Source organism: Galleria mellonella, unplaced genomic scaffold, assembly GCF_026898425.1.
Source record: "Galleria mellonella isolate WM207_F2 unplaced genomic scaffold, CSIRO_AGI_GalMel_v1 utg65, whole genome shotgun sequence".
In the NCBI taxonomy this organism is placed as follows: Eukaryota; Metazoa; Arthropoda; class Insecta; order Lepidoptera; family Pyralidae; genus Galleria; species Galleria mellonella.
In genome coordinates, this window is record NW_026442138.1 from 3433709 (window position 1) to 3555701 (window position 121993).

The 121993-nt window shown below is 33.8% G+C and overlaps 8 protein-coding genes across 8 annotated transcripts; 4 read left to right on the forward strand and 4 right to left on the reverse strand.

The window, feature by feature from the left end:
- Positions 1-551: 551 nt before the first annotated feature.
- Positions 552-12229, reverse strand: LOC113522597 (lazarillo protein-like). The gene is made up of 4 exons (XM_052900606.1): positions 12070-12229; positions 5962-6178; positions 4541-4639; positions 552-1336 (listed from the first exon to the last, which is right to left on the reverse strand). The coding sequence occupies exons 1-4, from the start codon at positions 12175-12177 to the stop codon at positions 1116-1118; spliced, it is 645 nt and encodes a 214-aa protein (XP_052756566.1). The 5' UTR covers positions 12178-12229; the 3' UTR covers positions 552-1115.
- A 3098-nt stretch (positions 12230-15327) lies between these two features.
- On the forward strand, positions 15328-20677 carry LOC113522351 (apolipoprotein D-like). The gene is made up of 4 exons (XM_026908025.3): positions 15328-15533; positions 17524-17731; positions 18705-18803; positions 20128-20677. Exons 1-4 carry the CDS (start codon positions 15411-15413, stop codon positions 20316-20318), a joined length of 621 nt encoding a protein of 206 aa, XP_026763826.2. The 5' UTR covers positions 15328-15410; the 3' UTR covers positions 20319-20677.
- Positions 20678-21248: 571 nt separating this feature from the next.
- On the reverse strand, positions 21249-24684 carry LOC113514606 (insecticyanin-A-like). Its single transcript, XM_052900607.1, has 5 exons — positions 24523-24684; positions 24097-24266; positions 23231-23462; positions 22159-22260; positions 21249-21471 (listed from the first exon to the last, which is right to left on the reverse strand). Exons 2-5 carry the CDS (start codon positions 24208-24210, stop codon positions 21281-21283), a joined length of 639 nt encoding a protein of 212 aa, XP_052756567.1. The 5' UTR covers positions 24211-24266; positions 24523-24684; the 3' UTR covers positions 21249-21280.
- Positions 24685-26450: 1766 nt separating this feature from the next.
- LOC113522219 (insecticyanin-A-like) lies at positions 26451-29944 on the forward strand. Its single transcript, XM_052900608.1, has 4 exons — positions 26451-26658; positions 28159-28384; positions 29002-29106; positions 29725-29944. The coding sequence occupies exons 1-4, from the start codon at positions 26551-26553 to the stop codon at positions 29916-29918; spliced, it is 633 nt and encodes a 210-aa protein (XP_052756568.1). The 5' UTR covers positions 26451-26550; the 3' UTR covers positions 29919-29944.
- Positions 29945-32922: 2978 nt separating this feature from the next.
- LOC113519734 (bilin-binding protein) lies at positions 32923-41794 on the reverse strand. The gene is made up of 4 exons (XM_052900609.1): positions 41609-41794; positions 36724-36937; positions 35188-35289; positions 32923-33809 (listed from the first exon to the last, which is right to left on the reverse strand). The coding sequence occupies exons 1-4, from the start codon at positions 41714-41716 to the stop codon at positions 33622-33624; spliced, it is 612 nt and encodes a 203-aa protein (XP_052756569.1). The 5' UTR covers positions 41717-41794; the 3' UTR covers positions 32923-33621.
- Positions 41795-49386: 7592 nt separating this feature from the next.
- LOC113519703 (uncharacterized) lies at positions 49387-90420 on the forward strand. Its single transcript, XM_026904878.3, has 31 exons — positions 49387-49546; positions 55618-55828; positions 57143-57226; positions 57980-58212; positions 59681-59897; positions 61569-61664; positions 62108-62334; positions 63142-63358; positions 64143-64238; positions 64667-64893; positions 65598-65811; positions 66382-66477; positions 67519-67748; positions 69112-69310; positions 70809-70901; positions 71716-71942; positions 72694-72907; positions 74363-74470; positions 75407-75636; positions 75726-75939; positions 76531-76626; positions 77813-78048; positions 81240-81450; positions 82044-82139; positions 83225-83451; positions 84401-84608; positions 85746-85826; positions 87039-87271; positions 88244-88466; positions 89205-89300; positions 90044-90420. Exons 1-31 carry the CDS (start codon positions 49424-49426, stop codon positions 90253-90255), a joined length of 5475 nt encoding a protein of 1824 aa, XP_026760679.3. The 5' UTR covers positions 49387-49423; the 3' UTR covers positions 90256-90420.
- A 1281-nt stretch (positions 90421-91701) lies between these two features.
- LOC113510477 (serine/threonine-protein phosphatase 5) lies at positions 91702-108330 on the forward strand. The gene is made up of 9 exons (XM_052900453.1): positions 91702-91941; positions 92070-92311; positions 93880-94027; positions 95562-95683; positions 96213-96483; positions 97649-97879; positions 98733-98952; positions 100145-100226; positions 101045-108330. The coding sequence occupies exons 1-9, from the start codon at positions 91848-91850 to the stop codon at positions 101105-101107; spliced, it is 1473 nt and encodes a 490-aa protein (XP_052756413.1). The 5' UTR covers positions 91702-91847; the 3' UTR covers positions 101108-108330.
- A 3235-nt stretch (positions 108331-111565) lies between these two features.
- On the reverse strand, positions 111566-114943 carry LOC113519849 (uncharacterized). Its single transcript, XM_026905063.2, has 5 exons — positions 114864-114943; positions 114240-114390; positions 113231-113387; positions 112232-112418; positions 111566-111722 (listed from the first exon to the last, which is right to left on the reverse strand). The coding sequence occupies exons 1-5, from the start codon at positions 114941-114943 to the stop codon at positions 111566-111568; spliced, it is 732 nt and encodes a 243-aa protein (XP_026760864.2).
- Positions 114944-121993: the final 7050 nt, after the last annotated feature.

The following is a 121993-nucleotide window of genomic DNA, read 5'->3' on the forward strand; positions in this document are numbered from 1 at the left end:
CACATCACGAGGAAGATCACACAGTGTTACGGTACGATTCTTGTAAAAAAATATTTATACGCGAGCACGGACCGTCTACTATTTAAAGATACAGTTGCTAGTTCATTCTCGTAGTGCATTTTTTTTTAATGAGTGAAGACAGAATGGTATCCCCGCCTGCCTTATCCGTATACGCTGGCGGGATACTAATGATAGATGACAGGTGAAGGTGAAGCAAATCACTTCGCCCATGGTGACAAATTCATCAACAAATCGATCATGATGATTTCAAGGGAAAACCGCGTGGAGATCAACCTGATAGGATTTATTGCTAGCAATGGAATTGCTAATCCCCGTTACTAACAATCCCTTCTCCCCACGGAGTGCAATATTGGAAAAGGGAAGATGGAATGAGGGAATATAATTCCTCTGAGCACTCCCCATGGAATAGGCGGTAGAAGTCACTGAGGGAAGCTGCATCTCTACGTAATTATAAAGGAATATGTAATGAGTACACATTACTCGTGTATGATAACAAATTAAATAACAGACAAATAAAAAACATGTTTAATTTATTAACTACAATACATTAACTACAGAGATATTTATTACAATGTCCTACAATAAATTAACTTGTACATTTAACCTTATCACTTAGTTAACCAATTTTATAATAGTTAGATTTCCGTGTGATCAAATTTTAGATTTATTCCCCTTTGTTAATTGTAACGCCAGAAATTTAAATGATAAGTTTGTTACATGCCAATATTTAGTCTCGTCTTGTCTATATAAGCTTTTGACTCAATCTCAGACATTTTATCGGCTAATATTTTGGTGCAGTTGTGATAAAAACCTCAAATTGCATATTATTTTGTTTGTGATTATTGTATGAAAGAACACGGCTTACAAAAAGGGAATTTTATCTGCAGAGAAAATATCTGAAAAATATTTTTTTAAAAAAGGAACGTAATTTGAAAAAAGAACCCAGCCAGTATGTGGGACATTATTTGCTCGGTCCTTAAGACGCTTTACACACCGAAGCGAAAGGCAGGAACCGTGTGTGAACTGGCGTAGCTAGACATAAAGTATTATTATTCCAAAAGTCTTTTTTTGCAAACCACTTTCCTAATACAATACTAATACAATTTATTGAACAGCGTATAAGCCACAGCCGAAGTTAATATCAAAGTGGATGGATCCAAATGTTGAGAACCACTGGTCAGGCTGCATGCGTCTTCGGTATTATTGAAGTTAATGAATGTTGTATCTTGAAGGCTGTAATTGGCTATCGCCTGATCTAGTTTTATTGCATCGCTCTCTTTCAGGTGAGGTGATCTTATCAACTTCCAGATTTCATCTGTAAAGAATTTATTATTTTTTATTATATTTATAATAATATAATACTATAAGTAAACATATATAACACTAGCGGCCCGTCCCGACTTCGCACGGATGGACATTTTTACAACATTCTAAAAAGTGGTTATCGTGACATAACGATATTAGTTGGACATACAGTATCGCGAAGTTATTTGTAGTTATTGATATTTTCTTCAATAATGTAGGACATACTTTTGTTCTAACATCAATAGTTTCCGCAGCGCACGCGACGAAAGATACTTTATAGCATTTTTTACACCTCGAGTTACGTTACTAAAGTTTTAGTAAGGATCCCTAATCTTTTCTAGCAATAAATATAGCTTATGTTACTCAGGGTGAATGTAGCTTTTTAATGGTGAAAGAATTTTTGAAGTCGGCGAAGTAGTTTTTGAGTTTATTTATTACAACATACATACATACAAATACATACAAATACATAATACTTTCCTCTTTATATTATTAGTGTGGCTTACAATTTCCTATCCATATTTATATGTTCAATACATTTTTGATATTTCAATATAATACTCGCATATCCCATATACCCAAAGAGGGTTGACGTCAGGCAGGTGGCCGGTCGTAAAACTAAAAACCAAGTCTTTTTGTAATATGGACAAAATCATATTACGCCGACCCCAAATTATTGGGATAAGGGTAAGAAGATGATGATGACTCGCATATCAAGAAACAATTCATTATTGTGGTCCACAAAATAAAAACTGACTTCAATTGCGATAAAGCCACTTAATTTGATTTTAAAACGAAACTGCTGAATGGATTTTAATCAATTTTCTATGAAACCAATATGTAAGTATATTTTATCAGAGATAAAAAAAAATCCAAAGCAATTTACAACTAATGGAATTATGAGGTAATAAACGTACAAAAATTACGACTAAATTGAAAACATTCTTCTTTTTGAAGTCGGTTGAAAAGGAAAAAAGCTAATTAAGCCCAACATAAAAACTAAAAAACCTTAACTGAACGTGAAAATAGTAGTATAAGTATTTATTTATATAATCGCTTGATTGTAGTGAAATTAAGTGAATAATGACATGAGAGCTATTAAATAGTGACATCCATTGAATGAAATCACGACGTACATTTTTGTTCTATTATTTTTTTATGCAAAATAGACAAAATAAGGTTGCCGTATGGTCCCAATATAGAATGGGCCACCCCTTTCTTTCCCGTAGGAGTCGTAAAAACTAATTTAACTGAGTCTAACTAACTGAGTCAAAGGAAAAACAGCAGAGTCGCTCTTAAAACATCATTAACCCCTAACTGCTGTTACCAACCCGCCTGTCAAACATGGCAACTATTGGCAAAAGTCTCATTCATAGGAAAGGCCTATGCTCATCATTGAACAGTCAACGCCTGATTTAATGTTGATGATAATTCATAATAAGAGCTTATCGGTGAATTATTACCGAACAGCAATTTAAATAATTAGTCCCTTTTCCTTTCAGTTCTGTTTATTCAACATCTATTTAGAAAATAGCATAATAATATTACGCTATTTTCTATCTAGAAAACGTAACGTCCAGACGTATAAAAGAGGTGGAACAAAGGAAATAAAATTTAAACTAAATTAACGACAATTATATCATGCGGCTTTCCAACCGAATGATCTTGGCCTCCAGTGAAGCAACAAATTGCTTGGACGCTACCGCTTGTTAGAAAAAAAAACTTTAATGTGATCATTTGGTCATAAAAAAAAATAATTAATTCGTCTTATACAAAAGCATGGACATTTTATTGCGTGATAGAATTCGGCACGAAGAGATCCATTATGTTGAAGAGTCTGTGACCAATACAAAAGTACATTTTTTTTTAATATACTACTTAGAATGGCAAATAAACTGACGGCCCACCTGATGGAAAGTGGTAAACGTCGCCTATAGACATGAGCAGTACCATGGACATAACAGAGTATACTGTTTCGCACATGGTACCCCCCATGCGTTGCCATTCCTGAGGACTCAGGTGTTATTCCTCTGTACCCAGTAAATTCACGCCATATCCCACCCTTCAAACCGAAACACAGCCATGCAAACACAGCTGCTTTACGATTGAAACACGAATAGAACAGAGGTACCCAAGCAATCGATTTTTGTACAAAGTCTCCCTGTGGTACTTTAAAAAAAAATACTTTAAATATCTGCAATGAAATATTTAGTAAATAAAAAAAAAAAAAAAACATTTATTCATTCATGAATATCACTTAATATCAACAGTACTAAAAAGTATGTTCTAAAAATAATTCTCAATAGTTGAAACCACCTTCGGCACCCACAAATTCAAATTAATAAAGCAATTTGTACCACTTGACCTGGCTGAAGGTCAATGGGTCAAGTCGACCTATTCAAAAGGACCCTTCTATTGTATTGACATTAATACTATCTCTATATTAATTATTGGTTTCTATTGACCAATTTATTGTTAAGATTTTATTCAATTAATTGATATATCACCATTAGTTTTAGAGGCATCATTTAAGTATATACTTTTATAATAACATTTTAACTAGAGGATATATATTATATATAACAGTCTGGTGTATATACCAGAGCGAAACTTTGTACAAAAGTCATTAGCTTGGGTACCTCCGTCCCATTCGTGTTTCAACCGTAAAGCAGTTGTGTTTGCACGGCTGTGTTAGGATTTAAAGGGTGGGATATGGCAGTGAATTTATAGGGTACAGAGGAATAGCACTTGAGTTTCAGAAGTGACAATGCATGGAAGGTATCATGGGCGAAAAAGTATATTCCGTTATGTCCACGGTACTGCTCATGTCTATAGATGACGGTTACCACTTTCCATTAGATGGTCCTTTAGCTTGTTTGCCATTCTAAGTAGCATAAAAAAATATAGGAGATGTAAAAGAAAAATTGATATAAAGGCTCATAATAGGAACAATAGAAGTTAAAACAATTTCATAATTTTTGTGTCTAATTGTTTGTCTATGTTTGTTTCCAAATTTTATCAAAATTATTTGAATAGTTTAGTTTTTAAATCAAAATACGTGGTTTTGCCACAAGTAAAGTCAGTTTTTTTTTTTCTGGAACACAACTTTAACTTTTTAAATCTTTACCATACATTCGTTTGCCATTTGTCTATATGCCCAAATCCAAATTCGTTAAGCAATTCGTATTTGTTTATTGATACATTGAATACTCACATGTACTGCTGTTACCATCCTCGCTGTCGTAGCACGTAAACAGAACAGCGTAATGTTCATAGTCCACGTCCAGGAAAGAATAACTCTCGGCTTTTTGATCTGAAAATAAAATTGAATAATAATAATAAAAAAATAAAAGATCTCAGTGTGAATCATTTCTTGTAATTATTTGTATTTATCATTTCTTGTAATTATTAGTCCAAGAGACTACAGCATGGGGTTCTTCAAAAGGGGGGTAAAGAGGTTTCTTCAGGGTCGGCAACGCGAGCGTAATACCTCTGGTATTGTAGGCGTTTATAGGCTACGGTAAACGCTTACCATCAGGTGGGCCGTATGCTTGTTTGCCACCTGTGGTATAAAAAAAAATGTATTGGGCATGGGTAATAAAGATATCGAACCGATATCTATATATTGGGTTTCTCTGGAAAAAAGGTCATCACCCATTTCGATATCGCCCACATCGGTCGGATATCTATTTTCAAATTTTTTAAAAATCTGTTATCCAATATTATTTTTTTGGATAGCAGATTTTTAATATATTCGTTATTGGACCTGTGTATAAATATTGTGACTAAAATATATAGGTATTGCTATATATATATATATATATATATATTGTCCATACCTAGTTTGTATCTGTAATAAGTCAACTAACGTAATCTTTTGAAGGAAACAATAAAGAGTATCTATCTGTCTAATTATTATTTATTTTATAATTATATTATTGTATTATTTAAAACGCCATCAAGTACCTATCTCTATTATTAATAATAATGTAATTGTTAATTTTATTTGACAATATTGAATATGTACCTATACATATTTATTGATTTGACTTGATAATTGTTTGAGAATTGTTTTTTCTTTTTTTATTATTCTATAATCTTAATAATCACTAAGTTAAATTTGTATCCTTATTTAAGCAATAAATTAGATTTGCATGCCTACAATTTCAAGACAATTAAACAGATGCCAAAAAGTTTTGTCACATGGCCCTTATAATGTCAAATGTCTGTTTAAAGCAAATAAATATTTCATTTCAGCAAATAAATAAATATTTCATTTCATTTCTCTGTAGAACCTAAAGTTTGACTGGTAGAGAATGCCTATGTATAGTATTAAGTCCGCCTTTTGTATTACATTTTATTGGTCAATAAAATTTCAGTGTGTGGTCCAGCCATATGGTCCCAACATAGAATAGTTCACCCCTTCTATTCCTATGGGCTAAAAAGCTACTAAGGGAACTTAATGGTCGAGGAATAGGCAGCTGCTTTAAACATCATCAAAGTCTGTGGTCGCCATCGCGCCTGTCAAGCGTGGCAACTACTGGCAAAGCTCCCCTTATAGGGAAGCCTTATGTTCAACAGTGGACAGTTAACAGCTGTTATGATAATGATGAAAATGATGAAACTTATAATCACCTGTATAAGTGATCAACAATAGATCACCAGTCGTCCCATTACTGTTCGGGTCAACAGTGATGGCCACGGAGCCATTGTAGTAAGAAGCCGTATTGTTTGTTACCCAACTGATAGAGACATCAGTCGAGTTCATATGGTTGAACATGAGAGTGGCGCAGTCCGCGCCATCTATCGGTAGATCTGTTGCCGCTGCTGCAATGTACCATTTTCCATCAAGCTGAAAAAAATAATATAATTTTTATTTTAATCGATGATAATGGAATGGAAACTAATGATTAATAATGGGCACAATTCATGTACTTATATTTATTATTATTATTATTTTGTTTAAGAATTCTCGCCACTATCTTTTAGCTTTTGTCCACAACAGAATATCAGTGTTTTGCTCTATAAACTGAGTTATGACCATTTTGTGTCCCTATGGCGCACTTACGAGAAATTACGTAAACCCTTTTAAATACTTTCTTTTTGTTTTTTTTTTTTTGTATATGTTTTATTTGATTTCTTTAAATTGGTACCAATATCCAATGTAATTTGTGTACTGAAAGTGATGCAAATAAATTATATCGTCAGTCGTAGAATACTGACGGATCTATATATGTAATCTTTGTCAGGTCCGTCAGTATTCTACGACTATGACGATATATCTATCTATCTAACTACGCCTGCGCTATTGATACCAGAGAAGAAAGATAGGTGAGGATCAAAACAGATCAGTAGTCCTTGTGTGATGAATTCATTAATATTAACCACGATAATTTCCAGAGGCAACCGCGTGGAGGTCGACCTGGCAGGATATATTGCTATCAATGGGGCTGCTAATTCTGAAATCTTACTACGACTAAAAAATAAAACTATAACTAGACAATGTCAAAAAAACAAGAAAATGTCGCCGTATGGTCCCGGTATAGAATGAGTCACTCCTTCCTTTCCCGTGGATGTCGTAAAAGGCGACTAAGGGAACTTAATGGTCACAAGACAAGGGTAGCAGCATCTCTCTTAAATAACCAACAAAGCCTGACTGCGATTGCCAACCCGCCTGTCAAACGTGGCAACTCCTGGGTAAACCCCCCATAGAGGGAGCCTTGTTCAGCAGTGGACAGTAAACGACTGACATGATGGTGTCAAGGAAAATTAATTCGAGTGACTTTAATAAGACCTATAGAAACCAAAACAATAACTTAAAAAAAATTTAGTCTATTTATCTGTCTGTATCGCACTGGAATCACGCACTATATACAATTTAGTGCCTTAATGGCCCCACACCCTACAGCTTAAATGGTCGCGTACAACGCGGTTTCAGAAATGTTTTCTCCTACGAACACTCAGGTTATGGAATCAGCTCCCTGCCGAGGTTTTCCCAAGAGACTACAGCATGGGATTCTTCAAAAGGGGGTAAATAGGTTTCTTCAGGGTTGGCAACGCGCGCGTAATACCTCTGGTAATGCAGGCGTTCATAGGCTACGGTAACCGCTTACCATCAGGTGGGCCGTATGCTTGTTTGCCATCTCAGTGGTATAAAAAAAATTAAGGCACTAAATTGTATGCGGTTTTATAGCTGTATTTCTGAAGGTCTGATTTAAAATCTGGTGTTCATCTTGATAGGGCAAATCTACAAGTGGTCTATTTCATTGTTTTTCTTACTTGTGATATAAACAAGTACACAGTAGCGGCCTTAATATTAGTCATCATCATCATCATCATCATCATCACCCTATCAGCCGTTATTTATCCACTGCCGAACATAGGCTTTCTCCATACTGTGGGTGAATGTTCCCGTCCTTATGGCGGTTTACGATTTGGGGGGATTTAAATTAGTAATTAAAAAAAATTAATTAAACTTTATTAAAAACTAGCGGCCCGTCCCGGCTTCGCATGGGTGGACAGTTTTACATTTTAAAAAGTGACCATTAAGGCTGCACACGCGACGGAAGCTTAAAAATGGAGTAACTTCTCCCGTTTTCCCAACATTTCCCTTCTCTGCTCTGCTCCTATTGATCGTAGCGTGATGAAAAGTATACTATAACCTGCCCAAGAGTATAAAGAATAATTGTACCAAGTTTCGTTAAAATCCGTCGAATAGTTTGTGTTTTTATAACGAACATACAGACAGACAAAAAATTTACTAATTGCATTTTTGGCGTCAGTCTCGATCACTAATCACCCCTTGATAGTTATTTTGAAAATATATTTCATGTACAGAATTGACCTCTCTACGGATTTATTATAAGTATAGATTAAATTAAATGAAAAATTAAATTATTTATTAAATATAATACAGCTGGAATGAAAGTTGTATGAAAATTTATTATTGACTTAATAATTATGTGATTTTAAAAATATTTAATGAATTAACAATATGAAATCTGTTAGCTATAAATATTCATATCTACAGAACCACACTTTCCTTTAATAATAATATACAGGGTGATATCAATATTATAAGCATCCTTTAAAAAGAGTATTGTGCCAACACTGAACATTTTCACCAAAAAAACATCCGAGTCAAAAACTGACAAAAAAATTGAAATTTTTACATTATCTCATATAAACAAGACGCTTTCTGTTGTAGAGTTACGCTTTTATTCGCTAACAACGTCAAACGTCTCATGAACTCTTTTGTTTCTTCTTTTAACCCTACATTTCCAATTTGAATGTAAAGGACAAAGCATTATAATAGTTAAAATAAGTTTTAGTTTTTATAAATAACTGAATTAGTATGGAACACACAATGTTCTTTACTGGTCTTCAAATTTCTATTTCACGAAATTTCTATCCTAATATGTACATCGATTTAAAAAATGTATTTTTAAATCAAAATTTCAGTTTTATAATTAGAAATCTAATAATAATAGATTCTCAGTTATATATACAGTTAACAAATTTGATTTCACTCTGTATTAATTATCTACTTCAAAGAGGAAGAGTTTCTCAATTCGTCTATATTTTTTTTAAATATATGTAACGCGTTTTGAATTGATTTTGACTTTCTACAATTAACAGGATTTATTCTCATTTTGATCTGTACTTGCAATTTTTTTATGCACTAAAACACTGAATAATTTCTTTGTTATTTGTAATTTATTCTATAACAATTGTAACAAAAACGGACGTATATAATCAACGCCACCCAGCAAAGTCGAATGCATAGAACAAGCGTCTGTCCTAACCTCCGCACGATATGCAAATTTAAATCAACTCTATTCATTACGTGTTACAGTCTGAAATAGCTAAATAGATACGACCTAAAGATAGAAGTATGACAAAATCCAATTGTATCTAACAAGACACCTTCACGGATCAAGTTGATACTAGACAAATATAATAACAAATATTGACTACGCCTACGCTAAATATCTTTTTTTTTCCTTTTTTACTAAATTTTTCTATGGTGTCCCATATCATATTAGCCGTTAACTGCCCACTGCTGAACAGGCCTCCCCCATAGACTGCCAAATGGTTCTGGCCCTCTTCATCCACTGACTCCCTACCTCGACTACGCCTCGGCCCACATTTGCACGTTCGTCCATCAATGCCTCAGTTGCTGGCCGCTGCAGTAATGTACTATTTATTAACCTACATTATTAACTTTTGTTATTTTATTAAAGGTCTTTTTTTTAATTTTTTTTGTCCTTTTTTGACCCATGTCTCTTTGCAAAATATGTAGATGTAGTTTCACAGATGGAAAATTCCTTTACAAGGATAATTTGATTACAATCAGTAGAGTGAAGATTACAAAATTCGTGCAATATTACAAAATTCGTGCAATATTACAAAATTCTATAGAAAATATTTCTATATTATTATATGATACTAACGTCCTGCCCCGGCTACGCGGGAGATTTTTTTTTTTAATGAATATACCGCTAATGAAAGTATACCAGAGGGAGACTTTGTACAAAAGTCGTTTGCTTGGGCACCTCTGTCCTATTCGTGTTTCAACCGTAAAGCAGTTCTTTACATGGCTGTGTTTTAGTTTAACGGGTGGTATATGGCAGTGAATTTACAGGGTACAGGGGAATAACACCTGAGTCCTCAAGAATGGCAACGCATGGAGCGAAATTGTATATTCTGTTATTTTCATGGTACTGGCGTGTGTATAGGCAATGGTTACAACTTTCCATCAGATGAGCCGTCAGCTTGTTTGCCGTTCTAAGTTGCATAAAAAAAGCAATTATATTCGGTAATAATCTATAAGTGATTTCTATAAGTGAAAAAAAATATAAAATCAGCTAAGCACTTTTGAGAAATTAGCAGCGAACTTTATAAATTGGCAAACATAAAAGATCATAGAAAGGTCGTAGTACATACATACATATATGTCACGCCTGTCTCCCATTAGGGTAGGCAGAAACAATGGAACGCCAAATGCTTCGATTCAAACAAACCTCTTTCGCTTCTTCCACATTAATCAATCTTTTAAAGGTCGCAGTATCACAGGTTATATTCTGCCTGAAAAAGTCCCTCTTCCGATAACAATAATAATAGTAATTTTTGAATTTGTCCATTACAAACAACATACAAAATAGCAAATTTCTCTCTACAATACTAGTATAGATTGGTTTCTTGATATTCCTGTACAATTTACAGTAAATAACACATCAGTTAAATAATTACTGTTATTAAAACTCTATCTCATTGTAAAGTAAATTATTTATGATCATTTATGTACAGTACAAATATGTGACACTTATTTATTTATTTATTTTTTTACAACGCAGGGGGCAAACGAGCATGCGGCTCGCCTGGTGATAAGTGACTATTTTATTAATTTATGATGACAGTATGTCGCCTGTTCTATCTTATTCAAGTTCAATCTACACTGACGAAATTAATTATAATTTAATTATAATAATTAATAAAATTTTGCCGTGTGGTTTCCTAACACAGACTAAGCCACCCCTTCTGTAGGTGTCGTAAGAGGCGACTGAGGGAATATAGTGGTCGAGAGATAAGCAGCAGCAGGTAGCAGCGTTCCTCTTCAAAATTCAACAAAGCATAACTGTGATTGCCTACCCACCTGCTGAGCGTAACGAATACTGGCAAAATCCCCCAATAGGGGGAGGCCTAAAAGTAGTAAAAAAGTACAGTAACAGTAGCAAGTCGTCATATATATACATACATACATACATATATATATATATATATATATATATATATATATATATATTTTTTTTTTTTTTTTTTTTTTCTTGTCACTGATTATCCCAAAGGTAGACTGGTAGAGAATGCTATTTAAATGAATAAATATACTGTGATGTCCATGTTGCTGTTTATGTGACCGGTTGGCATACAGTTACCATTTGCGATCAAGTGAACTATCAATTTGTTTACCATTCTCAGTTGCAAAAAAGTTTTCTAATATTTTCTTTTTTATTTATTAATTTATTTAAATTTGACTGACCAATAAAATGTGGTACAAAAGGCGGACTTAATGCTATAGGCGTTCTCTATAAGTTAACCTTTAGAATATGCAGAGACACTCTACGTTGGTTTAAAAAATAAAGAAACTTAAAACTTTAAAATTGTATTAACTACTAGTTTTTGCCCGCTTCTTTGTACGTGTGATTTCTGTAGTAGGATAACTTAAGTAAACCACTTATAGATTGCATCTTGAAATAAAATATACACCATATTTTAATTTACAATTTAAACCACAATCACACTAAATCAGGTATTATTAAAACCGTATCCAATTTGGTACAGTACTTGTAGCGTGACGATACAAACATAAAAACAGGCAGACAATAAATGGCTGAAATATTTATTTTACTTAAATATTTCTCTCATATGTACACAAGGAATGAAATGTTTTTCGAAATTTCGGATCCGAACGAAACAAAAATTTGATGTTAAAATTACTTGATAGATACCATTTAAAAATATCAAAAATGCTAAAGTATCGTTCCTTTTTACTTTTATGGTAGGATTTATAACAAATGAAATGTTAAGCTCCATTTATAGGGTCGATTTTGGTACGAACAAAAACACGAAATTGAGCCTGAAAATTCGGAAGCCCGAAAGTTCATGGTAGACTCCCACGTGGTGTGGTTACAATTGTTTTTAGTAATTAATAGGTAATTAGAAAGTGCATGTGTTCTAACTTACTGCTTTCCAATCGAGCTCCCTCGGACTGACGACAGGACAACTGGTATTCAGCACCACTGATTCGACACTCAGAGCACAAAGACAAACAAACAGTCCGTATAGCAACATGGTTTATTAGAGTATGAACAACGAACGCCCCTCGACAACTGGCCGTGACGTACCACGCTTCCTTCTTTATATTGAGAAGATTTTTTATTACTATTGTTCTTGGCAGCGAAGACTTGATGATTGGGTTTGTAATTTATGCTTGTCACAATAGAGAATGCAGGTTCGATGTTCGTGTGAAGTAATTTTCTTGATAGTAACTGATATTTGCATTGCATCTTTAGTGCAGTGTGTAATATTTTATTACAAGAAATCCTTTTTTTTGTATACTATTATATATATTATATTTTTTTATATATCTATTTTATATGATAATGTAATAGTAACCCTACCTGCGCTATCGGTATACGCTGTCGGGGCACCAGTGAGGCATAACAGAGGAGGATGAAACAGGTCAGTTGACCCATTGTGACGACTTCAAAAAGAATTAATTAAGATAGTTTTCAGGTGAAACCGTGTGGAGGTCGACCTGATAGAATACTTTGCTAACAATAGAGTTATTAAATCTCCAATACTAATAATCCCTTACCCCTTGAAAGACACATTTTACCCTTAAAAAAAGTAATTTCAACATGACAAAACATCAATGTAAGACGAAATGTGTTCCTATATTTATAACACGAAATCAAACCCAGTAGATTGCAAAAGAATTACCAAAATCGGTTCAGATTTTCCAACATAATCGCGTAACATAATCGCAAAAACATTAAAAAATCCTCTTACTTTTGGAAATTGTTTAAAACAAGATTTCAATTTTGACAAAATTAATATGGGGAAGAAAATGGTATAGTAATTTCTATTTCGACTAAAGGAAATCATTTATAAAAAATTACAATTTTGAGAAAAAATATATTTATGAAAGAAAGGAATATTTTTATTCAAGCAAACTTATATTTTAAATAGTCATTTTTTCATGATTCTTCCACCTGTTCAGAACGCAATTTCAGCCAAAAAGAACGAGCAAGGAACTCAGCTGTTGCATTTTCAAAAAATTGAATTGTTTTTGTTCCATAATTAACATATAACAAACAAATATAATACACATAATCAATATAGTATATTTTAATATATATATAAATCGTCCTTGGTCAGAAATTATCTTACTTGCTTATCTGTCAAAGAAAGTCTTACATAGATCAATATTTTTTAACAATCTATAAAATAGTTCAATAAATAAATAACAACAAAAGATCTACAATCTATTGTGATTTATATTTTTTTGTCTGTTGCAGTCTTATCAAAAGATTTACTTCCGATTATTCCAAGGCTCAAGTCTAGAACAATAGTTGAAATAAAATAAAATAAATAATATAAATAGCAATATCCGTAACGTTTTATTAATCTCATTTACAAGATTTTAATTGTATTATTTAATAGTTTTTATAAATTTTATGTTTATCAAACACAAAGCATGCTGTGATTGCCTATAAATGTAAGAACAGTTACATTTAATCTACCAGTGTATTGTACTAAAATGTTTAGCTGTATCTTGTGTTGGTAATCCTATAAATAAATAAATAAATCTTTATTCTATTCTCTACAACTGTCTTTAACATTATTATTAAAAAAAATATTACTTATTAATTTGTTTTCAGAATTATGCAAAATTGCTACAATAAACTATCAGAATCGAAATATAAAATTGCCAGAATAAAAAAAAATATGTAGCCCTATTAATATAATGAATTAGAAATTTCGTAACGATAGATGAATTCGAAGAAGAGGCAAAATGCTGGGCCACCTTATACGACATGACGATTTTTTTAAGAGCATAGAAGGAAAAATAGAGTGCAAATAAAGAAGAGGAAGACCGAGGAATAACTACATGGGACAGATAAAAGAAACACTAGGTGTCATGTCGTATAAGGAGGTCAAGAATATGGCCTGGGATAGAGCTGGCTGGAAAAAGATGCATGAATTAATTGCACCGACAAGAGGAAACTCTTAAATGAAAAGAAAGATGAATTCGTATACAAGATATCTTATACACTAAGTGCTAATATTTTTTTTATACAACTTAGAATGGCAAACAAGCTAACGGCCCACCTGATGTAACGTGGTAACCGGCGCCTATAGACATGAGCAGTACCATGGACATAACAGAGTATACTGTTTCGCCCATGATACCTCCCATGCGTTGCCATTCCTGAGGACTCAGGTGTTATTCCTCTGTACCCAGTAAATTCACGCCATATTCCACCCTTCAAACCGAAACACAGCCATGCAAACACAACTGCTTCACGGTTGAAACACGAATGGGACAGAGGTACCCAAGCAATCGACTAATAACATAGGATACCTTATATACTGATGGATAGATTAATGTTTGTTACTTTTTCACACAAAAATACTGAACGGATTTACCGCTTACAAACACTCGCAACACCAAAGAGACATCGCAGATATCCTGACGACCTTTTAAAAAGGAATATGCTCTTTTCTTGAAGGTTACGATGTCGTATCGGTTCAAATACTTCTGCTGGAAGTTGATTCCAAAGTATATTTGTGTGTGGAAGGTAGTGCCTTGAAAAGCACATGGTAGAAGTCCGTCCCCCATCCAGATGGTTGAGATGGAACTTTAGTTTGCGGGGAGTTGTGCGGTGGTAAAAATCAGCAGCAGGTATCAATCCCAACAATTTCTCAGAACACTCCCCATGGTATAATCAATAAAAGATGCATAGAGATGCCATGTCTCTACGCAGTATAATAATACGAATATGCTTTATGTAGTTAGTATAGTGTCATTTTCATCCTCACCGATCATCCCACACTGGAGCCCCGCCACCGATAGCCCATTTCATTATCATCCATTAAAAAAAAGTATAGTGTCATCATCAACAAATACCTATCCTACCCTATCTGTTCACTGCTAAACATAAACTTCCCCCAAAGACTGCCATAACGAACGGTCCTGAGCCAACTGCATCTACTGACTCCCTTCAATGCACCTAAGGTCGTCACTCCATCTAGCGTTAGGTCATCCTACACTGCGTTTGTCCATTCGGGGTCGCTACCTTTACTATATAATAATTTTATTATAAAAAATCGTGAACATTTTGAATATGCGATCCCAATTTGATAAAGTGACTACGTATCAATCCATGCAATTGAATAAACTTAAGATTTCTTATCAATCTATCTCAGTGCCTTATCAATATTGATAACAGTCCTATACGCATATGTATTATTAAAATCTGTCAGTAAATACAGCAGACAGTAGGAAAAATAACATAGAAATGCTTAAAACAATATATTTAATTGTTACGGTGATTTTAAGATTTGAGTTGTCAAATACGCAAATTTTACATTTTGGGAAATGCGCAGAGGTGGAGACCATGAGATACTTCGATTTAGAAAGAGTGAGTTTTAGAAAAATATTCTAATATTATCAAAAAAAATTAATATCCGACACTAATACCAGAAGGAGACTTTATACAAAAGATGTCTGCTGGGGTACTTTATCTTAGGAGTGCTTCTACCGTAGACCAGATGTGCTTGCATAGCAGAGATCATTTTTCTTTTCATTTCCCTTAAATGGAGCCTTAACATCATAGTCCTCAGGATTGACAGTTTACAGCATATTCTGTGATATTCGTAGTGCTGTTCAAATCTATAGGCGTTGGTTGCCACTTTACATTAAGTGAGCCGTATTTGTCATTCTGAATATCATTAAAAAAAACTAATTAGACAGTTTGACGCTTCGTGTCTCCTCCCGCATAAGGAAGGCTTAATAATGGTTCTTTAAGCAAAATATTAAAATTTTCTGAAAGAAATTCTCCTTTTAAAAGTAAGGACTTACATTTAAAAGAGAATATATTGTTAATAATGTGCACTATTCGTTTCATTACCAGTATCACACTCTATCAACATCCATACGGTCCCACCAGGAATTCGTCATGGTTGGTGCCTGGTGAATTCGTCATTATAAGTCATCTGATCTGACTTCGCTTACCATTCCTCATCAGACAACTAACATAAACCATTAGCGCAGTTCTACCATGTCATTCTCATCCATAAAAAAATAAACCTATAAATAAATTGAACAAAAAAACCATGTTAAATTGCAGCAAAACTAATTATTTTGATTTAAAAACTAAACTACTTAACCGATTTCGAAAAAAAAAATATAAAACCATTCTGTAAGTATATACTTTAAGATAAATAAAGATATTTACAAATCGTTTAACAACTAACGTGTTTATTTATGTATGTATATGTATATGACTATGCTGTCACAAATATTATTTTTTACAAATCTATCTTTTTTAACGCGCCACCTACCTACTTATGCTTTAATCCTTTCTACCCAAAGGTTGTCTGGAAGAGATTGCTTAGCAATAAGACCGCCTTTTGTACTACACTATACGTATTGAAAATTGTTTTAACAAATCATGTTATGTTGGTGCAATAAAGTGTTAAATAAATAAATAAATAAAATAAATAACGGAGTTATAAAGTAACAAACATAAAAAGAATACAAGCTAATTAAGAACTTACTTCTTTAAGAAATCGGTTGAATAACATACTTAGTTTCTTATTTCGTCCCATATGAATACTTTTATTCGGTACAAGATTGGGTGTGGGATATGTGACACCTATCTATTACACGAGGTGACCAATTGAATATGACTTATTTAAAGCAAGGTTGAGGTTACATCATAATAAAGGAAATATGACGGAACAATGACCAGTCACACTGGAATTTGTAGACAATTATTAGATAGTTCTTTTAATGTTTTTGATCTAATATAAATTCCAAAATCTGTACAAATCAGTGCAGACGGCGTAATAAGTACAAATCTAACTTAAAAAAAAAATTGTGTAATTAAATTATTATATCTAAAGCGTTGTATTACACAACTGTTTTACATACGTAAAACAATTTATAACTAACTATCCGATAATTGTAAATACCAAAAACCGATTAATTTAACGATTAAAAATCCTATTACTCTATCCTACTGTATTTTAAAATATTTTTATGTTTTAAGTACAATAAAGATTTAAATAGATAAATCCTTGTACAATGTTTCATTTGACTTTTTTCATCTATATGTATCTCAGTTGGTATTTCTCTTCTCTTCATATTAATCTTTCTGATTCCACCTTCTTTTACTTTAACAAATAAACCTATTGCATTCATTGGTTATTCTTCAATTGTCTACGATTAATTAATTAATTCATTACTTCTTCCATTAATTTATTTATTTCATAAATTTATTATATAAATCAGTCAGCCATTTAATGTAAATGAATGAATGAATAAATGGCTGACTGATTTAATAGTGTTGAATTGTGTACTGTTATTAAAAAGTCTTTCTAAATATAATTATTAATTCGAAATTACAGTTTCTCGGTATATGGTACGAAATAGAGAGATTCCCAACATGGTACGAGGAAAACGGTCATTGCGCACATAAAAGGATACAGGCATGCGGCAGGACGGTTGTAATAGAACATTACTTTATCAGAAACGGTATACAATACGTATTGCAAATGAATAGCACGTACTCACCGGGGGATGAGGCTGTCTTTGAAATTGAAGAAAGTAATATTGGTAACTATCCAAGTAATTTTAATTTATCGTGTGGTCCCGGCATAGAATGGACCAACCTTCTTTTCTCATGGATTTTATAAAAGATGACTAAGGGAATTTGATAGCCAAGGGATGGACAGCAGCGTTCATTTCATAACATCACCAAAGCCTAGCTTAGTAGCTTAGCGATACCAGCAGTTGTCACGCTTGGCCAGTAGATTAGCAACCGCAGCTATGTTTTGATGATGCTTTAAAAGAAATACTGCTGCCCATTCCTCAAACATTAAATTTCCTTAGTCGCCTTTTACGATTCCCACGAGAACTTAAACACAGCAAATGTATATATATATATATATATATATATATATATATATATATATATATATATATATATATATATATATATATATATATATATATATATATATAAGCATTTTTTTTTTTGGATGAAAATGGATTGGTAACCCCGCCTGCGCTAACGGGATGCGCTGGCGGAGCACCAGTAAAGGGTGATCGATGAGAATGAAAACAGGCCAGTCAGCCTATCATGATGAATTCATCAGGAATTAATCATGATAGTTTCCAGGGGGAACCGCGTGGAGGTCGATCTGGTTAGGTATATTGCTAGCAATGGGATTTTTAGTCTCCATTACCAACAATCCCTTTCCCCCCAATATATATAAGCATTACCATAGCATAGCTGCGGTTGTTAATCCGCCTGTCAAGCGTGACAATTATTTTATTTACAATTTAAAAACAATTTATTTATTTATTTATTCGCTTAATGTCTAGTGTTTATTTATTGCCTGTCATTTGATTTGTCGCTTTAAGTATCATAAAAATAAATAAAAGTATATAAGAAAACCGAATAAAAACAATGTTTTCAAATATTAACATTACTCTATAAATGAGATATTATAGATGGCACCATCTGTCGTCCAATACTTTGAATTACTTGCCATATAGCTACAAATTTAACTGAATTAAATTCCAGATCCTGTGGGCATACCGTTTTCAGTCATAACCACGGACTACGACAATTATGCAATAGTTTACGGATGCAAGTACAATGAACATATACATATAAAGTACAGTAAGTAGAAAATCTCTTTTTTTTTACAGGAAATCTCCAATTAAATATACAGGGTTTGTAATATTGTTTGTCGTAACACAATAACAGAAAAGTAAAATAAAATAAAAATTCGCCGTGTGGTCCCGGCATAGAATGAACCACCCCTACCTGTTCCGTGAGTGTCATTAGAAGCAAGTCGATGTAAAATTGGAGGAGGAATTTGAACGTGTAATATGTAGTATGATTGATTAAATAGTGAATTGTTCTTGCAAAAAAATAAATTAAGGTAATGATCGAGGGATGGGCAGCAGTGTCCCTCGTAAAACATCACCAAAGCCTAACTGTGCTTTTTTTTTTTTTATACAACTTAGAATGGTAAACAAGCTGACGGCCCACCTGATGGAAAGTGGTAACCGTCGCCTATAGACATGAGCAGTACCATGGACAAAACAGAGTATACTGTTTCGCCCATGATACCCCCCAAGCGTTGCCATTCCTGAGGACTCAGGTGTTATTCCTCTGTACCCTGTAAATTCACGCCATATCCCACCCTTCAAACTGAAACACAGCCATGCAAACACAACTGCTTCACGGTTGAAACACGAATGGGGCAGAGGTACCCAAACAAACGACTTTTGTACAAAGTCTCCCCCTGGTTTGCCAGCCCGCCTACCAAGCGTGGCAACTACTGGCAAAACCTCTTTTTAGGAGAGGCCTATGTTCAGCAATGGACAGTTAACGGTTGATATTATCATCATCATTTCTACTTTCAACTGTCCACTACAGATCATAAGCCTCCCCATAAGGGGGTTTTGCCAGTAGTTGCCACGCTTGGTTGACGGATTGGCAACCACAGATAGGCTTTGGAAATGTTTTAAGAGGGGCGATGCTGCCTATTCCTCGTCTTCCTTTAGTCGGGAGGGAGTTACCAGAGGGAGACTTTGTACAAAAGTCCATTGCTTGGGTAACTCTGTCCCATTCGTGTTTCAACCGTGAAGCAGTTGTATTTGCATGGCTGTGTTTCAGTTTGAAGGGTGGGATATGGCTTGAATTTACTGGGTACAGAGGAATAACATCTGAGTCCTAAGGAATGGCAACGCATGGGGGGTATCATGGGCGAGATAGTATACTCTGTTATGTCCATAGTACTGCTCATGTCTATATTCTGTGATGCAGAAATAATAACTTAAGATTTTATTCCAAAAAAAAAAACACTGTCTTCAATCGTGGCAAAGCAAAAAGTATTTTACGAATATTCAAGTATTGAACGGACTTTTATAATAATATCTAAGTCTGAAGAGGTCTGGCGTAAAAAAGAAAGATTTTTAAAATATCCCAAAAACAGTTTCAGCCTGGATACTCTCGAGGACGTCGACCCTATCACCTGAGCTGAGGGAACAAGCGCGAAGCGAGCTAACATCTATACCATTTGCGAACGCAGCATATCTACAGACCGTAGAGCAGGGGGAGAGATATTGTACATACCACTGGACTGCTTATGTGCAGACTCAAGATAAGGACATTGAAAATGTTTGATATGAAATATTTTATACTGTGTAATATAATGTATTAATACTTAAGCAATGTGATCAATATTCTTTAATTTGTATTTATTTTAATATTAATAATTCTGAATAAATAATATAAGATTTTAGTTATAAACTTCATCGATCTAATAATGACGTTTTTTTAAAAAAAAATTACCCATTTATACAAAATAATATACCAAAGAAGTTAATTGTCCACCTGATGGAATATAGTCGTCATAAATATAAAAAGGAATTTGAAAATGTATCTATGTGCTAATATTATAAATGAGAATGTGAGTTTGTTTGTTTGTTACGCTTCGATTATGATGAATTTTAGTATAAAATTAAATATGACCATACATACTATACACCCAGAAGGAAAGCTTTATTGATGTGCCGACAAAAGTTTAAGGTTGCCACAAGAGAGTTAAATAAATAAAAAAAAAAGTCGCGAAAAACCCGTGCAAGATCGACTAACACCATGCACGCTTGTTATTCAAATAATCGTTTAGTGTGTAATAGGTTTTGTTCAATAAATAGTTTTAAATAACACTTTAAAATTTATTAAAAGATAGATCCAAAATACTCTTCGGTGTCTTATTATATAGATAGTTCGAGATATAATTTTTAATTATTATAGATGTGTGTATGTATGCGTGTGTATGTGTATGTATGTGTGTATATGTATATATGTGTATGTGTATGTATATATATGTGTGTGTGTGTGTGTGTATGTATGTATGTGTATGTATGTATTTTGCATATATATGGTAAAAACCGATCATTGTCATTACGCAAATGTGAAAACGATTCATGGCTTAACATAGATATAAATTTGATTATGTATTGACTGTATTTCAGCTGTACGTTTTCCAAAAAATAAATAAATAATCAATGTTTTGACAGTCGTTCCAGGGCGTGTAATGAAACACTACAATTTTTATTTATCTCATTATTAAAATAATATTATTATATAGGTACGGGATACCTAAAAGTCGTCGGTTTAGTGTTAACATCGTCGTAATATTTAGGAGAACAGTTTGAGATATCCTCTTTCACTAATTTCTTAGAGTCCACTCCAATTTCTGACAACGGTTTCACCGCTAGTTCCAAGGATACGTCGTTCAGTATTAGGTTCCTTGAAAGAATCCACACGTAGACTGGAAAAAAATATTAAATATTATTAGTGTCTTTACTATTGACAAGGAAATGAAAATATACTCTTGTAAATGTACACCAGAGGGAGACTTTGTACACAAGGCGATTGCTTGGGTACCTCTGTCCCATTCGTGTTTCAACCGTGAAGCAGTTGTGTTTGCATGGCTTTGTTTCAGTTTGAAGGGTGGGATATGGCGTGAATTTACTGGGTACAGAGGAATAACACCTGAGTCCTCGGGAATGGCAACGCATGGGGGGTATCATGGGCGAAATCGTATACTCTGTTATGTCCATGATACTGCTCATGTCTATAGGCGACGGTTACCACTTTCCATCAGGTGGGCCGTCAGCTTGTTTGCCATTCTAAGTTGTATAAAAAAAATACTCTTTTGATTCAATATCGCAGAATCTTAAATAATATTAGAGACAAAAATGTGTATAAGTACATCTGATATAGGTATTACCTATTTCAATATGGCCAGAAAATCTTACCGGTAATTCTAATTATGAGTAATAAATTTATTTTTCCTCGAATTTACATTATTGTAACTGTATATATTATGATTAAATTTTTACAAAGTCTTGTATTTCTATGTTAAAATTATTTGAATTATTTGAACGTCTATCATACAATTATCGTTTACTTATGAACCACAATAGTAGTTAAAAGGAAATGCCAAAATACTTACTAAAATGTTTGTCGATTAACGAACTATACTGGCAGGTGTAAACTGTCGCGTAGTAATTGTAGTTAGTAGCTAGCACGCGGAACGGATAACTTCTGACTCTCACTGCAATCAAAACAATAAGTTCATTATCCCATTTATATAATTTTTTATCCGTATCATTCGCTAATTTAGAAATTTTACATCTAATTTAATTACAAAATAATCAACAAAAACCACTTGTCTCGATACTGGCGCCATCTAGTATTTCATGTCTAATTTTGTTTAGTACACCAACCGCCTTAACTAGCTGACCCGATGAACTTTGTATCACCTACAACGCCATCTAGACATTCCAAGTAACGACAACCATTCAAAACTACATATTTAAATTTTTCGACGTTTTTAACTAAACTTTAAAGTTTTTCGATATTTTACCAACCATTTCGATGTTTTAAACCAACTCTGTATTACAATGTATGAAACGAAAAAAAAAATTAAAATCGGTCAAGCCATTTTTGAGTTTTATCGAGAATAAAGAATGGACGATTCGTTCTTATATATGTATATAGAAAATTATTGCATTACACTCATTAAACTAATATCAAGCACGATAGTTTGATGTCAGAAACAAAAATGGGACATGGGTACCCAATTAGACTACTTCATACCGAGTCCTATGAATGTATTTGTATACTAAAGATTTTTGTACAGTTATTTATTTCTATTATATGAAGTCAATGATTTCGGTCATGACAATTACTTGCTCAATAATTTTAATCATCAATAAATGATCACTCGCCGTGTATGCCCCGGTATAGAATGGGTCACCCCTTGCTTTCCCATGGGTGTCGTAATAGTCGACTAAGGAAGGGCGAGGGATGGACAACAGCGTCCCTCTTAAAACTAACTGCAGTTGCCAACCCGCCTCCCAAGCATGGCAACTACTGGCAAAACTCCCCTTATGGAGAAGATTTATTCCAGCAGTTAACAATTAATAATAAAAAAAAATTACCACTATCACTCTCTATCACCTGAGCTGTATAGTTATATACCTTAGTCATAACGTATAAAAAAATATTTAAAAAAAACTTACACCGTCTTGGCGCGTCGTGAAATGTAAACGTAACATTCAAGTTGGCAGCGTCCTCGATCCTAATAGGTATATCTAACTTCGCCATACTGTATCTATGGAACAGACCTCTGTCCACTCTCGATTGGTTCCAGTAAGCGCCAGAAGGTTTGGTATCCAGTATTAACTTGGAGCAATTGTTCATCATCAGACCATCGCTGGAATAGTGATAGGCTTGGTGCCATTTGCCATAAAACTAAAACAAAAATATTTTAATATTGCATCAAAGCTGAACTAAAAAATAGATAGCGGAAATAATCACGGACACAAAAATATACTCGATTAATTGCAAAAATAATCATTTAAATCGATTTCGCCCATGTGTTGCCATTCCTGAGGACTCAGGTGTTATTCCTCTGTACCCAGTAAATTCATGCCATATCCCACCCTTAAAATCGAAACACAGCTTTGCAAACACAGCTGCTTCACGGTTGAAACACGAATTGGACAGAGGTACCCAAGCAATCGACTTTTATACAAAGTCTCCCTCTGGTACTAACAGCATATTGCATTATAACACATATAACAAACATTAAATATAATACAATATTAATGCACATTCCTATTAAAGGTATTCACAGCATTTAGTTTATGTATGTACGTAGTGTATAACATACATTCATAATTTAGAAAATTATAAACGTAGATAAAACAGCTACAACACAGTCATAAGTATAATATAAAGTTAAATTATATTTTTTTTTATTATTTAGTTTAATTATTATCATATTTAAATAAACAAAATTAATTCGTCTTTAATTCTTTTCAAATACCTAATTCAAATTTCGATTTCGGGATTTAAACTCTGTAATCAATAAATGAATACGTACATCGGGCAGCTTGAAGTCTTTCTGTAGAGCCACATTTTCCGGGCATTTTCCGGGTAACGTAAAATATCCAGATACACTATATAAAAACAACGAGAGTATTACAATTGTCAACATACTGAGACAACTGTATCTTAGTGTAGTTTATTTCCAAATAAACATTGATTTCACAACTGTAATGTAAAGAGCTTGGGTCATCCATAGATAACCTGAATAACACATTAAATATAACACATTCTTGGAAAGATTGATTGATCTATCATATGTAATAACTACTGTTTTTACGCGGCTCCGTCCGCGTAACCAGTACTAACCGACATAAAAATTCTACGTCCTTCTTTATCCCATATCTTCTTTATCCAATTTCATAACTATTAATTAGACGGTTTAAGATCCAAAAGTAACAAACAAACAAATAAACACACTTACATTTATATAAGTAAGATTGCGTCTGTAGTACACGGTAGTGATCACGCCAAGTCTGCAAAACAAATCAAGTAAACGTACAATTATTCGCAGTAAACAAGAAGCACTGCCGCCACTGAATTCGACTGCGTTTTTATGTGTATATTATGCGATATCATCGCGAGTTCTGTACTGACTTTTATGATATTTTTTTATCGAAAGAGTTTGTCCTATCTAAATAATATACATAGAAGTCTATATGTTTTACAAAAAAAAATACAATTTTTATCTTTATTTATATTGCTATTTAATTAAATATAATTTATATTAAATAATTTAATGAAACCACCGTGATCAGCCTTAATGTAATACTATTTTTAATGTTGCACAAATTGTTCGCACAGACTTCATATAAATATTGTTTGTTTAAAATCACGCCGACCTATATATACTAATTTCTAAAGCAGATTTGAAATAAGAACGTTATACATTTTTTTGTAAAAAAAAAAATGTTTAAGGAAAATGAACCAATATGTAATCTTTAATTGTATAATTTACAGTAATGTAAACTAATTTAATGTTTACAATATATTATATTTATTAAAGGAATTCCAAGTAAATATCTGTTTGTATCAACTTTTACTTTCGCGGAACTATTTAAGTACCAAGAAATATCGTGTTGACAATAGAATTGTGGGGTCAGCCTCTGTGCATGACCTTTTAAGTAAAGACTTGTCCATAAACTTAAAACTTCGTATTTATAAAAATGTTTTGTACGTTTGTTTTTTTTTTTTTTCATAAACTCAAAAATCTTAACTGATTTTAAAAATTCTTTCACTTATACACAATATAAATAATTCCTAATGCATAAAAAATATCACACAAAAGACAATTGTGAATAATACGTGATAATGTAGAATATTATTTGTAAAATTTTTAATTAGGTTAGTTTCCATAGACACTTATTAACATTATTGGCTTGCTTTTACATGAAATGGCATGATACTTTTTGTAGTGAAATAAATGCGTTGCAAGACTTGGCATTTTTTACATTTTATGTTTTTGAGGAGACTTCAACTTTACTGTATCTTATTGATTGTAGTTGATTGCATGTATTTTATTTTATATTAGACTTAGTCTACAAGAATAGCAACGCACGAGAGGTACCATAGCCATTATATATACACATACATTATATATATATATATATATATATATATATATATATATATATATATATATATATATATATATATATATATAATATATAATATATTCTACAACGTTCATGGTGCTGTTCATATCTCTATGCAATGGTTATCACTTTCCACTAAATAGGCCGTCAGCTTATTTGCCACTCCTAAACCTACCTGCCGTACCAATCCTTCCTTTCCTGTAGGTGTCGACGCAAGTAAGGGAACTTAATGTTAGATAAATGGTATGGTAGAATAGGCAACAGCGTCCCTCTTAAAAGTCATCAAAACCTAACTGCGGTTGCCAGTGGAGGGGGGGGGGGGCAAGGATTGTTAGTAATGAGATCTAACAGATTCATTGCTACCAATATACCCTGACAGGTCGACCACCACACGGTTCCCCCTGGAAACCATCGTGGTTAGTTTTTGATTTCATCACGATGAGCCAACTGACCTGCTTCGTCTTCACCTATCATCCCTCACTAGTGCCCCAGCATATATATACGAGTATATTTAGTGGTAAAAAAATTAGTGGTAACCCCCTCTCCCCATAAGGGGAAGCCTATGTTCAGCCCTGGATAGTGCATGCCTGATATGATGACGATGAATGCTACCTGATCTTAAAATAATTCATTCAAATAACCTTGCGTTCTCATCTAAATCAAATAAATCCATATACTCCAGTTCGTAGGTACAAATAACTAAAAATAACAAGAGGATGTTCTAGATTGTTTCAACAATCCACGTTGCAATACAATACGCCTTTATAAATGATACATATTGGATAATTATCGCGTGGGATACATACGTCTCTGTAGCATTTGATGTTGTATACTCATACCGAATACATGTTTTTATCATGTTATTATTGTTGTATTCGTATATAGTTGGAAGCTTCGCGGCTGAGTTTACTTTGCCCGGGAAATGTCCAGATGTTAAGTTGCAAGATAACTTAGATTACACTAAGGTGAGTAATTTAAATTTAGCCGTCTTATCTCGTTATAGAATAGGCCTCTTTCTTTCCTGTGGAAGTCGTAAGAGGCGACTAAGGGAGTGCAAAGGATGGGTACCAGCGTTCCTCTTAAAACATCTCTAAAGCTTAACTGTGGTTGCCAATTCGCGTGTCAAGTGTGTGGGGGGAAAGGGATTGTTAATAATGGAGACTGAGAATCTCATTGCTAGCAATATACCCAACCAGGTCGACTGGAAACTATCATGGTTAATTCCTGATGAATTCATCATGATGGGCTAACTGGCCTGTTTTCATTCTCATCTATCACCCTTCACTGGTGCTCCGTCGGCGTATACCGTTAGCGCAGGCGGGGTTACCATACCATTATCACTCATAAAAAAAAATATGGCAATTACTGGTATAACCTCCAGGGGGGAGGCTTATGTTCAGCAGTGGACAGTTAAAGGCTGATATGATGACAAATTTTAATGACATTTATGTTTATTGTCTATTTCATTACTTCACCCTGTTTGTTGCTTAGTGGTGATATAGTATTATATTATCTGTGGTGGGGATAACAGCTGATATAGTAACTATTACTATACTATATATTTAATAGTTTTCATATGTATTATATAATTAATATATAATAATTAAAAAAAAACGATTGTGTTACATATATTAATAATAATAATTTATAATAAGAATATTTTATTATATATATTTAAATGTTATATTGATTAAAATTTCACAGCCAATATCTTGATAATCATTCTCTCACAATTAAATGTTTTATTATATTTATACAAATTTAATTGAAATATTTGTTTGGTTATCTTCTATCAACACCACACAAAAATACACACAAAAATCCTCAAAATTTTTAATACAAAATCGTTCAAAAAATAGAAATTTCTCAATTTTTAAACAGCCATAAAATGATGCGTAAATATGAAAAGCCATAGATAAATTGATTGAAATGTAACAAGAGAGTAATTTAAAAGAAAAATATAGCTTTATTTTGATCGCAAACCTCGAAGTTAATGTCAAATATTTATTTTGCAGTTAGACTGTAGGCATTTTTACAAGATCATATAAATATTACTACAATAAATTAATAAATCATTAATATTCAATACCCCTTCCTTTCCAGTAGGTGTCGTAAGAGATTAAGGAAGGACGAGGAATAGGCAGCAGCGTCTCTTTTAAAACATCTCCATAGCCTAACTGCCAATCTGCTTGCCAAGCGTGGAAACTACTGGCAAAACCCCCCTAGGAGGTAAACATTAGCCCCCCTAGGAGCTGAATATTAGCCCCCCTAGAAGGCTAATGTTCAGCAGTAAACAGTTAAAAGCTGATATGATGATGATGATGATTAAATATCACCTATTATATATTACCTGTTTACCTCCATTTGTATTTATTATATGAATTATATTAAAAATGTAACTTCTTTCAAGGATTCGAATCTAATTCTCTAATTTACTCAAACTAACTTCGTTTCCATATTATCAGTTTTCAGGGCTGTGGTACAACGTTGCAAGCTACGCGAGCGATGGTAGAAGTACCTACGACTGTGCTGTACTGGAATTTCAAGAGGATAATTTGGGGTATACCTTGAAGGAGACCTATGTAACTAGTGACCTGTCAAATAGAACACAAAAATCTTACTTAGCCAGAGTGGACCCTACATTTGACGCGGGCAAAAAAGCTCAGTTCATTATTAGTCATGAAAATGAAGGTAAAAACTATTTATACACAACAATATGTTCACGTCTGTAATACTTTATGAGGTAGTCAGAGTCCACTTGGGTACCTTAGTACTATTCGTGGTTCTGTAGTAAAACAGATGTGCTTGGATGACTGTATTCCGGTTTGAAGGTTGGGATAATCATCGTCTTAAATATGTCATGTCTATAGGCGAAGGTTACCACTTTCCATTAGGTGAGCGCCGTCAATTTGTTTGCCATTACAAGTGGCATAAATAATTCATGTCAGCCATTAATTGAACACTGCTGAACATAGGCCTCTCCTTATTGGAAGATGTTGGGGCAGGGGGGGGGGTTGCCAGTAGTTATTATATATATGTTACCTCGTAACTCCGTATCAGTTGTAAATCGATTTAGAAAATTCTAAAATAGAAAATTTTATCTAAAAATATATACTTACAGATTAGTTCTATATAAATTTTATCAAAATCGGTCCAGTAATTTAGTTTATAAATTAAAATAACTAAATTCAGTTTGTTTTGTGGACGACAATAATTATCTTTTTATTAAATTTTATTTAAATACATTACAGAATTACTACACGTTATTAACTTTTCCTCACTTCGTTTACCTATTAATTTTATTACAGATCAAGTTCTCCAGTTCCCATTCTTCATATTATCGACAGATTATGACAGTTACGCTATTGCTTACACGTGCAAGACCTTAAAGAAGAAACAACGGACGCATTATGGTAAGATTATATTATCTTCATAATATCAGTCTTTAACTGTCCACCGCTGAACATAAGCTTCCTCCTGCTTTGCCAAAGTTTTCACGCTTGGGAGGCGGATTGGCAACCGCAGTTAAACTTTAAAGGTACGAGGGTCATTTGAATAGTTCTTAGCCTAACATACTTAATGAAACCACACGATTTTGAGTTTATTTTTATTTTTCAACATACTCTCCTCCGAGCTCAAAACAATGAGTTACTGTGAATAAACTAAACTGTGGATACTTGTTGCTAAATAATGTAACTACAAAATGAGGGTAGTTATAAAAAAAACCAATGACTTTAACCATGTTAGGCTAAAAATTTTTAAATGACCCTCGTATTTTAAGAGCGACGCTGTTGCCCATCTTTTATCCTTTCTTAGTCGCCTCTTACGACACCCACGGGAAAAGTGGCCTATTCTATGCCGGAACCACACGGCGATTGTATTCATTACTAATATAATAAAATTGTAACTAAACAATATCTGTACATGGGAGATATTTAAAAAAAAATATATGAGAGATTTTAATAAGACTAATATAGATCAAAACATTATTTGTTAGAAATTTTGTTTACTTCTAATATCAATATTTTCAGTATTCACATGGATATTGTCAAGAAACAAGGAAACATTACATGGCGATACACTGAAGAAGGTCGAGAACGCTCTATCTAAATACTCGGAACTGGCCGAGCACCGGCAGTCGTTCGTAATGAAGGACTTCTCGGAGACCAGCTGCGCTTACACTGACCAATACAAGAGTGATTTCTTCACTAGTAATTTTTGGTGAATAATAAAGTTTGTTTGAGCAAATAATCAATTGTCATTTAATTAATTTTAAAGTTTGGCATTGTTTACGCATATTTTAAATACACTATCGGGACTTAACGCGAGGAAAAATTTGCAGGTAAATAATACCTACATACCTGTTTCTTTATTGCTAACGTTTCGACTTGAATTGCACCACGTTGGACTATAGACTTTTTTGAACGTCTGGAAAATGCTTTATGCAGATCCATACACCTTGTGAGGGGTGAATGGGTACTGTGGGAACCCCCCCGTAAGGTGGGAGTGTACCCACCAAAAACCAGACGATATACCCTCGAGTAGCCATATGTCGCGGAGGCATGGGTTCGCTTTCACACTCACCACATCTCCGACGGCAGGGACCCGCCCCCTGATGGTAAGAGCAGGTCTCCTCTCTCAAGATAGGGTGGCTGACGTGCTCACCCCACCACTCGGGGGATGCGCCGGTATATTAGCACATCCCCAGGACGTCGGACTATAGACCTGCAAATTTTTCACAGCGATAATTCCCGATAATGTATTTGAAATACATTATTTATTTGTTGTATGTAATGTGTCTGATATGATCCAGCACTCCGCTGTATTCTTCTATAATATACTTCTATGATATATTATGCCTATGAATAGAGAGAGAAAGGAGAAAGACTGTACAAAAGTCTTTTGCTTGAGTACCTCTCTCGTATTTATGTTTCTACCGTGAAGCATTTGTGTTGGGGCAGTGAAATTACGGGGTACAGAGGAATAACACCTGAATCGTCAGTGATAGCAACGCATAGGAGGCATCATGGGCGAAATAGTACACTCTGTTATGTCATGATACTGCTCATGTCTATAGGCGACGGTTACCACTTTCCATCTGGTGGGCCGTCTACTTGTTTGTCATTCTTAGTTGCATAAAAAAAAAGAAAAAAAGGGAGAAAGAAAGGGAATAGGAATATACTATAATACCCGTGGTACCATTTTTGAATACTAATCTTAGTCTTCAAAAATGGTACCACGTGAATACTACAGGCGTGAATTTACTGGGTACAGAGGAATAACACCTGAGTCCTCAGGAATGGCAACGCATGGGGGTATCATGGGCGAAACAGTATACTCTGTTATGTCCATGGTACTGCTCATGTCTATAGGCGACGGTTACCACTTTCCATCAGGTGGGCCGTCAGCTTGTTTGCCATTCTAAGTTCTATAAAAAAAAAAAAAAAGTCTTTGTCTGTAATTTTACCGCCAGATACCACAATTCAAACCGAAACACAGCCATGCAAACAACTAACAAATCTTATGACGAATTGTCAAGCTGGCAAACAGTAACAAACATACTCACTTTCATATTTATATTATTAATAAGCATTATAAACCCATTTTACCTGAAAAATATCATAAAATATAATATAATTATTTATCATTTATATAAATAAATGATAAATAACAAACTTAAAAAAATCATACCTCCTTTTTTTAAGTTGGTTGAAAATATTTTTATTGCCAAATAGATTATTCTTTAATTAATTATATCGATTACTTAGTATTATTATTTTAAGTACCACGCAATCTCACTAATTACCCAATCCCCAATATAGGCATAGATAAAATATTAATTTATTTGATCTGTGTGCGAAAATAGGTATATAACAAACTATTGCACAGATAAAAATATTGGCGTAACCTTCAGTAATGGCTGTTGAAAACTCCAACATGAAGTTTGTAACTGACGCTATGATTGTATGTTGCTCTCTTCCATTCGCTCTCGCACCGAATTCGGATTTGTCTTGTGCGTGTATAGTATCTCTAATAAATGAACCTTAATTTATTTTAAATCCTGTTATATTCTCTCAAAATCGACTATTCAGCTCTCCAACATATTGGTCCTTTGAGCCGAATATTATGCAGCTCTCCGACAATGGCACTCTCCAATATTTTGGTCCTTCGAGCCGGATATTCTATGATCCAGCTCTTCGACTATAGTAATGCATGAGGGATACCGTGAACATTACTTTGTATTCTAAAATTTACTGTTACTGTACATGTATATAGGCGACGGTTCTACTTTCCATAAAATGGCCGACAGCGTGCTTGCCATTTCACGTTATATGAAAAATATCCATAGATTATTTATTAGAATCATGTTGCTGAATGCGCAAATAGAAAAGGATAATTGCTATATCTTAGAGACAAGCTAAAATTGTTTTAAATACCTATTTAATTTACTAATTTAATAAAATTGTAGTAATAATTTAAAGAAAAATTTGTATGAGGGGGGAAGGGAGATTTTTTTGTGTTTTTATATATGTATGTTTATTCCGGCATCACGCAAAACTTACTGCAACAAATTACATACGGTTTTGTTACTGAAGATCTAACTTCAAATCTGATGTATATTTCATATTGATACGTCATGTAAAAATGGTCTTTTTTATACAACTTAGTTTGGCAAACAAGTTAACGGCCCACCTGATGAAAAGTGGTAACCGTCTATAGACATGAACAGTATCATGGTCATTACAGTGTATACTGTCTCCTCCATGATACCCCTCATGCATTGCCGTTCTTTGATTTTCTTATTACTGATATCCTTGTGTATGAAGTAACGGGCAAAAAAGTTACTTTTTAAATTTAATTAAATGGTAACACTAACGTTTTTTTTTGATGGGTGAAAATAGTATGGTAACCCCGCCTGCGCTAACGGGATACGCTGGCGGAGCACCAGTGAAGGGTGATAGATGAGAATGAAAACCGGCCAGTTAGCCCATCATGATGAATTCATCAGGAATTAACCATGATAGTTTCCAGGGGGAACCGCCAGGAGGTCGACCTGGTTGGGTATATACCCTGAGAATTCCATTGCTAGCAATGGAATTCTCAGTCTCCATTACTAACAATCCCTTTCCCCCCACTGTCTAACGTTAACTGTAGAGTATCACATACGAGGACAAAATCAAGGCAGTAGTCCTATCGTGATAAATTTACTGTAAATAAATCAAACAGTATATCGCTTAAGAATTTATTTAATCCAATAAATAATATTATCAATAAAATCTACTTAATTTATTTTATCACAAACCATTTATGCAATGAATGTTCAATTAAGTCGACTATTCAATATAATGAACTATTTTGTTATATGCCTAAAATGATATCAGTATTATTCACCGACATATTATTGTTTATTTAAACTTATTTATTGTAATATAATATATCAGATCTCATTCACGCTATTTCACAAAAATAATCTAGTCTATTAATAAAATTATAAAATCTGAACGTTAAAATAATTACTCTGTCACAAAAAAAAAAAAAGAACTGACAAGAATTGAATTAGGAATTTTTTTTTTGTTTAATCTGCCATATTACGGCCGTATCTACCGAGCTTGCATTACAAGTAACTAGTATAATTGCACGTTGTAATTACTCTGTCAGTGGAAATGGCAAATTAAAATATAGATTATACGAAATAGATAAGGCACGTTTACTGTCTCAATCTTTCTCTTACGTCTCAATCTTTCTCTTATCTACTATTAGACAGCACTTTTAGCGTCTCGTTTTGCCTCGATCGCGAACGCCTATCTACAATTAGGCTCGATTGCCATTTGCCTATATAGTCAGAGAAAAATGCTACAACTAAAGGACAATTATTATTGCGACATGTAATTATTTATGAGAACATATTTTAATAAAGAGACATCGACTCATTGTTTTTTTGTCTGTGGCTCTGTCACAGCGCTAGTACTTGTGAACTTGCACGCTTCTTCAGAGAAGTCGGTTTGAACCAATTTAGAGGCGTCGATTTCCTTAGCATGCTCTTTTAGATAGTTGTCGACGGCTGTCTTGGCATCGCCTTCCAATTTCTTTGCCCTGGACAGGATCCATATGGAATCTGCAATGGGATTTTTTCAATTATTTCACCACTTGTGTAAGTTAGGAGCAGGGAATTTGCGTTCAAATAATCCTCAGAAATGACAAATGAGAAATACTGGTCACTAAACAAAATTGAACATACTAGATGTCGCTAGAATCGGCACTTGTGGTTTTTGTCGATCATTTTGTAATTAAAGATAATTTGAAGCAAAATTTCTAAATTAGCGAGTAATTAAGTGTAAGAATAAGTGTCGTCTTCTAATATTTTCAGGTAATATTATTATATATATCCCATTCAAAATTTTATTAATAGATAAATAGTTTAAGATCCTCGCCCCAATAAAATAATTACCTTTAACTTTTTCAATAAAAAAAAATCATCAAAACTGTTTATAATTTTACTTTACCCAAAAATGTTCAATGTTATCGAATTAGGAATACTTTCAATTTAAATAAATTATTCATAATTAAATCTGATAAATTTTCGGTTACATTATTATCTGTTTTTGATTACAACAAACATAATTTATTTATTAAAACAATATATTCTCATGGAACAATAAACTGTCAAACACATATATTAACTATATTTATACCAATATAGCCATGAACTATAGACATCATAAATTAAAATCTACAATGTCATTCATTTTGATTACGAGTGGATTAGATGTCAAACCTAATATACAGCCAAGAGTTATGCCTGTGAAGTGAGTAACATTAATGATTTGTTGCCATTAACTATATGGTTATAAAGTGCGGAAATGACGGGACAAAATTTAATAAAATCTTATTCATAAATATCGTGTAAATAAAAATATTCACGTCGACTATTTATTTATTCTCCATTTACCCGTGTATCATAAAAACACACATGGTTAAATATTTGTTATTTAGTGAAATAAAGCAAATTATAACAAGATATTTAACAATATTATTTTTGTAGTGGCATTATTTAGAATCTCGTATATAGGAAGTCCTATCCCATCACAATACATCTCAACAAGAAGGTGGTAAGTTCCAAATAATAAAAAAACTAATGGACGTCAACAAGCCATGCACGGATTATATATGACGAAATTATAATGACAATTTTGAAAAACCAAAATTATGTCATTATGCAATAGAATTATTATTGAACTATCACAAAAAATTTAAATTTTTCTAATAAAAAAACATGTTTGTAAATATGGGAAATAAAATATAATAGGTCCACAATTTTTTGTGGTAAATTTATGTGGTATATTATGAAGTAATATGCCTATCTTCAACAGTTAACGGCTGGTATGATGTTGATGATGATGATGATGATGATGATGAACAAACTAAATAGCATTATAGATTAATAACTGTCCAGAGTAACATTAACAACATCCTGATGATATAAATAAACTTACCATTGTGTGACTTGCTCTTTTCATCATATTTGCAAGTGTATGCAATCGCGTAGTTTTGATAATCAGTCGCGATAACGTTGAGCGGAGATTCTCGGTTTACGGCTGTAACAAGGTTTTATTTCATTTTGTTTATTTATTTCAAGGAAGCTCACTCATAGTCCCATCAAGGTCCCATACAAATTTCATCAAAATTGATTCAGTTTTTTAATTTCTAAATCAAAATTATTAGCTTTGCTACGATTAAAGTCGGTTTTTGTTTTTTTGTAAAACACAATCTTAATTTATTTAAATTAAATATATAAAGTATAACATATAGTATGAGGTGTATTTTACCAGGGGGAGACTTTGTACAAAAGTCGATTGCTTGGGTACCTCTGTCCCATTCGTGTTTCTACCGAAGAGCAGCGTGTTTCTGCCCTGTGTTTGCATAGCTCTGTTTCGGTTTGATGGGTGGGATATGGCGTGAATTTCTGGGTACAGAGGAATAACACCTGAGTCCTCAGGAATGGCAACGCATGGGAGGTATCATGGGCGAAACAGTATACTCTGTTATGTCCATGGTACTGCTCATGTCTATAGGCGACGGTTACCACTTTCCATCAGGTGGGCCGTCAGCTTATTTGCCATTCTAAGTTGTATAAAAAAAATATATATAAATTAAAGTAATTTTCACTTACAATTACATGTTATTTAAACCAGTAGTTATTACATTAAAATATAATGTATACTTACTTATGAAACTTTAAACAATCAAATATGTCTTATTCTTGATAATTTTGTGTTTTTTTTTTCTCTCTTTTTAGGATTTTCTTTATTAAATATTGAAACAAAAATAAATTTATTGAATTTATAAGATATATATATAGTAAATAAAAAAAATCACTTTGAATAAAATATTTGTTACTTCTTCTGAGAAAGAGAAAACTAAAATAAATTAAATGATAATTAACTGTTACGTAACAAAGTGGACATCTAAATATATGTATGTGGACATCTAAATTATGCCTCGTGAAAGCAATAAATAATTATGTTTACAAGAAAATAAATCATTGATAAGAATAGAATCCATTAAAAGAATCAGTGTCAGTATTTTTAAAATTACACATATAAAATTTAAAGTTCTATTAATGTAATAAATGCGAAAATTTGTAACGATCGATGGATGGGTATTTTTCCTCTTTCACGCAAAAACTACGAAAGAAATTTAATATGCGAGCAGGTTTTAATGGATGATAATGAAATGGTAACCCCACCCGCGCTATTGGTATACACCGACGGAGCACCAGTGAAGGATGATAGCTGAGGATGAAGTAGGTCGGTTAGCCCATCGTGACGAATTCAACAAGAATTGTTCACGGTGGTTTCCAGGGGGGACCACGTGGAAGTCGACCTAATAACGCATATTGCTAGCAATGGGGCTTTCAACCTCGATTGCTAACAATCCCTTCCCCCATACAAGCAGGTTATGCCCTATTATTAATTCACCTGAATGAAGTCGTGAAATACAATAAGTTACATATAAAATGGAAGACTTACCTCCATAGGTCAAGGTCACCAAGAGTTTAGCACTCTTATTGGCGTCTTCAGCAAACTTGGCGGTGCCTTCAACGTACTTCTGAACTCCGTCTACCACGTGAGAATTCTTCACCTTCACCACCTCGCCCTCCAATTTATATTCCGCTTGTCCACACTTGCCATTCTTCTCTGCGTCGTTGGGCGTCTTGGAGATTTCATACCACACTCCTTGGTACTGCAAATTGAATTGAAAATATTTTATACTAGCTGTTGTAATGTTTAAATTTGCCGCCTTCTATTTTGTTCTGACGTTTTACATAGATCGATAATTGGTCAAGACTTTTGACATATTCTGTTTTGTTCACTCTTTAAAATAAAATGTTTTCCTTCTGTTTCTGATTTTAACATGTTATAAATAATAAAATAGTTTAAATAACGTACGTACATGTTTTAAATAACTAAGTAAAATAAAGATTTGATGTAAATTTTATCAGTCTTAGTGTATTTGTTGTTTAAATAATCACTTTTCATGATTGTGATGTTGATTATTGTAATACCTAATTTCAACAATACATAGTAATTAGATTTAAGTTTTCTTAAATTGATATTTAGTATCGTTTTTTATAACTTTGGTAAAGGGTTTTATAATATTTGTATGTCCAATAATGGCTGAGTATTGCGATATAATATCATGTAACTAAATGTTTATGCAAATAAACGATTTATTGACTTGATATTATAAGTCTGTTAATTACTGTAATAAAAATAAAAATTTTAATTAATTAAAAATAATTTGTTTACTGGTTAAATTATACTTCTCTTTTAATTTTTACAAAAATAAATAAAAGATAAATAGATTAATTGATTATTAAAATAAATATAATACTGAATAATTAATAATAATACTGATTACCTAAATATATGTTATAACCTATTAAATTAACCTTGTAATTTTTTATCAAGTGATACTAAAATATATTCACCGTCATATATACAGGTTGAAACCGAAATCGTTAGAGGTGAGTAATTTTTTTTTATACCACAAAGGTGGCAAACAAGCATATAATCCGTCTGATGGTAAACGGTCACTGTAACCTAGACGCCTGCACAATATATGAACAAATTTTATGATAGTCCTGTATATAACTACAGACATTGCCACATCCAATGAAGTGGCCCATCTGCTTATTTAATTCAAATATATATATATATATATATATATATATATATATATATATATAGGGAAATGTGTCTGTTACATCAAAACCACTGAACCGTGAGGAAGGACATAGGCTACTTATTTTACGAAAAACGAGGGAAACGCGGACGAAGTCACGGGTAACAGCTAGTAATTAATATTTTAATTGTTTTTTACCTAAGTTTTTTATTTTATTTTATTTTTTTACCTAAGTAAATTTAGTCTTAAATATTTATTGCTTTTCTTTGCGCCCCTCGGCTGTAGCCTTTTAATCTAACTTGTCAATACAAAACAATTGGTTCAAACGAACCGACCTTCACGCTGTATTGGCTGGGCCTGTGAATCACACGGCGGTTTATCAATACAGTTTAAACTATTATCGTATTCAGATAACCGGAACTGTGATTGTGGAAGATATCGCAGTAAATTAGTCCCTATTGTGCTATTTACGATTGAAATTACGTTTTTGTGAATTGTGCTAAATTGCTTTATTAAGTAACAGACGTAGCCACTTACCACATAATGTAGATTAAATTTCTAATTAATATGTTACCTACTAATACTCAGCGAGTTATGGAGAGAGCTATGCTCGAAGTATTTTTGCGTGATAGACCCCAAAATTAGAGTATCCACAAAAGAACCAAAGTGACCGATATAGTCCAAAATATAAGCAAGCTGAAGTGGCAATGGACTGGTCACATAGCTCGAAGAACCGATAACTCATGAGGAAGAGGTCTTGAGTGGTGACCACGTACGAGCAAACGTAGTATAGAACGACCCCCCACTATATGGAGTGACGACCTTAAATGCATTGCAGGGAGTCATTGGATGTAGGTGGTTTATGAACATTCCTTATGGCAGTTTATGGGGGAGACCTATGTCCAGCAGTGGACAGATAATGCTGAAATGATGATGATAATTATTAAATATCTACGTATAGAAATCATATATTTAAATGGATGCTACAGTTGCATATTCTTTAAGTATTTTTGTGGACTCAAGAACACTCACAGCTTTTGCTTACCAAAGTGTTATAATGTCACAATTATCTGTCAATTTACAAAAATTATTTAACAATAATAATAATAAATATTTTTTTATTCAAGTAAACTTAATAATAAGCAATTTTGAGTAGTCACTTTTTTCATAAATCTACCGCGCTGTTCCAAATGCAATTTCAACTGAGAAGAACGGGCAAGAAATACAGTTGTTGCTTTTTTCGAATAAAAGTTAAATTTACAACAAAAACTTTGAATGGATAAAATGACTATCACAAACTTCGTTTAGATAAAAAGAAAGAAAATAAAAAGCTATAATCAATCACAGTATCCTTGAATAGACCAATCATCAATATTTCTGAATAATTATTTGAATTTTTTTTATATCATCAATAATAATCAATTGTAGAATATATTACATATAAAATTACCGTTAAAAACTTTGCTCCTACTTCATATTTTACTTCGGAACTTTTACCAAAATACATTTTTGTTATCAAAATCCAAATTCTTAGTGACGTCTTGATAAAAATATTATCGCGTGATTAACGCTTCAGTTCGGTAGCAGAGCACTGTTTTAATAATCAATCAAAAACATTGAAAAATGTTCAATTGTTTTTGACAATTGACGGATAATTCCGACGTTGCTGTACTTCGTTGTGAATGCTTTTAAATTAGGTTTAACTTAATTGATTCCTGTTAATTTATGTGAAAAAAAAATTACAGCATTTGATGCTGTAAATTTTTTTTTTATGGCAAAAATATTTATGGTAGGATATTGTTAGTAGGATGTTTACTTCGTATGGAAGTTTATTATGAGATATGTATCCAAACCATATACAGTAGAATCCGGTTGTAACGACGGCCAAGGGATCAATGTAATTACATGGTATTAACCGGAAGTTTTATTAAACGACCTGACAATTTAATTTTATGTAACCATTAGAGAAAAAAAAACATTTAAATCAAAATTTACATAATGTACCTATCTATATAACTACATACATGTATATAACTAATAATGAAATATCTATTGTAAAAAAGTCTATATTTTTTATAGTTTTTTGGTTTTTATTTCTATTGTAAGAAGGATGTACTGCAAGCGTTACGCAAACGAGACAAAGTATACCGGCGGAGATAACTTCTTACCAATGATTTAGATATTTGTAAACACATCAATGCTTTTCGTCGTTGTAACCGGATATTTTTGTGTGAAATTCCGTCGTTAATAATATTAATAATAATATTTATTAAATCCAAAAATGCATGTTTCAATTTTACATTTGTTCCCAAAACTTCAAACTAGGATTTCCTGTGTCGTATATTCTTGGGCCCTCTTCTACTTACAAAAACTTATTAAATAATATATAAACTTTAGATACAACAAACATATATATATATATATATATATATATATATATATATATATATATATCTCTCATTCGAATATACATTTATCAAAATTACGCAAAAATACATATTTATCTACATACAAATATAATGGTAATACATAAAGTTGTTAAAAACGATCGGTCGTTGTAAGCAAATGTACTTTCATATTGACTCATGTTAAAACCAAACATATGCCTATACTTCATCATCATCATCATCATCATAATCATATCAGCATTCTGCTGAACATAAGCCTCCCCATTGGCGGTATTTTGCCAGTATTTGCCACGCTTGACAGATGGATTGACAAACGCAGTCAGGCTTTAGAGATATTCTAAGAGAGACGCTACTGCCCATTTTACACCCTCTCTTAGTCGGCTTTTACGACATCCAAGGGAAAGGATGGGGTGGCCTATTCTATGCCGAAACCACACGGCCATACTATAATACGAGCATGCCATGCCTATACTTATATCGCCAAAAATTATTAGTCGTTGTATACGAAACCGTATTTAATATATTAAATGTTTCCATCAATAAAACTGAATATTTTCAACATAAAATTGGACTAAATCCTTCCTACTTCTAAATAACTTTATTTTTATTTTTAAACCGATTTGGAAAATGGATTTTAAAGGAGACTTTGTACAAAACTCGTGTGCTTGGGCACCACTGTCCCATTCGTGTTTCTACCAGAAAGAGTTTGTGTTTGCATGGCTGTGTTTCGGTTTGAAGGATGGGATATGGCAGTGAATTTACAAGATATAAAGGAATAACACCTGAATTCTCAGGAATGGCAACGCATAGGAGGTATCATGGGCGAAACAGTATACTCTGTTACGTCCATGGTACTGCTCATGTCTAGAGTTGCATTTATGCAACTTATATTGACAAACAAGCTGACAACCCACCTGATGGAAAGCGATGACCGTCGCCGATAGACATGAGAGTACCATAGACATAAGACTGCATTGTGTAGCCTATGATATCCCTCATACGTATTTATTTAATGTATTATATTCATTCATATGAACAAAAAAATTATACCAAAGTTGGATAAAACAAAATCAAAGTTTATCAAAAAATATATTATGAAACATATAATAAATTAATCCTTCTAGTAAAAACATAATAAAAGGACTTACTTTTAAATACCAAAACTGATTAATATTTATTTATCTTTGTACATCTGAGATAACGACTATCAATATGAAGTCTAATAATTTTAAAACAAAATTCAATATGAGAAGATGACGTAATTGAGAAAGAAATAATAATGACGTCACAATAGTTTCCAGAGAATACGAGGCATACTCACGGCGGTCAAGTTGAAGTTATCCACCGGCTTGAAGTCAGGGCATTTCCCCTCGTGGACGGCGCTAGCGGACGCGGCCGCTACAAAAGCGAATAACACCATACGCAGCATATTGTAGCAAAAAAAAAATTAAGTCCTCAACGCCAACTGCACACCACGGGAGACAGTGATGTACTGATCAGTGGTTCTGTAAATCCACCCTTTTATACCTTCACGGCCGGGGGTCATGGACGTAGTCCAATTTTCGCAGAATTATTTAATTGAAGAAATACACATCGGGTCTCGAATCTTCTAGATCTTGTGAAGTAATGCGCAACAATCGATTTAATACCCTTCTTGGTCTGTAATAGACGTCAAATTTTACATAGATCTGTTTGTTGATATGTTGTCTGACATAATTAAGGTACATAAACTAAGTTTGTTGATTCGAGAAGCGAGTAAACCAGTGTCCTATATGTAAGTAACCTGTGCATTGTTTGATATAAGTCGAACAAATTGACTTTGTTTATATTATTTCAATGTAAATCTTATAATTCTTAAACTGTTTCTTATCTATTGCGAAATATAACGTCAATAGTGTAAATATTATAACAGGCGATATAGTATACTGTGTCCATTGTACTGTTCATATCTACAGGCGACGGTTACCACTTTCCATCGAGTGGGCCGTCAGTTAGTTTGCCATTTTAAGTTGTATAAAAAAAAGTGTTTTATTTAAGGATTTCCTACGAATGAAACGATATGTTTCTAATCACAATATCAATATAATAAATCTAATATTGGATATCTGATAACCACTTATCACACAATTAGGTAGGAATGTAGCCATTGTATATGACGCTATATTACCGTGATTTGAGTATATATATGTTTTGATTATGTTGTTTTCAACCGACTTCAAAAAGAAGAAAGTTCTCAATTGGGTTGTATTGTTTATGTTTATTATCTCCTCCTCATAACTCCATCAATTGTAGACTGATTTGGAAAATTCTTTTATTTGAAAGGATATACTTATAGTTTTTTTTTTTATGGAATGGAAACTCCACCTACGCTATCGGGATACGCTGGCGGGGCACCGGTGAGGGATGACAGGTGAGGATGAAAAAGCAGGTCAGTTGGCCCATCGTAACAAATTCCACTAGAATTAACTACGATAAACCGCGTGGAGATCGACCTGATAGGGGGTATCGCTAGCCATTGCTAGACCCAATGACCCATTGGTCATTAATCCCGATTACTAACAATCCCTTTCCCCCCTTACAGATTGGTCTATAGGAGTTTTAGTCGAAATCAGTTCAATACTTTAATTTTGAGAGCAAACAAACTGGTTTTGTCATAAGTGAAATGCGTTTTTTTTATGAGACACAATCTTTATTGTCTATGATCATCACTCGAATTGATACAAATAAAACAAAATCACTGCCATCTGCTTTAGAAACCACACGTGGCAGTAACAAAAGTGCTGTTGCCGTTAGTGGTATCTATTCAGCCCATATCCACCCACCGCTGGACATACACCTCCTTTTTGTGGCGCCACTTGTTTTAGTCGTATGCTAAACTCATTTACTACTTTCCTACTAACCGCAATATGTCATCCGACCACCGGCTTGAGGTCTACTGACGTTCCTCAGTTCTTCTCTTGAGTACCATTCTATCTAATCCGCCATCCATCTTTCCTCCTTCAGCTAAGAGTGCATAGAATATCAGATATTTACAGCAATAAATTAGAATTATTTTTATTTATGCAACGTAGTATGGCTGGTGAACGAACTAAGAATCCACTTGGTAGATAAGGTAAGCCAAGTACTAAGAAAGGATTTGTCAAAATTCCTACAGGAATCTATGATCGGTTACGTGATGATAAAATTACTGCGTATGGAGGTAATATATTGGGCCTCAGGAACAGCAATTCATGAGAGATATTATGTATGAGAGGTACCATAGTACTGTTCATGTCTATAGGCGATGGTTACCACTTCCCATCAGATGAATCGTCAGCTTTTTGCCATTCCGATCTTCATAAAAAAAAATATTCTCAAAAATAGCTAAAAGAATACCTATAATATGATGTACCATACTATACCATAAGTGTTCATTGCTGAACATTCATTGGCCTTCCCCTATAGGGGAGTTTTACCATTAGTTGCCACGCTTGGCAGGCGGATTGGCAACCGCCGTGTGACTTTGGTGATATTTAAAGAAAGACACTGCTGCCCATTTTTCGGCCATTAAATTCCCTTATTATTATTCCTCGCCTCTTACGACACCCACAAAAAAGGAAGGGCCCCAGCATAGAATGGGGTTCATTCTATGCCGAGAACCTTGACGACATGTTGACGATATATATAGATATTTAAATCAGACAAAGCTAATTAGTAAGTACAGTATATTTCGACCTTTTATCATTCAATACACAAAGGGCATCATTGATCATGCAAAACCAATTGGTCAGCGACTGCAAGTAGAGCATGAAACAACAATGGCGTTACTAATGAACATCGTGGAATAAGTACCATAATCGATAACTAACCTTTTTTTATACCACAAAGGTGGCAAACAAGCATGCAGCCCGTCTGATGGTAGACGGTCATTATAGCCTACGGACTCCAGCAACACCAGGGGTGTTACATGCACGTTTACCATTAGACAAGCTTTTTTTTAATGGGTGATAATGGAATGGTAACCCCACCCGCGCTATCGGTATACACCGGCGGAGCACCAGTAAAAGATGACAGGTGATGATAAAGCAGGTCAGTTAGCCCATCGTGACGAATTCAACAAGAATTGTTCACGATGGTTTCCAGGTTTCCACGTGGAGGTCGACCTAATAAGGCATATTGCTAGCAATGGGGCTATCAAACTCCATTGCTAAAATCCCTTTGCCCCATCAGACGGGCTGTATACTCGTACTTGTTCGCCACTTTTGTTACTAAAAAAAACTTTGCTGATCTTGAAGAAACGGTAATACGGCCTTTTTAAAAAGCACTCATTCCATAAACTATGCCATCGCGGAAACTCCTCTCCGCACTGTATGGGTTAATTTTTTTTAATGGATGATAATGGAATGATAACCTCGCCTGCAGTATCGGTATACACTGGCGAGGCATCAGTGAGGGATGATTGGTGAAGATGAAAAGGTAGGTCCATTAGCTCATCAAGACTAATTCAATGATAAATTAGTCACGATGGTTTCCAGAGGGAATTGCGTGGAGGTCGGTCTGATAAGATATATTAATAGCAATGGGAACTAACTGTCCCATTACTAACAATCCCTTTCCCCTGTATGCATCCATTTAGGTTCTAGCGTGTAAGAATGAATTCCCTATCCATGGCAAACGGTGTGATATTAAAATGTGGCTATGAGCATCATTTCGAGCAATAATATAAAAATGCTGATATTACTGATTTCTATTGATATTTTAAACCTACTGCCATATATAACGATTTATTAGGGATTAAGATAAAGTTATTAGGATTAATCCATTTATAAATTATATCTGTATATTGATATATAAATTAATATTATTAAAAATATCTTAATCCTTTAATCGGCTCTGCAACGATTGCCGAAAATATTTATTATGTATGTATATATATATATTTTATATATCATCAATTATTAATTTTTATTTATTTATTCTTTATTGACCACATTACAAAAAAATTCTGGTACAAAAGGCGGACTTAATACTACATAGCATTCTCTCCCAGTCAACCTTTGGCAAAACAGAAATTTTATTATGCGGTGAAAAAATGACAACACATACAATGGAGAACTACTGCGCATTATGATTATATAAATATACATACATGAATACATTAAAAAAATATTACTTACGTATACAAATATGTAATACAAATACTATATATCTTTTGTGTTGTTAATAGATTTTTAATCAACTTATTTTAGCCGATAGAATAGCAATGACGAAGATGTAGTCGCCCATAATAGGTAGAGCTACTACCAAAAACCACAACGTTCACAAAAAAAGGTAAATAAAAAGTAAATAAATAAATAAATAATTTAACAATAAGAAAACAAAACTAATTTCATAAAGATCACTATGAAGTACATATAATTTTATAGTTAATTTTACTTTCCCAAAAAGTGGTCATTGAAAAAACATCGGTACACTAGATTGCAAGCAATGAATATACCAACAAATAGAATTTAATTTTTATTTGTATAGAAGCCTGTATTGTATGTATATATACATTAAGTTATTGTGATACAACAATAACATGTATACAAATAACTGGGCGTCCGTCGTGGAAAGTTTAGAGGATGACGGTCATTCAATAATTTGGTGATCTTTCAATTGACTAATATGGACTGTCGCCACGCACCCGACGTCTCTCTACACAGCCACGGATATTGGTCTCTGAACAACTTTCAAAAGGAAAAGGCTCTCGATTCGTCTTGTCTTTTATTTGTGGCGTGTTTTTTTTTTATGTTGCTAGATTACGTCGCCAACTCTGAATTGATTTTAATAATTCTATGCAACCGATAAGTATTACCCCCGTTTTTGGTTCCCATATTAATTATGTGATTACTAAATACTGCTTAAATACTAAAATACAAGTAATCTTCAAGAAAAGAGCATTTCTAAAAAACTAAAGGCAGCAAACCTGCAATTTCTTCAGTGTTGTGAGAGCTCAGGGCGACGGTTGTCACTTACCATCAGGTGAGCTGCATACTCGTTTGCCCTATGTGTTATAAAAATTAATTCCGCGTTCCAAATTCAAACATTTAAAAAGTAGTCTATGAAATAACTTGTGATTTATCGATATGATTATATTACTTCACTGTTTAGGCCAATAAATATTGGAACGCACTCCCACTTGATATAAAATCTACGCTAAGCAAACTAGCTTCTAAACATAAACTACGCACCTATTTCTTAAAAAAGGCCGATTTATAAATTCTAGTTTTTTTTTCTCACTTTCCCTTTAAACATAATCTTGCCAGTTACTCTGAGTCAGAGATTGTTTTATTTGCTCCTCTAATACACTTTATTTTTATAGTATATATATTTTATGTATTTATTTATGTGTGTATATATTTATTTATTTAACATACTATGTGTATGTTTATATAAGTCTAATTACATATTTATAACATATGAACATATCAAGTATTGCTTTATTTTTCCTCTATTCAGTAATGCATTGCCTACCTATTTCTCGATTTGTCCAATGGTTGACTGGTAGAGAACACAGTGCGGTGTTAAGTCCGCCAAATGAACATAGAATTTCACTGTGCATTTAAATTAAAATAAATAAAAAATATGTTTTATTACGACAATGACGTTAATATATGATAGAGCAAACTTTACTTGCAACATGTATGTATGGGTTTCTGCGATCATGTGCTGATATATGTAGATTAAATTTAAAAAATACTTATATATATTATATATATATATATATATATATATATATATATATATATATATATATATATATATATATATATATATATATATATATATATATATATACACATACATACATACATACATACTAATTATATATTTCTATTTTGAAGCAGAAATGTATGTATTTTGTTTACATTTGATACGCCCGTGTAATTACATATTTGTGACATCGTAAGAATTTAATTTATTACAAAACATTGAATTTACTAACGATGCGGGCCGGCTTCGAGCGCGACATAAAATTTTTAAAAATAATATAGCTTTCTATAGGTGAAATAATTTATAAAATCGATCATTTAGTTTTGGATTTTTTCCATTACAAAGAAACAAACAAACAATCAAATCTTTCCTTTTTATAAAATACTAGAAACTATTAAAAATTATCAGTGTTTCTTTACTATATTATGCATGTAATACTCAAAATGGAATCAATACAAAGCAACTATTTCTTTTTTATTTTTTTATATACAACTTAGAATGGCAAACAAGCTGACGGCCCACCTGATGGAAAGTGGTAACCGTCACCTATAGACATTACTAAATAAACAGATAAAAATCCTGATAACGAACTAACCGTAGCTACCTACATTTAAATTATTGCGAAAATAAACCAGATGAATACTTAGTAGTATTATAAATGTAAAAGTGAGTTTGTTTGTTACCTCTTAACGTCTTAACCGTTCAGCCAATCATAATAATTAGAAATACATGTAATATTTGGAATGGAGAAGGGCATAGACTATATTTTTATCTCGGTCATACAGACAAGAACGCAGTAAAAAACTAGCAAGCAAAAAAAGTTAATAACTCAATGTATAAATTTAAACAAATCACTGTACATACATACATACGTTTATACTAATTTCAAAATTGAATTATATACCTTTTGAATATATTATACCTTTTTATTTCCAACCTCGGAGTAAGTAAATTTTTCTCCCAAAAAAAGCACCGACCTAAACCAAACTCCCGACCCGATTTTAATGAAATTTCTATGAAGCCAATCTGAAAGTATATCTTCTCTATTAAAAAAAAATCCAAATCGGTTTATAATTAACAGAATTTATATAAAAGACAACCGAATTGAAACCCTCCTTTTTTTAAGTCGGTTAAAATGTCAAAGTAAGACACCGGAATAGTAAATTTATGATTATAAAAACCTTAATGGCCGATCAAGTGGATACTTGAAATATTTAATAACATTAAACTATGGTACTTGTTTTATACTTATTTGCATATTGAATATATCATTTAATTACCATAAATAGACAATACTAGAAAAATAATATCCGACTAATGCTGACCTCGCTATGGCATGCCATTATTATTAACTAACTCCCCGCGCCGACTTCGCACGCGTGTACATTCTTTAACCTTAAGTACGATATTTCTAACATCTTCTTTTAATTTTTTCCCTTGTCCTTTCTATTACAAACACAACAAAAAAGTATTAGGTAATATATATATTTAGAGGGGAATGGGATTGTTAGTAATAGAGACTGAGAATCCCATTGCTAGCAATATACCCAACCAGGTCGACCTCCTAGCGGTTCCCCTTGGAAACTATCATGGTTAATTCCTGATGAATTCATCATGATGGGCTAACTGGCCTGTTTTTATTTCATCGATCACCCTTCACTGGTACTCCACCAGCGTATACCGGTAGCGCAGGTGGAACTGTCATTCCATTTTCATCCATCAAAAAAAAAATTAGTAGTAGCCTGCCAAAGATATTAGAAGCGGCTCAGAAATATCTAGATCGGGTTAAATACATTTATTATAACTTTGTATGTTAGCACACTAGATTTATAACATTGATTTGGCTTTTGCTGTAATAATGTTATAATTATTTTAATAAATAAATAAATATAATAATAAATACCTAAAATTACATACATTTTATTGGGGGACAAAAGGATAATTCATAATGAAGTCGAACAGCTCTACTGCTATACTCTATCGAGGGGAAAGGGACTGCTAGTAATGGGATCTAAAAATCCTATTGCTAGCAATATACCTTATCTAGTCGACCTCCACGTGGCTTCTCCTGGATAGGTAACTACTGCACCCGTACGAAGCCGGGGCAGGTCGCTAGTTTTTAATAAGATTAAAATAGAACACAAATTCATCCTACAGTCATAATAATTCTTCTATGAATATATCATAGAAAAAAAACATACTTTTATAAAGTTGAATTTATGAATAGGTAATTATTAATCTTGACTCTGTTTTTTTTATATATTTCGATGTATAATATTAAACATGTTGGCGATATATAATTTGATCGATAAGCCGGCATATATAAATATGATAAAATACGTTTAATATCGTCATTTGATTTGTTCTTTTGTGCGGTGGCTGTGGTTGTGATAATGATCTGATGATGAGGTGCAAAATAGTGTTAGTGATAACCGCATTTGGACTATTAAACGGATGTGCGGCGGAATTAGTGCAAGATGGCCGATGCGAAGACATCGCTGGAATTTCTTGGGACCTAGAACAAGTAATGTTGTTTTAGTACTAGCTCAAATTTTGCTCTTGTGGATTGGGGCAAATATATTATGCTCCGCATATTAAAAAGTACGACTGCTCTACCGAAATCGAACTAATTTCGAAAAAATTATAGCCTGTATCATATATGATAGTATTTTTATGCAACTTAGAATGGCAAACAAGCTGACGGCCCACCTGATGGAAAGTGGTAACCGTCGCCTATAGACATGAGCAGTACCATGGACATACTGTTTCGCCGATGATACCCCTCCATGCGCTGCCATTCCTGAGGACTCAAGTGTTATTCCACTGTACCCTAGTCTAGATAGAGTTAAATTATTATTTTGTCCAAGGCATCTATAACCAACTATTGACTACAACGATCATCATCATCATATCACCCGTTTATCTGGCGTGTAGACCCAGCACAGAATAGACCACCCCTTCCTTTCCCATATGTATCGTAAGAAGCGACTAAGAGAGGGTAAGGAATGAACAGCTGCGTCCCATTTAAAACATCTCGAAAAACCTGAGCGACCAAACCTAACCTGCCAAGCATGACAACTACTAACAAATCCACCCAAGGGGTGGGCTAATGTTCAGCAGTGGACACTTAAAGGCTGATATGGTGATGATATCAGTCGTGAACTGTCATCACTGCTGAACATAGGCATATATATATGTGTATATGTGTATATATATATATATATATATATACACATATACACATATATATATAATTCTCGTGTCACGGTGTTTGTTACCAAACTCCTCCGAAACGGCTTTACCGATTTTTATGAAATTTTGTATGCATATTGGGTAGGTCTGAGAATCGGTGAACATCTTACCCTTACTTACCTCTTACCCTTATTATTGAGAGGTACGAAAAATTCGTACCTCTCAATGATAAGGGTGACCCACCTCTAAATATTTTTTTTATTTTTTTTGACAATTTTTTTTTTTATTTTTATTTTATTATGATTTAGCATTAAATAATACATATAACCTTAAATTTTCACCGTTTTACAATCAACACCTGTTTGTTAATCGCGATTTTTATATGCCGCAATTGGGGTGACAATCAAATATAGTAATTGTAGTACGATATATTTGTATGTATAGTTCTAGAAATAATGTATATATATATATATATATATATATATATATATATATATATATATATATATATATATATATATATATATATATATATATATATAATAGTGAGTAGGGGTATGTATATTACATGTATTACGTCTCCATATTTAGAAATAATAGGGTCTTCATCGTGCCTCCAATCAAACTATTTATAATTACTCCTCTCCATCCAAAGGTTGCCTGGAAGAGATCGCTCTTAGCGATAAGGTCGCCCATTGTTTTTTCATAGTGATTATTTCTTGTAATTGTTTATATCTAGAATAAGTTTACTATTGTAATCTTTTGGAGGAAACAATAAAGAGTATCTATCTATCTATTTATAGGCCTCCCCTATAAGGGGTCTTTTTCCCTAGACACACTGCGACTCTAGCAATAATTATCTTATAAATGTAATGAAAAGTTATTACAAAACTTATACGCGTACAAAATCGCCGACGTAACTAATAGATCATAGGTACATGTTCATATCGTCAACATTAAATACTTATTATCTATCAGATAATTGTTCCCCTTATCTATGCGCTTCCTTTGACGTCCACTAACCAATACGATATTCATATAAAACTACCAAAAAAACAATATTTCATTTAACCATTTACCAGAGGGAAACTTTGTACAAAAGTCGTTCGCTTGGACAACTCTGTCCCGTTTGTGTTTCTGCCGTGTAGCAGTTGTGTTTGCATGGCTGTGTTTTGATTTGAAGGGTGGGATATGTCAGTGAATTTACAGGGTACAGAGGAATTACATCTGAGTCCTCAGGAACGGCAACGCGTGGAGAGTATCATGGGCGAAACAATATACTCTGTTATGTCCGTGGTACTGTTCATGTCTATAGGCGACGGTTACCATTTTACATCAGGTGGGCCGTCAGCTTGTTTGCCATTCTAAGTTGCATTAACCTAGCGTTTTTTGAAAGCTGAATTAATTAAGTATTTTCATATGCACATCGAAAACACGACAAAAGATAAATTTCCAATAAAAATTAATAACTTTACATACATACATACATACCTCTTTCGCTTCTTCCACATTCATCAAAATAAATAAATGCGAAAGTGTGCAACGATGGATAGGTGGATTGAATGTTTGTTACTTTTTTACGTAAAAATTAATAAACAGATTTGAATGAAATTTAGTACACAGATAGGTTATATTCTAAATTAGCACATAGGATATTTTATATACTAATTCAAACAGGCGAAGTTGCGGAATACAGCTAGTAAATAAATAAATCATTATATATACTATTATTTACGACAGTGAAAACGAAACGAGCTGAAACGCCTAAACGAATAAATCATTGACCCGTCTATAAGACAGTTTGCTAATGTCCAATCGTACCTGCATAGTATAAATAAAGGAATCAATTAATTATACCGATTGAAATTTTAGATTTATTATTATTTTTAATTTTGTAACAGTTTCTGTGATAATTTTAATAGAACGTGGTTACTTTTCATTAAATTCTCTTTTGATTTTATACTATTACTATTCATATGAGGGTGACGCCCTCTGGTGTTAAAAGTTAAGTAATAATAAGAGTATTTTATTAGCTGTTTTCTACAAGTTTTTCCGTATAAATCAGTAAATACATAAATTACCCTATGTGTTAGGATATAACCTACTCGTGTACCAAATTCCATTAAAATGCTTTCAGTAATTTTGCGTGGTAAAATATCAGATATTCATCCATCCATTTACTTTATTATAATAATAGGATTCAAATCTCAAAAATAAAGACACGCAGTAGCGTGTCTGGCCAAGTTCAAATAAAAAAGAAATGGCGACGCATAAGCTTAATTACAAGCATTTTCGAATAGTCGTTTTCTTATGATCCTACCACCCATTCGAAATTTAATTTCAACTAAGAATGGGCAAAAAACTCAACTGTTATTTTTTTATTAACAAAAGTTAAATTTACCATTATAAATTTGTTGTTAGACCTCTTCTGGCATGACTCAACGGACGACAATGTTACGTGCCTATAAATATACAAAGCACAAAACAAATGACAATCACTTTGATATTATCAAAATACGAATTTAAAATAGGCTTCAACTCAGGCTGTGATTTGATCCTTGGACTACGGTCAAACGTTGATCAATAAATAATAAGTAATACTTAAAGACTACTTAAATACCTATCAAATAATTACAACAAAACAAAAATTCAATCTTTTTTGTTTTCTCTTGTAAAATTTCCATATGTCAATTAGGGGGGAAAGGGACTGTTAGTAATGGAGACTGAGAATCCCATTGCTAGCAATATACCCAACCAGGTCGACTGGAAACTATCATGGTTAATTCCTGATGAATTCATCATGATGGGCTAACTGGCCTGTTTTCATTCTCATCTATCACCCTTCACTGTTGCTCCACCAGCGTATCCTGTTAGCGCAGGCGGGGTTACCACACCATTTTCACCCAACAAAAAAAATATGTCAATTATTATTTGGCAATGACATTTCGCAAATGTCAATATTATAGCATAACATACATATGTATGTTAATACATATAATAAAATGTAACTATAAAATGTCTGCACAAATAGGAGATATTGGAATTATACTGAAGATATCTTGATATGAGATAGCGATCTTAATAAGTTATAACAATATTTTTTTTATCTATATATCTATCTATATTTTTGTTCTGGCATCACGTAAAACTTACTACGTGTAAACCAAACTGGATGCAATATTCATAATTATGTGGTTTCTACATAGAACTGGTTATCCCTTCCTTTCCCATGATTTTTAACCGACTACAACAAATGTTTTTTTTTTTTGTATTTTTATATGTATCCGTCACTGATATACAAACTAAAAAAACACAATTAAAGATTAAAAACGGCAGAAAAAATAAGGCACGTGCAACTAAATTAAACAGTCACTAGTTGTGTACCGCGGCGTCGCCCGCTCAAATCGGTACATAAAGTATCCTTCGTGCTAAGTTAAAATATAAGTTACTCGTTTACCAAATTTCATTAAAATCTGTTCAGTCGTTTTAACGTGAAAGAGTAACGAATACCATCAGTAACATAAATGATCCAACCATCCTTACGAATTACCTATTTATTTCATTTATCATATGTATACTTTAATATTAAAAGGTCTGGATTTCTTCAGTCTATTGTATGTGCCGAAATATTCACAAAAAAAAACCTAGTAAGTAATTTAGAAATTTTCTTGTTTTTTTTTTTACTTCTCGCGATTTTTCGCACAGATAATATAATACTGTACTAGTCGTTATGGGGAAAGACACAAGACACATTTTGATAAGGTTAGGTATTAAAAAAAATTAGTCACTTTTATCGATTTGTCACGTTTCAAACCAAAATACGTATTTTTTTAATACTCATAAATAAAATAATTTCTTACACGTTAAAATTATAACGTTTTAAAAAATTGGAATACTTAACATTGTGTGTTATTCAATTGAAATTTTTTAAACATAAATTCCATCATATGTGTATATTGTTTTATACAACTTAGAATGGCAAACAAGCTGACGGCCCACCTGATGGAAAGTGGTAACCGTCGCCTATAGACATAAACAGTACAATGGACATAACAGAGTATACTGTTTCGCCCATGATACCTCCCATGCGTTGCCATTCCTGAGGACTCAGGTGTTATTCCTCTGTACCCAGTAAATTCACGCCATATCCCACCCTTCAAACGCTTTACGGTTGAAACACGAATGGGACAGAGGTACCCAAGCAATCGATTTTATACAAAGTCTCCCTCTGGTAAAATCTGGTATTACTAATGTCTTTATTTATTCAATAACATTTAATAATTTAATTCTATTTTAATGTTTCACAAATACAAAGCATGCTGTGGTTGCCACTAAATGTAAGGACAGTTGACCTTAAGCCTTAATATGTACTAGTGTACTGTGATCCTATAAATAAATAAATAAATGTAAGCACTAAAATTTATTAAAGATCACTATCTTACAAAGTCAAAGATGTCACATGAAAGTCGCACTGTTTTTATGTATTTTGACATTAAAAATACATAAATATAAATCTGATAACATTTAGAACTATCACAGATTTTAATTAATAAAATTTATGCAAATTTTATTTCTATAAACTTTATAAGCTATCAATAGACGGCAATTAAAATCTATTTTATACCTAATGGTGTTCTAGTCTAGTCTAGATATTTTTATATTAATTGATATATACCATAATATTATTATACCAAATATTCAAAGGTAGCCTTAAGTAACTTGTTACTTTATTGCCTCAGAAGTCAAATCCATGTTCTACAGGTGAAATTGAATTTAAATAAAAAAAATTTTCCAATAAAATAAATACGAGTCGAAAAGTAACGAAAAATATTTTACTGTCAAGTCAATATTTATCGAATCATCGTAGAATCAGTCGAATATTAATTAAAAAATATCACATTATACTTTTGATCCCATGACCTTAATAATAATCAAAACAGTAATTTCGATATCAAATAAACCGCAAATCAAAAGTCTTTTCAGATATATTTTTGTATGTTCCAGGCTCGATACAAAAGTCGTCTGCTTGGATACCGATGCCGCATTCATGTTTCTGTCGTAAAGTAGTAGTTGACTGTATTTTGATTTAGGTATGGCAAGTTCGAAGTGGGATATTGCAGTTACTGAGTGCGGAGACATAACACCATTGTCCTCAGGAATGGCAACGTATGGAAAGTATCATGGGTAATACAATACCTATATTATCTGTGATATCCATAGTGCTCTTCATGTCTATAGGTAACGGTCACTACTTTCCATCAGGTCATCGTCAGCCGTCAACTTCCTTGTCTTTCAAATTTATCATAAAGAAAACTATATCACAATATAAGTAATAGTACTAAAGTCTTCACAAATTTGGAACCTCGGCGACTTTTGACATTAAATATTTTCATTTCTTTCCAGTTTTCCGAGAATTTCTGGACGGTAACACGTCAGCTAGGAGACCCAGCTAAAGATTGTTCCAAAATAAAAATTAATGTAGATAATGAATCTAATACAGCCACGATTAAAAATGAAGCTGTCGTGGAAAATTTCTACTTGGAAGAAAATGGCATAATTACACCCCAAGATGGTACAAACAAAGCAACAGTAACTTGGGATCACACCGATGAAGGTAAATTTTTGTAGAGTAATGTTATACCGAGGAAGGATTTGATTTTTTTGTATGAGTACGTTTGTTTATAATAGATGAAATAAAAAACTACTAACTGATTTTAATTATTTCTTCACTTATAGAAAGCTACATTATCAGCGACTACATAGACTGTATTTTATTTTCATAATAACCATGGAATACCGGAGTAAACATGTAGATAGTGATATTCGTCCAGAACTTAAAATATTTACGGTAATTGGGCGAGAGAAAAGTTACTGGGCTAGTAGATCGAGGATATCTTCGTCGTACTTCATTTCATCTTTCATTTAAGAGTTTCCTCTTGTCGGTGCAACTAATTCATGCATCTTCCTCCAGCTAGCTCTATCCCAGGCCATATCCTTTATCTCGTCGTACTTACAATGATCAAATTGGTATAAGTGCACTATCACCACCAATCGCCTGGTTTTCAAACTAGGATACTCTCTGTTATGGAAAACCAGGCAACAAAACCCTCGAGCACAATCAAGAACTTCCGAACTCGAACCAATTTAGTAAAGTTTTTTTCCTAAATTGTTCCGATATCATTGTTGCTACCGCTCCGTCACGGAGCTTGTCACTGTCTTAAAGAAATATGAAATTAGATTTTTGTTAACAGTTTACTTCTAATAGTCCTACATCGATGTATTATGACGAGGTATATGAACACGGAGAAAGCCCGGACAATATAAATACTATATATGGATAGAAGTAAATTTTTCTTATGGAAAACAAATGGAGAAAAAATAAACTTGTATTAATGTTAAAAAAATAACTTGAAATAGCAAGAGAGCTGATGATCCATATAGAGGAAAGAGGGTACTAGTGTCCACCGATATAAAGAACAAAATGGACATCCCTGAATACATTGCCATGATAATGGGATCCCTCATACATTGCTATTCCCGAGGACTAAGATGTTATACTTCCATACGCTGCCATATCCCACCCTTCAAATAGAAACACAGTCATATAAGCACAGCTTCTTCACAGTAAAGGAATAGATACATTGTCTTTAGACATTAACAATAATGCACGTAACAGAATTTATTGTAATGACACGGGTATTGCTATTCCTAAAAACTAATATGTTATATCTCTGTACCGTGTAAATTCACTACCATAACCCACCCTTCAAACTAAAACACAGCCATGCAGACACAACTGCTTTACAGTAGAAACACGAGATAGAGGTACCTAAGCAAACGACTTTTATACACAAACAGTGGAAGATCTCTCGTAAACTTATTTACGAAATCCTAATTGAAAATGCAAATATATATCTGCTTATTACAGTTCTGGACCTAGTCGTATTAAATATAGCGCCCGTTTTCGCTGTAGTCTCTAACTGTAGACCTGTGGATGACTCGAGAAGAGCAAGTAAGTTAATTTATATTTAACATTTTATACAACTTCTGCTTAACGCTTTTTGTCTGCTTTTGGTGTGCATAGATTTTAGAAGTAAAAAAAGTCATTGACCACTTTTCGAAAAAACAACTGTAAAAACTGAATCTAATTTAGAGCAGTACTTTTTGCATTATTCCAAAACAAACATATAGATAGACAAACGAAATTTTTAAAAATATTGTTTTTTCTTTTATTTTCACTTCTATTGGTCTTAGTAATTTGTATATGTTTATAATATTATTCAACATGATATTTACTATTATTTCAATTTATATTAATAGGTAATTTTTTTTTTATGTAATGTATGTTCGTTACCACTACTCTCAAACGCTTTTTTTGTTTTTACCGAATGATTAGCTAGTAGAGAATGCGATACGGCATTTGTACAAATTTTATTGTACAATAAAAAATAAATAAATCAAAATGTTAAAACTTCTCATATCAATTTCCCCTAAATAATCAATATACTGATATTGTCTAATTACATTTTTATTATAGAATAGAATAGAATAGAATTTTATTGCTAACTGTGTACATACATATAGCAGTCACTATTGCTTTGAATTTGACATCAGTATCAACAGTTATACCCTATCGGGTATAACTGTATAGTTATATTAATAAGACAATTAAAATCTTCCAAGATAATACAATACAAACATTGAATTATATTTGGCATATTTTAATTAACATTTTTTAAATGATATGTACTTTTTCTATTTACAGTAAGCATTTGGCAACTTCAAAAACCAGATACAAATTTAACCAATGCTATGATAAGTATTATCAATACAACACTTGTAAGAGAATTCGGAATTCAAATTGGTCATCTTCAATTATTGGACCATTCAGAGAACGCGTGTTATCAACTACCAAAGATTCCAGCTGGTCAGCCTGTTATATTGCCATTAAAGTGCAAGAAAGATACGCCGGCTGTACAGAACTTCGATATTTTAAAGGTATATAATTTTTTTTATACAACTTAGAATGGCAAACAAGCTGACGGCCCACCTAATGGAAAGTGGTAACCGTCGCCTATAGACATGAGCAGTACCATGGACATAACAGAGTATACTGCTTCCCCCATGATACCCCCCATGCGTTGCCATTCCCGAGGACTCAAGTGTTATTCCTCTGTACCCTGTAAATTCACGCCATATCCCAACCTTCAAACCGAAACACAGCCATGCAAACACAACTGCTTTACGATTGAAACACGAATGAGACAGAGGTACCCAAGCAAACGACTTTTGTACTAAAAATTTAATAAATTAAGATCATTCACAACGAACCTCTTCTTTCCATGGAGGTCGTAAGAGGCGACTAAAGAAATTTAATGGTCGAGGGATGAGCTACAGCGTTCCTCTTAAAACATCAAAAAAGGCTAACTTTGGTTGCCAAACCGTATGCCAAGCGTGGCAACTACTGGCAAACCCCTCCCTTTTGTAAGAGGCCTACGTTTAACACCAAAATAGTAGACGGCTGATATGATGACGATGATGATAATGTACACTATATTCTATATTCACTGTATTCTACTGTCTCAAATTCCGCATAACCCGTTAATATAAACATTTGTTTTATCAACCGACTTCAAAAGTGAGGAAGTTCTCAATTTAGTAGTATTATTTTTTCTCAAACATGCTTGGAAATGTGAGCATTATTTTGACAATCTTTTTCGAGATAAATCAAAATTGCCGTACTGGCCAGATACATGCGGGCAGCGGCCGGCAAAAGTTGTATGAAAATCCATATCTGTCGTGTTTTGTGGCCAGATAAATTACTATGTAAACTCATATCTGTCCTGTAATTTAAAAATGGAAAGACCTTTTACTTAGAAACATGGCTACCAAGGAGGTAACTAATAAAAGGTTTTATTTAAATTTCGAACTGGCATGCAAATAGAAAGCTGTTTATTGAAAAAAAAAACAAAAGTACATTATGGCGCGTGAAAAAATATTATTGTTCATTGATCTTAAAAAGTAAAATTGTGTTTTTGATTTCTACGCATTGTTTGAGAAAAGCACTATACAAGCCTTGTCCACAACTAGGCATTGATGGACTCACGTATGTGTGCCTCGGCTACGCTTCGGCCCACATTTGCACGTTCGTCCATCAATGCCTCAGTTTGCTGGCCACTGCAGTAATGTACTATTATGTGTACTTCTTCTATCAATTGTAAACAGACTTGGAAAACATTTTATCTAAAAGGATATATATGTACCTACAGATTTAGTCCCATAGAAGTTTTATAAAAATCGGTTTTTTATTTTAGTTTAGTAAATCAAAACCACTAGTCTTGCCATAATGAAGTCGGTTTTTTTGTTGTGGAACACAATTTAATTATAGTTAATTCCGTATTATTTTGTAGCGATTGAAGAAAATGTACAAACACTTTCTTAAAATAAAAAAATAAACTTTTTACAGTTTCTCGGATCTTGGCACGAAATTGCCAGTTACTATTCAGAGCACGTGGTTGGTACTTGCGCAAGAGCTGAATACACCCTCGGCGATGATGGAATAGTGAACGTACTAAATAACTACGTAGTTAGTCAAGGTCTAACCACTACGTCTGGTAATGCAACAGTTATTGATGAAAACAACAGTGGAAAGCTAAGGGTTACTTTAGAAGTTACACCAGGAGGTAAAGGATTACATATAGCTTTTATATCATATCCTTAGTAATAAATGTTAAAAATCAATCAACTCCCCTCGTGTTGCAAGTGTTAATGGGCGATGGTAGCCGCTTCCCATCAGGTGGACCGTCTACTGATTTTCCTCCCTAACAATAATTAAAATAAGTTTTTTTTATGGAACTTAGAATAGCAAACAAGCTGACGGCCCATGGAACGGCCCAAGCCACGGCTAATAAAAAGCGATAACCGTCGCCTATAGACATAAGCAGTACCATGGGCATAACAGAGTACACTGTTTCGCCCATGATACCCCCATGTGCTGCCATTCCTGAGGATTCAAGTGTTATTCCTCTGTACCCTGTAAATTCACGCCATATCCCAACCTTCAAACCGAAACACAGCCATGCAAACACAACTGTTTCACGGTAGAAATACGAATGGATCAGAGATGCCCAAACAAAAGACTTTTGTACAAAGTCTCTCTCTATAAAATATATTATATGTTTGTATGATTGTTACATCTTAGTATAATAACGGCTTAACCAATCCCTATGAAATTTGGTATACAGTTAATATATGGGTTCAAGAAGAAGCTAGGCTATACTATTTATCTTGGTCAGTGGACATATCTCGGTCAGGTGGTCTAAGGCGCGAATCAAATCAAATCAAAATCAAATCATATTTATTCGCTTGCTACATGGTACAATAAGAAGTTACATATATAAGTAGGTAGACAGCATACAGCATCCCGTAGAGATATGCAAATATTAAACTAGTAAAGTAGTTTAGTTTCTGCAGGCAGGTGGCCGGTCGTAAAACTAAAAACCCAGTCATTTTGTAATTTGGATAAAATCATATTACGCCGACCCCAAATGATTGGAATAAGGGTAGGAAGATGATGATGTTATCACCTGTATCTTTTTTTATTGTTTTGTTGGTGTCAATTTTGTTAATATGTAATCGATGACAAGAGAATGTTGTGTACATCTGTAATTGGTGTAAATGCAAGATGCAAGCCCTGTATATCAATTAAAATTAATGCCTGTATTTACACTGTTGATGTACCTTTTAAAATAAATAAATAAATCTCCAAGGCCTAGAAGCCGCTGCTAACCCGCCTGCCAAGCGTGGCAACTACTGGCCACATTATACTTTCTACATTATATTACAATTATAAAGTCCAAACGTTATTCAAATTACAGTATTCTTTATGTCAAATTGTCATATAAAATGATGGTTATTATATTTTAAATAATCTTTAATACACAGTACATAGTTTTAGTAATCGAATAAAAGCTAGTTACATATACTTGATCCACATTACCTACTTACAAACAGGTGGGATGTAGATACTTTAACTTCTATAAGCATTGATTTACGCTACCGGGGTACCAGTGAGAGATGTTGTGAAATCAATTGACCTCTAAGATTGAATGCACCATTCGTGATTATGAAGGGTGCCGCGTGGAAGTCCACTTAATGCTTTATATACAAACCGTATAGATACTTTCATATTCTCAAGGAGAAGAAGAAAACCCTTTAAGGGATAAGACCGCCTGAGTATTTTTTGTTATGATCCTTATATCTGTGTTAAAAGTGAATGTACCAAAGCATATAAATAAATGTTTATACAATTTATTTATAAAACATATATTTAATTCAAAATTTTATTTTTTCAGAAAATGTGACACGTGATATCTTGATCCGAGCGACGGACTATGAAAATTATGCGATTTTATATAGTTGTGACGATCTGCCAGATGATAAATCTAGAGGTAATTTAAATGGTTTTTAATAATAAATAAAAAAATAAAGTTTATGTTTTAATTGTAATGTTAATCAACTACAATTAATGGTCTGGATGAATGGACCCTAATGACGGACAATAAAACGTTATCATCATATTTATATAGACACGAATAATTGGTGATACAAGTTTTTTTTTAAATGAATGATAAGGGAATGATGACTCCTTCTGCACTATCGGTATACACTGGCGGAGCACTAATGACAAAGAATAGGTGAGGATGAAAGCAGATCAGTTGGCCTATCATAATGAATTCAAAAAAATTATGATACCGGTTATACTTTACAAATGCTTCTTTTGCCAGTTGTTAAGACATACTCTAAAGAAAGAAAGAAAAAAGACAAACTCTACACGTACACATTCATTTAAAAATAAGCCACTAAATAAAAATTCAAAATTTTGTAATATTAGTTTACAGCTGGATATTAAGCAAGTCTCCTAGTCTATCTGAAAGCTCACAACGGGCTGTGAACGAAGTCATCAACTCCCAACTGGACCTAAACAATGCTTACTACCAGGAAACACCGCGAACTGATGATGACTGCTTCTACTACCCCGAAGCAAACCCAGGAGAACCTGTTATATTCAGAGGGCAATGTGACGATGTCCCTGTTATGCCAAACTTCGAACCTAATAGAGTATGTATTTACTTCTATTAATAGATGTAGATAAAGAGATTCTTAGTAATGAAAGCTTAAAGCCCCATTACTAGAAATATAATATAATTTTAGATTATATAGATAGAGTGTCTCCATAAAAATGCTTTGAAAAAAACAGGTCAATTTTCTCGTACAATTTTGCGTGATAAACAGTTATGAGTGATTTCTTTATAACTTCTATTTTTTTGTTGTCTTATAATTTTTGCATCTTTTTAATACATAAACACTCATTTTATTTATTAAATAATACATCAAAATACATTTTATACGTACAAAAAAAAGGAGTCAGCTTGATTTTTTGATTTGACATTTAGATCTAAATATGACATGAAATGATGATGACAAAAATCAAAACCCAGCCTTAACCTTCAATTTCTCAAATTTATGTTTGGATGAAGCCATCGTTCGGTAAACCACGTTAGAAAACTTCGTGCACAAATAAGACACACTATAATATATAGTAGTGACTATTATACATATCTAAAATTACATGGTATTTAATTAAACCCGCCCATAAAGGACTCATACCATACACTGAATTGCCATTCCTGAGGACTATTGTGTTCTGCCACCATAATCCTTAAGTATGGCAACACATATTATTACGCGGTCAAAGTGAAACACACATAAAAGCTGCTTCACAACAGAAACACGAATAGGGCAAAGGTTACCCAAGCAGATTATTTTTAAACAAAGTTTTCCTCTGGTATTATAATCTAATTCTTTAGAGATTGAAGTCTCTTTTTAACTAATACTAAATTCCAGTACTTACACATTTGTTCACAGTATCTCGGACTATGGCATAATATAGAATCATACGCATCCAAATTCCAAACCGGTACCTGTAGCAATGCGTATTACTCAGCTGAAGCTGATAATGGGGAAATAGGCGTGTTCAACACTCAAGTGATCAACCAAACTCTAGACACCATAAACGGGATCGCATCTGTGCCTGACCCTGAGGAACCGGCGAAATTTGTAGTTTCATTTCCAGTTGAGGACGGTAAGTTTCTGATAAAACACTTTTTTATTAACTGAGGCTGAAATATATTCTCAGTTTTTCTCTTTTGTTTTTAAATAAGTCTGTATTTAGGTTGAGTATGTTTTTTTATCCCACCTGTGCTATCGGAATACGCTGACAGGGTACCAAGTGAGGGCATTATGGGTGAAGATGTCTTAATCAAATCAGTTAGTGGCCTATCGTGATAAAATCAAGAATAACTAATCACAATGGTTTCCAGAGTAAACCGCGTGTAGGTCAACGTATTAGAGTTGCTAACAATAGAATTTAGAGTTCCCAGTACTAACAATTCCTCCTAGTCCTAAATCCCTAGATGTGTGTTCAAGTCCTGTGTTGACTTCACTCTTTAATAGGCAGAAAAAACTTCAGCCTATTGAAGTCTACACTTATTTTATGAGTGGGTTTTGGCTTGAAGGGTGGGATACGATAGTGAAATTATAGAATACATAATACCTGAGTCCTTAAAATGACAACATATAACAGTCACAGTATATTCTGTGATATCTTCAAATCTGTTCATGTTTGCAAGCAATGGTTACCACTTTCCATCAGATAGATCGTCAACTTGTTTGCCATTCCCAGATGCTTAAAAAATCACTTTATATCATCATAATTATATATTATTTTTTTGGAATATCTAAAATTACTCGGAGTAGAAATAAATGAAGTTTTTGACAATCTACCTTAATTGTTTTTAGCATCTCGTCTGTAACTTCTGTATCTGCTTCTCAATAATATATGTAAAATATTCTTTCCAAATTTTTAGGATTTATATCGATAGACTATTGGGTATTGGACACCGACTATGAGACTTACGCACTTGTGTACTCCTGTATTAATGCCGAAAATAATGAAAGATATGGTAAGCAACTAGTTACTTTATCTTAGTTTTACCTATTTATATGTGCTGACAAATCAAAATTATTGACAATGTTATAAGGGAGCACGCTAATATTACATCGAATATATATAACATCGAAGAAACATAAATTTCTTCGATGTTTCATTTTCAGAGAAACATTAAGTCGACAAACAATAAAAAGTCATAAAATGACTAGCTGAGCTTAAACTAACTTGGCATAACATTATTATGAAAGCTTATAATACAGTACACACAAAATGTTATCTATCTATCCTATTTAAGAGCTGCACTCTTGTCGGTGAAGCTCTAGCCACTCACTACAATTTTCGGCGAGTCTCGATACGAAACGACACAAAATGCTATACATCTCTTTATATCTGTTATACATGTCTTATTAGTTATTTTTTTTTTTATTAATATTATTACAGTATTCAGTTGGAAACTGAGCAAAACAAAATCACTGTCCGAAGAGGCAAAACAAAAAATTGATAAAATAATTGAAAAAGTTCCCGTGTTAGACCAAAAGTACTATGAACCTATTAATCAGAGTAGGGAAGGATGCTTCTATTTCCCTGATCCAGTACCAGGAAAACCGGTAGTCTTCCCTGGCCAGTGTGATGAAGATTTAGCTGTACCAAGTTTGAATTTGACAAGAGTGAGTAATCTATTCATAGAAGCATAGTAACATTATCTTTTGTCTATTATTTTATTTTATTCTTATGTATGTAAACACAGATGCCAAAATGTATAGTTCCCTCTACACCAACCGTTGCTGAACATACCTACTCCTCCCAATAAGGAGGCTTTTGCCAAAAATTGCCACGCTTGGCAGGTGGGTTGGCCACCACAGTTAGTCGTTTGGTGATGTTTTAAGAGGGACGCTGATGCCCATTCCTAAAACATAAATTTCCCTTAGTCGCATCTTACAACACCTTTGGGAAAGGAAGGAGTATCCCCTAATATGCCGAGACCACATGGCAATGAATGTGGTGGACCATTTACTACCCAGTGTAATCCAGTGTAATCCCAGCATAGAATGGACAGACATCGAATGCATAATTACTACTCAATAAATGTGAGAAAATTGTATTGTGATATTAAGTAGTAAATTATTGCAGGCGTTCGTAAACTACAGTAACCGCTTAACATCAGGCGGACTGTATGCTTATTTGCTACCTCAATAATATAAAAATAATACGACTATAATTTTTAATCGAGTTACTGGCAACACTTTTGCTGCTATTTGACTGGCTGTTTTTTTTTTGTTAAGTAGCCATTTTTAAGAAACATTTTTAATACAAATTCTCCCTAGATATACAATATGGCTTTCGATTATATAACATTTTTAATTCTTCTCAGTTTAATGGCACATGGTACGAGGTAGAAGCATACCCGATAGACCAACGAAGTGGGCATTGCATTCACCATGAGTACACAGCTGGATCAGAGAATACATTGAATCTACAATCGGAACAAATTGAGGATCAAAACTTGACAATTGCCACGGGCACTGTGACAGCCGATACGCAAAATAGTGGACGATTAACAATCTCCCTTACAAATAACAAAGGCGGTATGTTATTAATTATTATTATATTTATTTTGCTTTGACAAAGTACAAACGAATCTATTTATGTTTTACACTTTCTGTTTTAACATTTTTATTTCATTTTATTCCAATACACACATAATCTATATTCTTATCCAAACGTCATTTTTTTATCCATCTCTTTTTTTACTCTATAATTTATATTTTAATCTATTGTCTATTATTAATGTTGCCATATATATAAAAAGAATAATTGTAGAAACTACTAAATAACTATTAAATCTAACATTCACTGATGCCATTATATTTTCACCGTAAAAAAAAATATGTCCAGCGGGATAAAAGAAAAAATAAAACAACTTAAAAAAAGTCATAATTCAGCTTCAGTTCCTAAGAAGGTTTGTAAGAAAATTGGAATAACAAACAAAATTAGAAAAATATTGCGGCATAACGTTCAAAACTTATTATAAAATTTATCGTTTACCTATCAATTTAGTATCATTATCAATTATTTCTATAAAATGATACTATTTCTGTATGTTGATTCTAAATAATTTATTTTAATTTTTTTAATTATTATTGTTATTTTTACAGAAATAGTGAATATCCCCTTCTGGATTATCAGTACCGACTATGATAATTACGCATTAGCATACAGTTGTGACAACCGAGATGACGATTTTAGAAATAGTAAGTATGTTACTTTAACTTAATTTGTTTTATTATGACAGCTTTTAACGGATAGTTAGCGTGGCATCGACTGGCAAAACCCCCTTATGGGGGAGACTTATGTTCAGCAGATCCACTGCTTAGCATGCAGGTTGGCAACCGCGATTAAACTTTGATAATATATTAGAAAGACGCTGCTGCTCTACCTTTAATTGCCCTTCCTTAGACCATCCTTTAGTAGCCTCTTACGATACTCACGAGAAAGGAAGGGGTGGCCCATTCTATGCCTGGACCACACAAATTTATTTATCCTACGCGTAATTGGCACTTAACACATAGCACTTAGTAATGTTTTATCCATTTTTTTGTGTTATTTAGAATAGCAAGCAAGCTATCGGTCTCAATAATAAAAAGTAGCCATTGTTTATAGACATGTTACATGAACAGTATCATAGAATCGTAAATTATATAGATAGAGTATCAAATGTTAAAATCGTGTTAATATTTAGTAAGCTAAATAAACATTTAGCTAGCGAAATTTGACACATATGTATATTTTTTAAACGCGCCATTTTTTTTCAGTGTTGCCAAGTATTGTATTAAATATTTCCCAAATCAGATCGAAGCCTTAAATTTGAATTGGAAACTATATTTTCATTTATATGTATATACATAAATATGCATATACATATTACTTACAAATTAATATACATGTTTTAATTAAAATAGCAGACATTTTAAATGATTTTAAAATTAAAACATAAATCTATACTTATGTGTATCAATATAAATTAAAGTAATCAATAAAGATAAGCATCATTAGGAATCATTACGTACTGTTTATCTTATTCTTACTAATATATTCGTGAGAATTTTATATCGTTATTATTTTTAGATAGATAGATAAAGTATTTAATGCCACCAATAATAGTTAAAAAAGCAACAATAAACAAAAAAAAAATATTTTATATTTCAATTTAACCTTACAATATAATTTCTTCTGTATACTGAGTAGCATATTAGTAGCAAATTTAAAGTTCAATAAATAAATACTTTAATTAGTTTTTAGCTGGAAATTGAGTAGAACGAAGACATTGTCGCCAGAAGCCAATGTTGCGATCAACAACGCAATTTCAACAATTGATGTATTGGGGAACGATTACTACGAAAGCATTGATCAGTCTGATGAGGCCTGCTTCTACCTACCTCACTTGGAACCGGGACAGCCAATTATTCTGCCGGGAAAGTGCGACCCCAATATTCCAGTTGTGCGGGATTTTAACCTATCCATTGTAAGACAATCCTTATGTATATATTAATTAATTGTATTAAAATTAGAAAGTAGCTTTTTGCCGGCTAAACTTAATAAACTAATTCACTTTTACATAGATGGTGTATCAAGATACTAGATTTTAAATTTGACCTTTAGTAACACAATTGTTAAAACATCCAATTTTGGTGCAGTAGTTTTTGCGTAATTCCCGAACCAAAACATAGAGATCGATGAAATAAAAAAAAATATGTGGCATCTATTAGTGTTAATAAGAAGACTTTTATTATTATTATTTTCTCTCTCTCTCTCTCTCTCTCTCTCTCTGAAGTTGAACATAAAAACTGTTTTATCCAAATCAAGTTTTAAAAAGTTATTAAAACAGCATTTATTAACTAAACAAAAACTTGGGTTGGTCGCCTGGTGGCGACTGCTTTCAACATAACAATTATTGTGGTGAATTATTTATATTGTATGTTTAATTAATTAATAAAATATATTTGTTATGCATCATTTATATAAGTATGTATCTATATAATACAATTTTATCTTTGGCTGTTAAGTTGGTTACACAGGTTACACTCTGGGTTTGTTGTACGCGTCCGTGTAGCCTAACTTCAGGCTGCAGGTGAAAATCAGTGCTTTGCTTTTAAGCAAAACCATCACTGAGCTGTAGCCTATTTGGGTCACTGCGACACACTTGGTGAAAACATATTTTATCTTTTGTTGTATATTTTAATAAGTGTTTATAATTTAATTGTATAAACTCATTTGTAAATTTACGTGTGTCATAAATGGCCCAAATAAAAAGTTTATCTATCTTATCTATCTATCTTTATCTTGATACGCCATCTATAAGTAGTATATGTCATTGATATTCATACTATTGCATAAAACCATCCAGGTTTCTTTTCCTTCTGGCTTTAAGCCTAGCCTTAGCCCCAGCTTCAACTCTAGGAACAACTCCAGAGTCACTATTAGGGGATTAAATAAAATAAATATTATTATAAATTAATCCACGCGCACGAAATAGTGAGCAAAAAGCTGTTATGGTTTATGAATAGATAACGTTGTGTTATATGTTTAATTATTTATTTATAACTGGCAAATTATACATATTATTGGGTAGGTAAACTGTAATTCTAAGAGAGGTAATAAGATGCTACCCACATTTATCTATGTTGCACCAAAAGTATCTTTAACATTGCAAATTTAAGTGAGTTTATATTCGATATTATAACGTCTTTTATAAATATTTAAATCAAAGGAAGTTATTTAACTATCCACTGAAATACAGGCTCGGCCTAATTCGGTGGCTAGTTAATCTAACTAAATGAATTTATTATTCAATAAAGACATTTATTATTAATATTATTTATTTATAGTTCCTCGAACGGTGGCGACTCATCGAGAGCTACCCGACGGACTTCCAAACCGGTACCTGCAACGATGCAACGTACACCTTCCTGCCAGACGGTTTGATCCACATATACAACACCCAAGTTATCAACCAGACCTTGGATACGATCAATGGATCCGCCTACCTGATTGATAATGGGAAACTTTACGTCGAATACCCTGGAGGTATGTAGACAAATAGATAATTTAATCGTACCTGCCCCTTTAGTAGATACATAGTACATTTTATATTAACTACCGATGTCGAGCTCATGATTAAGGGTCCCGAACTGATTTCGAAACTAGTCCAACTTCCTTGATCTAATTACATGAAAGTTAAACTGGTAGATATTACATTAAAATATAATTTGTACTTACGAAAGTTTTAGATTCTTAATTCGATTAATTTTTATATATATTTATTATATCATAACTCCGTCAGATCTAAATCGATTTGGAAATTTGTTTTATTTGAAAAGATATTATATTACAGATTAACCTTATAGATTTTTTATCAATATCGGCTCAATAGTTTAATTTTTATACCAAAATAACTTGGTTTGATACACTTGAAGTCGGTTTTTCTTGTAAGACACCATCGTTTTTTATGCAACTTAGAATGTCAAATAAGCTGACGGCCCACTTGATGGAAAGTGGTATCCGTCGCCTATAGACATGAGCATTGAGCAGTACCATGGATATAACATGTTTCGCCCATAATACTCCCATGCGTTGCCATTCCTGAGGACTCGGGTGTTATTACTCTGTACCGTGTAAATTCTTTGTTATATGCCACTCTTCAAACTGAAATACAGCCATGCAAACACGACAGCTTTACGGTTAAAACACGAATAGGACAGAGGTACCCAAGCCAACGATTTTTGTACAAAGTCTCCCTTTAATTATGTGCATTATTTATATTTATAATGTTAAATAATTATGTTAAGTATTAATTCGTCTAATTCATAAATGCACCTCCTACCCTATTTTTCTGTTTGCCCAATGATTGGCATTCAGTGTTAAATCCGCCAAATGTACATACAATAACACTAGTAGGGAACAGTTTAAATGAATGAATAAATATACTTAAATTTGTTTACAATTTCCAAATATTACATTTGAGGGGAAGGAATGATTAGTAATGGGGAGGTTAGTCCCCATTGCTATCTATATACCCTACCAGGTCGGCCTCCACGCAGTTCCCCCTGGAAACCATCGTGATTAATTTATCGTTGAATTCGTCATGGTGGGCTTGCCTTTTCATCTTCACCAATCATCCCTCACTGAGGCCCCGCCAGTGTATACCGATAGCACAGGCGGAGTCATCATTTCATTATCATCCATTAAAAAAAAACTGACTTGCCTTTTCATCCTCACCGTTCATCTTTCACTGGTACCCCGCCAGTGTATACCGATAACGCAGGCGGGGTTACCATGCCATTTTCACCCATTAAAAAAAAATATTACGTTTTTTGTTTGTAATGGATAATCTCAAAAAAAATGTTTAAACAATTTAAAAAATGCTATTACCTATAGAAAATTACATTATCAACAAAGAACTTGGTCTGTATTTTTATTTAATTAAAAAATCTTCCATTTGACCCACACGAAACTGAGGGAGGTCATATAGGAGGTAGATTTCTAAAAAAGTTCTGAAAATTAAAGAAACTTATTTCCTTTTCAGTTCAACCAATGGAATTATGGGTCTTAGACACGGATTATTCGTCGTATGCCCTCATTTACAGTTGCATCGACATAAACGAAAATGAAAGGAGAGGTATTTTTTACTATTTACTATTAATTTCATAGTACTTATATGAAGTTATTTATCTCATAAAAGATATAAGTAAAGTATCTCACTTAATTTAAAATAGTATTACCCCAAATAACATATACAATACTGATCGCAGCAAGGAATTGCTCTCTAAACTTTGCGTTCAACTCTGATTCAAAATACTCAGGTTATGGAATGAACTCATTGAGAACAGGTTACAGCATAGGATTTTTCAAAAAAGGGGTTAAGAGATTTCTTCAGGGTCAGCAATGCGCGCTTAATGCCCCTGGTATTACAGGCTTTCATAAACTACAGTATCGCCTACAGAAGAGAAAGGAATTGTTAATAAAAAGGTTTCACAGCCCCATTTCTAGTAATATACCCTATCAAATCGACCTATGCAGTTTTCCCTTGAAACATCATGGTTAATTCAGGTAAAATCCGTGAGGAATTAAACTATTGTTATTATGAAAATTAATTGACCTGCTTCTGACCTATCTCTCTTACTAATGTCTCGCCAGCAAATACCGATAACGTAAGTGGAGTTACTATGCCATCACCATAACATCGCCTACTGAAATAAGCACATCCCAGAATACACTGTAATGACTATAGCATAGTAGATGCAGGTAACTCGGGTCAGTTCTTTACGGCTCTATGGATGAAGCCTGTTTTCAGCAATGTACAATTAACAGTTGATATAATGATGATGTTGATATAATGATGATGTTGATATAATGATGATGATAATATGAAGAACATAGAACCCTTATGCATTGCCAACCCAGAAAACCTTATAATTTTGCCTTTTTTCAAGTGTGGAGCTGGAAGTTAGGACGCAATACATACCTTTCCAATGACTCTATAAGTTCAATCGACTTGGTAATGAATGGCATAAACGTATTAAACAACCGCTACTTCCAAACTATAAGTCATTCTGCCGACGACTGCTTCTACTTCCCTGTACCAAGCGATGAGCCAGTATTCTTTAGAGGGCAATGTGATGAAACCATACCAGTAGTAACAGATTTTGATCCTGAAGCGGTAAGTATTAGACATACTATCGTTCATGAACTAGAATTCTCGTACATTTCGACTTCATTTGGAAGTATTCTTCAGGAGCTTTTGGCGCTTTGCGCAGCATCTTGCCTCGTACTGCGGGCCGTAGCACGAAACAATTGTCGGAAAGGCCTTTTTTAATGGGAAGTGCACTGAGAAATTGTTCGGATTGATACTTACTGCTGACTTTCACCGCCATACAACCCGCCATAAACTAAAGTTAACCTAACCATCTAGAATGGCGGTCTTGCACCGTGCGTTTTCAAGACACTTTCTTCCACGCACAACCACTCTTTGGAATCAACTTCCAGCAGTAGTATTTCCAAAACGATACGACGTCATAACTTTCAAGAAAATTCCTTTCATCCAACCAAGAAGAAGAATATTCCTTTTTAAAAGGCCGGTACCACACCTATAATGCCTTTGGTCTTGTAGGTGATCATGGGCGACGGTAGTCACTTACCATCAGGTGAGCCGCATTGCCCCCTGTGTTGTAATAAAAAACAACAAAAACACAGTGAGTTCATTAATTTCCCGTTACATTTTTATACAGATAAATGATTCTATTATTATTTTTCTCCAAAATTCACATCTTCCTTTTTAAGGAAGGTAAATGGCAAACTAACCCCTGGCAGAAGCCCTTGTTAATCTCTCTTGTACTGAAACATAGTATATGGCAAGATTACACTAGCCCCCAAATTACTAACAGAGGTTAATTGAAACATTGATTTTACAGTACGCAGGTAAATGGTACGCCATCCAAAGTTACCCATTGGAATTCCAATATGGCACTTGTCTAAGCGCACTGCATACCTTCGACCAAGCGACAAGAAGCTTCGAGATATACAACACCCAAGTTTACCTACAAAGGTTAAATACAATGAATGCAACGGCTGTTCTAGATAGCAATGGTACAGGCAAACTAAATGTCTCATTCCCAGTACCAGGATGTAAGTATTTATTTCTAAAAAGAATGAATAATACAGATAAATTAGATTATATGTTTATAGATAGATAGATAGATAGATAGATAGATAGATAGATAGATACTCTTTAATGTTTCCTCCAAAAGATTACAATAGTAAACTTATTATAAATATAAATAATTACAAGAAATAATCACAATGAGAAAACAATGGGCGACCTTATCGCTAAGAGCGATCTCTTCCAGGCAACCTTTATAATTATATATTATATTATATATATGTTAAATATTTTTTATGTCTCCTTAATACTTCAATGCACCGCATTCCTAATTTTCTATTTGCCCCATGGTTGACTGGTGGAGAACACCATTCAGTGTTAAGTCCGCCAAATGTACATTCAATGTAAATTCATACTTAGCAGCAAAGTTTAAATAAATAAATGTATTCGAAAACAGTAGTCACACAGGTAGTAGGTTTGAAAGAACGTATTGATATAAAAATAAAGTAGGGCACGCTACATTGGTTCAGACATGTGAAAGGAATATCAGATGGAAGGTTGATGAAATAGTTTTGACAATGCGGAAAGACGCATGTACTGACGCAAACCTATACTGTACACTGTACAATTTATACTTTACCACATTACATACAAAATTAAGAAATATTTTAAATAATGAATTTTTAAATAAAGCGATCATGTCGCTAGGCAATCTAATTAAATAAACATGAAGAAATCTAGGGTCTTTAGAACCAACTTGTATGCGTGAGATGACTATAAAAGTGAATTAAGCAGGAAATTTGGTAAATCGTGGAAAATGTTCAAGTTGTCAAACTTGAAAAAGTGTGTGTGTTCAAGCTGTTAAATATAATTGACGTTATTTACGGAGTAATAGATTTATTTAACCTTACTAGATACTTATATATTTATTTATAAAATTGTACATTTCATAAAGTAAATATAGTTAATCTTGCAATGGAGCAACATACTTTCATTTTATACAATTTAATTTCCTTATTATTATTTATATTATAAGCTATTCTAATTATTTTATTGACCTCGTTGTTTATTTCATAATTTTTTTATTTATTTTAATATTTCGTAACTTATTTCAAACACAATTGTATGATTATTATTGAATAAATGAATATGTATATATAATTCCTTTAAACTAATTAAATCAGGAAGGTTTTTATATAATAGCCATCATCATAATCCTTTAAACCATTACAAGAACATTAACAGATTTTTATAATTTAATATAATATATTTAAATCCTTTCGTCCAAACCGTAGGTGGCGAATACCACCAGCAAATGCATTCCCAAAGAGGGTTGACGTCAGGCAGGCGGCCGGTCGTAAAAATACGAGTATAAGCCAAATCCTTTAGTAATATGGATAAAATCATATTACGCCGACCCCAAATAATAATTGGGATAAGAGTAGGAAGATGATGAATAAAATATATTTAAATATTTTTAGATTTCTATCCTGTTGATATCGTCACACCGTATTGGATCTTAGACACAGACTACGACAATTACGCATTGGTTTACTCGTGCGTCAACTATAATGATGAATATATGCGAGGTAAGCTTAGTTACCGATTCTTTGCCATGAGTGTCGTAAGAGACAACTAAGATAATGGTCAAGGGATGGGCAGCAGCGTTCCTCTTAAAACATCACCAAAGCCTGACTGTGATTGCCAACTCGCCAACCAAACATATAAACTACTAGCAAAACCCCCTTACGGGGAGATCTATTAACAGCTGATATGATGATGAAGCTGTATCTCATAATTATTATTTTTTTCGAAAAAATATGCATATCTCCTTACTGAGAGAAACGAATGCCCAGCTATGCATTGGTCTCTCTCAGTGCGATGATACTGTGTCAATTTGTTATAATGATGGTGATGATGATATAAAGTAATGAGATGCTACAAAAGTTGTCTGCATGGATCTCTATTTATTTCGTGTTTCTAACGCCGAGCAACTAGGGGGGAAAAGAATTGTTAGTAATAAAGACTAAAAATCTCATTGCTAGCAATATACCCAACCAAGTCGACCTCCACGCGGTTCCCCCTGGAAACTATCATGGTTAATTCCTGATGAATTCATCATGATGGGCTAACTGGCCTGTTTTCATTCTCAACTATCACCCTTCACTGGTGCTCCGCCAGCGTATCCCGTTAGCGCAGGCGGAGTTACCAATCCATTTTCATCCAACAAAAAAAAAAACGCCGAGCTATGTTTGCATGGCTGGTAGAATATGGCGGTGTCGGTGCATAATATGGTGTCATGTCTCGTCAAGTCCTCAAGAATAGCAACACATGAGTAAGTAGACACTAACACCATGGCACCATCAGGAATTACAATCCGTGATATTCGCTATGATGTCGGTAGTGCTGTTCATTTCTACAGATAAGAATAGCCACCTTTCGGACCCTTGACTTTTTCACCATTCCAAATTGTATAAAAATATTAAATTATACCATTTTAATATTGCAAAACATTTTTTTAACAGTGGGATATTGGAGACTAAGTAGAAACAGAACATTATCGCCAGAATCTGTTGATGCGATCGAAAACATCACCAAGGATTTGAAGATATTAGACGATAGGTATTTGATCACTTGGGGGCACGACGATAATGATTGTTTCTACTATCCGGAACTGACGGACGGTCAAGTGATACTGGATGGGCAATGTGAAGACAACAATATCACTGTTGTTAGCGGATTCGATCCCAGTCAGGCAAGTATTAGTATTTTGCTACTTATACTTAAGTTGTGACCAAAATACATTGACAAAACACATAAAATCTTTTGTACCCATAATTTCAGTTCGAAGGAGTCTGGCATGAACTTGAACGGTTCCCTTCAAAGATTCAAACTGGAGACTGTTCCGGTATCAATTTCGTATTAAATACATCCAACAAATTTACTGTAACCCAAAATATTGTGTACAATGAACGGCTGCAGACTTACACCGGACCCGCTTTGGTAGCTTCTGATGGATCTGGAGTTATCACTGTTGACCTCAGTGATGATAGTGGAGGTAAAACAGCTACAACATTCAAATTTATATAAGATAAATTTGATTTTGTAAAAAAAAAACAGAATAACGATTTTGATAATAAGCAAATGCACTAATTAACGGAAAGATGTTCCGTAGATAGAAACATTAAATTCAAACTATTTAAATTTAGAATGTGGAATCGTGATTATGCAGATTTTTGCTTGGCAACAGTTTCTTTTTTTTTTATAAAGACTCTTGTGTTTCATGGTTTATGGTTTATAAAAGACAGGAATTAACAAGGTCATTTAAGTAAACTAAAACTAGTAAGTAGGTGACAGGTGATTTACTTGGGTTATCTCGATATTTCGTTCACATTACACCGGCCTTGGTCATTAGCAGTCCTTAAATGCTAAATGTACTAAATCATCGCAATTATTCCCGCCTCTTATAAATAGACATTTGCTTCTATAAACATTACAAATCGATTGGAATGTCATAATTAATTCCGAAAAGAATACAAGCGAATTGAACTAACATTCTTTAAGAAATCGCTTAATATAAAATTATTTATTTACACTTGTTTTTATGATATCCTTACAAATATTATTAACAGTTTAATACTCTTTGCAGCTTCAATCAATCTGAACTTGTACGTTTTGGACACTGATTACGAAGAATTTGCACTCCTCTACAGTTGCAGGAACTTCAACGAGAACCAGAAACAAGGTATTTAAACAACACCATTTAGTATAACCATAAACAGATAGGTTTTCTTTATTATTCCCTCCAAAAGATTAAGTAATCTTAGCATAAACAAAAATATATCACGAAAAGGGTCACTCAGAAAAAATATTTTTTACTCTTAATTGCCTATAATAAGTTCACATAGTGCCCTGTTAATTTATTGATATTATGCAGAGTGTAAAATAGGCAACCCCTATCTATCCCGTGGGTGTCGTAAGAACCGGAGGCGAAGAAGGGAAGGCGAGGGATGGGCAGCAGCGTCCTTCTTAAAACATCTTTAAAGCCTGACAGCGGCTGCCAATCCGTTTGCCAAAAGTGGCAACTACTAGTAACCAATCTCTCCCCCCAATGGGTAGGCTTATGTTCTGCAGTGGATAGTTAAAGACTGACATGATGGAGAGCATATATATTTATAGTAAAATTACCAATTGCCAATAGCCAACTGACCTAACGTCATCCTCACCTATCATCCCTCATTGGTGCCCCGACAGCCTGAAGGAAAGGGATTGTTAGTTACGTCGTGTAACAGATCTATTACTAGCAATACAGGGTACATCAATTAGATTTCCATGTGGTTCTACCTGGAAGACATCGTAGTTAGTTCTTGTAGAAATCGTCACGATGGACTTACCTATCTGCTTTTCTTGCTTTTCCTACTTACCTTATTTCCTCCTTAGTACAAAAGACTTTGTACAAAAGTCGATTGCTTAGGTACCTCTGTCCCATTCGTGTTTCAACCTTGAAGCAGTTGTGTTTGCATGGCTGTGTTTCGGTTTGAAGGGTGAGATATAGCGTGAATTTACTGGGTACAGAGGAATAACACCTGAGTCCTCAGAAATGGCAACACATGGGGGGTATCATGGGCGAAACAGTATACTCTGTTATATCCGTGGTACTGCTCATGTCTATAGGCGACGGTTACCACTTTCCATCAGGTGGACCGTTAGTTTGTTTGCCATTCTAAGTTGTATAAAAAAAAAACCTATAATCTCTCACTGATAGCTCACTAGAGCATACTAGTAGCGCAGTTGGGATACCATTTTATTCTCACCTATTAAAAAAAAACCCTAACAGCGTATACGGATAACACAGGCGGGATTACCATTCCATTATCATCTCATACAAATACCACACAATCTTCATCTATTAAAAAGACAATCCACTCCAGTTTTCAGTTGGAAACTCGGTCGATACCAGTATCCTCTGTCCCCACAAGCAAACGAGCGTATAGACGCCATCGTCACGAATAACACCGACCTCTACGCGGGCTACTACGAACACACGGACCAAAGTAACGACGCGTGCTTCTACTATCCTCGGTTCGATGAACTACCCAACTACATCACTCTACCTGGACCGTGTGACGAGAGAATACGAGGAGTTAGCGGCTTCGATCTTAACAGAGTAAGTGCTTATAACCCGTTCTGTAATGTTTTCTTTAGAAAACGTTCTATTGATCTGAATAATGCGATAAAGCGATTATAGTTCTTATTTTTATATATTTTAATGTCAAAACTCTATAATTATTTTCTTCCGTCATTCTCTCCTGTTGTATGTGTGTTATTAAACATGTGTATGTTTATATATATATATATATATATATATATATATATATATATATATATATATATATATATATATATATATTTGTTTACATCGTATACATTAGTATCTATATAATAGTCGCCACCTACCCTTTGTCTTTTTCTCAATGTCCTCTACCCAAATAATGTCTGGAAGACATTGCTTAACGATAAGGCCGCCTTTTGTATGACTTCTTATATATACTGTAATTATTATATATTTACTATAATTATTATTTTTTTACTTGGTTATAAATAAATTATTTATATATGTAAATAAAAATTGATAATTAAATATTGCATCGACCACAAGTACAATTCAGTTTTAATTAATTTCAGATATATTTATTATATTATAGCGTTATATTTTATTTACACAGTGGGGACAATTCTTTGGCGCTGTTCCCCTAAACTTATCTCTAATATTTGACTTTCCATTTACACATCAAAGCGATGGTTTAAATCTTATATATATAAAAATTATCATAAATTTTAGTTTATGATACTTTATAAAATAGTAATTTCCCAGAATTATCAATTTAAAATATTAGCTTAAGGGATAAGTTTAAAGAAGTAATGCTTCAGAATCGACCCCAATGTCTGTCTTATTTTGATTTATTTTAGGAATTTTTCTTTCTGTTTCTATAAATAATTTAAACAATAATCATTAGAATCTCAAAGTAATAACAAAAGAGTCTAAGCTCGTTTGTTTCTTATCTCAGATAAATTACTTAATATCTCTTATTTATTTTATAATAAAATTTTATTTTTTTCTTAATTTTTTTATAAATAACTTCAACTTGAACGTGTAAAATTTCAATGAAAATCTAAATTATTTGTAATAATATGTATTTGATAATAATTAATTATGTTGTAATACAGTGTTACCAGATACATTTATTAATATTAAAATTAAAATTAAACTGTAAACGTCTATCTTTATTTCAATTATTTACGACCTTGTAACACAGCAAGTAATCACTGACCTTGTTTAAAGACACTAAGAGACGTAAACGAATCTGGTGGTCTACCATGAAATGAAATTCCGAATTTTCGGGCTCAATTTCGTGTCTTTGTTCGTACCGAAATCGACCCAGTAAATGGAGTTTAACATTTCGTTCATCATAAATCCTATCCTAATAGTTTAGTCTAGAGGAATGATATTTTAACATTTTTAAAAATTTTAAATGGCATGTATTATGTAATATTAACATCATATTTCTGTTTCGTTCGTCCCCGAAATTTCGGAAAATATTTCATGGTAGCCCCTCTGAGACAAAACGATTTGTACAGATTAATAGATTTTAAACCGTCCCTTTGGTATTTTTTAACTGGAAATTAGTTGTGTTCTGTGGCATATTTTGTAAGAGATGAGATTAAAACTATTTTAATAAGTCCAGAAATTTCATTTAAAATGCTTATCAACTACTTAATAATTAAGATTGTTATTTGTTATGTGTTTAGAATTATTTTGTTTAATTCCACTATAATTAGTAAGTGGTAGGATTTAACAACATTATTACATATCCTCTTTTAATCTTCGAATGTTGGCAGTCACACACGTATTAATGATAGCGGAATTAAATAATTCTAATCAAGTAACCAGTGTAACGATATGACGATTTTTAAGACCATAGTGGAGGGAAAAATAGAGGGCAAATAGGAAGAGGAAAACCGAGGAATAACTACATGGGACAGATAAAAGAAACACTAGGTGTCATGTCGTATAGGGAGGTCAAGGATATGGCCAGAGATCAGAGATCAATTTCAGTAAAATTAAGATTGTGTTTTACACAGAAAAGTAACTTCAGTTGTGGCAAAACCAATAGTTTTGATATAAAAATTAAACTATTGGATCGATTTTAAAAAAAAAATCTACGGGATTGGTCTGTAAATATATCTTTTTAGAAAAAAAACAATTTTCCAAATTGATTTACAACTTACTAAATTATGAGTTAACAAACATAAACCAACAACCGAATTGAGAACCTGCTTCTTTTTAAAGTTGGTTAAAAACAATCAAACATTCTTATAAATTTTCGCTTTATTATGTAAACTGAAAGATAATGTAGTAATAAAGATTGAAAGGATATTTTGTGTTTCATTCGGAAATGATCATGAAGGAATGAGGACGAATTAATAGAGGCAGGCGTTCGTCTACCAAGTAAAAGACCTGCTAAAAAAGGGTTAACTTAAAAGCACTTGCAACTAACCAACTTGTGTAAATAAACTGATGAATGTAAACGAAAGAAATATGTTTGAATCGTAGCATTTTGTATTTTATTATTACTCTCTAATACGACACAGGTGTGTAGTATAAATATAATGTATAGCAAATATTCAATTTTTTCTTTAAAAGACATTAAAAATCACGAACACTTTATAAGGTATTTAGCTTTTTCAATATGTTTATTTAAATTTATCTAAACATGTGAATATTTAGATTTTCCTCAGCATACTGATCCGAAGGATAATAACTCTAATATAAAATGGAGATCACCAAAATTCAAGATATTGGTAAAATCGTTTCATTATTTCTCTACTGTCTTTTCTATTGCGTCACTGCCATCACTACGGCGTTCTTTCTTATTCTTCTTCTCTCTTTATTCATCCATAATTAACTCAATAGCTGCTTCTATTTGTTTATATTCTGCACTAATAATTACTTACAAAAGAACAATTAATATTCTGTTTATAGTAACATTCATTAAAAATAGATAATTTTCTAAAAACTCTTAAATGTTGATTGAAATTTGATACCTCTCAGTAACTCGTAGATATTATTTATAATAATAATAAATTTAATTTTACAATACGTTACAAATCTATAATAGCATGCCAGTAAGCAAAATACAATCAAAATAAAAAATAAAAATTACAAAATTGCTAAAACTCAAAAACCTCATCTCGCATTTGCTCGACTAAATTGTCTCTTCGTTTTAACTAAACTAAAAGCATGTGTAATGTATATTTTAATTGAATTTAAAATAATTTCGATGCTTTATTCAACAGTACACTGGAAGATGGATCGAAATCGCTAAATACCCACAACCTTATCAATTTGGTACTTGCGATCGAGCTGAGTACGCCTTAGTGAATGGAATATTGGAAGTGAACAACACTCTAGTGGCAAACAGGACGTTGCTTTCACAATTTGGATCCGCAACTCAATCTTCTAATGATGGCAGTGGAGTATTCGATATTACTTTTGTCATTGATGATGGTAAGTGAGATATAGATGTGATAGTAAATAATAATAAATACCATACAATCACAGCAATTGGCTCGCCCTTAAACTAAGATACCCTATTGTTAGCAATGATCATCTGAAGGCATAACTCAACAAACTTAGGTCTGAGTCATTTAAAAAAAAAATCTTAATTGACACGAACATACAGCCATACCATTCTATATCAGCGTTAATTGTCCACTGCTAAATGCTGCCATAGGCCTCCTCCTGTTGGGGAGAGATTCTACCATTAGTTTCCACGCTTGGCATGCGGATTGACAACCGCATCACCAAGGCTTAACCTTGGTGATGTTTAAAGAAGAATGCTGCTACTCATTCATCGACTTTTAAAAATTTTCCTTTTAGGACATACACGGGAAAGGAAGCAGTGATCCATTCCATGCCGGGACCACGCGGCAATTATAAATTTACTTTTAGTTGAAATAAAGAGTACACATTTATAAATGTGTATTCTTCAATCTAACTATATTATGTAGACCCAATATTTTCAGGAATAAAGGGAAGGATATGTGAAAGATTTATTGTGTTAATTTTCTATAATCAGCACTAAATATTCTTTTTTTCAGAGGAAATAGTGGCCAATTATTATGTGCTCGCGACCGATTACGATTCGTACTCTCTCGTGTACAGCTGCCGTAACTTGCCCGATGGAAACAGACAAGGTAATTTACTTAAAATCTCACTTGTTACATGAATCTAATAATTCCTTTAAAAACTGTATCGCCTTATTACTTGCTAGGACTTAAAGATGGATATAGATTGACTGAGTAACCCCTTTTTCTTTTTTCCTAAAAAATGTTTTAAGCAACTTCCAAAAGAGGATATTCTCGATTTTCACAATTCCTCTTGTAAACGATAAGCGATTGTGTTGGGCCCATTTCAATTTTATCACATTTGATTATTATTAAGTGCAATCATACTAAAAACTAACTAAATACGTATTTTGTGACTACGTTAGTGTTATTTATTATGCAGTTTCTTTAAAAGTTATTTAGCCTATAAATCTACTTTTATACTTGCCAAGTGGTTTACAGTAACAAAGTTTAATTTATTAACAATTAATATTTCATCGATTACTAGTAATAGGTATGGGCCTTTGGGGAAAATGTTCAGTATCACCATAGCCGTATTATAGGGAAGAAGGGGGGCATGCCCACTACAGAACTTTACCAGAGGGAGGCTTTGTACAAAAGTCGATTGCTTGGATACCTCTGTCCCATTCGTGTTTCAACCGTAAAGCAGTTGTGTTTACATTGCTGTGTTTCGGTTTGAAGGGTGGGATATGGCGTGAATTTACTGGGTACGGAGGAATAACACCTGAGTCCTCAGGAATGGCAACGCATGGGGGGTATCATGGGCGAAACAGTATACTCTGTTATGTCCATGGTACTGCTCATGACTATAGGGGACGGTTACCACTTTCCATCAGGTGGGCCGTCAGCTTGTTTGCCATTCTAAGTTGTATAAAAAAAAAGAACTCTCTGATGCCCAGACTAGAATGCAGGCTTACGTACGTACAAAACTTAAGAAAGACATGTCTGAGGGTGCATATGCGGCTTTTTAAAGAGTCTGATCCTCTCTATAAAATAATCTTAGACACGCCATTGAATATAAAAGCTAAAATTGGAAATAATTATGCAAAAAACTACCCCTTATGAACATTTTCTGAGGCTGTTTTCTACACAACTAGATCCCATTATCGTAAAGGTTTCGATTTTGCGTATTTGATGCCAACTTTTCTTCGCAGTATTCAGTTGGAAACTGAGCAGGACCTTTACTCTAAGCGCACAAGCAAACAGCATCATGGACCAAGTCATCTTAGACACGCAAGGTCTTATTGAAGAGTATTACACACCGACCAGCCAAAGCGACGAAGACTGTTTCTACGTGCCACCAGTTGATACACAAAAGGCGCCAGTGTTCAGAGGCCAGTGTGAGGATATTGTTGGACTAGAGAATTTCGATATAGAACAGGTTCTATTTCTTGATACCTTTTCTTTATAGAGATTTCAGACAATATTTTTTATGACAGGGAGTTCATCCTCATGTCCTACAGCCTCAATGGTTGCGTACTGCGCGGTTTTAGAGATGTTTCTCCCACGAACACTCAGGTTGTGGAATGAGCTCCCTGCCGAGGTTTTCCCAAGAGACTACAGTATGGGGTTCTTCAAAAGGGGGGTAAAGAGGTTTCTTTAGGGTCGGCGACGCACGCGTAATACCTCTGGTATTGCAGGCATTCATAGGCTACGGTAACCGCTTACCATCAGGTGGGCCGTATGCTTGTTTGCCACCTCAGTGGTATAAAAAAAATATATGATAATATTGCTAACAGAATGACGGAAGTAATAAACGTTGTTTATAGATAAACAGTAGCGTGAACTAGGTATGGGTGATAAATAGGAATATTTACATATTTTAGTTACAATATCTAATATACTGATCCTATAACAAATACGTTTAATATTGCTTATCCAATATAAGGTGAAATTAAAAAACCCGATCGATATTATTATAGATATCGAACTCGTATTAGTGATATCCAAAATGGGTGATGATTTTTTTCCGCCAACAGTGTCTAGAAGGACCCAATATATTGATATTTTTTTTTTATGGTTTGCGGTACAGTATTTAGGGCATCCCGTCCTCGCTATTGGATACGGGTGACGGAATGCCTATACAAGAGAGTACATGGTAGGCGCAGTTTAGACGCAAATATTTAGATATCAATGCGCTACCAATACACATACCTATTGTAAACGACACAGAATAAAGATACGGTGAAGTCCATGATACTTCCAATACCAGGGACTATAGTATTACGCCCTGTAGTTTCGTTCCTTCAAACCGAAACACAAATATGAAATGTTGTATGTGGTATATGCTACTGAATTTGTCAATTGATCAAAACATATTATCATCCCAGTTCCTCGGTTGGTGGCACGAAATCAAGAGTTATCCAAGAGACACCAATCCTGGCGACTGCACCAGCTCACGTTACGACAGCGCTGATGACCAAGTGGAAATGGTTGATACCGGTATATTTGATGTCACCGCTGAAATCACTACCGGTGCTGTACGCGTTGATAGCAATGGACGCCTATTGAGGACTTTAAGCGATGGACAGGAGCAAGGTAGGTTTTAGATTCAGATAATTCAGATATTATAAATCTTATTTGGTGGTGCAGCGTTTTAACCTTTCAATAGTCGCGAGTTCGATCCCTGCACAATACAAAGATGATTAAGAAAAAGATCTACTAGAGGGAGACTGTACAAAAGTCGTTTGCTTGGGTACCTCTGTTCCATTCGTGTTTCAACCGTAAAGCAGTTGTGTTTGCATGGCTGTGTTTCAGTTTGATAGGTGGGATATGGCGTAAATTTACAGGGTACACAGAAACGAGAAACGAGTCCTCAGGAATGGCATCGCATGGGGGGTATCATGGGTGAAACAGTATATTCTGTTATGTCCATGGTACTGCTCATGTCTACAGGCGACGGTTACCACTCCATCGGGTAGGCCGTCAACTTGTTTGCCATTCTAAGTTGTATAAAAAAAAAAAGAAAAAGATAGAGAGAGAGCCGACTAATCTGATCCTTATCATCATTCATCACTGGTATTCTAACCAGCGCATACTGAGCATAAAGTCGGACTTCAATTTACACTGGCCGGATACCAGCTTTGTCGTTTTGACTCAGTTCAAAGACGGACTATGAGAATTGTTGACAATCCCAAGCTCACAGGCGGTATCGAGCCCTTTCATTTAAGGCGAGACTTTGCCTTCCTTTGTGTGTTCTACACCTTGTACAACACATTGTGTTCTGAAAAATTGTTTGAAATGATGCCTACAGCCAACTTTTCACCTTCGCACTGCTCGCCAACAGGGATTTCATCCTCACACACTTGAGCCTAAATGGTCATGTACAGTACTGTTCAGAGAAATTTTCTCCAACAAACGCTCAGACTGTGGAATGACCTCTCTACCGAGGGTTTCCTTAAAGACTACAGTATGGAATTCTTTAAAAAAGATATATTAAAGTTTCTTCAGGATCGGCAACGCGCTCGTGACACCCCTAGTATTGCAAGCGTCCATAGGCTACAGTGATCGTTTACTATCAGATGGGTTGTACACTTGTTTGCCACCTTTGTGGGTTAAAAAAAAAACCTTTAAAAATACCAAGGCAGATCAGTAGACTTTGCAAATTATTAGACTAACAAGCACTTAATAACTGTCAAATAGAATTTACAATTCATTTATTTTTTTGTTTTACAGAAATTTGGGTACTAGCGACCGATTACAACGAATATGCTGTACTCTACTCATGCGAAAACATCGATAGTGAACGTCGGCGAGGTGGGTAGTTAAACTATAAAAATAAATTTCCATAATAATATATATTCTATAAACCAAATTTTATTTCTGAAAATTGATAGTTTACAATTTAACAAAATTAAATTAAAATACATTTATTACCAAAAAGAGACAGGAACAGAATAGAACATCACTTATGTATATCAAGTTACCTACATTATAAAAAAGTTTACATTACCATTTGTTCCTAAACCAGGTCACTTGTATCTTGAAAATTAAAATTTCTACTGTATTAACGTAATAATTGTTATTATTGTTTCAAGGATTATATAAAGTCTTTATAGAGTAGTCCGAAGATATATGTATATAAAAAACAGAATCTCATTCCCAAGCCAATTTGGAGAATGGTCTCTTACTACGACAGTGAAACTACACGAATACGAATTGGTTATAGAGTCATGACACCCTAGTCCTTAGGAATGACAATGCAGACGAGTGTATCCTAAGTATCACGTGACGCTGTTCATATCTATCGGTAATGAATCTCTCCATGATCTGGTCTATCTACTGCTGCGCTATTAGCATTTACACGTGACTTCTATTAACCAGGATGTGAAATATCATATATTGTTCTCCTTTCAAATTAAGTAACATAGAAACATAGAAGCAAATAACAAACTTACACATACCTAATACTAGTAAAGAGGGGGGAAAGGGATTGTTAGTAATGGAGTTCGACAGTCCCATTGCTAGCAATATGCCTTATTAGGTCGACCTCCACGTGGTTCCCCCTGGAAACCATCGTGAACAATTCTTGTTGATATCGTCACGATGGGCTAACTGACCTACTTCATCTCCTCACCTATCATCCTTCACTGGTGCCCCGCCAGTGCATACCGATAGCGCGGGTGGGGTTACCATTCCATTATCATCCATTAAAAAATACTAGTAAAGAAGGGGGAAATGGATTGTTAGTAATGGTGTCTAATAGCCCCATTGCTAGCAATATACCCTCTCAGGTCGACCACGTGGTTCCCCCTGGAAACTATCATGTTTAATTCTTGTCGAATTCATCATGGTGAGCCAACTTACCTGCATTCACTCTCACCTATCATCTTCCACTGGTGCCTCGTCGGGGTATACCGATAGCGCGGGCGGGGTTACCATTCCATTTTCACCCATTAAAAAAAATACTAGTAAAGATTACATGAAGACTTTCCTCGAAATAACATACTACAAACTCCTATTTTACAGTCTGGAGTGCTATACACAGCAGGAATCGTACGACTCAGTTCACTGAAGCAGCCCAAATTGCAATCGACGAAGTGGTGGATAACAATGAAGTCCTCTACCCCCAGTTCTACCAGGATATCGATCAGAGCGACGATGCCTGTTTCCATTACCCACTGCAAACGGGCCAACAAATCATATTGCCTGGGCAGTGCGACCAAAATATACCAATAGAGCAGAACTTCAGTCTTCAAATGGTACTTCAATAAGGAACCTAACTTTCGCATTGTTTAAAATTATTTTAATTTTAGGACCTTAATAGATACTCCGCCAGCTACCAATGGAACAGCTAAAGCTGTCCAACTTACAGAACTTTCAAGCCAAAACACAGTTATGCATACACAGCCTTTCAGCAGAAACACGCGTGGGACAAATCAACTTGGGGGAAAAGAATTACTAGGCTATAATTGTAGGCTCTAATAGCCCCATTGCTAGCAATACATAGTATCAAGTCGACCTATACGCTGTTCTAGAAATCTTCATGGTTAATTCTTGCCTAATTTTTCACGATAGGCCAATGGACCTGCCTTTATCCTCACTTCTCATCTATCACTGGTGCCAGCGTACACCGGCAGCGCAGGTGGAGTTACCATTCCATTTTCATCCATTAAAAAAAAATTGATGGATTTATGAGATTGGTTTCTGAGTAGGCATCAGGGCGTTCTTGCTATACATATTTGCTATATACTTTCCGAAGCCTGCAATAGATAAAAAAAAAAGATAATAAACTGCTTGTAAACAATTATATTTGAATAAATTTGATTTGAATTTGATGTCTACAGTGCTATTTATGTTTATAGGCGACGATTACCACTTTCCATTAAGTGGACCGTCAGTATATTAGCAAATTTCAGTTAAAAAATAACTTTAATTATCCATTTAAAATTGGCATTACCCATACCATATCGGTACCGCTCCGATATCCATATATTCTTCTCTAGACAGTCACGGCGGAATGAATGAATGAATGATAGAATGAAATTTTAATTACTAGATAAAAAAATAGTAACATCGTAATCATTTCTATCGGGTCATTCCATTCAATATTACATATGGGGTAACTAATATTTAATACAGCCGTTATTAGACCAATATATAGATATTATAACTATATATTATGTAAATATCACCCATACTTACTTTAAAATATCATATCCATTTTCCCACAGTACACAGGAAAATGGTATCAGACTGAAAGATATATTAATACCCATGAAAGCGGAACTTGTATTGGGGCTGAGTATAAATTGGACTTTGAGGCTGGACTCCTGACCATTGTGAACTGGGCTGTGATCAATGATGAGCTGGTAACCGTCGAAGGAACAATCGCTGTCACATCAGAAGATGGTAGCGCGAAATTGGTAATGGAAATACCAGTTGAAGGGACAGAAGGTATAAATTTTTTAACTAACCACAACCGTTTACCCGTATTAATTAGGTTAAAAATGAGCCTTGTATTAATTTACAATTTGGTGTACTCGTTTCATTAAAATTTATTCAGTGGCTTGTGATTAACTAACCATCTCTACGAATACCACATATTTTTACATATACTTGTATATGTAATACGTAACGTTCTTTATTTCTGGATGAAGCCACACTGGCCAGTGTGGTTTTGTTGTTTTGGACTGAAAATTATGCTATATTCTTAAACATTTTTCTACCATGTTCCCTTTTACTTGTATAGACTTCACTGTAACCAATCTCAGATAAATTGCTCCTGAAGTAATAATGCATAAAGGCAACACAATGAACTGTGTTTATGTGTCCATAAATAGCAGTTAAAACTTGACATCTGTCTGTTAACTTGTTTGTCAGTCCCAGTAGCAACAAAGGCAAAGGCGACTCATTTTCTCCTCATGAAGAGCCAATTGTAACTTTAACTACACAACACAAAACAACATACAACAACAACAACAACATACAACGCAAATTAATTAAATAAATTAAAAAAAAATTAGGCTGTATGGGCTATGCACTTTGCCTGTCCAATTTTGGACGAATTTTAAAACAACAACAAAGGCGACTTAGAAATTTAGCACTAGAGGGTATTCAAACTAGTAGGTAATTATTTTTAGACTAGTAATAGGTAAGAATAATATAAAATAATAAATGTTTTTTTTTTTTCAGAAACTACAAAAACGGAACTGTACATATTAACGACAGACTATGCGAGTTACTCACTACTGTACACTTGTACCAACATTGACGAATATTACAGAGCCGGTAAGTTAAGATATTTTAAAAAAGTTGACCTAATATTTTTATGTGTATAGTCACTGATACTATTTTTAAGCTGCTGCTTTAAAACTGAGATATTTTCAATTTCACAGTTTTAAATCGGTATTGCCAGGGTTATTTAGCGGTAACCATTATTTAAAACAATATTACACAATCTTCCGCATCCCTGATCAGGATGTGTCGATTACTGAAATGGTTTCGATATAATATACGTAATGTCCACCAGAGGGAGAATTTGTACAAAAGTCGATTGCTTGGATACCTCTGTCCCATTCGTGTTTCAACCGTGAAGCAGTTGTGTTTGCATGGCTGTGTTTCGGTTTGAAGGGTGGGATATGGCGTGAATTTACTAGGTACAGAGGAACAACACCTGAGTCCTCAGGAGTGGCAACGCATGGTCTCCCATGCGTTGCCACTCCTGAGGACTCAGGTATCATGGGCGAAACAGTATACTCTGTTATGTCCATGGTAACGCTCATGTCTATAGGCGACGGTTACCACTTTCCATCAGGTGGGCCGTCTGCTTGTTTGCCATTCTAAGTTGTATAAAATAAAAAGCTTTGAATATCCTTGAAACGATTATGAGTGATCCAAACTGCCGTACATTAACAGACATTTATAACTGTGTGTAACCCTCGATCAGAAAAAATTCAAAATAAACTTCTCACCATTAAAAATAAAATAACAATAAAAAAGGTCACACTATTTTTTTTTTTTTTATTTACCAGTTGGCGCCTGGAAGCTAAGCCGTACACGGACAATGCCAGGACCTAGTTCGTCGGCGATCAACCAATACATGAGTACTAGAAAGGAACTATATCAGCCGTATTTCATCTCAGTGGTTCAGTACGAGGACTGTGATGAACCAGATTCTTCTACGTTAATAAAAAGCAGCATTGTTGTTACTATTATTTGCCTCACCATACAGAAGCTGTTATAATTATTATATATAATATAAATAGATATAAAAATATAAAATATAAAGTACTCCATAACAGTATTATTGTAATGATCGTATACCATAAATACTGACAGAAACTTAGGTATTTATTATCTAATAACACGTAAGATTAAGTTTTAATTGTTTAATAAAAAAATATCTAAATATTTTTTTTTTCTTTTAATATTTTGACATAACCAATATTTAAAAAAAAAAAACAGTACAGTAGAAATCGATAGCGTAGAAATAGAATAAAAAACCGTTCCTGTTATACAGCAAATTGAAAACGTTACTCTTATTTCTTCGCAATCGGATTAAATTACAAGCATCAAGCATATCTTAAGAATAGCGTTAAAATTTGTATCATAAAAACTTGGCAAAACGAAATGTAATAAATATTGTAAATACGAAAACATATGGCCGTCTAATCTAAATCAATTGAAACTCAAACGATTTAAAACCAAAATTAGGCTCTTTGATAGTGAACTTGCACGACCTTCCTACCATTACTTTCTACCTCACTTACACCTCAAGAAAGTAGCGATAACATATCTACTTGTGCATGTAAGTATGGGTTTATTTTAATTGATGAAAATGACATTGATATCCCCGCCTACACTATCGGTATATGCTGGCGGGACACAAATGAGTGATGATAAGTAAGGATAAAGTAGATCAATTGGCTCATCACGACGAATTTAGCAAGAATTAACTATGATAATTTCCAGTGGGAACTACGTGAAAGTTAACCTAATAGGAATATATATTAACCAATTAAGTTTTTAATCCCTATAACTAACAAACTCTTTAAGTGTAAGGTGTTTTAATGGTTGAGAATGGAATGGTAATCCCGCCTACTCTATCGGCATACACTGACGGGACATCAGTGAGATATGATAAGAGGTATAAAATAGGTCATTTCACCCATAGTGACAAATTCAACAAATGTAAGTGTGAATTGTGCTCGCAGAGTTATTTTCAATTGTAGTTCAGATGATACGAAAAAATAATTGACTATCTCACTCATATAGGTATGACCTATACCTATAGGTTTTTATATTTATGTTGTAAGTATACACATGTATAGTGATGATGACTTGATGTTATTGGTAATGAAAAATTACTATTAAAAAAAGTTTAAGTATAAATTTACTTGAATAAAAATATTTCTTTCTTTAAGATACTGCACAAAGAAGTTAGCTCTGTGAATATTTTAATAATATTTTTCTTATTATAAGTTTCGTCAGTAGGAAATATATTTTAAAGTGATAACGGTTTAACTTAGATATATTTTAGTATTCCTTACATTATTTTGTAGATAATAAATCATTATATGTTCACTATCCTAGTTAAGATAATTAAAGAATATATATTTTTACTATTGGCAACACATATCAATTCATATCAATCCTTCATTCAAAACCACTCATTCATCTCACTCGTTAATTAATTTCATTCATCTATCACTATCAATTCATTTTTCATGAATTGCGGATAGCATGTAAATGGACTTGAGAAATCCACATTTTTTATGATTAGGCCCTTGTTTCAATTTAATATATTATAATTTAACGAATATACAACTCAAAGCAATGTCTAGTAATGCGGAAATCACTGGCCCTGTGTCACAAGAAGACATAGAGGCTGCGGAAAAATTGAAAAATGAAGCCAATGAATTTTTTAAAAGTAAGTATTATGTTAATTTTATCGGTAAATTAGATATTGGAGTCATGGGGGTCAGTGATTCATGCCGAATTTAAATATTGATCGAGAGAGGTAATTTTTAATTCGCTGACATAACCTCAAAATTTCAGAACAGAATTACAACAGGGCCATCGAATTGTATACAAAAGCAATAGAGAAGAACTCGAAAAATGCAGTCTTTTTCGCGAATAGAAGTATAGCGAATCTACGATTGGAAAACTTTGGGTATGCCCTAAGCGACGCATCGAAAGCAATAGAGTTGGATAGGGCTTACACGAAGGCCTATTACAGGCGAGCGGCAGCTCATATGTCTTTAGGGAAATACAAATTAGCACTTAAGGATTTTGAATATGTAAGTATTATTTTATATTCATTAACTATTTCCATATAAACTTACTGCTCATGCTCTTTGGAGTTGAACCTTCAAACATGTTGTCATAGGGCACTCATGGCCAATGTTTTGTCACTCAGATCCCACCAGTTTTAGCTATGTTTATCAAATAATGTTAGTGTCAAATTACAAAATAACCAATACATAAGTTGTTCATCCTCACCTATCATCCCTCACTGGTGCCCTACCAGTGTAAACCAATAGTGTGTGGTTACCATTCCATTATCACACATAAAAAAAATACATAAGTTGTTACAAGACTTTATTTGAATAATAAATGCCTTACAATCACATTAATTATCTGCCTCTTACCCTATGCTATTAAATGCTAAAGTTCAAAATATCTAGACTGAAACAATTTAGAAGTGTTTGTTTTTTAAATTGACCCAACCAAATCAATTCTAAGATCAAATTTATGTCAAGCAATGTATTACCACTTAACTACAGAGATATTTTTTATTAGGAAGCCTAGGAATGTCAAACAAGGAAACCATTTTGGTAATTTCCATTGAATTAAAAAAAAATTTATAGGTATAACATTTTAGTGATGTTATTATAAATAATCATTATTCGGTAAGGAAAATGTACTCAATAATTTAATATTGCATGTATTTGTAATAGTATTTTTAATCTGTCATCACCATCATGCCTTTAATTATTTTCCTACTATTTGTAGTCATGCATAATGTTATTATAATCTAGTCATAACCTTATATTCTAGATTTAACCATCTTGTCACATCACAAATATTCATAATATATTACATCCTTCACACACATGTTTTTTTAGCTCTTCCTGTTTAATATCCACTTTCAAATGTATCACACTTATAATAATGTGATTTTATCCTAAAAAAAACCAAGAGTATCTTAAATTCTCTCTTCTTATGGATCTTAGATTTGTTTGACTATTCATCATCTTTCTATCCTTATCCCATTTAATTAATGTAAGGGTTAACATATATTTTTATTCATATTAACCAAGCTTTTTCTTTTTAGTTTTATAACCGGCCTGGCCTGGCCTTTTTTGGACTCGTAATAACAATTTAATTTAGGAAGCATAAAGATTCAATCGAAAATTAAATGACTGAAAACCTATAAATGTAATATCACTCCTTTATGTTCAGTCATAAAATAACACATAAAGCTTATGATCTGAGTAATATATAGAAATATAATTAACTAGGTTTTATATGGGAACAGCTGTAAAATTTTCTTTTAATTATATTAAATATATTTTAAATGTTTCTGATGATAATGATGATTGCTGTGTGAACCCGGCATAGAATGGGCCACCCCTTCCATTCCCATGAATATCATAAGAGGTGACTAAGGGAATTTAATAGTTGAGTGGCGGGCAACAGCATCCCTTTTAAACACCACTAAAAGCCTAACTGCAGTTGCCAACCCAACTGCCAAGTGTGGAAACTTCTGGCAAAACCCCCCTTAATAGAGGAGGTCTATGTTAAACAGTAAACAGTTTAAAGCTGATGCTCATTTTAAATGATTTAATACATAATATAATTACAGGTAACCAAAGTTAGGCCAAATGATCAAGATGCAAAACTTAAATTTAGTGAATGCAATAAAATTGTCAAGAAAATAGCATTTGAGAAAGCTATCTCTGTGGACAAAAAGGAGGTCAACATTGCCGACTCAATTAATTTAGATGCTATGAGTAAGTAATAAATTATTTTATATTTCATTAATATTATAACTACCCTCTCCCCAAAGGTTGTCTGAACGACATTGCATTAGGGACAAGATTTGAAATTAATTAAAAAATTTAAATACAAAAGGCGGCTATTGTATTTCTAAGTGCTTTAAATCTTTCTCCTTTTATGCACTCTATTGATATTGGTGCGTTGAAGTATTAATGTTTGTACAAAAGTCGATTGCTTGGGTACCTCATGTTTCAACCATAAAGCAGTTGTGTTTACATGGCTGTGTTTCGGTTTGAGGGGTGGGATATGGCGTGAATTTACTGGGTACAGGAAACACCTGAGTCCTGAGGATTGGCAACGCATGGGGGGTATCATGGGCGAAACAGTATACTCTGTTATGTCCATGGCACTGCTCATGTCTATAGGCGACGGTTACCACTTTCCATCAGGTGGGCCGTCAGCTTGATTGCCATTATAAGTTGTATAAAAAAAAATTGTCCCACAGCTGGGCGTAATATTCCCAGACTGACCAGACTGCTAGGTTCAGGGTTTTATTTAGAGTTATTTCTCGTATTGGAGTATTATTCTTGGTTTCTTTAGTAATTTTTTATGATAGATATAAAAGAGAGTAACATTATATTCTTTGACATGATAAATAATAATAAAATATAATTGATTCATATCAATTATCATGTTCACTGTAATTTGCAATATTGAGTAAAAAATGCTGTTATCTATAAATAAAAGAAAAAAATATTGTGTAGGTCTAATTTGCTACTACTATTTAAACAGTACTGGAATTAATTATTTTTATTACAGTAGGTATAATTTGATGCAACAATAATTTTCTATTTATTAGTTTTTTTTTTTTTTTTATTAATAATAAGTCCACTACTTACCTTAATAACCTATCTATATTAACCATATTCTATGTGTACATAAATTTTTTAACCCATCTCCCATAATTCGAGCTAAAGCGAGAATGGATCGCTCTGTCATCTATGTGAACCAGAGAGAAAAAAGACCTCCTGAATAAGTAGTCAATAACAAAGTTATTAAAATTTTAAAATGTGTCCACATTCTATTTTTCATTTTTTTTTTATTTATTTTCCTTCATATAATTATATTTTCTTCGGCTTTGATTGACATAGTTTGTGGTCAGTACTTGTATATAAGTACTCATATTTATTAAGTAGGTAACTCTCTTATCACACTATCTTAGTTCTAATTCGTTATCTAATCTCCATTTAACTAATTGCTGTTTCTGTAATATGTTTGTTTTTGTATATTTTTACTTACGAGTATAATGAGAATATATTTAATATTGAAATCTATTTTTGCTATGGCTTTAAAATTTTTAATGAATTTTTGTGGTTTACTAAACCATTGGATTCGAAGAGATCGTATGTCCTTATTTATTATATTATTACTGGTTAAAAACATTAATCTATTAAAGAAGCTAATATTCTCGGTAAATTGAAGTTTTCTGAAAAAAAAAAATATAAATGAAAAAAAAATTAGATGCAATACTAATTTGTATGTTGACAGCCATTGAAGATGAGTATGAAGGACCAGCCCTGGAGGATGGCAAAGTGACTTTGAAGTTTGTTACCGAACTCATGGAATTTTATAAACAACAGAAGAGATTACACAAAAAATATGCTTACAAGGTACTTTTATACTAAACAACTATTATTTCGTTAAATTTATTACCACTAGCTATTCACCGTGGCTTTGTCCTTGCGTATATGTTTAGTCTGTATTGAAAATATAGACCCTATTACTCAGAAGTAGTTTAGTACTCCACATTTTAGGTACAGTCCAAAAAAATATAATTCACATGAAATTAATATAATATAAAAAAAAGTCAAAACATATTCCCTTACAAATTTATTTATTTTCTCGGCCTTAAATTCATAATTGCAATACAAAGTAACGTGGTAAAAACCATAGCGTAAACGTAAATAGTAATCTAAAACAATTTTTTGTCTAAACTACTTGTTAGCATAAAATGATCTCTTAAAACATCTCTAAAAGCCTAACTGCGGTTACCAATCCGCCTGCCAAATGTGACCTTAACTACAACAGGTTCATGTTCACTAGTGGACGGTTAATGGCTGAAATAATAATAAAACTACTTATCAATTTAATTTCTGTACCATGATGAGAGCCAAACTAAACTTTTTTTTTTTTTAACAGATCCTAATTGATGTCAAAGCATACCTACAAAAACAACCTTCTCTCATCGACATAAAAGTGCCAGATGATGAAAAATTCACAGTGTGTGGTGATATCCACGGGCAGTTCTATGACCTTATGAACATATTCCAATTGAACGGGCTACCTTCAGAGAAAAACCCGTACCTGTTCAATGGAGACTTTGTTGACCGAGGGTCGTTCAGCGTCGAATGTATCTTCACACTCTTCAGCTTCAAGTTGTTGTTCCCAAACCACTTTTACATGTCGAGAGGTAAGTAGCATGATTTTATTAAACAATCCATACATACAAAAGTGAGTTTAAACTAAAGTGAGTGGACTGAACCAGATGGCAGATTATTTTCCCACAGGAAATGCACTACAACCATATAGTTAGGGGGGAAAGGGATTGTTAGTAATGGAGACTGAGAATCCCATTGCTAGCAATATACCCAAACCAGGTCGACCTCGCGGTTCTCCCTGGAAACTATCATGGTTAATTCCTGATGAATTCATCATGATGGGCTAACTGGCCTGTTTTCATTCTTATCTATCACCCTTCACTGGTGCTCCGCCGGCGTATCCCGTTAGCGCAGGCGGGGTTACCATACCATTTTCACCCATTAAAAAAAACCATATAATTAGCGATTCTTAATATTGACGCCGCGCAATGTATTTAAAATTTTACGATCCACACGACGCGTGATACGTACACTGCGCGCTCTTTGGCGCTTCTTCGTAGGTAGTTTACGTAGGCTTTGTGTCGTTGCCTTGCACATCAGCTAAATCCTCTCATCGCGATAGGATTTTTATACGTGTATTTGTAAAAACAGCCATGTAATTTTTTGGTATTTCGTAATATTTCAATATAAAATATTATTATGTCTTTTTTTATGGCATAATATTATAGATTATAGAATTTTAAGTGAACAGGCAGGGAGAAGTTTGAAATTATTCGGAAAGAATTACCAGAGGGAGATTTTATACAAAAGTCGATTGCTTGGGTACCTCTGTCCCATTCGTGTTTCAACCGTAAAGCAGTTATGTTTGCATGGCTGTGTTTCGGTTTGAAGGGTGGAATATGGCGTGAATTTACAGGGTACAGAGGGATAACATCTGAATTCTCAAGAATGGCACCGCATGGGGGTATCATGGGCGAAACAGTATACTCTGTTGTGTCCATGGTCCTACTCATGTCTATAGGCGACGGTTACCACTTTCCATAAGGTGGGCCGTCAGCTTGTTTGCCATTCTAAGTTGCATAAAAAAAAAATTTGTTAGTAAACGCCAACTTGAAAAAGCCTTTCATAATTTGCTTCATTTTTTTACGTGTTGGTAATAATTCGATTTACGTTTATTCGCTCTATAGAATACAGATTATCATACAATAATTTCACCAATTCATAATTAACTTCAACTCCAATACCTTAATACTTCAGGTAACCACGAGACCCGGGATATGAACCACATGTATGGTTTCCAAGGGGAGGTGACCTCTAAATACACCGCTCATATGGCAGACCTCTTCACTGAAGTCTACAACTGGTTGCCTCTGGCGCACTGTATCAACAATCGAGTACTGGTGATGCATGGTGGACTGTTTTCCAAGGATGATGTTACCCTGGACGACATTAGGAAAGTGGAGAGGAACAAACAGCCTCCAGAGGATGGTGAGTGAAATTGTAGAGTATTCTATATGTTGGTATTCATGTTTTTTTTTTTACTATTAAAAGGTGATATTAAAGCATGTGGCCGTGTGGTCCCAGCATAGAACAGGCCATCCCCTCCTTTCCCGTGGGTGTCGTAAGAGGCGACTAAGGGAGAATGAGAGATGGGCAGCAGCGTCCCTCTTAAAACATCTCTAAAACCTGACTGCATTTGCCAATCCACCTGCCAAGCGTGGCAACTACCGGCAAAACCTCCCAAGGGGGAGGCTGCGCCATTTCAATAATTAATAACCTCATCTCACGTCTTCAAATTTTCCCTGAGTCTTCTACTATCTCCCTAAAAGTCTCAAACGCTAAAACATACACACCCGGAACGTTATCGCCCACGTTGAGAAACTAAAAAATAAATTGTTATTATTTTAAAGTAACAACTACCAGTTTAACTTACGTGTAATTAGGTCAAGAAAGCTCGACTAGTTTCGGGACCATTCCGAACCCTTAATCGTGAGCGGGTATAATGCGTGACTGCGCGCTTCGACCCGCTGGTTTAGTTGTTATTATTACATTAAAATATAATATGTACTTACATAAGGGGGGAAGGGATTGTTAGCAATGGGGTTTGACAGCTCAATCGGGTCAACCTTCACGTGGTTCCCCCTGGAAACCATCGTGAACAATTCTCGTTGATTTCGTCACAATGGGCTAACTGACCTGTTTCATCCTCACCTGTCATCCTTCACTGGTGCCCCGCCAGTGTGTACCGGTGGCGCGGGTGGGGTTACTATTTCATTATCACCTATAAAAAAAAATATGTACTTACGAAACCTTTAACAATAATGTTTGTTTAAAATTACAGGCATAATGTGTGAATTGCTGTGGTCCGACCCACAACCGATGATGGGGCGGGCGCCGTCGAAACGCGGCGTCGGCTGCCAATTCGGGCCCGACGTCACCAACAATTTCCTGCAGCGCAACGGTTTGGACTACGTGATCCGCAGTCACGAAGTGAAGAACGACGGCTACGAGGTCGCGCACGACGGAAAGTGTATCACCGTGTTCTCTGCGCCTAACTACTGGTTCGTAATTGATATTATGGCCTTGACGTTTTAACGGCTCAACACACCGCTTTGTAGGGAAAGATTTTGTCAGTAAGGGGATCTAAAAGCCCTATTGCTAGCAATATACTCTATCAGGTTGATTACCATGCAGTTCCCCCTGAAAGCCATTGTTTTTTTAATGCAACTTAGAATGGCGAGCAAACTGACAGCCCACCTGATGGGAATCGGTAACCGTCTATAGACATGAACAGTATCATGGACATAACAGAGTATACTGTTTCACCCATGATACCCCCCATGCGTTGCCATACCCCACCCTTCACAGCCATGCAAATACAATTGCTTCAAGGTAGAAGAAGAAGGACTTTTCTACAATCTCACTCTACTTAATTCTTGTTGAATTCATCACGATGGGCTTACTGACCTGCTTTCATCCTAACCTAGTAGGTTATCACTATCACTGCTGCCCCGCCAGTGTATAACAATTTCACACATAAAATAAAAAAGAACCCGCTTCAACTTCCAATGGTCACAAGTTTAACCCCCGCACAATACAAACTAATAATAACAAAAACAGGAATTTATCCCTAGTTTCGTCTGGCATCTAGTGCTATTATGCTTTGTTCCCATAATCGTTTTCCATGGCTAGCACTATATCCAACCAGGCCGACCTCCTCGCGGTTCCCGTGGTAACTATCATGGTTAATTCTTGATGAATTCATCATTCTAGCCTGTTTTAATTCTCAACGATCACCCTTCACTGGTGCTCCGCCAGCGTATCCCGTTAGCGCAGGCGGGGTTACCATTCCATTTTCACCAATAATTCACATTGTAGTCTTGTTATGTGGCTTATCTATATGGAAGCCTATGTCCAACAGTGGACTGCGATAGTCTAATTTTAACGTAATATTTATAGAATTTCATAATTCTTATAATATAATGAAACTTATGAAATATTTGCTGTTTACATTTTTGTAATACCATGAAACCAAATACATTTTAATAAGCACCATTCAAAGTTAACTATATTTTTAATATAATATTCGAATACATAATAATCAAATTGAACTTTCTGTCAATGTCATAAGGTTTAATTCGATAAAATATTGCATTAATAAAAAAAAAATATTATAACATTCATTGGGACAACTGTCCAAATAAGAGAAGTGTGTAGAATTAAGTTAATTATACATTTTCGTATTGTTTTCAGTGATACAATGGGTAACCTTGGTGCTTTCATCACAATGACGGGCAAGGATCTCACGCCCAAGTTCACAACCTACGAAGCAGTGGTATGTATATCAATCATTATCATCGTATATCATCATATCAGCCTTTAACTGTCCACTGCTCAACATGAGTCTCCGGGGGGAAAGGGATTGTTAGTAATGAAGACTGAGAATCCCATTGCTAGCAATATACCCAACCAGGTCGACCTCCTCGCGGTTCCCCCTGGAAACTATCATGGTTGATTCCTGATGAATTCATCACGATGGGCTAACTGGCCTGTTTTCATTCTCATCTGTCACCCTTCACTGGTGCTCCGCCAGCGTATCCCGTTAGCGCAGGTGGGGTTACCATACCATTTTCACCCAAAAAAAAAACATGAGCCTCCTTAAGGAGTTATGCCAGTAATTGCCAACGCTTGGCAAAAAAATGTTTTACCGGCGTTGCACAAAAACTACTGCACCAAATTTAATGCAGTTTTCTCTATTGTGTACATTTATCTTGATTCGCCATCTAAAAATAATCTATTTCATTTATTTTCCTACTTCTAAAATCTACGCGTAAATAGTAGCGAACATAAATGTAATGTAATGTAAATTGGACTCTATTCCACGCTTAGCCTCTCATTTGATTCATTGTGCGTATGAATTTTAGCTAGTACAGCCAAACCAGCTCCACCCAAAAGCACAGAAGCTTCCTGGGATCTTCACAGACCTCACGGAGCGACCTCACTATTCCGAGGATTTCTAAACGTTGAGAGGTCACAGCTTCACATTCCAACGTGAACAGCCGTTTCTTCGGCAAAAACAAAGTAGCGTACAAAAGATTAAGTGCCTAATATTTCTGTAAAATTTATTTTAAAAATGTATGTTTTTTTTTTCAGCCACATCCAGACATAAAGCCGATGGCGTACGCGAATTCATTCTTCAGTTTATTATGCCAATGATGAAACAAACTCGCACTTAGCCGTTTCTTTCATAAAAGGGACATAGAACTATTACTTATCACACTTAAAGCAATTACAGTTTTACAACCACAGACTTGTAATATAATGTTACACTAGCTTACTGCCACAATGTCGTTTGCAGTTCCCATTTGCGATCTCAAGCTAATGTGCTGCCATCTATATGTTGTATACTAGTCTTTAATATTTCATCCGATTGCATCGAGTAATTTTTTTGTATAAGTTAAAACGGGTTGTTTATGATAAATGAACTATGTAGCTGTATTACTTTTTTGTATACAAATTTTTGGGCACGTGTATCATATATTTACAGATATACAGGGTGTAAGGGATATATTTCCGGAAGTATATTATTGTACTCCTTAATAATAAAGAGCCATATTAAAATATGAAAAAAATGTTTAAAAATTTCTCAATGTTTTCTCTTCATTTGAGAATCGAACAAAAATCGCAACTCTACCTCAGCCATCGACGTTACTCAATTATACAAAGATAGGTGTGTACAATAAATGTTATATAAAAAAAATACCCATGGTTACATACCACTGTCTCGTCTATCTACTTTTTTTTAAGTTAACTCTGACGTAATTCTTATCTGTCTACGATTGATAGCACTACTCCTGTGGCGTATTTGGAATGTATGACGTTATATATCTTGAAGCATTTATTTTTTATTTATATTAAAAATAAACATGTATTTACAATGCATTTATTGTCAAAAAACATTGAACAAAATATTATAATATCTGATTGTTACCTTCAACATGTTATTTTTTTCCGTTATTATTATTTATTTAAACATTATACACACATTTAGAATAATTGTATCACGCCAATAAATTAATGGCAGAATTAAAAAAAAAAAGAATATTTTATATTCCACCGTTGTCGGCATAATTATTGTAATTTTTTAGTTTAAGCAACTCTTAAAGGTAAGCCTCTTATAGGCTATAATCAAAAAATACTATAATACTATGTTATAACACAAAAATGGCAAATAATAAAAAATATGTTTGAAATACAGTAGAATCACGATTATCCGAATCAAATAAAAACAGGATTATTCCGTATAATCGAAAATCCGGATAATCGATTTCAACATCAAATCGAATCGACTTTAATATTTTTTTCTATTATGTAAAAGGTTTTACATACCTCATTTAGATAATATAATAAAAAAAAATACGAACTATAAATATAATGAATTACATAAGCCCTATTTATCCAATTAATACATAATACCATTTCTAACTCGGTAGTTAGAGCCGTGAAGAATAAGTTCGGATAATCGAATATTCGTATAATTGTTGTTCGGATAATCGAGATTCTAATAATGCAATAGGCATCCTGTATTTAATAAACACATAATAAATTTTTCCAAACACTCGATTCAGTTAAATTCTATATATATATATATAATTATTTTTTATGTATACATAATAATAATTGGATAATAACGTAAATTTAATGTGACATGAAAATCGGTATAGTCTAGCTAGTTTGAGATCGTAAAATTGCAATATAAATGGGTTAACCATTAAAACGATAGCCGTACTATATACTTCAGTATATACGATTCGTCCCCTAAAAACGGAAAACTCCTCTAAACCTATTTTAACTATTAGTTTTTGTCAATGTCTTACATATTGAGAAATTAGCGCGAAAGAAAAGGACAAGACACTTCAATAGCTAAAATAGATTTATAAGACGTTTGAAGTTTTGATAAATAAGGGGATTATTAGAGTTGACGCACGTTATAGTTAAGGTTAGTTAGTTGAACACAGCTCAATGGTATTATTAAATCATTTTTTTTATAAAGTCATGAGCAAAAAATCGACTTCAATCCTAATAAAATTACTATTATACTTCAGGAGAAAATCCTATCGTTTACATATAGTCAATTTGAGGAAAATAACAAAATTCACACAAAATAAAAAAAAAATGTTATTTTTTTTTATTTTAGAGATCAAATATTTTGTTTTCTAAAAGTAAACTTCTTTTTTCAAATTGACAAAAATACTATTTCTTCTCCTTATTCGAAAGATTTACTTCCGATATCAAGTTTGCAGTTCCGATATAAATACAATCTAAAAATTCCCTTCTTTTTAAGTTGGCTAAAAATGTGCTGACGCCATAATTAGTACCATCAGACAATGGTTCTCGTTTAACATCAATCTTAACTTATAATGTGCTTTTACTCTACTCTCCGATACAATGACACGTAGAGCAAATATTTTTCTAAGACAATATACGCAAAATGTACGCTCGAGGCGAGTCTAAAACCTGAATTAGTTCAATTTTTTATTTCACATGACTTCTGTCCTCGACTGTACATTATATTAGAGCCCTCACCGCACGTTGGATCCAATGAATTACAACATGGAACCCGATTCTAAAATGTTCTCTTGTAAATCTGTAAAATTTACTAATATAACAGAGTATAATGGAATTTGTAAAAGGTAATGCTTTTGTAATTTACAATAACACGATACGACACTGTACAATTTTACCGTCACGTTATAACAGGAAAGCAAAGATTTTAACTATAAAAATAATCGAATCGATTTACGTGTCTTTTAGGTGAGATCTACAGTTGGCCTCATCATTGAATCTTCCTGAAATACATATAAGTCAATCCGTTTATTCATTACAGTACAATATAATGTGTAACTTACTTAATTTTTAACAGTAAAAATGTGTCCACTTGTGTGGAGATTCTTTTAGATTTTTTTTTACCAAGATATCGTCATGCCAAATTAATACTAACATTTCACTGCTCTATTTATCGTGGGGATTTAATACCGATATCTAAAACTATTGTATAGTGTATAAAAATAAACATACGGACACTCATCTAAACAGTTTTAAATGCATCGTATTTAAAACGGAGCGTAGACGATCTTTCGACTCTTCGATCAATCTTATGATCAAACTAACGGTTCTATTTTCAAAATTGTTTAAAAAAAATAATATTTTAAACGTAATTACTAAGAAGGACAATTTAGAATTGGGTTCGTTGTATGTACATTTTCCAAATGTTTCATTGTTATCGACGCGCGGTGCTAGTGGAACGGCGAAGCAATGGATTTGCGACTGCATATTACTTGTACATTCTAGTTTTAAGGCGTAGATATGTTATTTTTATTATTTACAATTATGTATATCATATTGTGGCAAAATTACATTATCCAGATTAAGAATAGATATTTGATACACTGAAGTTCTGTTAACCGTATTGTTCAATCTGAAGTGGTATGTAAGAAAATGTGTTGTGAATAGAAAGTGGGAAGTTGTATTATTGCTCAGTTTTATTATTGACGATATATTAAAGTGTTGTCTTCCACGGACCATACCCGAGTGACTCAATATAGGGAACTCTATATCCATACGTGAATGAATTTTTTCTCGGCAATTTTCAAGCTTAGAGGGTGGGGAACGGGCAATTGCCCAAGGCGGCAAAGTTAAAATTTCAGACCATGAACACTGCCTGTTTCACATAAAAGAGAAATGATCTTTAGACTTGTCTATAAGCTCTTTTAAATCGTAATTTTTTTACAATTTTACTACTGCGTTCATAATATTATCTGCTGGGAAGAATCCACAAGAAACTAAATTATTATGTACAAGATAATTTTACATTTGCATGGATACTGTGACTATAAATTAGCATTAAGTTCTATTTATATGTATTATTAAATGAAAAATAAACAAACAAACACGAGCAGACCAGTGCCCACAAGCAGTACCCGTTCACGAGTATGACGGATGAGCCAACCATCACTGCGCTCAATTTAATATTTTAGGGAACTCAACGACTCGGCCCATGACGCCATTGCCATCACACTACATACATATTTAAATAATCAAAATCTATATCCCGTCCCATCAACTGTTAACTCTCCATTACTGTACATAGGTCTCCCCCATAGGGGGGATCTTACTAGTAGTTGCCACACTTGGCAGGCGAATTGGTAATCGCAGTTAGCTCCCTTAGCTGCCTCTTACGACACCTACGGAAAAGGAAGAGATGAGCAATTCTATGCCGAAGTAACACGACCAAATCTACACACAAAGGGCAATTTCTGTTATTTTGCTGAATTTTATTTATTTATTTATTTAATTACTTATTTCAACATAAAAATATACAATGACAAGTGAAATACAGTAACATAAATACAGATTGAAAAATACACATAAAGGTACAAAAGGCGGTCTTATCGCTAAGGCAATCTCTTACAGACAATCATTGGTTAAAGGAGAACAGATAGAAGTGAGTAGGTGGCGCAAGAGTGAATTAATAATTTTTCGTGCATAAAATACAAAAACCTGTAATGCACAAAAATATCAAATACTATATATAATAATATAATGTATTAAACTACTTACTGTAACAATATATATATATATATATATATATATATATATATATATATATATATATATATATATATATATATATATATATATATATAACATTCATACAAAATACATAAACATACACATATAAATACATACATAGCACACACAAGGAAATCTGACAAATCTAGTCCAAAAAATTATTTGAAATAAAAATTTTTTTTTTTTTTTTTCTCTTAAATGACTATTAGAGAGAGAGAAAGAGTGAGATGTAAACTCCACTAGGCAAATTGAGTCACGTGGGTTCCCCACAAAAGTAAAACTAAACAATGTTTAATATTTATTTCACATGATGAGCTATGTTTCATTATATTAATATTTTCAAATGACTATGATTTTAACCAACAATATAGTAAGTTATAAAAATCTCGAACGTCAAATTAACCTAGTTTAACTATTGAAGTGTTTTAGTCTCTTACGATTTTAACATTTAAAATTAAATAAGAGTTAAATCACACTAATAGTTAAAATAGATTTATTGTATGTGTAATTTATGTATTTATAATTACAAAATAAAAAGCATCGGGACTGATTCTGGAATATCAAATATTGTCAAAATAATTCATTCATTTTAAAAATATAAAACCAAAAATAACGACAGAGTTTTTCGGTATAAAATTATATCACAAATTAATGAATTTTAGATATATATTAGTAAATAATGCTATAGTATTCAAAGAATAGTGGAATTCTGAAATGGTTATGTTTAAAATTAAAGATACATTCAGAGGATGAACTTTCAGAATCTTTCCCATTGCCTATTTTATGACGAACAAATGTATACTACTTCAAACTTGTCCAAATGTGATATTCTTTAGTGGATTTTGTGTAGTGAGCATTCGACTTTGCTCAGGGAAAACGCCGCTCTTTTAAATAATTTAGTTTTAAGACACGAGCAGATTACAGATTGGTTATATGCTAGAAAATTTAACTCGAAATTTAACTAGAAAATTTAACTTGAAAGTTAAATATCTACATATTTAACTTTCGTGCCATACTTTTTTTTTGACTACAGCATCCTGAGCATACAGAGGTCTACGATATGAACTACATGGTCCATAAACACGACAAATCGAAAAGAGAACTCGATAAGTGCTTTTAAAATAAAAAAAAATCCACAATTTTCATGATACATACTAATAAGTACTTAAATAATGCAATAATTTTCTACCATAGCTACATCACTATCAAAAATAAAAACACTAAAAAAAATATAGTTTCAAAACAATAGGTTGACACTTTTATTAGATTATAGAGTAGGTACTATTACAGATAAACCTTAGCAAACTAGTAAAAAAATTTATACGATTAATCGTCGAATTCAATCGAATACGACGATTAGTACTACTACTCGATTCATAAAAAACGTTATCTATAATAAAAAAAATTGTCTATTAATCTGTCATCTGCTCGAGTCTCTAGATGGCCGTTCATAAAATAAGTCATTGTATATTATTGTTTTTAGTTTTTAACTTTAATTTTCTTATCTAAGGCTAAACACAGGTTATCAACTAGAGTTTATCATAAACTTCCTAACACCCTATCTAACAGATATTGTGTGTATTTCTTTCGACAAATATCTCATTATTTCAGTTTGCTAAAGAAAAAACTACATGATAACTAAACACAAACGAGATAAACGAGAATGTCAATGAACAAATTGTCGTGAGCCATGCTTCTAAATATCCAGTGATGGTAAACGTTGCTGTAAAAACAACGTTAAATGCATATATGTTTGACATAATATATTAAAAAAAATAGTCCAATCCAATTCAAAATTAATATGGGACCATACCGAAAGAAATTTTCATTTAAAAAAAAATATAATATACTCCTAATTGGCAAAGATATCGTATAATATTTCTCAAAAATATATAGTCCAAATATTAACCTTCCTCGTTTTTAAATGGGTAATTTATACATGAGTGCGTCATCTTTGACGTCTATTCGATTTAATCCCAATTAGATTACGTCGAATCACGCCCTGCAACTTATGTCATATCAATAATTGTAAATTTAATAGAAATTGTTTACAATGCATAGACATACACCAGATATTAGTCCGGTTCTACGACGGCACTACGGAGGCAGACAACGGACAATGGTACGACCAATTTTAGCCCATATAGATCCCTATATGATAACAGAGAATGATAGAACAAATAGACTACCAACAAAATAGTCCGTCGATTAAAAGCAGTTATTGTCCGCGGACTGAGAATAGTATTGTTTACAGGGTACAGAGGAATAACACCTGAGTCCTCAGGAATGGCAACGCATGGGGGGTATCATGGGCGAAACAGTACACTCTGTTATGTCCATGGTACTGCTCATGTCTATAGGCGACGGTTACCGCTTTCCATCAGGTGGGCCGTCAGCTTGTTTGCCATTCTAAGTTGCATAAAAAAAAAAAGAGTAGTATACTCGTCGCCTTAACTTGATAAAGGCCATCGCAAACGATACATGTTTTCAATAAATGTTTCTTATCATATTCTAAGCCTTATCCTTGCAATTATATGTGTGCGTTTTAGCATACAATTGTTTTCTTTATTAACGAAAATGTACTTCGAAGTTTATCCATCGTCTGCGTGAACCTTTTGTGTCACATTTAAGTCGAAACACATATTTTATGCACGGCCCCACACAAATGAAATGTATTGTCGCCATCTGTCGACGGATTTTAGTTTTATTATTTTTATTATTGTAGAACAAATTTTTATTTGCCACTGTACATCACCAGATGTCGAAGTTTTTTTTTTTTTTTTTTAATATTAAATGTATATAATTGATATGTTTTATTTATATCATACCTAACTCTAGACGTTAATCACATTTGACAATTTTTTTTAAGTAATCATTAATACCAAAGTAGGAAATTGACTATTTTAGCTACCCTTCTAATGTTTGCAAACGTTTTAAGTATCTAATTGAACTGACATCACAATCGTGACTTTAAATAATCTATATTTTCAACGTATTTATGGTGATATCAACGAATCAATCCTACAAAGAGACTCACTACATAGATACTTCCTTTTAAATTATTCTCTACGAATCTTCATCCCAAGTACATGTATACTAAGTTTTATGACGCCTGGTTAAGGCGCTGAGAGGTAACAAATAACCTGACACATTTATAATACTATCGTTTACTTGTAAGCAAATGTTCCCTATCCCTTATCACAGTCTGTATTTTATGCCCATATAGTACCTATGTACCAAATTTCAAAGTTTTTTTTTATTGGATGAAAATAAATATAAAAATAAAAACCCCGCCTGCGTTAACGGGATACGCTGGCGGAGCACCAGTGAAGGGTGATAGATGAGGATGAAAACAGGCCAGTTAGCCCATCATGATGAATTCATCAGGAATTAACCATGATAGTTTCCAGGGAGAACCGCGAGGAGGTCGACCTGGTTGGGTATATTGCTAGCAATGGGATTCTCAGTCTCCATTACTAACAATCCCTTTTCCCCCTAATTTCAAAGTGGTTGACGCCAACAGATAACAAAGAAATATTAATATTCACATTTATATTAGTAAGTACTAACGACCCCATCCGACTTCAAACGTGTTACTTTTGGATGTATTGTAATATAATTAAAATATCTAAATACAATGAGATGTGTATTAAAATTTAATAGGTAATTTAGAATTAAACAATAATTTGTAAGTATTACAGGCTTAGTTGTGTCTCTAGTTTTGGTAGCTCATACATATTTCCAATGTGAACGCCTTGTAACATAAATCTTTGTATAAATACACTTCAAATACTTCTCATGGGAAGTAGTAACCGCCACCTATATATATATATATATATATATATATATATATATGAGCTCCCTGTCGAGATTTTCCTAGAGACTACAGTGTGGCGTTCTTCAAAAAGAGTTTTCGATGGGTGAGAATGAAAGGGTAATGACCTGCGCTATTGGCTGGCGTAACACCAGTAAATGGTGATAGGAGGAGGAGCATAAAAAAAAGCCCATAATCATTAATTCCACAAGAATTAATCACGACGATTTCCAAGAAAAAACGCGTGGATTTCGACCTAGAATATATTGCTAGCAATGGGACTATTAGCTCCCCATTATTGATAGTCCCTTCCCCTAAACAAGTTAGTTAATCCATCACGACGAATTCCACTAGAATTAACTACGAAAGTTTTAAGGGCGAATCGCGTGGAGGTCAAAATTGATAGAGTACTTTACTATCATTGAGGCTGAGAGTCTCATGTTACCACTTTCTCCATCTCTTCAAGAAATGTATATTAACGTTTCTTCACGATCGCCAACAAGCACGTAATACTCGTAGCGTTGCAGGCATCCATATGCCACAGTGACCGTTTACCATCAGATGGGCTGCTTTTTATCCACTTCCGTAGTATAAAAAAAAGTTCGGCTTATTCGTTAGGCAACTGATTAAAGGCCCTCCATTGACAAAGATCGCCCCTCGACATTTTTTTTCGAAGAAATTTCCTTGAAGTGAATATTATATTAAAAAAATTGTATCTAACAAATCCCGAAATTTATTGCCTTATTTTTCATTTCATCAGTCATATTTCAATATATATTTTAACGTATTTCAAGTTATTATATGTAAATTAACCTTATTAAAGCCTTATAAACCTATATACAAATAGTTTAGTTATTGTATTGTTTTTATCTCTAATTTCTCAATTTGAAAGAAAGTGACGAAACAGTGTAATAGTTAAAATAAGTTTGTAGAAGTTTTTAGTTTTATGAGTTTATTTTTTTAGTTTATAACAGATTTTTTCGTGTGTGACACACACGATTCAGTATGAATTATGAACAATAAAGATTTTACAATACAATACAGATACGATTGACTATAGGCGCCGACATTGTCTATCGGACCCTATCTATATAAACAGTGGCATTCACAATGCAATATATACTCTGGCGCTCATGACTCTCCTTATCCTATCTTCATAAGTCTTCAGGAGTGCCTGAAGACTTAAATTTCATCACATTTACATTTCATACATACTCGTAAATGCAATTTACAGCTGTACTTTGAACCTCAAACATTTTCATTTTCTAAATTTATCAAGCATATCATAATATAGATAGGTTTCGTGAACATATGTAATTATATTAACTATTATTATTACTTATAGAATAAAATTGTTAAATTTGTATATTTTTGTTTTATTTGTTAACTTCTCATAATGGTAATTTCATAAATTTTCTCATTTCTCATAAATTTAAAAACACAAATATAATTCGAGAAATGCAAAATTTTAAGACAAAGTCTTAGCCCAGTATTTGATTAAAATATCAGTACCGCGGGAGAGAAGGGATTGTCAGTAATGAGTTCAGTCTTGTACTACTAGCAATATATCCTCTCAAATCGATCTTCACATGGTCCACAATAAACAATTTTTTTTTATACAACTTAGAATAGCAAACAAGCTGACGGACGGCCCACCTGATGGAAAGTGGTAACCGTCACCTATAGACATGAGCAGTACCATGGACATAAGAGAGTATACTGTTTCGCCCATGATACCCCCCATGCGTTGCCACTCCTGAGGACTCAGGTGTTATTCCTCTGTACCCAGTAATGATGTTAGTTCGTCCTAATCGTTTCATCCTTTTTTGGTGCCCTGTCATATTATCATAGGCGTATGCACCACTCCATTTTCATCTCATAAATAAAAAAATATCTAAGCCTCTGTAAATTCAATAACTTATTCGCCATTCAGAATAGCTACATTAGGTATAAAGAACTTTACTTCTCCGTTCACGTTTACATCGATAAATATAGAAATCTGAGTTTCCAAAATTAAACTCTACTGACGCAACCAATATGGATGAATATGGAGTGGTACACCCGAGCACCAGTGGAGGATAAAACGACGAGGTTGAAGTCAGTTGGGCCCTCGTGAAGAATTTAAAAGTAATTAACTAAATACTACACTATTCAAATACAATAAATAATACACTAAAATGTAATAGGTATTTATTTCAAAAAACAAAATGATATTTAACGTTTTAACATTACGATGGTACCAGCTGGGTTAATATTTTTACCACTGTCTTCTTATCAAGCTTACACTTAGAATAGAGGGCGTGACAGTCACTGTCGACGGATCGTCCAGCTGATATTGCCTCGAAAATAGACGTGCCGTCCAACATACGACGAACCAGGGAGTTTCTGTCAAAATAAAAATACCACCATTGAAAAAATATAAGGTATGTAATTTATCAGATATTTGTGATTTACATAAAAAAAATTAGATGAACAAAAATCAATCAATCTTTTTAAGCGACTTCCAAAAAGAGGAATTTCTCAATTCGTCTGTTTTTTGTGGGTATGTGGCCATTTTACGTCGCCAAATCTGAACCGATATGGATATTCTTTTTGCAATCAATAGGATGTACTTCCATGCTGGTCCCATATTCGCTTTGAGCCAATAGAAGCCACTGTTTTCTTTTCAGAGAAAAATGTAGGAACTTTAAAGCAAAAATAGAGAGCAGAAACATAGAATTTCGCGTTCTAATAGAATGTCTCTAGGCAACCGTCGTTCATTGGCGTGTATTGCCATGATCCATGATCTTGACTCCAAAAAAGAAGATTGCAGACAAATTAAAAACCTTTTTCCAAAGGTCGCCTAAAATTAGTTTCCATTTAGGAAACATTTAGGGATAATAAAGTCCACTTACTTGGACAGTGAAGCCAGCAACGCATCAAAGTCCGTCGCGTTACCAGTAATCATGTTTTCGTTCGCGAGCTGCACGTAGGAACACGCCAAACGTTGCGTGCAAGCTGATGAGTCTATGTTGTATCTGCTGAGCGTCTCATCCAGCTTGTTCAACATGTCTGATATTTGACCGACATCTGTCTCAATACCTGAAGAAAATAAAGATGAATTATACTCACGACTGTAAATCTGACAGTGGAGATAGGTGGAATAAAATTCTACTGTTCCCCCTACAAGAAGGAATCGTTGATAGGGGTAAATGGAAGTAACTATTTTATTGAATAGATCAAAGTGGAATGGTTTCCTCACCTGTGCTATTGGTTTATGTTGGCGGGATTCCAGTAAGAGGTAAAGATAAAGTTAACTCATTTGGATTGTCATGAAAAATACACCAGAAATTAACCACAATAGTTATCAGGGGAGACCGGGTGGGATCAATCTGATAATATATATTATTAGCAATATGGCCGTTAGACCTCATTACTAACAATTAATCATGTCATCTGGCCCATCTTGATGAGTTTACCAGGGATTGACCATAGTTGTTTCCAGGGAGACCGCGTGGAGATCGACCTGACAGGGTACATTATTGGCAATGGGGAGTAACCTCCTCACTAACAATCCCTTTCCCCCACCCCCGCCATCCTCATAGTTTTTAATGAATGATAATGTAATGATAACCCCGCCTGCGCTAACGGTGTACGCTGACGGAACACCAGTGAGGGATGATAGGTAAAAATGGATAGATATGTAAGGAATGATAGGTAAGGCAGGACAGATAGCTCATTATGATGAATACACCTGGAATTTAGCACAATGGTTTCCAGAAGGAACCACCTGGGAGTCGACCTAACCTGCTATGGCTGGGCTAACAATAAGACTGGTAATCCGCATTACTAACAATCCCTTTCCCCTCCATTCTCATAGTATACCTTCTATATATAAAAAAAATAATGCTTACTTCTAGCGTAACCTCCCCCATATCCATAAGACAGAGCATTTATTATCTTGGGCAAAATAATTACAGCGCCGAACCCTAAAATGGTTCCAACTAAAACACCGCCCAGGTCAATTTTCACTGGTCCATAGAGACCCGGAGCTGATCCACCATAACCGCCCTAAAACAAGAAATAACACTGAAAAGTAATCTTCATTCATAATAACATTATCATAGTACTATTACTTAACTGTACTTAGCTGTTTTGGAAGGCATTTTTGTACGATAATTACTCAAAAAATCCATTTTGGCTTTTTAAAAATTTACACTTTGATCACGCTTCGACGAAAATTTTAGTCTAACCATAATCATTATCATCATATCAACCATCTACTGTCCATTGCTAAACATAGAGCCTCCCAAAATGTAGGTTTTATCAGTAGTTACCACGTTTGGCGAGCGGATTGGAAACAGCAGTTAGGTTTTGGCGATGTTCTAAGAAGAACGCTGCTACTCATCCCTCGACCATTAATTTCTCTTAGTCCTCTCTTACGACATCCACGGAAAAAGAAGGGGTGGCCCATTCCTTCCCCGTGAATTGACTGTTAACCTTAAAATCTGACCATAATAAAACCTCAAAACTTATATTTTACAACTCACACGATACAGGTTGTATACAGAGTTTACAAATATGGATATTTAGTTCTCAAAAAGGGACCTACGTCTGTCGTCGACGCAGACTTCAATAGCTGAACCGATTTGAAATCAATTCTGTTTTCGGACGATCACGTTGGTCTTAAAGCAGTAAGGGATTGGACATGGTCAGTTGCAATATAGACAAGGAACTGTGACACAAAGGTCCTAATTAAAAAAAATATTTCGTAATAACTAAATAGGTATATCCCTCGTCTGCGCAGACACTTAAATAGACGTCCCCTTAACACGAGTCAAATAAAAATAAATACGGAGTAGAAAAATAAATATTAATTCTTTGGTAGACCAATGAGTTAATCTTGGCTCTATCTTCACTTGCCTGGGAACCGGTGCTTCCGTATGCTGATATCCCAAACCTCTGCGTTCTATCCGCCGAGCTGTCTCTATCGTCTCTGCTTTTTTCGACCCTCGCGGAAGGTTCCGCTAACTGATCCTCTGTCCTTTGGTAGCCGGGGCTAGGTAAAAAACCTCTGAAATCAAAACTGAGATAGATTATCAACATAGTCATTTAAATATAGACGCCTAGACTCAATGGATCTAAATGTTCGTATTGTGCCGGAATCAAACTCACAACCATACATAGTCATCGTTAGGTCTCTATCTAACACCCAATTCAGTATAGTATAAAATAAATATAGCTCCAATATATCAGTTGATATAAAAAAATCCTAAATGCACAGTTAGAGACTTAAATTGACGTCGTAAATAGTTATATTTTGCATACATCTCAATTCAGTGAGATTTGTAGTTAACGTACAGAAATGTTCTTACAAATTCTATTAAAAATATAACATCGCGCCTTGTATATTTAGCATTCATGCTAAATATTCAACTCCACTTATTTAATATCTGGTTTTATAATAACTATTTATTTTTTAATTTCAATTTGAAACAGTTTTACGTGTAAATCTAATCTTGATTCAGATTGTAAATCTAATCTTACCCATCATTCCCATAATCAGCTGATGTGCACGACACGAAAAACAGAATGCCCACTATCAGTACTAGTATACTGTTACTCATCTTGTCTCCAACGTGAATGGTGTCTTCCACGTCCGTGTATACTATATAGATGGCGTTCCGGTGTCCGAAAACAATCGTATGGGGAAACATCATTGTCGTATGTCGCCGATTTGCGCAACACACTTTTGCCCGTTACGGTGTGTGGCTCGAATCAGCTCACCATCATAGGGAAGACATTGTACTGAACGACTTACCGCGTTTATATTCATTCTACTGACTCAAATTCCGCATAACCCGTTTACATAAACACTTATTTTATCAACCAACTTCAAGAAGTTCTCATTTCGATATTATTTTTTATATATTTGTTACCTCATATCTCTAAATTCTTTTTTTTTTATCAAATGAATGTACTTTTACTTACTTGTTCTCTTACTTTCGCAGGTTTTTTTCTATGGATGATAATGGAATGGTAAACCTCGCCTGCGCTGTCGGTATACACTGACGGGGCACTAGTGAGGGATGATTGGTGAGAATGATAAGGCAAGTCAGTTAGCCCATCGTGATGAATTCAACGATAAATTAGTCACAATGGTTTCCAGGGAGAACCACGTGGAAGTGACCTGATAAAGTATATTGATAGCGATGGGGACTAGCCTCCCAATTACTAAAAATTCCTTCGCCCCCCATACTAATAGGTAAGTCCCACAGAAATTTTATAAATATCAATTTAGTTTAAATTTAACGTCAAAATAACTGGATTTACCACAATTACTAAAATCGGTATTTTATGGAACACAATCTTAAAATATCTTCATCAAAAAATGAATTAGTCTAAAAAACATTAATTGCCTCGCCATCTGTCATGTAGAATTCAAGTAACTTATTTTTTACTAGCTATCCGGCCCGGCTTCGCGAAGCTATTTACTATATATAATAGTGCGAAGCCGGGCTGGATAGGCCCGGCTTCGCACTATTATATATAGTAAATAGCTACTACTTCGCACTAGTAAACAGTAAATAGCATTTACAAATACATTATATAGTATAGGACTAATCAGATCCCATACAGCTATTACAACTGAAACGCATCGGGGACTTGGCCCCAATGAAAAGGTGTGATCCGTCAAAGATTGATAACTAATTATTTCCAACCACAATCATAAATCATATAGGTATTATGTAATTCACCAGAGGGAGACTTTGTACAAAAGTCGTTTGCTTGGGTACCTCTGTCCCATTCGTGTGTCAACCGTGAAGCAGCTGTGTTTGCATAGCTGTGTGTAGTTTCAAGGGTGGGATATGGCGTGAATTTACAGGGTACAGAGGAATAACACCCGAGTCCTCAGGAATGGCAACGCATGGGGGGTATCATGGGCGAAACAGTATACTCTGTTATGTTCATGGTACTGCTCATGTCTATAGGCGACGGGGACTACTTTCCATCAGGTGGACTGTCAGCTTGATTGCCATTCTAAGTTGTATAAAAAAAAACCAATCGTTATGAAATTTGATATACAGGTACTACCTATGCGGAATGGAGAAGGACATAGACTTTATCGCTGTTATAGAATATATTCAGGTCACGTAGAAGAAGTCGCGTGTAAAAGTTAGTAACATTCTGTAATCGGCCATGCCCTTTGTTGGGGTCTCTTGCGATGTGACGCGCATCTCATGTAGTCCGGCGGCATGTATGTACCGGCGTAGGTAATTATGTTGATGATTTCATGTGCGTACAATGCTCGAGTTTTATGCTCTAAATATGCAACGAGGTTTTTATTACATCATATACGGTATGAAGCATAGACATATTATGTTTCTGACAACAGTTATTCCCAATTCTATTACAGTATTCGCCAAATATAAAAATAAGTAAAGCTACATAAAAATATTTTGAAATACGTATTTACTTTTTATCTAATTATTTTTTATGCAATTCAGAATGGCAAACATGTTGACGGCCCACCTAATGGAAAGTAGTAACCGTCGCCTATAGACATGAATAGTACCATGGGCATAACAGAATTATATATAGGGTTTTAGTCCCATAAAAAGGCCGACTTCGATTTTAACAAAACTAGTTATTTATATCAAAAAACTAAACTATCCAATCGATTTTTATAAAATTTCTATGGGGCCAATATATAATAATTATATCCTTTCAGATAAAAAAAAAATACGTTTTCAAAACCGACGCAGTTATGAACTAACAAACATAAAAAAATATAAACGAATTGGAAAAACTCCTTCTTTTTAAAGTCGACTGTAAATAGATATTTACCGTAAATACATGAGAATTACAAATTACGCCTTATTGTCCGACTTGACCCACTGAAACTGCGTAGAGATATTGCATCTCTGTGCATCTTCTACCGAATTTATCATGAGGAGTGCTCTAAAGAATTGTTCGGATTGATACCTGCTGCTGATTTTCACCGTCGTACGACCTACCATAAACTAAAATTTCATCCCAACCATCTGGACGAATGGCGGTCCTCCACCGTGCGTTTTTTCAAGGCACTTTCTCCCACGCACAACCACTCTTTGAAATCAACTTCCAGCAGCAGTATTTCCGAACCGATACGACAACATAACCTTCAAGAAAAAAGCATATTCCCTTTTAAAAGGCCGGCAGCACACCTGCAATGCTGTTGGTGTTGTGGGTGACCATGGGCGGCGGTAGTCACTTACCATCAGGTGAGCCGCATGCTCGTTTGCCCCCTGTGTTGTAAAAAAAAAGATCGGTGAATTTTACTGTTAAGATGCAACAAGGAAGCCCTAAGTGCCACACACCAGCATAGAATAGGCCACTCCTTCCTTTCCCGGTGGGTGTCATAAAAAGCTTCTAAAGGAATTTAATGGTCGAGCGACGGGCAGCAGTGTCCTTTTTAAAACATAATTGCACTGTTCTAATAATTTGAATAATTATATATTCTAAGTATTCTTATGTTATGTTACCCAAAGAGGGTTGACGTCAGGCAGGTGGCCGGTCGTAAAACTAAAAACCCAATCTTTTTGTAATTTGGATAAAATCATATTACGCCGACCCCAAATGATTGGGATAAGGGTAGGAAGATGATGATGTTATCACCTGTATCTTTTTTTATTGTTTTGTTGGTGTCAGTTTTGTTAATATGTAATCGATGACAAGAGAATGTTGTGTACATCTGTAATTGGTGTAAATGCAAGATGCAAGCCCTGTATATCAATTAAAATTAATGTCTGTATTTACACTGTTGATGTACCTTTTAAAATAAATAAATAAATCTCCAAGGCCTAAAAGCCGTTGCTAACCCGCCTGCCAAGCGTGGCAACTACTGGCAAAATCGCCTAATAAAGGGAGACCTATATTCAGCATTGGACAATTAACGGCTGATATGATATGGTTTAGATGCTACAAACACAAAATATGTACAATATATGAGGACGTTATATGTTTTTACATGTAAACCACGTCGAAAACGGCCTATAAAACCTTGGCACTAGATGGCGGCACTTTCGCACACGTAGTTTTAATATTTTTTTAATAAATAATAGTGGAGCGATAATACCGCCTGCTCTATCGGTATACACTGACGAGGTACTAGTAAAAGTTGATAGAATAAGATGAAAGGCAATACAAGCAATACTAAAATTGATAATATTACTAAAAAAAAAAAAAATATTAACAACTACATTAAATTGCATTAAAATAAAATAAAACATATGGAAATGAAAATAATCGTTAAAATAATTAAATTAATTTGGAATTTATTTCGAATTTAATTAAATTGATGAAATTTAAATTGAATTATTGAAATCTTTATGAAAATTTAAGCCTCAACGCCCTCCTCGCTTCTAATTGCTGTGCCCGACAGGGTCTACAATGTACTTTATCCATTATTAACATCTTTCATAATAATATTGTAGAATGCAATAAATAAATTGTAAATTGAAAGGAAGTTCGTTAGCCCGTCGTGATGAATTCAGCAAGAATTTTACACACGCCGTGGTTTCTAATTTAGTAGTATTTACTTTACTAGGGGAGCACCTTCATTGCGTTATAATACTGAGTTTATATGTAGGTAATACTCGAGTCTTTCTTTTTAATTGGTTGTCAGTTTTTCAGGGTATGTGACCGATTCTCTTTGCTTGCTGTTCCTTTAGATTTTGAATACATACCAGAAGTAGACTTTGAACAAAAGTTGATTACTTGGGTACCTCTATCCCATTCGTGTTTCAACCGTGAAGCAGTTGTGTTTGCATAGCTGTGTTTCGGTTTGAAGGGTGGGATATGGCGTGAATTTACAGGGTACAGAGGAATAACACCTGAGTCCTCAGGAATAGCAACGCATGGGGGTATTATGGGCGAAACAGTAATGTTATGTCCATGGTACTGCTTATGTCTATAGGCGACGGTTACCACTTTCCATCAGGTGGGCAATCAGCTTGTTTGCCATACTAAGAGTCGCATAAAAAAAAAGAATACGACTTCTTAATCATTGTGGTTATTCAATGAATAGTTATTACGAGCTCTTTCAGGAATATATTCATTAATTTATGAATGGTCTACTCAAGTTACAGGAGGGATTGTTAGAAATGGAGATTAGTAGTCCATTGCCGTAATATGTCCTGTCAGGTCGACCTTCACACAGTCCCTCTCCCTCCAACTGGAAACCACCATGGTTAATTCCCAGCGAATTTAACAGGAGGCATCTGACCTGATGCAATTGTCACCTATCATCTTCACTGGACCCTATACCTACCATACCCTATCTTTTTAATGGATGATAATGGTATGGTAACCTCGCCCGCGCTAACTGTATACACTGGCAGGGCACCTGTGAATGATGATAGATGAGGATGAAAAGGCAGATCAGTTAGCCCATCGCGGTAAATTCACTTGGATTTGAACACGATGGTTTCCAGGGGGAACCGCGTGGAGATCGACCTGATAGGGTGGATTGCTAGTAATGGGGCTACTAGTCCCTATTACTATGAATCCTTTCTCCCCCCAATATACCCTATCAGGTCAACCTCCACGTGGTTCCTCCTGGATACATGGAACATCGTGTTTATTTCCTACTAAATTAATCACGATAGCTAATCAATCAGGTGATGTCATTCAGAAAGGCAGATCGATCGAGCTGCCTTCATCCTCATCTATCATCCGTCGCTGGTGCCCCGCCAGTGAAAACCAATTTAATAAACGCAAGCAGAAGTACCACGTTCATAAAAAAAAAACGTTACAGTATACATACTAGATCATCACATCGTCATCATATCAGCCTTTAACTGTCCACTGCTGAACATAAACCTACCCCATGGGGGGTGCTGCCAGTAGTTTCCACGCTTGGCAGGTAGATTGGCAACTGCAGTTAGGGTTTAGAGATGTTTTGAGAGTGACGCTGCTGCCCATCCCTCGCTTCCCCTAGTCGCCTCTTACGACACCCAAGGGAAAGGAAGGGGAGGCCTATTCTATGCCGGGACCACACGGCATACATATTAGATGCTTAAGAACAATACAGGACCTGAAGCAATATTTCTTATTCGGTGAAAGCAAGAAATAAAAACATTACAATACGTATGTATGTAATGCAACTATTACGTATTATTGTGTAACTAAATGCGTTTCCATATTAATTACCTTTTAGGATTCCGTAGCAAAAAAACTATAATCAGAATTATTTTTCCATATTTAAAAGGATAATTTTTTCAATATTGAAGATACTTTTTGTGTTTATGGTGTATGGTCCCCCATGGGCTAGCCTCCTCCATCATATTCCATCCATTTCAATCCACAACAACATCCATCCAATTCTTTCCTAGCACTTCCATGATTTCGTCAATATATATATATATATATATATATATATATATATATATATATATATATATATATGTCGTTCTGTTTTTACGAGTGTATTAGATTTCACAACTTTTGCAGCGACATCAGATTTTGAATCTCATAAAAACCCTAAATGAGATTCGGAGAGAGAGTTGTTAGTAACTGGATTAACGGCCCCATTAACAACGTACCCTATAAGGCTGACCTCCACGCGGTTTCCCCTGGAAACTATGTTTTCATTACGATGGGCCAGCTGACCTACTTTTATCCTCACCTATCATTCCTTACCCTCCTATCGTGCCCGGTCAGTATATACCGTTAGTGGAGATGAACCTGACATTCCATTACCATAAAATTTTGAAATAAAACCTACATGGGGAGGCCTATGTTCAGCAGTAGTCAGTTAATGACTAATATCATGCTGACGATTTAAAAAAAAATTAAAAATGACAATTTAAATCAGACTTATAATAAATACCTTCTACAATACAAAAACAAATTAGGTTTCCTAAGTATTAGCCTGTAAATTTGTTAAAATAAATAAATACACCGACGGAACCCTTATAATTCATATCCAATACGGTCTTGGGGTTTTTTTTTTTTATAAAAACTACAATCATTTTTTAAAGCATGTAGCATATAAACAGTACAAATTGAATGGACAATTGTTATCCATAGACTTAGGAATTACATAGACAAATCATACAACACCGACAACTTTATAAAAAAGTAATTCATATTTTGCTCCACAGAAACATTTAGATTTTTTCTCATAGTAAAATATATATAGGAACAGCATGAAAATAAACCCCGTCGATTACAAAAAATAATATAAAAATCAGTTCAGAATTGGTGTATGTAAATAATCACGTATCGAGTACTCGCACAAAAAGCTAATCGAAAACGCCATGTTTAAATTCGTTTAAAAAGTGTTTGACAGTATGATTCTTGATCATAGTAAATATATGATGATGTAAAAAAATATGATACTTAGAATAGCAAACCACCTAATGGAAAATGGTAATCTTCGCCTTCTTATGTAAAAAGTCTCTCTTTAATGAGATATCTAATATCTCTAAAAGTCTATGTAGGTATCGCTCCGATATCTACATATCAGAGAGCCTACCATGAAATATTACAAAAATACGAAATTGAGCCCGAAAATTCGGATATCCATTTCATGGTAGACTCCCTTTGCGACATTGATAGCGGGAAAAATTACATTACTCATTTCGATATCGTCCATACTAATCGAATTTCAATTCAATTCGATCAGTTTCAAC

What these genes read in the sequence shown, in the direction of transcription:
- LOC113522597 (XM_052900606.1), bottom strand. Translation starts at nt 12,177, where the DNA reads ATGTTGCTATACGGACTGTTTGTTTGTCTTTGTGCTCTGAGTGTCGAA. An exon ending in GGGAGCTCGATTGGAAAGCA is followed by an intron (nt 6,179 to 12,069) that starts GTAAGTTAGAAC and finishes TATTTTTTTCAG; the next exon opens with CTTGATGGAAAATGGTACAT. An exon ending in ATTGTTGATCACTTATACAG is followed by an intron (nt 4,640 to 5,961) that starts GTGATTATAAGT and finishes TTTTATTTTCAG; the next exon opens with ATCAAAAAGCCGAGAGTTAT.
- LOC113522351 (XM_026908025.3), top strand. Translation starts at nt 15,411, where the DNA reads ATGCTTAAAACAATATATTTAATTGTTACGGTGATTTTAAGATTTGAG. An exon ending in GATACTTCGATTTAGAAAGA is followed by an intron (nt 15,534 to 17,523) that starts GTGAGTTTTAGA and finishes TCGAAATTACAG; the next exon opens with TTTCTCGGTATATGGTACGA. An exon ending in ACATATACATATAAAGTACA is followed by an intron (nt 18,804 to 20,127) that starts GTAAGTAGAAAA and finishes TCCCAAAAACAG; the next exon opens with TTTCAGCCTGGATACTCTCG.
- LOC113514606 (XM_052900607.1), bottom strand. Translation starts at nt 24,210, where the DNA reads ATGTTGACAATTGTAATACTCTCGTTGTTTTTATATAGTGTATCTGGA. An exon ending in TCACGACGCGCCAAGACGGT is followed by an intron (nt 22,261 to 23,230) that starts GTAAGTTTTTTT and finishes TTTTGATTGCAG; the next exon opens with TGAGAGTCAGAAGTTATCCG. An exon ending in GTTAATCGACAAACATTTTA is followed by an intron (nt 21,472 to 22,158) that starts GTAAGTATTTTG and finishes ATTTTTTTCCAG; the next exon opens with TCTACGTGTGGATTCTTTCA.
- LOC113522219 (XM_052900608.1), top strand. Translation starts at nt 26,551, where the DNA reads ATGTTATTATTGTTGTATTCGTATATAGTTGGAAGCTTCGCGGCTGAG. An exon ending in ATAACTTAGATTACACTAAG is followed by an intron (nt 26,659 to 28,158) that starts GTGAGTAATTTA and finishes CCATATTATCAG; the next exon opens with TTTTCAGGGCTGTGGTACAA. An exon ending in GAAACAACGGACGCATTATG is followed by an intron (nt 29,107 to 29,724) that starts GTAAGATTATAT and finishes CAATATTTTCAG; the next exon opens with TATTCACATGGATATTGTCA.
- LOC113519734 (XM_052900609.1), bottom strand. Translation starts at nt 41,716, where the DNA reads ATGCTGCGTATGGTGTTATTCGCTTTTGTAGCGGCCGCGTCCGCTAGC. An exon ending in ATAACTTCAACTTGACCGCC is followed by an intron (nt 36,938 to 41,608) that starts GTGAGTATGCCT and finishes TTCAATTTGCAG; the next exon opens with TACCAAGGAGTGTGGTATGA. An exon ending in AAAGAGCAAGTCACACAATG is followed by an intron (nt 33,810 to 35,187) that starts GTAAGTTTATTT and finishes ATCCCATTGCAG; the next exon opens with ATTCCATATGGATCCTGTCC.
- LOC113519703 (XM_026904878.3), top strand. Translation starts at nt 49,424, where the DNA reads ATGATGAGGTGCAAAATAGTGTTAGTGATAACCGCATTTGGACTATTA. An exon ending in TTGGGATCACACCGATGAAG is followed by an intron (nt 55,829 to 57,142) that starts GTAAATTTTTGT and finishes TGCTTATTACAG; the next exon opens with TTCTGGACCTAGTCGTATTA. An exon ending in CTCATTCCCAGTACCAGGAT is followed by an intron (nt 72,908 to 74,362) that starts GTAAGTATTTAT and finishes AAATATTTTTAG; the next exon opens with ATTTCTATCCTGTTGATATC.
- LOC113510477 (XM_052900453.1), top strand. Translation starts at nt 91,848, where the DNA reads ATGTCTAGTAATGCGGAAATCACTGGCCCTGTGTCACAAGAAGACATA. An exon ending in CCACTTTTACATGTCGAGAG is followed by an intron (nt 96,484 to 97,648) that starts GTAAGTAGCATG and finishes TTAATACTTCAG; the next exon opens with GTAACCACGAGACCCGGGAT. An exon ending in TTCTCTGCGCCTAACTACTG is followed by an intron (nt 98,953 to 100,144) that starts GTTCGTAATTGA and finishes TATTGTTTTCAG; the next exon opens with TGATACAATGGGTAACCTTG.
- LOC113519849 (XM_026905063.2), bottom strand. Translation starts at nt 114,943, where the DNA reads ATGAGTAACAGTATACTAGTACTGATAGTGGGCATTCTGTTTTTCGTG. An exon ending in ACGGAAGCACCGGTTCCCAG is followed by an intron (nt 113,388 to 114,239) that starts GCAAGTGAAGAT and finishes TTCTTGTTTTAG; the next exon opens with GGCGGTTATGGTGGATCAGC. An exon ending in TGGGGGAGGTTACGCTAGAA is followed by an intron (nt 112,419 to 113,230) that starts GTAAGCATTATT and finishes TATTTTCTTCAG; the next exon opens with GTATTGAGACAGATGTCGGT.